Source organism: Cricetulus griseus, chromosome 8 (genome assembly GCF_003668045.3).
Source record: "Cricetulus griseus strain 17A/GY chromosome 8, alternate assembly CriGri-PICRH-1.0, whole genome shotgun sequence".
Taxonomy (NCBI): Eukaryota; Metazoa; Chordata; class Mammalia; order Rodentia; family Cricetidae; genus Cricetulus; species Cricetulus griseus.
In genome coordinates, this window is record NC_048601.1 from 23,028,562 (window position 1) to 23,163,312 (window position 134,751).

At 41.2% G+C, this 134,751-nt stretch overlaps 2 protein-coding genes across 2 annotated transcripts; both read right to left on the minus strand.

The window, feature by feature from the left end:
* Positions 1 to 1,556: 1,556 nt before the first annotated feature.
* Positions 1,557 to 53,802, minus strand: LOC100760909 (alpha-1-inhibitor 3). Its single transcript, XM_035449022.1, has 35 exons — positions 53,720 to 53,802; positions 52,228 to 52,411; positions 51,339 to 51,498; positions 51,172 to 51,224; positions 49,042 to 49,062; positions 48,601 to 48,769; positions 48,132 to 48,216; positions 47,029 to 47,137; positions 41,823 to 41,940; positions 41,556 to 41,665; positions 40,440 to 40,601; positions 36,434 to 36,658; positions 36,188 to 36,251; positions 25,148 to 25,296; positions 24,823 to 24,972; positions 21,481 to 21,633; positions 20,445 to 20,529; positions 17,550 to 17,718; positions 16,285 to 16,513; positions 15,450 to 15,576; positions 15,108 to 15,229; positions 14,571 to 14,622; positions 12,304 to 12,387; positions 11,882 to 12,058; positions 10,900 to 10,987; positions 9,950 to 10,106; positions 9,641 to 9,715; positions 8,983 to 9,163; positions 7,953 to 8,176; positions 6,267 to 6,485; positions 5,986 to 6,113; positions 4,400 to 4,490; positions 3,708 to 3,776; positions 2,816 to 2,918; positions 1,557 to 1,678 (listed from the first exon to the last, which is right to left on the minus strand). Exons 1-35 carry the CDS (start codon positions 53,800 to 53,802, stop codon positions 1,557 to 1,559), a joined length of 4,497 nt encoding a protein of 1,498 aa, XP_035304913.1.
* Positions 53,803 to 64,966: 11,164 nt separating this feature from the next.
* Positions 64,967 to 119,095, minus strand: LOC100760619 (murinoglobulin-1-like). The gene is made up of 36 exons (XM_035449023.1): positions 119,010 to 119,095; positions 117,112 to 117,295; positions 116,279 to 116,438; positions 116,113 to 116,165; positions 114,021 to 114,041; positions 113,580 to 113,748; positions 113,104 to 113,188; positions 112,008 to 112,116; positions 100,540 to 100,657; positions 100,272 to 100,381; positions 99,152 to 99,313; positions 95,217 to 95,441; positions 94,970 to 95,033; positions 89,163 to 89,311; positions 88,839 to 88,988; positions 85,337 to 85,486; positions 84,212 to 84,273; positions 82,253 to 82,317; positions 81,626 to 81,764; positions 80,390 to 80,618; positions 79,551 to 79,677; positions 79,181 to 79,302; positions 78,643 to 78,694; positions 75,637 to 75,720; positions 75,215 to 75,391; positions 74,219 to 74,306; positions 73,265 to 73,421; positions 72,956 to 73,030; positions 72,388 to 72,568; positions 70,913 to 71,136; positions 69,476 to 69,694; positions 69,187 to 69,314; positions 67,387 to 67,477; positions 66,851 to 66,919; positions 65,956 to 66,058; positions 64,967 to 65,088 (listed from the first exon to the last, which is right to left on the minus strand). Exons 1-36 carry the CDS (start codon positions 119,093 to 119,095, stop codon positions 64,967 to 64,969), a joined length of 4,509 nt encoding a protein of 1,502 aa, XP_035304914.1.
* Positions 119,096 to 134,751: the final 15,656 nt, after the last annotated feature.

Below are 134,751 nucleotides of genomic sequence, written 5' to 3' on the forward strand. Positions count from 1 at the left end.
ATGTCGGGCCTCTTTTTTCTCTTTTAAGTTTTATCTTATTTTTAGTTTTTGGTTTTTCGAGGTAGGGTTTATCTGTGTAGTCCTGGCTGTCCTGGAACTTGGCATGTAAAGGATCAGGATGGCCTCAAACTCACATATCCAACTGCCTCTGCCTCCCAAGTGCTGAGGTTAAGGGTGTGTACCACCACCTCTGGCCCCTTATTTTAGTTTAGTGTGTGTGTGTACATATACATACATACATACATACATACATACATACATACCCTCTTTTCTACCCTACATGTCCTTTGTGTATATATTATGACTTCCTCTTTACTGTTTTGATGGGATTCCAATGTGTGAATAAGCGGGTCTCTGTCTTTATCTGTTTCTTGTGTTCCTCCTTGGATCACTTCCTTCTGCTTGTTTAGTCTTATTCCGAAGAGTTGGTTTTTGTTTTATCACCATGTCATGTTATATTGTGTATTGTAATTACCCCTTAGAAGGCTGTTTGCTGTCTTTTCATTCTTTCTTTTTCCCTGTTTTGTTTTTTAAGACAGGGTTTCTCTGTGTAGCTCTGGCGGTCCTAGAAGTAATTCTATGGACCGGGCTTCCCTCAAACTCACAGAGATCCACCTCCCTCTACTTCTCCCTCTTCTGGGAAATGAGGTGGATCTAGATGGAGAGGAGGTGTGAGGGGAGTAAGAGAGGGCGAACTCTAATCAGTACATATTATGTGAGCCAATAATTTTCTGTTTTCAAGAAAAGGGAAAAATAAAAAAAAAACACAAAGGAAAATGCTGGTCAAGTGTTGCACCATCAAGTTATAATCCTAGACTTATATTTTAGACAGTCTGTCTATGAAGCCCAGGCTCACCTGGAACTTGCTACATCGCCTAAGTTGCTCTTGAATGTACAATCCTTCTGCCTCATCCTCCAGAAATGCTCTGAATGCAGGCTTGAATTCCTCACTACCTGCTTGCTTCAGAGTGGTTTCACTGATTTACCCATTGTGATTTTTGTTATGGAGGAAAGGCTGCCGTGCATTGCTCTTCATGTTCTGAGCGTCTGTATTATTGAGGCAGTTCTACAGCCTCCCCATTTTTCACAGTGCATGTTGTTCTGTTTGAATGTCATATCCATTAATTGCAAATGTGGAGTATGGTGCAAGGCACTAAGTGAGCATGGAGCAAATTTGGATTAAGTGAAGAAAGAACCAAAGACAGAGGGAGACTGTCCAGAAGTATTGCATTTATTCGTCATGATTGTTCACATTATAATTGCAGAGACAAAAATCACCATCTGGAAGGGGTGTGGGGTTTCCAGCAATGGCTTGTCCATGGATATGAGTTTCAAAAATTTTGTGTCTCTGTGCATGTGGAGAGAAGAAACAAAACATCAGATGAATGTAATTCTAACGGGGTATGGACAGTAGGGTTTTCTGCAGGAAAACAAACTGGCCATGGTGGAGCATGGGATTCATGGGATTTTCTACCACAAGCTACAATATACTTTGGTTAGTGTGCCAATCACAAGGTGTTCATTTCTGTGTTTTCACACAGCAAAGGGCTCTGAGCTCATCTAACAAAAGTTCTGGGTAGTTTTGGAGAGGAGGCGGCCAGAGGTAGGCTTGTGGTAAGGAATGCTAGGTGCTCACCTGAGCTGCAGGGGGCGCTGTATTCGGCAAAGACCACCTCATCTGAAAGACATGGAGAACATTGAGAATGGGAGCTTTGATGGGAGAGGATGTTTTGGAGTGCAGTTGATGTCTTAGGATTGACCAAGTCCCTCAGTCAGGACCTGGGTGATTGCTGGAAAGTCGTCTCTCTGGGGACATCAGACAAACCAAGCAGAGGAATCTATCCCCTTGAAGCCACTGGATGACACCTTTATCCTGGGCAGGCAAGATGGCTCAAGGGGAAAGGTGCTAGTGGCCATGTCTGACATCATATTGAGTTCAAGCCTCAGATCCACATGGCAGAAGGCAAGAGCCCTTTCCCCCAAATTGCCCTCTGACCTCCACAGGCACCATGGTATGCCCCCCTCTCACTAAATAAATACACAAATGTGCATCAACACCAGAATAATTCACCCTATTGAGAAACTCAGAGAGTGCTTATCCTACAGTGTTTGAGTGGAGTACTAGGAGTGGTTCCTGTAGACATGTACCCCTCAGGTGCCTTTCTATAGTTCTGATTTTCTCCTTCAGTATTATCTGAACTCTTCTATTCTGAAACATTTGGCAGAGAAAACCCCCATTTAATTCTCAGCTCTGCTTTGCCCTCTTTCTTTGGTCATCAATGACCACTCACGCTACATTTCTCTCTCGTCTTTTTATTCCTACTGTAATGATTTGTATCATTCTGCATCTTTGTGTTACTGTATTCAGAAGATTTGTGTGTATTTCACCTACAGATACTTGTTTGTTTGGTTTCCTTGGGTTATTTGGACATGTTTGGTCCCACATGACTGTTTGGACAAACAGGTAGGAACAAGGCAGCAGTGGCTGAATGAACTGAAATCTTATGTTTGTTATATGCATGTTCTTTCATTAAGTGCTGACTTGGCCAGTCTGGACTATGTAGTGTGTCACTGTCTCAAAAATAATTGTTTTTAAAACTGGGTATGATGGTATATGCCTGTCATAGCATTTGGGAGACCTAGTCAGGAGGATAAAGAGTTTGAGGCCAGTCTGGTCAGCATATTCCGAAGCTGTTTTTAAAAAAGAAAAGAAGAGAAAAAGAAAGAAAAGAAAAGAAAAGAAAAGGAAAAGAAAAAAGAAAATGAAAGAAAGAAAACAAGTCGCTTTTAGGGTCTTTCCTAATCCCTTGCTCACCTGTCTCATAGTAGTCATAGACTTTCACAATGGCAGGCTGCAGGTTCCTTACTGGGATGTCTTGTTGAATGACGAAGGAGAAGGTCAGTGTCTGATTGGTCACCTGCGAACAGAGAAAAATAAGTTCAGAATCACAGAGGTGGCCACTGTTTTCCTTCAGCATCAGCCAGTCCTTGGCATCTGAGAGAGAGTTATGCATTGGATAGCATTTGCCCTCCCAGTCACTGTGCTTGTAATTGCTCACATATGTGGATGAGGATATGGATTTTAGAGTAGGGGCCTGATGAACTGAAGTAGAAGCTCTTGGGGCTGTATGAAACTTTTCTAGTCCTTTGGCCTATCCCCAAAACCCATATTTCTCCTTAATGTGTGATATAGGCTTTTCCCATTGTGTGAGAGCTAAGTCCTTTGACTAGTTGACTTGGTACCACCATTGTAAGTCCCCGGATATCCAGCAACAAGAAAAAGGAGTTTAAAGATTATTATCAACCTTATTATTACCATTATTTGTGTGTGTGTTGTGTGTGTGTGTGTTTATATAATAGTGGGGGCCAAAAGAGGACATCAGATCCCCTGGAACTGGAGTTACAAGCCGTTTTGGGGTGGTGTGGGTTCTGGAACTGAACTCTGGTCTTCTGCAAGAGCAGTAAGTGCTCTTAACTGCTGAGCCATGTCTCTAGGCCAGTGAAAGAGAATTTAAACACCATCTAGTATGAACAGAGGGAAGGTGTGTCTCCAAAATTTTCCTTTAATATTGATTTTCTCCTGCCTTATGTTTCCTCCAAAGACCCACCTAGACATGTTTAGGTATGCAGGAAGGAGCATCTCCTGACCAACATAGATCAAGTACTGTCCACCTAGACATGTTTGGGGAGACAGGAAGGGATCTCACCTGATCCACATATAACAAGACCTTGTTGGTGCTCACTTCTGTTCTGCTCACATGTTCTGATCGTTCAAGCTGAAGAGGAGATAAAATTACCCGTGTTACTAAAAACGTGAAGGCTTGAGACTGAAAAAGGCAAATGAACTGTGCAATTGAAGGTGAAAGAAAGGAGATGTCACCAGCTCATTTAAATGAACTGGAAGAAACTTTGTTGATAAGAAAGCAAATATATTTAGAAAATTGTGAATGCCTCTCTACTAGAGTCCTGACTTAGTTTTAACTTTTGTTTGAAGGTGATGTAGTTCTGCATTTGATAGAACTTACTTACTCATGCAAGTGTCTTTCTCTGTACTCTGCTTTTGGCCTCAGCTTATTCTTATTTTCATAGTTGTTAAAACACCACATTTATATTTTGGCATTTAATAATATTTCACCTTGAATCATTATTTGGAGCCTATCCAAATGGGACCAGGTCCCTTCTACCTTAAAAGCTTTTGATAGCTAGATTGTGGACTCAGTGAAATTTTTTATATTTCTTCTGCTGCTGCTTCACAGTCACACCTATACTTAGCATTATATAAATCCCATTTTTGTTAGATTAGTACTACCATTTCTTTGATGCAGGGTGGCATCATCATGATGGTGCTCCATGTTCCTAGTCTGAGGATACAGACAATCCAAACATCTGGTCTACCTACCTTTTTCACTGTTGGCTTCAAGGGGATGAAACCAGACACCATCTTCACATCAACAATCACCATGTTGGATGCTGGGCGGCTCCCTGTGTAACTGCAGAGCAGAGAAGTGGATGAAGGAGTAATTTTAATATTTTGAATCTTGACTCCTTTGAGGTGCAGCAGTAATTCCTGATAGGTCCTGTGTGATTTTTCCATATCTTAAAATATATGGCCTTTACTTTCAATATAAATAGTTCTGAAATAAACTGTATAACAATATCATCCGCAGAGGTCATTAAAATTAGACGTGAGCCATGTTGGTCAGCCAGCATAGTCTACTTAGCAATCTCCCAGGCAGTAAAAGACCTTATCTCAAACCCCAATATGTATAGAACTTGAGGACTGATGGCTGAGGTTTTCCTCTCCGTCTCCGTCTCTGTCTCTGTCTCTGTCTCTCTGTCTCTGTCTCTCTGTCTCTGTCTGTCTGTCTGTCTGTCTCTCTCTCTCTCTCTCTCTCTCTCTCTCTCTCTCACACACACACACACACACACTACTGTTGTGGAATATTAGTTTAATGATGCAAAAATTATATTGCTGGATAGCCAATAGCTAGACTGAGAAGAGGGATAGGTGGGGCTGCTGGGCACTGAGGATAAACAGGAAAAATCTAGACTTGAGAGGAAGCATGAAGAGCAAGAAAAGGAGAGGAGAACACCAGGGGTCAGCCGCCAGCCAGCCATGGAGTAATAAGGTAAGCAAGATCTATAGAACAAAGAAAGATAAAAAGCCCAAGGACAAAACATAGTTGAAGAGAAATGGCATGATTTAAGTTAACTTAGAAAAGCTGGCTAGACTGGAGCCAAGCTAAGGCCAGGCATTCATAAAGTAAGCATAATTCTCTGTGTATTTCTTTGGTAGTTGGGTATCAGGCCCCAAAAGAGTAAACAGATCAACTGTCCCCCACCACACTGTGGTGAAACAAGATGATAGGTCACACTGTGGATTTCTTCTTTCCATCCAAGAGCCTGTCAGTTTTTGTAGTTAGACTCCATTGCTGGTTATATTTTATATGAAGCTTTTGACAAGTGTCAGAAGAACAGAATATACTTTTTCCCCTCTAGAAAAGTGGAATGTTAAAAGACCAGGAAGGCTTGCCTTTCTTGTTGAAGAAGAATAACGCTCATTAAGGTATCATGGAAAAGAATAATCTATTATTTTACTATGATAGTGGGTGAGAAAGGACACCCAAAAATAGATTAATTTGAGATTTAATTCTACAGTTTTTCATTGTTCACTTTGCTGAAGTCAAGTGTTATTCTTTTTTGTTTTAATAGACAAAGCAAAAATTATTTTTTGACACAGGATTTCCCTATGTAACCTTGTTTGTCCTGGAACTCCCTCTGTAGACCAAGCTAGCCTCAAACTCAACAGAGATCCTCCTGCCTCTGCCTCCAGAGTGCTGGGATTAAAGGTATGTGCCACCAGTGCAAGGCAGACAAAGCAAATTCTTAAAGAAGAGGCTTGCCTTAGATATCTCTGAACCCATTCCGTGAAGAGTCCTAGGAAGACAATACTATAATAGCCAAGAGAGAGAGAGAGGTACATACCTGATTTCTAGTGAGATCCGGAAGCTGTTGCGGCCTTTGGGGTTATCACAAGTCAGAGGCACTGTCTGCACCCTCAGAGTGAATGCAGACTCCTGTTTCTCCAATTGCACGTTGTACCTCAGTGTTGTCTGATAAGTAGTGAATAGAAACACTTCACCTCCATTGCACTGGGTCCTTGGATTGATTTCTCCCAATTTGAGCATAATGTGGGCAGGTAGGCAAAGGGAGACTTTCCGTTTGGGGGAAGGAGATGTATACCTACAACTTCCCCAGAATCTTACCTGAGCATACACACATCCTTCCCCTGACACACTGATGTCATAGTCCCCAGGGATGTCTGGTAGTGAGACCTGTTGCAGTAACAGTCGATTGCTGCTCTCTATTTGCAGTGTTCTGGAAAATGTCCCTGAAGATTGGATGGTGACTGAAGGAGTCTTCTGACTTCCAGCAAAAGTAACTGCCCCATACTTGGACAAAGCATGGAGAGCCACCACAGTGTCCTGTGAGGGATGAGTGTAAAAGCTCAGGATAGTATCAGTGTGGAAGGGCTTGGGCTCTTCCTGAAGCTGGGACAAAAGTGTCATGAGTGTTTGTCTCTACTTATTTGATCTCTAGATTTTACTTTAGGAAATATCGAGAATCAAGAACATTCTCATGATTTCCCTCCTTACAGAGGGAATGCAGATTCCCTTTTGCAAGTACAAAGTATAGATACAAATTAGTTACAATTCAGTCTTATCAAATAGAAGGTTAAACTATGACCTAGTGTCATCCTTTGTCACTTTGTTCCTTGGTTTCATACTTTATGGGGAGGAACCTCATGCTCTAGAGAGGCTGTCCCCACAGGATCCCTCCTTATCCCAAGACAACTCCAGATCCTGTCCTGACTGCAGAGCCCAACAAGAGAACAGAATCATGCAGTGAGGGTTTTTCTATTACAATGCAGACGGCCTATTGAAATGAAAGTGTAAGAATCACATTGCAAAGCAGGAAGGCTAGTGCCATGGGGGGGGGGTTCCTCTTTGTACCTTTTATTTCTCCTTTAGAGAAAACCACCGTCTTTTTTTTTTAATTTTAATTTTATTTTATTAGTTCAAATTAGGAACAAGCTTGCTTCAGATGTCAATCCCTTCTCCCTCCCCCTCTCCTCCCCCCAACATCCCACCTGCCCCTAGCCATCCCCCCTCTACTCCCCAGGCAGGGTAAGGTCTTCAAAAGGGGCTCCCCAAAGTCTACCACATCATCCTGGGCCAGGCCTAGGCCCTTCCCCATGTGTCCAGGTCAAGAGAGCATCCCTTCACAAGGGAACCCACCATATTACTATACTTCTCTGGAGATAAATTCTGTCACCTATGCCTAGGATAACCAGAACATAATTTATACATATTAGGATGGTTGTGTTTTTTTTTTTTGAAAATATTACCTCATGAGAATTATACTGACTAGATGAAAAAGCAAATGGTTTACAGTCTTGGTTGTTTCCAACTATGGAGAGGTTAAGGCGGGCAGCAGCACCTCCTACTACCTTGGGGAAAACCTGAGGGCAATCTCTCTATACATAAGAGTCGAGGACTCTGTCAGGAGAAGGAAAACGGCCACACCTAGAGGCAGCAGGATGATAAAGATGTCAGTTTGGTCCAAGTAGCATCTTTAGGTACTCCACATGCTATTCTAGGGTGAGGTTTTGTCTAGGATTCTGGACACTCCAGGGTTTTTGCCATTGTTTTCTATTAGGGTTTGGGTCTGGATTAGAAGTTCTCAGCTATGTAGGTCTGTTTCTTCATACCACTGAATGTGGTATGAAGAGAACTGTGTCTGAACACAGGAAGTAGACAAATTTATTATGGGATGTATCATTCTCCACTTCCTATGTCCTTGTTTTCTCTCTCCTCTTCCCGTGGTTATTGTTCCTGCATCTGTTGTTTAAATCCCCTCATTGCGTAGGGACTCTGAGGAAAGTCACTGACCTGTGTGGAAGAGAAGCCACCAAGGGAATTCTGCTGCTTTGTGAGCCACTTCACGATGCGTAGTGCCACATCCAGGTCCTCAGGAGTTGGGGCTGGCTGGGCAGTGAGGAGAGTGAGGAGGACATAGGCGTTCATCTCCACTTCAGCAGAGGGAGCCTGCAGTTTGTACAGAGACCTCTCTGATTGCATGGGTTTCTGAGGTCTTTCCCAATGGATGGAGTTTTCTTAGGGTAAAAACAGAGAAATAACTAAAAGTATGAGTAGTCAGTGAATGACTTATGTCTACATCTAGAAAGAAGGAAATATAAAAGTTTGTAGTAGGTTTCAAATTATTCACTCACAACATCCCCAGATTTATCAATCCCTAATAAAAATCTGCATTTAGTATGATAGTGTGTGATTGAGAAAGATATCAAGACAGAAGTTCCTAAGGTGTTAACTAAAATACATCTTCAACGATGTTCTAGCAGAGTGGGTGAGATAACAGACAAGATTCTTTCACTCATTAACTCCCTCACACCCAACAAAGCATCACTTGTTCAGAGTTCAGTCCAATGACTTAGGAAAGTTTCCCATTGGTTTCAGAATTGCAGTTGAAACAGCAAAACCTTGAAGCAAAGTCTCTTTCTTTCTTTCTTTCTTTCTTTCTTTCTTTCTTTCTTTCTTTCTTTCTTTCTTCTTTTTTTTGGTGTGTGTGTTCTTCATAGTCTTTGCTCTTCCTGATTGGGTATATGAGTATCAGAATGAAAAGTTAAGTTTTAACTACATTTTTCTTTGTAATGATAGTTGGGATTGTATACAATCTACCTTGATATTACATTTGTTGATTTGTGTCACACTATGAGAAAACAATGAAGAGAAATTGTTTGTGTATAGAAGAAATACTAATTTCCTAAAGAGTCAGTCCAAGTAGAAACCTTTGTGTGCCATAGAGACAGAACTAAAATATACTGTTTTGACACTCTGTATACTCCCCTGTTTCCCTTCCCTGGAATTGGATGGAGACAAACGTGATAACACACATTCTTACCTTCTTTTATAGCCTCATTATCAAGTGATTTCAGGATTTCATTTCTCTTATCCTGGTTCCCTGCCAGAGCAAAAGCATAGGCTAGCAGTGCTTTGGTGTACACAAAGTTGCCATTTCCCTCTTGCTGTATTGTCTTCCAGGACGACTCTAGGCAGGTCAGGGCTTTGGAGACAACGGGATGCTGTTGGCAGAGAAATCAAACCTGAGCAATGTGGAAAAAGGTCCTAGCAGACTCTGGAACAAACATGGAGGATATAGACATTTATTCTCTTCAAATCATACATTAATACATCCCTCCCTCCTCCCCTCCCTCCCTCCCTCCCTCCCTCCCTCCCTCCCTCCCCCTCCCTCCCTCCTCCCTCCCTCCCTCCTACCCTCCATTCTTCTCTCCTCTCTTTTTGGAAGCCATTCCTTTATATAAACTGTATTGTATTTAAATACAGACTGATAGGGACAGTATTAGAGGCCATGTTTTTGGCTTGTTTTTTGGAACATAATGAGGATTTAATGGAGCAGGCAGATACTTATTATTGTAATCTGATAAACGCAAAAATTTTGTAAAAAAAAATAAAGAAAGCTGCCACTTGGCTTTAGAGAGGGTAGGAAACCATAGGCTTTACGCCAGTTTGTGAAGCTGGAGAAGCAGTGTGGCACCTACTGTGTCTGGGATTGAACTCTCTAGAAAGGCAATGGTAACATAGGCAGAGAGGGTCACTTCATCCTTTACTCCACCCTGCAAAACAAAAGGAAATGAAAGGGTTAAATGTACAGCAAGCAGTCCATCAAAGATGTCTTCCCCACTCATGACCAATACTCTGTATTCAATAGAAGCTTTCATTTATATCCCCATTATGAAAAGTACATTCCCAACCTAGAAGCTTATTCATCATCATGGTAAGTAGTATGACCTGACTTTCAGATGTTATTATAAGGTCACCATGCTTATAAGTAGTTTATAATAGATCACCTTCATGGCATTGTTGAACAGCGATCCAGAGCTCCTAAAACAGCCGTTGTCCTGCTGCTGCTGGGACAGCCAGGTGAAGGCATGGGTGATGTGTGTTTCATCGACGAAGATGAAGGCTCGAGCTTGGGCAAAAGACTTGAGCACAAAGGCTGTGAGCCTGATAAGGAAGGGAGAGTGGGGAGATGAAGGCTTTTGTTCTGATGCAGAGGCTTCCCATAAAGGTTTCCTGGGGTCTGAAACACATTTCTGTTTGGTTAGTCTAAGGCTCTCTGAGTGTGTATAGCTAGACACTGTCTCTTGCTATTCCAAAGTAGTCTCCCATCCCCTGGTCCTCTAGAATGTGGACGCCACAGTGTGACTCAGCTGCTTTCTGCTTCTCTTTCTCATTGCTTCTCCCTTGCTCACTCTGGTGTTTCCCTAACACCTGCATCCTCATCTCAACCTTTCTGCCCTTCAGATGAGTTTCTTTTGTAGAAAAGAAAAATCTTCTAAACCCCTGCCATGTGTTTTCTGCCTCAAAAATTCCATCCCTCTCCTTGGCTTACTTCCTATTCCATCAGTTTCTATGTTATTTGCCACCTGTTTGTGTGTTTTATCTCAAGAACACATTCTTATGCAATGCAAGGTCTCTGGAAGAATGGTAACAGATTTTCAAGTCTCTGTCATGAGCATCTTTGGATGCTCAGGGATACGTAGGTATGTATTTACTGACCAAAGATCTTGGGGAGAAATGAGAACCCCAGCTTATTAAATTGAGTTAATAGGTGGTAAGGAGTCAAAACAGATGAGCCTTGAGATAATTTCAGTTTTGTACTTAAGTTTCCTACTACCTCAAGCATAGCCCTCTCAGGCCCGGGCACCACTTTTATTTCCATAAAACAAGGTGCATGTATAGCTGCCATGAGTAACAAGAGTTGAACAAAGTCTGACACATAGTGGACTTTTCTTACCAAGTGTTTCCTTGGCTCTGGCCATGTTGATCCCCAAAGGCGCTATAGGAGCCATCCTTGTGTTTGTAGTTCAGCTCCTTCTGATAGCCTGGAATGGAAAGCTTTGGTTGTGTTTTGAAGAAACTGATGTGCCAGAGAAGGACTGGATGTAAGTCTGGAGCCAGAGAGGCCTCATATGCTGTGGTTTGTAGGACTGACCAATGAGAGCACTGCTCAGCTTCCCCCCTCCGATGCTAAGCCCATTTCTAGGGAGACCATGGGCAAGAACAAAGTGGAGTTTCTAAGCCTTACTGACTGAAGGGTCCAGAAATAGGAATATGGAAATGAAGGACCCAGGAATAGGGATATAGAAGTATAGGAATATGAATTTGTAGCTTAAAAAGAAGTAGGAGATGACAGTCATCAGCCCTGTCAGCAGTTAGGGATTAACTTTTAACAGTGGAGGGCCTGGCTCTAGGAGCAGGAGCTGTCTGTGATCCAAGGTTAGCATTTTTTCAGTGGCTCCCTGTGGACTGAAGGTTAGCTATCAGGTAACCCCTTGTCTCTTACAACTGACAGCTGCTGTGAACTAAGTTAACTTTTAATACTGAGTTATGACTTTTGGTTGCATTGTTCCATACTCCTCTCTGCCTTGGGAAAATTTCTCTGCAGGTAAGTGCAGATTTGGTAAACACCATTAGAAGTGCATGGGAGAAAGAATAAGCTAAAATAAAACATGTACTTAGCCAAAGACCTTGTTAATGGAATTTGTAAAAAATAATCTTTATTTAAGTTTGCCTTGAGACTGTGAAAATTCCATGCCTAATGCTTACCTCTTACTATAAAAGGGGGCTAGGCTAGGTAGGGGAGAGCCCACCCTGATAGCCAGAACTCTGGCTGTGGTCTCAGGTTTTTTTTTTGAACCTGAGGTAGCTATAATTTCCTTAGTCTTCAGACTTTGGTAGTCTGTTCCCCCACCTGATATGTCCCCCCCAACACTGACCCTCAGTGAGATAGCCAATGGCCTTCGACTTGATGTTCTGAGTCAGCTGTTGGGTCTCATTCAGATATTTCAGTACATAGATGTTGGGGGCAAAAAGCACCATGTTCTGCTCCCCACAGCCAAAGGGCATATGCAGAAGGTTTTGTGTGTTTTTTATGGCCGAACTCAAGATGTCACCTGGAAGTGAGAGATGTAACATCAGACAGAACAGCCATTATCTTCAAGAACAAAACAACATCTTAAGTAGAATCATTTCTCAATGATAGGGTGAGGTGGGCTGGGAACCAGGTGGATGCTGACACAGAAGAAAGATGTCAAAGGGTTTAAGTATAGTAGTTCAGAATTTACATTTGGAGTCACAGAGGTGACAGGGTGGTGGTAGTGATCATTGCCCCAAGTCCTCCAGGGATGGAATGGCTCACCATGCACAGAGAAATGGGCTCTGACTGAATCTTCCACAACCTTCGATGGTAGCTTCAGGGACACTTTTTCAGATATCTTAGCATCTTAATAAGCAAAAGAAACGTGTAGATGATTATCACTGTTCTCTGAGTTTTTAAACTGCCCTAGGGTCAGTCAGTTTAGAACTGTGTCATAAGCTTTGACTTTTGCCTTCGTAGAAAAATGATCTTGTCATAAATGTCACAAACCCACATTTTCTGGTACTATTGCTTGTGCCTTTATCACCCATTGTATTGAAGGGAAGGATCTCCAAAAGAAATTTCTGAATCTCCTATTAATTATTAATTACTTAATTATTTAATAAACACATGAAAATTTTTGAAAATTTTTATTTACTGTTTGAATTTTGGTTTAGGTATATTCTGCTTAGGGTTTTTTGCTTTGTTTCTTTTGTGTGTGTGAACTTTGACATTAGTTAGTGTTTTCTGGCAAGAGGGAACCTCAATTGAGAAAATGCCTTTATAAAATTGGACTATAGGCAAGTCTTCGGGCATTTCCTTTTTTAATGATTGATGTGGCAGGGCCTGGCCCACTGTGGGTGGTGCCTCCTCTGAGCAGGTGGTTCTGTCAGGTATACAAGAAAGCAAAGTGAGTAAGCCAGGGAGAACAAGCCAGTAAGCAGCGCTCCCCTCAGCCTCTGCTTTAGCTCCTTCCTTCAGGTTCCTGCCCTGTCTTCCCTCCACCATGAACTGTGATCATGGAAGATGAAACAAACCACTCCTCTCCAAGTTGCTTTTGGTCATGGTGTTTTTGTCTCAATGATAGAAACCTAAAATAAGGCAATGCATGAATAAATATCCACTACTTCAGAATAGGAAAGTGGGTAAATGCTGAGCTGGCCTTTGTTATTTCTGGGTTCTCCCTGAGCTACCTTAAGAAGTCTCACTGAGAACTCTCATGCTGCTGTCATGGAGGGCTTTCCTATGTCGGGAGATGGCCAGATTGCCTTGTAATAAATAATTATCAGGAGAACCAAAACTGATGGGAATAATAAGGTTTTTCTTATCCTGTCCTTGGATGCTTAAAAAATTAGTGTGCTTCCTTCCATGGAAAACATTTAAAGGATTTCAGCATTATATGACAGTTTTCTTCACACACCATGTTAGTAATGGCTACATTAGTTTATCCCTTTTACAGAGAAATATGCTCAACTTCATGTCTTTTGCTACCTTTCATATAATAATGGCTTTTCAATTTCTTTATTCTTTTGACAAATATATTTTGAGCAAGCACTACAGCACTCACTAGTGTAGGTGCTGGTGATGTAGTCATTACTGTGAGCGGACAGGTTCTGCCTTCATGCTTGCCCCTCATAGGGGACAGTGAGCTTCCCTGTGTGATACGTTGCTATATTTCCTCTGCAATAGTGCACCCAGTGAGGAGCACAGATGAAAGACCAAGTCATAAAAACAACCATTAAAGAAAAATATTATGCAAGTAAATAATAATTTAGCTTGGTTTATGTACTGAGTTTATTCAGCTATAAAACCTTTATTTTTATTTGTGATCTAATACAAAACAAATATATTCCTATCCAAGATATTTGTGTATTTTTCATTTTTTAAAAAAACTTTGACTATGACCTCTTCTTAGCTATTCCCTAGCTATAACTTTCTAAGTACCGAGATGGGCTGAATGAAAAGGTTTCTCTGTCCTAAAGAAAAGTGCTACAATGAACTCTGAAGTCCCAGGTAGAACTGACTGTACTCTTGATAACTGTGTCTGGTAAGTAAAGAAATTGCTAAATTATGTGACTCAGTTTGGTTATCTTTTAGTGGTTTAAGGTATACAGTATCCTTGTTTTCTTTCTCTTCTTTTGAGTAAATATTTTCATTTATTTTACCTACCAACCACAGTTTCCAGTCCCTCCTCTCTTCCCATTATCCCTCCCCCCACCTCTAATCCACCAACCCCTTTACTGTTCTTCCATTCACAAAGAAGCAGGCCTCCAATGGGGGTCAACAAAGCATGGCATATCAAGTTGAGGTCAGAATACTGCCCTCAGCCCCCCCCCCCCCACAGCATCAGTGCTGGGTGAGGCATCCCAGAATGCAGAATAGGTTCCAAAAAGCCAGGACATGTGCCAGGGACAGGTCCTGATCCCACTGCTAGGGACCCCACAAAAGACCAAGCTGCTCAATTATCCTTGTTTCCTACAGGTATATTGTGAAAGATTTAAGTAGATGACATGAGTTAATATCTTACTGTTGTTTTGCAGGATTCTCACCTGATGCACAGAGCGGTGAACTGAAGGTATGTTCTTTCTTAATTCCTTCGGGCTTGCAAAAGATAGACAGTTCAGACATGAGAAATTACAGTGTGTGCAAACACAAAGATGCTGGAGTCTTATTATTATTATTTTTTGGTTGGGGGAGACAGCTTCTTTTCTTTTGGGTCAGGGGCTGAAATTAGATGGCCTAATTTTCCATCATGGCAGGAATGGCATAAACGTTTGAGAATTTGGGCATGCCAGGTCAAAAAGAAGGTTATAAGGAAAGACAATAAAGACAAAAGAGGGGGTCATAATAGGATCAGAAGAAGGAGTTGGAGCTTAAGGAGACACACTGGCATAGCCCAGCCCCTCCCAGCTCCAGTTAAGAGAATGGGAAGGGAGAGACAACAGAACACACACTGATTTAAAAGCACCAGCCTGCTTATGCCATGAAGTGTCTCAAGGTCATGCATTATTATCTTTTTTTTTCATCTAAGCATAGTCAGCACTGCTCCATTCTTAGCTCACTGCCAATCAAGAGAGGTTTCTCACCTCAACGATCAGGACTTTGACAACTGTGTCCTTTTTCCCGGTTTCAGGAACTGTGGCCACCTCAGAACCACAAGGCTCTGGGGACTGTTGTGCTTCCGCAGTCACAGAGAAGTTCACATTCCCTGAAACACAGGTAGAGCTGAGCTAAGATGTGCCTGGAACTTTGCCTCCTCCAAACCCCGAGATCTGAAACGGTCAAGGTCTTGTCAGTGTTTCAGAATGTGGTGAGCATGTGCCAGAAGCAGTGGTGACCAATAGTTTAGTGACCCAATGAGAAGGAAGTAGCAACCTTCCTACCTTCTTCCTCTCTGTATAGAGCACCGTCACAGAATTTTCACTCACCTAATGATTTGGGAGTTACCAACCAGGATGCGGTGTGCCTCCCATTGGCACAGAGGCAGTGAGAATCTTGGTCTTTTGCCACTGGGACAGCTGTGAAATCAGGGGAGTCTTCGAGCAGCACACCCACCTGTGCCACATGGGCAAAGAAATAGCAGAGATGTCACCATAGAAGGACAAGGTATCATGGGTGGGTGGAGGTCACGGAAAGGAAGTGGAGAGTAGGAGCGGGACACATGTGCCTAAAATGTCACATAAGCTGACACAGAAGGCTCACACAGGTTTCATATGCACACACCTGTCTAGAATTTTATTTAGCTATCATTATGTATTAGCTACACAAATGATTAGAGAGATAATTATTTGTTTATCTACTTATGTTAGTAAGTAGATTGCAAAGATGTATTTACTGTACTAGACTTTTAAGTACTGTATTAAAGTATACATCTGTCTCTAACAAAAGAAAATCCAGCTTAGAACAATCTGCCATTTTATCCTGACAACAGCTTACTATATCTTTGGGGACCATATTTTCTTTTGATTGTATCCAGAGGCCACATGGAATATCCTGTGTCTATCAGTATAGTATGTGCTGTTTAAAAAGTGGCAAAATCACCTAATGCATTTTATGTGGTGTCCATATTGTTGAACAACTCTTTGCAGTATGCGTACGTAGCTGGAGTCTGGGGATTTTTTTAAACATTTGGAACCAGTGCTGAGGGGTCAATACAATTCTTCCTCCCTTTATTCCATCTTTTCATTTAATTCTTAATTAAAATTTACACACATGATTTTCCCTCTTCCCCTATAGTGATGCTTAATTGGGAAAGGTCTTCACCCGGATGCATGTAGGGAGGTAGTTGATCACAGTGGCCTTGAGTGTGAAGGCTTCTCCACGGATCACAGAGTAGGGCATCGTGAGCTCCACGAAGAAGGGCTGGAAGGCTTGGAGAGATACCACAGGAGAGAGGCCAAGGCCGGTGTCATTGGACAGGCAGAAGGCTCCGGCCTTCCACTCAGTGATGGTGTCAGGGACTGTCACCTCCATTTCAGTCACTCCAGATGAGCTGGGAGAGTGAGAGTGTGAAGCACAGGAAGTTAGAATGTGAATGATTTATTTCTGAGATGGTAACAAAGAGTGTGACCTAAAGCCACCCCTTTGAGCCCATCAAGGGAGTCATAGGAATCAAACACTGTGAACAGGACTCCAAATGAAAAAATAAAAGGTATTTCTGTAGTCTTGTATTGCCAGCTCAAATCATGGCCTCAGACACCTCGAAGTCTGTATGATAGTGAAAATTTGAACATACATTGGAAGTTGTGTGGTGATATATTATTTATGATTTAATAAAGATTGACCGAAGTATCAGAAAGCAAAGCCAGCCACACTACTGTAGAAGCTAGGCAGTGGTAGAACACACCTTTAATCCTAGGACTCAGGAGACAGAGGCAGATGGATCTCTGTGAGTTCCAGGACACCCTGGCCTACACAAGATTAAAAGTTCACCCCTTTAATCCCTGCACTAGTGAAGTGGACACAAGAGGATATGGCAGGGCAGAGAAAAGAATATAAGCAGGAGGAGACAGCAACTCAGAGTTTTTGTCTCTGAAGATTTCGTGGAGTCAGGATTGCTCTTTCAGTCTGGGGTAGACGTAAGACTTACTGGCTTGACTGCTTTGCTTCCCTGATCTTCCTCTTGAAGCTTGAACTCCAATATCAGTCTCTGGGTCTTTTATTTTTCGTTTTACATATTGGCGCCTGGTGTTTATTTATTCTTGTTATAAAGTTGTCTCTAAACTCCCATTTCTGAAACACTATATGACAAATTTATGACTTGTATGGTCTACTCCATGTAGGACTGCCTCACTTATTACTCAATATGGTGTTCTTTAATGTTTCTAAACATCGGAGAGATATGATAATTTTATGTGAATTTTTTGGGAGTGATGGAAACACATATATATTATAATTGATGGGTTATGTGCTATGGTCTTCTGAATTAGCCATTTCTACTGTTTATGATGGAAATTAGAGAAGTACTAGAAGACAAAGAAATAGAATTTTCATACCCATCCCGAATCCTACAAATGGGAATTACTTACTTTACTGTGACTAAATCCCAGATCCAGGTTTCGGGAAAATATTTTCGAATGGTCTCAATGGCTAGTTCCACAGGTGGTGGATCTTTCCGTGGTGGATCTTTATGCCCTAATATGGGCATGATTTTTAATTCTTCACTGATGCCCACATCATCATAGTCTTGAGCAGGCACTACAAAGTGGAAGACATGAACAAAGCACTGAGTACAGTGGACACAATGTGCAGCCTAAATGTAGTGTAGTTGTCACTTTCCTCCTGGCTGTTCAATGCTATTACAATGACACTGGAAGTGATACATTGAATCTCTAATTTGGGGGAGAGTGGGTAACATCTTTGTAAAAAACAGAAACCATGAAATCCTGGAGAAAACATCACCCAGGTAGTTGAGTTGGAAGGAAACATGGTGCCTATTTTCTTGGGTGGGATGGTCAGGGAATGCTTCCAAATGTAATGTTACACTGGGGAAATGAGGATCCGTAATGCTACTTCCCAGACAACAGGTCCTGTGGCTACAATGAGAATCACTTCAGACTAGAGCTGAATGACGGCTACATCATCAGCAGAGACATTCTTCGAATGCCTTTAGTTTCTCTAGATGTCTGTATCTGTAGGATTATCCCAATATTTTAATAGGTTTCACTGTAAATAAAAACTGAAAGAGGTATAGGTACAAACTCTTGGATCAGAAATCCACACGATGGAAAAGTCCATATAGAGGTTGTGCTTTTTGTTTGTTTTTGTTGTTGGTGGTGATGCAAAGGAAGTTTATTAGTCAATAGTCATAGCATTGGCTTGGATTTATACTGGTGAGAAATGCAAGGTGTCAAGGTGGCGACACAGGGTCTGTGCTCTGCTTCCTCCAAGAACAAATACACATGGAGATTCAGTCAGGGCTTCACTTAAGTATTTCCCAACTGAACCTCAGCAATGAAAATTTCTCCCCCTTTTAAAATACACACACACAGACAGCTTCATTTCTATGGGTCCTTCTCTGTGATGGGCCTACAGCCTCTATCATTATTACTTTTTATTACTCAGTGATTCCTAGTGACTAAGTTCTTCACTCTTTACCTTAAGCATCTACAGGGAGAGTTGCCCAGTTTATCCATGATCTAGGGTAGACACAGTGTCTTAGGTCCTGTTGCTTTTTGATTGTGGTGATGTTTGATTACTTTTCAAATCAGTATGAGAAAAATTAATACATCCCTTTCAAAATTGTTTTATTTCATGTTAACACACATGCAAAAGTACATTTTAGCATCTAGTATAAATACTAAATACTAGAATAATAAACATAATAAAATAATAAATGATAATGAAGATAGGGATTCATGTTTTCAAGCTGTATTGCAGAAATATAGTAATAAAACCAGCATGGTGTTGGCACAAAAATAGACATGTAGGTCAATAAATACAAGATTCAAACACAAGCTCATGTAATTACAGCCATCTGATAGTTGACACAGATGCCAAAACACACACTAGAGGAAAGACGGCATTTTCAGCAATGGTGCTGTGAAAACTGGATGCTCACATACAGAAGAATGGAAATAGACCACATCAATGACACTGTACCAAAATCCACTCCAAATAGATCAAGGACCTCAACATGAAATCTGAAACTGCTAGAAAAGAAACATAAGCAGTAACCCTATAAAATAAAGGCACAGGAGAGGTCTTTTAAAATAAGATCCATTCACTTAGAAATTGAGGTCAATAATTGACAGTTGGGTCCTCACAAAACTGAAATGGTTCTGCACAGCTAAAGAAAACAATCAACTTAGTGAAATGGAGCCCACAGAGCAGGAGAGGATCTCTGCTGTCTGTACATCTGATAGAGGACAAACATCCAGACTATAGGAAGAACTCAAAACAAAACAAAAACAAAACAGCAACAACAACAACAACAAACCAAACCAGAGTCAAAAAACAAAACAAAACAAAAAAACAATTTAAAAATGGGCTGTGCATATGAAGGGATGCTCTCTTGGCTTGGACACATGGGGAAAGGCCTAGGCCTGGCCCAGGATGATGTGGTAGACTTTGGGGAGCCCCTTTTGAGGGCCCTACCCTGCCTGGGGAGTGGAGGGGGGATGGCTAGGGGCAGGTGGGATGTTGGGGGGGAGGGGAGGGGAGGGAGAAGGGATTGACATCTGAAGCAAGCTTGTTCCTAATTTGAACTAATAAAATAAAATAAAAATTAAAAATGGGCTGTGGATCTAACCACAGTTTTCAAAAGAAATAGAAATGGCTAAGAAATATCTTTTAAAAATGTTCATAATGCCGGCAATTAAGGAAATCTAAATTAAAACAACTTGAGATTTCATCTCACCCCAGTCAGAATAGTCAACAAAACAACTGACAACCAAATTGGAGAGGGTGTAGGGGAAAGGGGAGCTCATTTGCTGAGGGTGGGGATGCAAACTGGTGCAGAGACTCTGGAAGTGACTCTCATGGCAGGAAGAGGGAAAGGTTTAAGATGGTTAGTGCTGGTTGAAGACAGAGTGAGAAAGCACCCTTGACTCAAGTGCTTTGCTTTACCGTCCTCACTCTATCTGCAGTGCCTGGTTTTTCCTTCTGGTCTTTGTCTCTAACACTTAGGAAATTCTCCTCACCTGTTAGTACATGTCTGCAGAAGTTCTTCACACTTCACACATGAGTCTCTATTGCAGCAACAACCGCATTTTGTCTTATCTGTCTAACACTGAAGGAAGAGTCTCCAATCTTTAACTTCCTTGTAGTACCACCATACATTTGCACACGTTTTGCTCAGGTAAGTTTGAGTTCTTTCTCTCTTATTTGGATACTATACATGCTCTACAATTTTATTTTATCCCCTTTGATAAACAATTCACATTGATTTTATTCTGAAAATACATGCCGATTTGTTATTTTACCTGTGCTTGGAGTAGAAATCTCATATACAATACAAAGTTTACGATGTTTGATCTTCAAATTGGTGAATGCCTTTAAGCCCACGCCCTGGAAAAAGAAAATTATTATATCAAGGAAAATATCTCAAAATTCTGCAAAAACTCAAAGTGTATAAAAATTATAGTAACTGATTTGGATATAGTTTCACATGTTGAAGTAGAATTCTATTCAAATTGTGTTGTTTATGCTACTTACAGAGTGTGCTGAGAAGCACAAAATTCCTATTGAGGCACATGTGCTGGCCTTCTTTCTGATACAATGCCCTGTTATTTTAAAAGTCACTCACAGCCATGCACGGTGGCACATGCCTTTAATCTCAGCACTTGGGAGGCAGGGACAGGGAGATCTCTGTTGGCAGATATTTGATTACCATGTGTGAAGATTTAATATGTCACTGTGATTGGTTTAATAAAAATCGAAACAGCCAATAGGCAGGCAGGGAGAGTAAGTAGGAAGAGGAATTTAGGTAGGGGGGATGGGGGGAGAAAGAGTAATAGATGCCAGGGGCCAGGTAGCTAGACAGCTAGCCAGAGAAGGTGAGAAAGCAGGACCTACAGAATGAAAGAAAGGTAAAAAGCCCCAAAGCAAGTTGTAGATGATTAGAAACAGGTTAGATTAGATTGTAAGGGCTGGTGGGACAAGCCTAAGCTAAGGCTGAACATTCATAATTAATAATAAGTCTCTGTGTCTTTATTTGAGAATTGGCTGGTTGGACAGAGAAACACTTGTTATAGATCTCTGTGAGTTTGAGGCCACACTGACCTCAGAGAGAGTGCCAGGACAGCCAGAGCTACATAGTGACAGCCTGTTTCAAAAACCAGTTAAAAAAAAAAGGCCCAACATCTGCTGTGAGCCCAGACCGGGCACTTTCCAAGATGCAGATTTTGGTCTGCTGGTGATCCATATCCCTGTCCTGACTCTGAAATTCTTTACCAATACAGCATTTCATTAAACCTGAATAATTCACAGAGCAGCATGCTATTGGGCAGTATAGCTTACCTCCACGTAAGTGTAGACGTCCTTCTCATCTGAGTCTAAGTATACTTCTCCATCACTGGGCTTATTGCCATCCCACACACATAGTTGATAGTCTTCAAGTTGGTTTGGACTTGGGATGAAGTTGCTGTGCCGCATTTCTGGCAGATTATAAATCTGTAAGAACAGGGGACAAGGGAGCCTCTTTCTTGGGCTTTTGTAGAAAATACTCATGAAAAGAAATGGGTCAGTGTGATCACTGCAAATTGCTTCTAGAATGTTCAGGGATCCCCAAACAAGGTTTTCTAAATATTTCCTATTGACGAGTGCTTTATTCTGAAGGTGTTCACAAGATGTAGAAAAAGAATAAACATACTCCACATATTAAAAAGAGAGCTGTAAATGTAAACCCTGCATATTGTATTTGAAAACGGTGTGTTTTTAAACATAGTTTAACACAAAACATTAAACATTTGTAAATGTGCTCACACTACATAAACCATTCAAGAAACACAAAATAATAAGGTTGTATATTTCACTCTCCTGGTACACTATAAAAACAAGCAAACAAAACAGAAGTTGAGTTAGTCAATATGTAAATAGCCTGAAGAGATCTGAATGAAGATTTCTTTACATATCTCTTTCCAAGAATTCAGGGGAAAAATTTCAAAGCAAAACAAACAAACCCAATCCATCTTTGACAGAAGGGTGCATTCAACCCTTCAAAGTGCAGTTCGTAGAATTAGAAGGAAGTAAAGGGCCTGCAGGTGACATGTCCAAACAGAAGCGCATCATGCTTTAGCGCCCATTGGAGACGCTGATGACATACAAGCAATTTTGCCAGACTGCAGGGAACCCAGCCTGGGCAAGGGAGGTCAGGAGTCCCTAAGGCAAGGCTAGATGGAGGTGTGTGAGGAAAACAGGAAGCCAAAGCTTGTCAACCCAGGATGTTTGGGACCTGTGTCTCTGAGACATGAACTTGTTCTTGGGACAGGGTAGTAACTCTGGGGAAACAAAGCTTACAAACTGTCTTTTGCCTTTGGTGGCTTCTCTCTAAAGAGCAGACTGACTTGCTTGTAAAGCAGCAACATAGCCAGTCATATGACAGACAGCATCGCCCCAGGACAGACTACAGGGCCAGCTTCAGTTCCCTATGAATAAACTCTCAATTCTTCTGCAGAGTTCCAGTGTCAGTGACAGAGACCAACATAAGCAGATAGGAGCTTTAAGGGAAGAGTAATTAGAAACCAATTAATAAATCAAAAACCTCCAAAGTAAAAACAAAGGAAGAAATAAGCAATATACTATTCTCAAGAGATATTGTATCCACGCAGCAAACTCAAGACTATCTAAAATATAGAGCAGGAAAAAATAGGTTTGAACGTAAAGTTATTTTGCAACAAATACTTAAAAATATGAAAGGTACATCTGAATGAAATTGCTCAGTAAATAGAAAACCCAAGGACAATCGGGGTAAAAGAAAGTCATTAGATGAATTACTCAGTATTCTAGAGATCAGATATAAATGAAAGACCTTAAGAGATTCCAGAGAGTTAATATTGAACAAATAGGAAGATGTAGAATTAATGGCATCCAGCGCCATAGCACTAACTTAGAAAGATATAAATCCATACACCCAACGTCTCCAGAGTTCTCAGGGAACATGATTTCTTAGCTAACAGTTTGCCCTATTTCAAAGTATTAATTATTACCATAAGTGTAGATACTCATAGCACCAAAAGAAGTTTGTCTCTGATTCCCTCTTTCTCAGAACAGTACTATACATAGTGAATGCCCCAGAGAAGCAGCACCCGGAAAAGAAGTTACAGGAAGTTAGAAAATAGTGAACCAAAGAGGGAATTTCAAATGGACTCCCCCAAATAAGGGTGAACACCTGGACTGCAAATGTCATCCAGGATGAGAGCAGGGTGACAGAGAACTCCACTGGGGACAAGAGGAGAACTGAGAACTGCCACAGACGATAGAGAACTGAAATCAAGTGTGGAGGATGACCCTAAAGCAAATATAAAGAGGAATGATTAAATGTCATGACACATGAATACAAATGAGAGGAGAGATGACCACAGCGCACTATCTGACTCAATAAGGAGCCATATTTTCTGATTGTAGAAAGAAAACTCTCTATGGATTTTGCACAGTAATCATATAGATTTGAGAACAAGATGAAGACAGGAGGGTCTGTCTAATCAGCTTCAATATGCTACTTTATAATAAGAAGAATGAACAGATGATGTTAAAAATGATGAAGGGTCAATATTGTCCAAGACTAACAGAGAATGTGGGATGAAATATTAAAGAAATAGCTGTAATCATTGAAAGCACAAACAGCCAAAGCATGGCTAGGGCAGGGTGGTGGGAACAGGGGAATTCTGTTCACGTTTTTTGTTATAACTCTTTGGGCAGTACATGTGGGTTTTTTTTTTGTTGTTTGTTTGTTTTTGATTTTTAAAAGCTAATTGCCTCTATTTGTCAGCTAAAATAATTGCTCAAGAAATCTCTTACTGAATAGATTTGGGGAAAGAATAAATCTAAAAGAAAAACATTTTAGCTAAATATTTTCCTAAGCATTTTCTGCATGTTCATCACAAAATTTCATTATTAAAATAAAATTAAATGCTGTTTTAACCTACACATTATGAAGACTGGTAAGTTGCCAGCATGATCTGTACTAAAGATTACTGTTTTAAATTTATGTATGCACCTTACATATATCTTAAAATAGGCTATTAGCCAGTGTCAAGAATAATTTTTTAAATGACAGCAGTGATCATGTAATTTTTCTTAATAATTCCCATTCTAATTTCAATATAAAGAAGAATTTTGCTATAGTTAACTTGGGTGAGACTCCTGTAAAGAGTTTATGGTTTCAGTTGCATATCTGAGAATTTTCAAAACAAGTTGAGAGCCTCCTTATACTCTGTTTTTAAATTTTAAAGCATCCTGTCTTTTCCTTATTTGGGGAACTCTTGAGAGGTACAAGATTCCATTTGTATAAACATTGGATCCCACAAAGAGCGTCTTTCCAAAAAGCTCCATCATGAGCATGTTAGGGGGCTAGCCACTCCTGGGGCAGGAGAGGTGCAGTAAGACACAGAGCGCCTGGGTCACACACAAGCTTTACGACTCGGGAGTGCTTGACTTCAGACTTTGTCTTGAGTTTATTGGCTGAAGTGTTTGAGCAGTTCTTCTGGGTTTTATAATGATAGCTCCCTTAGCAATGCCTTTAGCATTAAATGTAGTATTTTTACATTTAGGAGCCCTTGTGTGAATGACCCAGTTTATCAGAACCAGCATCTCAGAGCCTTACCCCTGGCCTTTCTTGGACAGAGGATGATGGGTACTCACCCAGGAAGGGGAGAGCTCAGCTTCAGGTCTCAGAAGCAGCACACTTTGGTCCACAGCCCTCAGGCCACAGAGGGACTGAGGAGAAGCTGTGACCTGCAGATGGACCTGTGAGGCTGGAAGACTTCTGGCTGGGGTGAAGCTCAGGTCCACCTGAGGGAAGGGAAATCAAGCTTAGCCAGCTTCCTGCTCATGCATCCCTGAAGCCTGCCAGGTGAGTCACACTGTGGCTCTGAGTGCACATTTGTTTACCAGATTATGACTGACTGTATCCTTAAGACATTTTTTTTCCTTTTTAAATAGAAATTTTAAGAAACAAGTTACTCACTCTGTTGCGAAGACACTTTTCAATTTCAAATTTTGCAGAATCTGCAATCATTTCTCCATCAGGTAAGATGGCGTAGACGAAAATGCTAACCACAGGAGCCATGCTCAACTCCCCAGGGAAATTCAGGTCAAAGTCTCCTTTTACTGGAGCTGGAGGGAATGGGAAGTGCGAGTTATGGGTCACAATATTGACTGGAAACCCGAATAACTGAACACAGGGATGTAGAGCAATGTCTGTCTGTGGAAGACTTTCTTTTTTCTGTTCTGTTCTGTTGTTAATTGTTCATATGCTAATGATCTCAGGAGGTATGGGACACTCAGCGCAAGATATCTTCCATCAAGATGTTTTCCATGGTAAGTTATATTGATTATTTATACCTACTCATATACTAACTCTTATCTCTTTTACACCCTAATGTCCCAAACAGCATCTGCTAAACACTCCTCTTATAAAAAGGGATGAAACAACCTTGACTGATATTTCATTTATTATTCCGATAAGAGGGAGGATAATATAGTTGGCAACCTGGTACTTTGGGAGCTGAGAAGTCATGATGATTTCAGAAGAACAAGCAGCATTTGAAAATTCTAAGCATATCTTTGTAGGTAAACTCTTTTTATCAACTAAATGTTCACAGTATTTACATTTCTTCAGAGGAAAATTATGCCATTTAGAAGTGTCTGTTATCATTTCTGGTGAACCTGGAGAGATCTATAAACCTTCTCAAGATGGGTGCTATGATTGTCATTTAGTGTCCATAGAAGAACTAAATGGATACTTTATTAAATAGCTGGATAGTTTTTACATTTATTCAGTGACAGGGAAGCCTTTTTCCAGTAAGTTTGCTGAGCATCCACCAAATGCCTACTACTTCTAAAAATCACTTGGAAGATACCTGTGAAACTACATATGTAAATTTATGTGTTTCATGCAGTCAATATTGCAATGAAAATAAATGGGTGATGACTAGGTAAATCATAAAAAATACATTTGTTGAGCTAAATAAATGAATGGAAAAAAATGTCAAAAAAATACATTTGCCTGTGGTAAGTGTTATTTGGGAAGGAAAGGATGACCAGAAGATGAATCTTGAGAACACCAGGATCCAGTGGCAACTTGGGATTTTATTAGGAGCAGGTGGTAGAGGCACAATTGAGAGAGAGAGAGAGAGAGAGAGAGAGAGAGAGAGAGAGAGAGAGAGAGTTGAGCCAAGTAGAACTGAGCAAATATCAGGATTTGAGAGAGTGATTTCATTCATTCAGTCACAGCAGCTATGATTAGCTGCCCAAGACCTTTACAACATCAACCAATCAACATTGCAGTATGTACGGGGAGGGGTTCATGGAGACCCATTCTTAGCTGACGAGCTATTGACAGTTGATGGCTGCTGAGGGAAAGATGTGTCAGACTTCTTCAGGCATGCAGCTCCTGTTACATGGCCAATGTTTCAGTGGATGGTCCCATGCCATTTACAGCCCAATAGGTTAAAAAAGCTATGAAGTAGGGAAGAGGCCTGGCAGAGATAGTCAGGGAGGAGTTGGAGGAAATTAGTGAGGAGTAGGAATGACTGAAATGCTTTGTATATGGAAAAAAGAAAGCATCTTCAACAATGGTGCTGGCATAACTGGATGAAGTTATGTAGAAGAACGCAAATAGACTCATATCTATCACAAAACTCAAATCCAAGTTGATGAAATACCTCAGCAAAAATACAGTTACACTGAACCTGATAGAAGAGAGAGTGGGAATTATCCTTGAACACATTGGCCCAGGAGACAACTTCCTGAATAGATCACCGGTAGCACAGACACTAAGATAAATAGCTTGCAATCCTTATGAATCTGGAAAGCTTCTGTAAGGGAAAGGACACTGTCCATAGGACAAAACAGACACCTACAAAATGGGAAAGACTTTCACCAACTTCCTATTCAACAGAGAGGTGATTTCCAAAATATATAAATAACTCAAGAAACTAGACATCCAAGAAACCAATTAGAAAATGGAGTACAGATCTAAACAGAACTAACAACAGAAGAATCTGAAATGAGAAACATTTAAAGAATAGTTCTACTTTCTTAGTTGAAAAGGGAAATGCAATCAAAACAACTTTGAGATTTCATTTGACTCCTGTCAGAATGGCTAAGATAAAAAATACAAATGCCAGCTTATGCTGGAGAGGATGTGGTGCATGAGGAACACTCTTCCATTGCCGGTGGGAGTGCAAACTTGTACAGCTACTTTGGAAATCAATATGGTGGTTTCTCAGAGAACTAGGAATTGATCTACCTCAAGACTAAGCTATATCAGTCTTAGGCATATACCCAAAGAATGTTCAATCATACCACAAGGACAGTTGCTCAACTAATGTTCATAAAAGCTTTATTCATAATAGCCAGGACCTAGAAATAACCTAGATGCTCCTCACCTATGGAATGGATAAAGAAAATGTGGTACATTTACACAATGGAGTATTACTCAGCTGTTAAAGCAATGACATCTGGAACTTTGAAGGTAAATGGATGGATCTAGGAAAAAAAAACCATCCTGAGCGAGGTAACCCAGTCCCAGAAAGACCAACATGGTATGTCCTTACTTATAAGTAGATATTAGGTGTAAAGTAAAGGACAGCCAGGCCACAATCCACAGCCCCAGAGACACTAGGTAACAAGGAGGAGCCAAAGTGGGATGGGAGGTATTGATTTCCCTGTGAAGGGGAAATAGAAGAGATCTCATGGGTGGACTGGGTGAAGGTTGGAATGAATATTTGAGGGATAGTGTTGGGGTGGGTGGAGGGAGAGAGTACTGAAACAGATGACTGGAAAGGGGCACAATTTGGGTCTTGTGCAAGGGAAACTCCCAGTAATCTAGAAGCATGACTCCAGATAAGACTCCTAGAAATAATAAATGTATAGCCTGAACTGGCCCTCTCCTCTAATCAGATTGGTGGCTACAGCAATTGTCATCAGAGAGTCTTCATCAGCAACCAATGGAAACAGATATAGAGACCCACAACTGAACATTAGGCTGAGTTTGGGGAATCCCGTTGAAGAGAGGTAGGAAGGACTATAGGAATCAAAGGTGTCAAGGACATCACAAGAAAATCCCCAGAATCAACTAACCTGTCTCATAGGAACTCCCAGACTCTGGACCAATAACCAGAGAGCCTGTGTGGGATCAACCTAGGCTCTCTACATATATGTGACAGTTGTGTAGCTTGGTCTATTTGTCGGACTCCCAACAATGGGAGCAGGGGCTGTCCATAATGCTTGGGCTGGCTCTTGTGAACCTATTCGTCATACTGATTTGCCTTGCCCAGCCTCAATACAAGGGGGATGTTTACTTACTGCAGTTTGATATGCCATGCTGTGATGATGTCCATGAGAGGCCTGTTGAACAGAAACAGAGGAAGATCAGTGGGAGGCCTGGAAGCAGCAGCAGAGGGAGACCTGAGTCTCAGGCCCAGGAACAGGGAGTGACTACTGGGTGAGACAATAGCATTGGTTTCCAGCAGTAGCTTCCAGAAACTATCACAAGAAGTTCCTCTGGGAAAGAGCATCTGTGTCCCAGCCAGCATCTGCTGCCATTTCTCAGTTGGAGATAACTTACTGCTACATCGACCACTGGACCCTCGGGCCCACCTACACCTAGAGGAGCAATCATTGGAGCTGTGGTCTCAATGCAATGGGTGTCCCCTGGAGCTATAGTCCCAACTGTACCTCAAGGAGCAGCCACCCTCCTCCCTTGTATTAAGGCTGAGCATTCACCGGGGGCTCTGCTTTGCTTGTGCCTGAGGGAACAGTCAATGGAGCCACAGCCCAGAACTATACCAATTGGAGAAAAAGAGACCCCCCTGAAGCACAGGCTGCACCTATACCAATTATTAGAGGAAGAGATGCATAGACAACAAGGTAAGAACACACTCAACAATATAAAGAGCAATATCGGCACCACTAGAAACTAGTGGTGCTACAACAGCAAGAACTGAGCATCCCAACTCAGATGAAGCAGAAGAAAATGACCTAAAAATAACTTTAGGAGGGTGGTTAAGGCCCTTAAAGAGGAAAGGAAAAAATCCCTTAAAGAAATGGAGGAAAAGACAAACAAAAAACTGGAAGATATGAACATATCCAGAAAAGAAGACCAAGAAAGAGCAATCAAACGAGTGAAGGAAATGATTCAAGACTTGAAATCTGAAATAGAGACAGTAAAGAAAAGACAAACTGAGGGAATTCTGGAAATGGAAAATCTGGGTAAATAATCAGGAACCACAAATGCAAGCATAAATAACAGAATATAAGAGACAGAAGAGAGAATTACACATGTGGAAAATACTGTAGAGGATATATATTCATTTAAAAAGTCCCCTCATGAGATAATAATCAAAACAATAAACATACAGATTATATAAAGAATATTAAGAGCTGGAAGGGAGAAAGGCCAGGTAACATATTAATTCAGACTATCAGAATTACACCTGACTTCTCAATGGAAAAAAAATGAAAGCCAGAAGGACTTGGTCAGATGTTATGCAGACACTAAGGGATCACGGATGCCAGCCAAGACCCAACAAATCTTTAAATAACCATAGACAGAGAAAACAAGATATTTCATCATAAAACCAAATTTAAACAATACTTATCTACAAATCTAGCCCTACAGAAAGTACCAGAAAGAAAAAGCCAGCCCAAGTAAATCAGCTATATCCACAAGAACAGTGCCAATAGATGAACTTACAGGAGCAAATCCCAAAAAGGGAATTGAATGCACAATGCTGTCACCACAAACAAAATAAAAAATAACAGGAAGTAGCAATCACTGATCATTAATATTCATTAATATAAAAGGTCTCAATTGTCCCATAAAAAGACACAGGCTAATAGATTGGATATGAAAACAGAATCCATCCTTCTGCTGCACACAAAAAACTCACCTCAACCTCACAGACTGACATTACCTCACAGTAAATGGTTGGGAAAATTTTTCTAATCAAATGGACCTAAGAAACAAGCTGGTGTAACTATCCTAATATCTAACAAAATAGACTTCAAACTAAAATTAGGGATTTCATATTCATTACAGGAAATATCTATTCTGAACATCTATGCCATAAACACAAGGGCTCCTGCATTTGTGAAAGAAACATTACTAAAGCTTAAATCACAAATCAGGCCCAACTCAAAAATAGTGGGAGATTTCAACACCCTACACTCACCAATGTACAGGTCTGCCATACAGAAGCTTAACAGAAATAAGGGAACTAACAGATGTTATGACTCAAATGGACTTATCAGACATCTATAGAACATACCAGTAAACACAAAAGAATATACTTTCTTTTCAGCACCTCATGGAACCTTCTCAAAAATAGGCCACATCCTCAGTAACAAAGCAAACCTCAACAGATAGAAAAAAACTGGAAAAAACTCTTTACCCTATCAGATCACCACAGCTTAAGGTTAGAATTCAACAGCAACATTAATTTTAGAAAGCCCACAAATATATAGAAATTGAACAATAACCAATTGAACCACCACTGGGTCAAGGAAGAAAAAAGAAAGAAATTAAAGACTTCTTAAAATTTAATGAAAATAACCACACAATAAAGCCAACTTATGGGACACAATGAAAGCAGTGCTAAGAGGAAAATTCATAGCGCTAAATGCCTACATAAAGAAGTTTGAAAAATCCCATACTAGTGAATTAACAGAACAACTGAAAGTGCTAGAACAAAAAGAGTCAAACTCACCCAAAAGGAGTAGATGGCAAGAAATAGTCAAATTGAAGGCTGGAACCAAGAAAACAGAAACAAAGAAAACAATACAAAAATTCAATGAGTCAAGGAGTTGGTTCTTTGAGAAATTCAACAAAATGCACAGACCTTTATACAAATTAACCAAAAGAGAGAGAATATCCAAATTTACAAAATCAGAAACAAAAAGGGGGACATAACAACAGACACTACGGAAATCTGGAGAATCATCATACTTCAAAAACCTGTATTCCACAAAATTGGAAAACTTTAAGGAGATGGGCAATTTTCTACCACATCCCTAAATTAAATCAAGAACAGATAAACAACTTAAATACACTTACAATCCCTAGGGAAATAGAAACAGTCATCAAAAGTCTCCCAAACAAACAAACAAAAAAAGCCCAGGCTCTGATGATTTCAGTGCAGAATTCTACCAGATGTTCAAACAACTAATACCAATACTCCTCAAAATATTTCACACAGTAGAAACAGAAGGAACATTGCCAATACTTTTTATGAGGCTACAGTTTCCCTGATACCCAAACCACACAAAGACACAACTAAGAAAGAGAATCACAGACTAATTTCCTCATGAACATAGATGCAAAAGAACTCAGTAAAATCCTGGTTAACCCCAGAATGGTCTTTACCCATTTGTTCACCACTCCTCCCTCTCTACAACTGGATTCCAGGAGTTCGGCCCAGTGCTTAGCTGTGGGTGTCTGCTCCTGCTTCTATCAGCTACTGGATGAAGGCTCTATAATGGCAAATTAAGGTAGTCATCAATCTCATTATAGGGGAAGGGCATTAAGGTAGCCTCTCCACTATTGCTTAGATACTTAATTGGAGTCATCCTTGTGGATTCTTGGACATTTCCCTAGTGCCAGGTTTCTCTTTAAGCCCATAAGGGCTCCCTCTATTAAGGTATCACTTTCCTTGCTCTCTGTCTCTGTTCTTCCCCCAACTTGACCTTCCTGATACCTCATGTTTTCCTACCCCCTCCCCTTCTCCCCTCTTCTTTCTCCTCCCCCTCCTCTCCCCCTGTGCTCTCAATTTATTCAGGAAATCTTGTCCCTTTCCCCTTCTTGGGGGTCCATGCATATCTCTCTTAGGGTCCTCCTTGTTTCCTAGCTTCTCTTGGGTTGTGGATTGTAGGCTGGTAATCCTTTGCTCTATGCTTAATATCCACTTATGAGTGAGCACAAACCGTGTTTTTCTTTCTGTGTCGGGGTACCTCACTCAGGATGGTTTCTTCTAGTGCCATTCAAATTTCAAGAGACCATGCTGGGGAAACCCACAGAAACAGCTGACCTCAGTGAGTGGGAGCTCTCAGACCCCGGACTGACAGCTGGGGAATCAGCATAAGACTGAACCAGATCCCCTGAATGGGTGTCAGTTGGGGCATTTGGACAGTACATGGGGCCTCTGGCAGTGAAACCAGTATTTATCCCAAGTGAATGAAGGGGCTTCAAGAGCCCATTCCCTATGGAGGGATAATCTCTCAGCCCAGATACAAGGGGGAGGGCCTAGGTCCTGCTCCAAATGATGACAGATTTTGATGATTCCCCCATGGGAGGCCTCACCCTTCCTGAGGCATGGATGTGGGATGAGATGGGGGAAGGTAGGGGGAATTGGGAGGATGGGAGGGGAAGAGAACTGGGATTGGTATGTAAAATAAGATTGTTTTAAATTTGAATAAAATTAGTTTAAAAACAAACAAACAAACAAAAATACTGGCAAACCTAATCCAAGAACACATCAGAAAAATCATCCACCACGACCAAGTAGGATTCATCCCAGAGATACAGAGATGATTCAATGTGCAAAAATCCATCAATGTAATCCAATGATTACAATATAAAAATATAAAATATAAAAAAACTGAAAGAGAAAAGCCACAAGATCATGTCATCAGATGCTCAAAAGACCTTCAACAAAATTAACACTTCTTGATGATAAAGGTCTTGGAGAGAATAGGGATACAAGGAACATACCTAAACATAATAAAGGTAATTTAGAGTAACCCAACAGTCAACTTCAAACTAAATAGTGAGAAACTCAAAACAATCCCACTGAAATCAAGAACAAGAAAAGGCTGTCCACTCTCTCTGTATCTATTCAATACAGTACTCAAAGTTATAGCTAGAGCAATAAGACAACAAAAGGAGACCAAGGGGATATAAATTGGAAAATAAACCCTTGCTATTTGCTGATGATATGATAGTTTATATAAGTGATCCCCAAAATTCTACCAGAGAATTCCTACAAATGATACACACCTTCAGTAATATATCAGGATACAAGATTAACTAAAAAAATAATCAGAAGCCCTCCTATATACAGATGATAAATTGGCTGAGAAAGACATCAGAGAAACATCACCTTTTACAATAGCCACATATAACATAAAACATCTTGGGGTTACTCTAACCAACAAGTGAAAGACCTGTATGACAGGGACTTCAAGTCTTTTAAGAAAGAAATTAAAGAAGATATCTGAAAATGGAAAGATCTCCCATTATCTTGGATGGGTAGGATCAATATAGCAAAAATGACAATCCTACCAAAAGTAATCTAAAGATTCAATGCAATCTCCATCAAGATCCCAGCACAATTCTTCACAGACCTTGAAAGAACAATACTCAACTTCATATGGAAAAACAAAAAACCCAGGATAGCTAAAACAACCCTGTACAATAAAGGATTATCTTGGGGCATCACCATCCCTGACTTCAAGCTCTAGTATAGAGCTATAGTAATGAAAACAGCTTGGTATCGACATAAAAACAGACAGGTGAACCAATGGAATTGAATCAAAGACCATGGTATCAACCCACACACCTATGAACACCTAATTTTTGACAAAGAAGCTAAAAATGTAAAATGGAAAAAGAAAGCATATTCAACAAATAGTGCTAGTATAACTGGCTGTCCACATGTAGACTATTGCAGATAGATCCATATCTATTGCCATGTAAGTTCAACTCAAGTTGAAATCGATCAAAGACCTTAATATAAATCCATCCACACTGAACCTCATAGAAGAGAAAGTGGGAAATACACTTGAACACATGGGAATAGGAGACTATTTCCTAAATAGAACACCAGTGGCACAGACCCTGAGAGCAACAATTAATAAATGGGACCTCCTGAAACTGAGAAGCTTCTGTAAAGCAAAGAACAAGACAAAATTGCTCCCTACAGAATGGGAAAAGATCTTCACCAACCCCACATCTATCAGAGGGCTGATCTCCAAAATGTACAAAGAATTCAAGAAACTAGACACCAAACTACCAAATAATCCAATTAAAAATGGGGTATAGATCTAAACAGAGAACTCTCAATGGACAGTCTCAAATGGTAGAAAGACACTTAAGGAAATGCTCAACATCCTTAGTCATCAGGGAAATGCAAATCAAGATGATTCTGAGATTCCATCTTACACCAATAAGAATGGCTAAGATAAAAAAAAAAAGATTACAGCTTATGCTGGAGAGGATGTGGAGAAAAGGGAACACTCTTCCATTGCTGGTGGGAGTGCAAACTTGTGCAGCCACTTTAGAAATCAATATGGGGATTTCTCAGAAAATTAGGCATCAACTTACCTCAAGACCCTGCAATACCACTTTTGTGCATATACCCAAAGAGGCCCATTCACACCACAAGGATATTTGCTCAACTATGTTAATAGCAATATTATTTGTAATATGCAGATCTTGGAAACAACCTAGATGCCACTCAACTGAAGAATGGATAAAGAAAATGTGGTACATTTGCACAATAAAGTATTACTCAGTAGTAAGAAACAATGACATCCTAAAATTTGCCAGCAAATGGACAGAAAAAACCATCCTGAGTGCGGTAAACCAAAACCAGAAAGGCAAATATATATATAGTATGTACTCACTCATAAGTGGTTACCAGACACCAAACCAAAGATACCCAGCCTACAATCCCAGAGAAGCTACAGCCCTCTTCCATAGATGGAAGCAGGTGCAGATATTTACAACTAACCATTGGGCCAAGCTCAAGTGATGAGTGATAATCTGAGCAAAGGAGTCAAGACCAGGATGGGGAAACCCACAGAATCAGCAGATCCGAGCTAGTGAGAGATCACTGATTCCAGTCTGACAAATGGGGAACCTGCATAAGACTGAACTAGACTCCCTTAATATAGGTGACAATGGCGCCACTGGGACAATATATGAGGCCACTGGCAGTGGGTCCAAGATCTAACTCTAATGCACAAGCTGACTGAGTGGAGCCCATTCTATATGGAGAGATCCCTTGCTCAGCCTAGACACAGGGGTCTTGGTCCTGCCTCAACTACATGATGGGACACACTTAGTAGACTTCTTATGGGAGGCCTTACCCTCTCTGAGGAGCGGACGGGAGGTGGGGTGAAGGGGAAGTGGGGGGAGTTGGAGGAGAGGAGGGAGGGGGAACTGGGTCTGGAATATAAAAAATAAATTAACAAAAATGTTTAAAAAAAGAAACAGAGGAGTGGGTTGGAGTGGGGAGAGGGAATGGGAGAAAAGGAGGGAGGGAAACTTCAGTCAGGATATAACATAATTAAATAAATTAAAAATACATTGTATAAACATATGTAACATTCAAAGAATAAGTAAAATGACTTTAAAAATAAAATCAAAGGACTGGAGAGCTAGCTCACAAGTGAAGATCACTTGGTGTTCTTCCAGAGGACCCAAGTTTGAGTCCCAGCATCGACATCAGGCTGTGTAGAACTCTCTGTAACTCCAGCTTCAGGGGATCTAATACTTGTGACTTTGAGGGCATCTGCACTCTCTCTCTCTCTCTCTTTCTCTCTCTCTCTCTCTCTCTCTCTCTCTCTCTCTCTGTCTCTCTCTCTCTCTCTCACACACACACACATAAACACAATTTAAAACAATAAAACATGAATCAAATGAATAAAAATTGGCGTACCAAGGCAAGAACCCCCAGATTTTTTATTTTTATTTTTTTCGACAGACACTAAGATAACACATTTTGCCTTGATGGTGATAATCTGTTTGTAAATGCATTGATTCCTCACTTGGGGTGTATCTTATATTCAGATGCCCAGTTTGGGATTCTGAGACTTTTCCTTCCTGAAGGTCATTGTGTAAGTGATAACCTACATTAGATGACAGAACCTTGACTTCCCACTGTGGAGAGTGTGTGGGTGACACACAAGCTTCATGGCATCCTTAGCTGCTCAGTGCTGAGGTGTCACTGGTGAGTGTGTGGGGACTCAGCTGGAGTCCTGTTACTGGGTGGGAATCACTCACATTTTCCTGGCTCTGTGTGGTGAGTGTGGCTTCCAATCTGGATAATGTGGTCCTTGGCCATGACCTACAATAAAAAAGTGTTTTCCAAGCTTACATCGATATTTTACAAGGTTTCTTCTAATTGACAAATGTATTGTTTGAGACCCAGACAGAAATATGCAGCCTGGAACTACACATGTCAGGAGGAGAGGCATGGTCAGGAGATGGAAGCATTCTTTGTATTTCTCAATATGATCTGGAACTCACCAGGTAATAAAAAGTAAGCTCTGTCAGCACATTCAAGACCGGACCCTTCACAATAAAATGTGCCCAAACAGTGTGACTTGGACTGCAGGGTAAGACGCTAGTATCCTTCTCTAGGTGGATATAGCTCCAACTGAAGGAGTAAACATTATGAGCCACATGGCGTGACTCTGCGTATTCTGTTTTGCAAAGCTCATGGGAACACGAACTTTTCTCTTTGTGGTAGACCTGGAGAAACAGCACATTTTGTCATTAATCATTTAAAAAATTAGACTTATAAAGTCATTTATATAACATTTCATGTGCTTCAATAGCTTTGAATTCAAGACGTAGAAAATGAGATTTGGGGTAAGTTATATTTTGATTTTCATATTTCTTCTATTTTGATGCTGCAATTTGTACATCTGAGAGGATGGACATAAGACATCTGTTATTATAAGCAAATTTTCTTAATGAGTAGCCTTATTTGAAAGACATGATCTCCAGTAAACCTCAGGAGCATAGAGGAAATTTCAGAACATTCATGAACACCAAAGCAAAGTAAATGAATGACTATTATACAAAACAATTCAAACAACACACTACACCCCAAATTCCAATGAATAGAACGGGGATATACAATTTAAGTTAAACACTTGAGCTAAAAAGTAGAGAAAGGAGCCTCTTGGCACTTCTAGGCCTGTCTGGAGCACTGAGGACAGCTACAGCTCCACCCCAGGTCTCTAGACCTGGGGCAGGAAGAAATCAACCATGAGCCTGCCTGGCACCACCTTCATGGTGAGTGAATACAGAGTGGGGAAATGAGAGAAAGAGAGGCAGAATGAGTCTGTGCTAGGGAGAGAGGCAGATCTGAAGAGGGAGGCGAGGAACGGGCTGATGTAGATCCCTGCTCGTCACACAGGGCCATGATGTTGTCCAGGCCTGGGTTGCTATCAAGGGCCTTGACTTGGTCCATGGTCCTGATGCAGCCTTGGGGGTCTGTGCTGATGTCTTTGGCTCCTGTTACCACTGAGGGCCAGTAGACAACCTAAACCTTGGCCACCACCTGTGACCATGTCTACATCTGAGGGAGGTAACCCCACAGGAGTCATGCCAATCTAAGAGGCCTGTGCTACCACCCAGGACTGTGGTAATATCTGGGCCGGGAAGTTGCTGGGGGTCATGTCTGGGTCCATGGCCTTCCTGTGGCCCAGTTCTAAGTTGATGTCTGAGGTTCCTGTTGCCACCAAATGCCATGCAGTGCCCTGAAGTCTGGGCCAACACTTGAGGTCATGTTGATCTTCGAAGGTCAAGCTGTTGCCTGGGGCCAAACAGACCTGGTTGGCCTGTGCTGCCACCCAAGACCGTGGTATTATCTGGACCCAAACAGCAGCCATGGGCCATGTCTGCATCTGTGGTCCTACCACAGCCAGGGTATGTGTTGATGTCCATGGTTCCTGTTACCATGGATGGCTGAACAGATGACAGGGGTCTGGACCACCACCTGGGTACATGGCATTTGAGGGCCATGTTACCACAGGTGCCACTCAAATCTGGGTGATTTGTAAAGCCAACCTCCAGCCAGGTTGTTTCCCAGGACCATATCTGGGTCCGTGGTCCTGCTGTAGCCTGAGTCTGTGCTGATGCCCATGGCCCATGTTGCCAACAAAAACCACACTGATGCCCAGTATCTGGGTCTCTACCTGTGTCCATGTTGGTGTTGGAGGGCTGTGTTGATACTGGGCCCATACACACCTACCCCTGGCAGCACAATAGAGCTGAGGGTTGCAGGTAAGCTGGCCTGTAGGCCTGAGAACAGGAGAGTTGCCCCTGCCTACTCCCTCATGTGCCATGGGGTAGAAAGGATGAGGGAAATTTGCCCTGTCGCCTACCCTTTGTCACATATGACAGGTAGGAGAATCAGTCTCAGGGGCCTGAGAATGGAATTACTGGTCCTGCCCCTCACCAAGTGCAATCTGGAGAGCAGGTCCTGCACCTTGCATGGGTAAAACAGTAGAGCTGGCCCTGGTGGTGTGAATGCAGGTGAACCAGAGTCAGGGCATGAGAGCAGGGAGAACTGGCCCTGCTCCTTGCTGTCTGTTCCAATGGGTGAGCTAACTGGGTAGTGATGATGAAGGCAAGCTGGTGGGCTGACCAACCCAGCTACTACCCAGGCTCAGAACCAGGGCAGTGAGTGAGCCCACCCCAGCATCCCTCCCATCTATGACTTCTGGAGCATGTGAAGGGGTCAGACCTGCAGGATCTCTATGAGACAGGGCAGCAATAGGATATCATAGAGGAGTTCCAGTGAGGGCCCCGTATTGATAGTGTAGCAGAAACCAGAGTCCCAACCAGACCACTGAGCCATTTCAGAGAACACTTACAAGTAAAGATGTATGGACTAAAGGGTGTACTGTGTGACTGGGCCACATTACAGCTTCCACACAGAGATTTTGTTTGTTTGTTTGTTTGTTTTGTGTGTATTTTGTTTTTTGTTTCTTTTGTTTTTGTTTTACTTAAATTTTGTTTTTTTTTGTTTTTTTTGTGTGGGGGGGTGGTTTCAAGGACAGAGGGCAGAAGTGAGGGTACAGGGAGATGAGTGGAATTGGGATGCATGATATGAAATCCACAATCAATAAAAAGTTTTTTAAAACATGCAAAAAGATGTAGAGATAAATCTTATTACTAAAGTAGCAAAAGGGGAGACCAGGGAAAACAAAAAAGAAACAGAATCTGAGAGAAAGGAAAGGAGGCCCCAGCATGAGAAAGAAAGTCAAGGAACAGCACTGGACATCTGAAGCCTGTGGCGGGAATGTGGGAGGCAGACTATTGGGGGCAGAAGTGTAGGGGGCTCGGGGGATGGAGAGATAATCACAGAGAGGGGCCAAGCGCCAGAATGTATGAGAATGCCACAGTGAAACCTGTCACTTTCCATGCTAATTAAAAAACCAACAAAAGTAACACACTCAAAGGAGGAGGGGAAAGGAGAAGTGGGCTGGGCAGGAGGACGAGAAGGAGGATAAACCTGAAGTAAAACCATGAAAGAAAAAAGGAAAACTAATTATTGTGACTTAAGAAGAGACGAATCTTTCCCAATGCTTTATTTTGAGGACCCACCAGGAATCCAAGGAGAATAAAGAATAGTGGTGTGACTTGTTGCATCTGATACTCAGTCAAGCAGATCAAATAGTTGGCTATCAGAAGGGAAAGGGAGACAGGCCACCAGAAGAGGATGGTAGACAGGCCACCAAAGTGCCATAAGAAGAAGATGGTAGATGGTCCATCAGAAGAGTGAGTCGTAGCCTAAGCCACTAGCTGAGCTAAGACAATGTCTGAAGCACTGCAGGGCTGACGTCAGGTCACTGAGTCTATGTCTGTGCTTCTGTGTGGGGCTGTTAAGTAATGACAGTATGAGCATGATTTGACCTCAACAGCTAAACCTGTCTTTTGACTGGCTGAGTGTCTTACACTACAGGAACCATCTCAGTGTGTGTGTGTGTGTGTGTGTGTGTCTGTGTGTCTGTGTGTGTGTGTGTGTGTGTGTGTGTGTGTGTGTGTGTGTGCGTGCGTGTGTGTGTACACGTGCCTGCCTGCCTACCTAAAGCAGGAACTAGTGTAGCATTAAACATATTCAGTTACAGAAGAACTGTCCCTTGTTTGAGAAAATGGGCACAGCATATCTGGACAATGAATTGGAGGATACACAGCATGTATCCATGACTGAATTGAAAAAGACACACTTTTAATCATTTTTGCTTAAAGGTCCTGACTTGAAATATACAGAAGACAAACAAAATGAGAAAGTCTATGAAAAATGTTGTATTAAAAGGAATGCATTTATAGTGCATGCATTTATTTCTATAGCCTTTTGCTCATATTTTTATTACTTATCAGAAACCCTAAAATAAGATAGTTTGGCTCTAAAATAAGATAGTTTGGCATGAGAACATTCTTCATTACGCTACACTTTATTAAGTGCAAGCTGTTACAAAGCTTCACCATGTGTCTAATGCCCTCATTCCTGACTTACTTTGATAGTGAGGGAATGCTCATCCAGTTTTGTGGTGTTGATAGAGAACTCTGCCAGGCCATGCTGATCAGTGGTCGTTACATTGGTGTAGTTAAGTTCCCGTGGTTTGATGAAGACTTCTTCATTTGTGACGGGAGCTCCTTTGAGATCCACTAGGAGTACCTAAATTGAACAAGGAAGAAAAGTATAGTCTAGGTATGAAGATACTACATAGAATGTAAGAGAAAAACTTGTTTCAATATTATATAAAGTACTCAAAAGATGCACCAACTAGTTCAGCATGCAAAAAAGTGTTTTACAAATATCTAACTGAAGGCATGGAAATTATGGATTCACCAGACCCAAGTATAAATGATAAATCGTGTTTCACTGGGGATAGACTTACACAGGTAACAGAGAGTGACTGTCTAAGTCCCTGCTCTAATGATGCCAACACTGCCTCTGCCGTGCTCTCTTTGACCCAAGGGGATCCAGTCCCCCAAGCCCCACCCTCCCCTTTAAGGGGCCATGTCCACACTTGTAACCTTGCCCAAAATGCATGGCCACTGCTCTCATTTCTCAGGCAAGTTATCACTACATCTAACTCTTTAAGATCTGCACCAGAAGAACTGGATGTGCTGTGAAAGCCAGAGGCTGAAGGTGGCATAGTCTTAACACAACTCAATAAAAGGTGCTTCCTACTCGCCTGTTCTTCACAAGAAACCATCCATGACTTCATGGTGTGGATGAAGGGAGGCAGATGCACTCACACAGTCAAAATAAAAGCTCCTTAGGGCCCTGAGGCTAATGGAGAGCTTGGATTTATGATGAGTATGGAGCACTGTGGAAATATGCTTCATTGTGAAAACACAGTGACACTTTGGGGTTTAAGGTTTTCAAGGACAGTAGTTACAAATAAAAATTTCATAACACATGCTTTAGATTTGGGGCGTATTGTTCAGTTTAGTACTGGGAATTTATCAGATGCACTTGAGCACTTGAGGTACAAAATCTACCAGCAAGCTAATTTCTCAAATTGCAGCCAGTGATGTCAGACAAGTTTATCACTGAGCAGAATGGCCTAGGTTGAGGCCTCACAATACAGCCCAACCATCTATGAATCAAAAAGTACTTTACTTTCACAACGAATGGAATCCCTTGTTTATAATGTGACTCCGCTTTCACAAATATGAGTTTGGCTATGGTTCTCTCAATTTTACTTGTCCCAGATCCACTGAATTCCAATCCTGAAAAAGAAATTAGCAACAGCATTGAAACCCAGGCCAGTTAGAGAGGAATTGCTTGCTTTCTACACCCTTTTCTACACGGTTCAAACCGCCATTGGCCAGAGCAGGTGTGAACTTTCACAGCTTCATTTTCTATATTCTCAGGTTACTCACACACCTGTCCCTTCTTCTGTAATCTTTGCATTCACATGAAGATGATGGGCTTCATATGTTTTTTCCTTTAATTGAAACACAGTGATGTCTTCTTCTTGTGTGCTGCAGCCGTTGCTGTCTAGCTGATATACAAGAGGAAAACAAGATAATATGGAGCACTGTTCAGATGTATGGTCAACTCTACCCCACAAGTGAGAGCTTCCATGAAAAAAAATGAGTGCTTAGGGCTTCACAGCTTGGCATTCTGGTCATAAGCATGGAACTGAGCTCATACATGGAGCTGTTGTGTGCCACCATCATGAGCCAGTTACAGAGTTGCCTTGGCTTTGTCATCTATAAAAATAATGATTACTTTTATAGACAATAAGAAATGTTAAGTAAACTCACAATTATAATGTAATCAGAATACTTACTTGTATGTCAGTAGGACTTAATAATCACTTATATTATTTAAAATAGCAACCACAGGCTTGGAAGTAGCTCAATGGTACATTTTCAGAGCAGGCATAAAATTTTTGGCTTGATACTGAGTACCAGTAAATAACTAAAGTGAAATCTATTCTAGAGTGTAAGGGGGCTTGGGAGCTTCCTCTGTGTGGTTCTGTGAATGAGAAATGTCTTCATAAGAAAGAGCTGACATTATTCTGAAATGTGAGAGAAGTCAATAGAATAGTCACTTTGTTCTTAGTTCAGTTCAAACTCACAGACTATACTTTCTGCCATTTTCATTTCTAAAGTGGTTGCTGGCTAGGTAGTGCATTTTATTTAGTTTAAATTGTATCACTCTATCATCTTTGGTTTCCTGCTGTTTGGAAGTTTGTTTTCTTGTCTCTGAATGATAGTGGGGATTTGCCATAATTCTGACAAATAATCTAATTGTCTAGTTTTGGAAATGGCTAGTGATCTCAAAGTGGATTCACACATGCCAATGATGGTATTAATGTTATCAATTCAGGACAAGAATAAGAAAGTCAACAACAGATATGATGATTAATAAAAGATAAATAGCATGTGAACCAACCAGAATACCCGATAAAATCATAGTAAATAAACAATTGTCAAAAATAAATTCAAATGATTTTAACTCTCTCTAAATTAAGAGACACGGGATAACTAGTTAGTCTAAAGAAATGAAAGGATAGTATGCTAGTTTGCATGCATCTCCCAAATTTATAGGGAATGGCACTATTGGGAAGTGTGGCCTTGTTGGAGGAAATGTGTTACTGTGGATGCAGACTTTGAGTTCTCATACATGCTCAAGCTACACTCAGTTTTTCAGACACTTCCTGTTTCCTGCACAAACTACCTCTCCAGCATCATGTCTGCTCTCACAGTGCTAGGTCCCACCATGATGAAAATGGATTGAACCTCTGAACTGTAAGCCACCCATTAAACATTAAAAAATTAAATGTTTTTCCTTTATAAGACTTGCCTTGGTCAACAATGGAAAAATGAAAGCATTTTTAACAAATAGTGCCAGCATAACTGGATGTTCACATGTGGACAAATGCAAATATGCAAATCAATCCTTATTTGTCCTCATGGAAAATACTCAAGTCCAATGGATCAAAGACCTCAGCATAAATCCGGTGACACTGAACCTGATAGAAGAGAAAGTGGGAAGTAGCCTTGAACACATGGGCACGGGAGTTGACTTCTTAAATATAACATCAGTGGCACAGACACTGAGAGTAACAATCAATAAATGGGACCTCCTAAAACTGAGAAGCTTCTGTAAGGCAAAGAATACAGTCAATAAGACAAAATGGCAGCCTGTAGAATGAGAAAAGATCTTCATCAACCCACATCTGACAGAGGGCTGATCTCCAACATGTATAAAGAACTCAAGAAAATAGACACCAAAACCCCCAAATAATTCAGTTAAAAATGGGGTACAGATCTCAAGAGAGAATTCTCAACAGAAGAAACTCAAATGGCCAAAAGACACTTAAGGAACTGCTCAACATCCTTAGACATCAGGGAAATGCAAATCAAAACGACTCTGAGATACCATCTTACACCTATCAAAATGGCTAAGATAAAAAACACTAATGACAGCTTATGCTGGAGAGGATGTGGAGTAAGGGGAACACTCCTCCATTGTTGGTGGGAGTGCAAACTTGTACAGCCACATTGGAAATCAATATGGTTGTTTCTCAGAAACCTGGAATTCCATCTACCTCCACACCCAGCTATGCCACTCTTGAGCATATACCCAAATGATACACAATCATACCTCAAGGACGCTGGCTCAACTATGTTCATAGTAGCATTATTTGTAAAAGCCAGAACCTGGAAACAACCTAGATGGCTCTCAACTGAAGAATGGATAAAGAAAATGTGGTACATTCACACAATGGAGTACTACTCAGTGGGAAAAAACAATAACGTCTTGAAATTTCCAGGCAAAGCGATGGAACTAGAAAAGAAAAGAAAAGAAAAAAAACCCAAAACATCTTGAGTAAGGTAGACTAGACAGAAAGACAAACATGGTATTTATCTGTGGTGATACATTATGTATGATTTAATAAAGCCACTGGAGATCAAAATACAAAGCTAGCCACAGCCATAGAGCCAGGCAATGGTGATACACACCTTTAACCCCAGCAATCATACTAGCTAGGTATAGAGGCCAGGCAGTGGTGGTACACACCTTTAATCCCAGGAAATAGAAGACAAGAGGCAAATGGATCTCTGTAGTTCAAGGCCACAGTGAGCTACAGGAAATTGATGTAGTCCAAAAGAGAAACAGCTCACACAAATGTGATCCTAGAAATTAGGATCACACACCATCAATCCTAGCACTAGGGAGGTAGAAACAGGAGTCAAATGGGTGGACAGAGATAGAAATATAGGTGAGAGGAGACAGGAACTCAGAGAACAGCAGTCTGAGGCTTGGTGGAGAGCAGTGCAGTCAACCTTTGCCTCTGAGGATTCATGGAGACAGGATCACCTATTTTGATCTGAGGTAGAGGTAACAGCTAGGGGTTGACTGCTTTGCCTTTCTGATCTTCAGCTTGAACCCCAATATCTATCTCTGGGGTTTCATTATTCATGCTACAGTACTCACTCATAAGTGGATATTAGATGTAAAGCAAAGGATAACCCCAGAGAAGGTATGATAAAGGGGGGATTCTAAGAGGGACACATATGGAGGGCTGCAGGAAGGGAAAATAGTTAACATCTCCTGGGGTAAATCAGGAGGGGGTACAAGGGAGGGGATGGGGGATGGGAACATGAGGGATGGACAAGGCCAAGTTGGGGAGAGCAATGAAAGGGATATCTTGATAGAGGGAGGCATTGTGGGGTTAGGGAGAAACCTGGTGCTAGGGAAATTCCTCAGAATCCACAAGGACGACTCCAGCTAAGACTTCTAGCAATACTGGAAAGGTTATCTGAACAGGTCTTCCCCTTTAATCAGATTAGTGACTACCCTAATTGTCAACATAGAACCTACATCAAGTAACTTATGGAAGCAGATGCAGTGACCCACAGGCAAGCACTGGGCTAAGCTCCTGGAGTTCAGTTGCAGAGAGGGAGGAGGGATCATTTGAATAGGAGGGTTAAGATCATGATGGGGAAAACCAGAGAGACAGCTGACCCAAGCTAGTGGGAGCTCAGGGACTATGGACTTACAGTTCATAAACCTACATGGACCCAAACAGGACAGTTATGTGGCTTGATCTTTTGTGGGGGGCTGGGGGAGGATGATGACTGGCAGTGGTACCAGGAGGTATCCCAGGTGCATGAACTGACTTTTTGGATCCCATTCCCTATGGTAGGATATCTTCCTCAGCCTTGATACAGGGGTGAGGGTCCTGCCTCAACTTGTTGTGCCAGACTTTGTTGACTCCTCAAGGAAGGCCTGAAGCCCTCTAAGGAATTGATGTGGGGGTGGGAGGGAGAGGTGGGGGATGGAGAAGGGGAGGGAGAACTGAGATTAGTTTGTAAAGAAAACATTTTTAAATTAAAAAAAGGTTAAAAAAGTTGTTGTGGTCATGGCATCTCTTTGCAGTAATAGAAACCTTAACTAAGACTGAAGTTGGTACCAGGGAGCTTGGGAATGTGGATTAGAAAAGCAGTTCAATATTTTAACTTAATGGGTCATCCTAGAAGGAACATGGAAGACAGTGGTGCTGGGTGTGACTTGAACTGTGAAGGCCTGGCTCAAGAGATTTCAAGGAGAGGAATATTAATATTAAGTAATAGAGATTGTTCTTGCTAAGATATTTTGGTGAAGAATATGGCTGTATTTTGTCCTTGTCTGAAGAGTCTGCCTGAGGCTAAAGTGAAGAGATTTGGATTAATTTTGTATAGAAGCTCCTCAGAAAAATGCAAGGTCGAAGAATCATATGATCAGGAACATATGAAAAGAATCTGTCTCAGTGCACCAAAACATGTGTCCCTGTGTATGCTTGCCCTGTATGTGATTCTCAAATGAATGAGTCCGTAGCTGATGAATGAATAATCCAAACTGGATGGGAGAATGTTACAGGTATGGAGGTTGTAGCCTTTCACAAAATAAACCAGACTCAGGCACACATCCTGTCATGTTAGGGTAAAACAACACTGCGAAGTAGGTGTTGTTCCATTTGGGAAGATGAAGGGTCTGGGAGAAGGACAGTTGGAGAAAATAGTGTAGATAATGAAGGAGATAATCCAGTACATGATACATGTATATGAATATATTGTAAAGAAGCCTATTGTTTTGTACAATTTACTTCCATTCCACATGTGCCAATTAGAGAATAGATTGCAAGCCTTGAAAGTAGTGAGGGCCATACAAGAAGAGGAGAAGGACACAGGAGTGAGAACCCAAGAGAGCAGAGGTGACAATGGCAGTAGGGAATATGGCTAAATACATGATAATTTTGTAAAAAAAAGTCTTAAACCTATTATTTTGTTCAAGGAATACATTCTAAAAAATAAATTTGGAGGCCCAGTTTAGCTGTAAAGTTGTTGAAATATCTCTTTAGCTATCGTGTGTACTAGGACTGACACTATTGTCAGTGGTGGGAGGTGCTGGGGATTGCACACATGCCTGGTTAGTGTTCCACCACAGAGCTACACACCGAGGGCCCGAGGTCCGTAGTCCCCAGAACAACCTCTATCAATATCTGGGTGTGTGTTTCCTTTTGGCTTTGCTGTCTGTATTTCTGTGTCAGTTAACCCTGGATATTGGAAACAGGCCTTTGAACACTTTTACTCACCTGGTAACTGGACTCTTTGCATTGAGTTTCTATCTGCCTACCATGCTGCTGGTATTTATGGCATGTATGTATCTTTACATGTCCTGGCACAGGCTTCCCATAGGTGTATCTGTCACAAGATAAATGCAGAGAGACCAAGGGTTATCCTTAAGCAGAGACAGGCACACTCTTCCCACATTAGTCTTCACTGTCAAACTGTAACCTTAGATTGATCGTATAGCTTCACAAAGACACCAAATATGGAGTACGACTTGACACTGTATTACTAGATATATTAACAATTTAGCTCTGTTAAGATCCTCTGGGAGACACGATTGTCTCCCTTTTGTAGCTCTGAAAAGATTAAGTGACCCAATCAAAATCTTTAGTTAGTAAATGACGGGGCTGTGATGAATGGAAAATGGCAACAAGACTCAGAACTGTTCTAACAGACCTCCTCAATCTTTTGCCATCTTTCTATCATTTTTCTTTTGAGCATGTTTATTTTAAAGACAAGCAATTGTGAGCTAAAGCGTGTCTCTTCTGTTTGACTCAGGCACCTTTGCAAATTCCTTCTAGCACGGTTTAACTTCCTGTGGCTCCAGACTTAAACAGAAGTTTCAGGTGCTGTTGCACGGGATCCCTATTTATCAGGTACAGAAATGCAAACAGAAAAGTGAGATGTTTGAAAGTTAAACTTGAGGTGCAGTGGTTAGAACTGGAGTCAGATAAGGAGCTCTTCTTTCTCTGCTCTTTCTGCTGACCCATATTAGGTCAGCAGATGGCTGTATTTAGTGCCTGTGTTCTCTTCAAATGGTTCAGGGGATCTTTTTAGGTACCTTCCTGTCTCCAAAGGTAGGAACTCTACCACATAAGGCCACATACATTGATTCTGTCATTGGTGTCATCAGAATTGACATCAGTACATATGCAATGAATGATCAAGGAGTCATCCATGCAGAGCAGTCAGGGACTGGAAGAGGAAATGAAAACCATAGGGGAAACACGCCAGGATGGAAGGGCCCAGCCTTAGCATTTCTGCATAGTCTACAGGGAGACATTATCCTGGCTGTTTTGTGTCCAAGAATTTCTTAAGGATAGAAGCTTAAACACAGGAAACTCACACTCCACACACAGTCACGTTCATTTTTTCATCTTTAAAGAAGATGGCCTTTGGGACCTTTACTCGAACTTCAAATCTGGGAAGCACTATTGGAAAAGAGAGGAGAAATTCAGGGGAGAAATGACTTTTCTAGTCATCTAAATGATCAACTTCTGCCAAGAAAGGGTGATTTCATGTTATTAAGGTAACGCCCCCTCCCACCCCATAAAGTTAGAATGCGGAGTGGTCATAGGTTATATCAGGTTTTGCAAATCACAGAGGCATCCACTTAAATAAGAAAAAGGAAACAATTGGCTTCTGAAAATCCCAGAACTTTCTGGAAGTCCCATGTTGCTAGATGGATAGCCTAGCTAGAGTCAGATGAAGCCCAGCCTCAGCCATTGGAACTCAATGAGTTCAAAAGAAGTCATCCTATGATTACCAAAAACTTATGACATCTACTTTCCCTTTTCAATCTTCTCAAGCCATACCGAATTCTTCCACGGTGAAGGAGTGCTCTTTCTTCACTCCTGATTGTTTTTGTAGCACTATTTTGTAGGAGCCTAGAATGGGCTCAGATGACAGGCTGAAGGATAGTTGCTTGAGCCCGTTCTCTGTGTTAATATCCCGCCACTGCATAATTCGATTTGTTTTTGGATCCTGCAAAAGAGGTTGTAAATTTTGTAAGTAAATAAAGTACTAGTTACAGCAATACCTCTAAGACCATTGTGTTCATGATGGAAGCATTCGGGAACTTGCTAACATCAATGTTTTTGGGGGGTAGGGAGGAATGAAGGTAAAGAGGGATATAATGAACCAATCATCTGGAATGGTGGAAGGCTGCATCCCATAGTACTGCTACAACATTCCAGCACCCAGTTACTTTCAGCGGACTGATCTCTTTCTGAGTGTGACACAGTTAAGTTTCTTACCTCAATGTAAGCCAGAGGAAACTGAAACAAAAGGGAAAATGTGTTAGTTTAGAGCATCAATTCTCAACCTATGAGTTATGACTCCATTGACAAACTTCTGCCTCCAAAGATATTTACCTTATGATTTTTTATAACAGTAACAGAATTATGGTTATGAAGTAGCAATGAAAATGATTTTATGGTTAGGGATCACCACAATGTGAGGAACTCTATTAAAAGGCCACAGCATTAGGAAGGTTGAGAACCTCTGGTTTAGAATTTTCACACTTATGGCAAATTCAATAGGTTTATAGAATGGACCTTCTGATGGGAGTTTCAGCCAGAATTCAATGAACTTAATATCCAGTAACAAAGTCAATTGCAAGTCAATTAACCACCATAGAGAAACTGTAAGTTTATGTTCCTGAACTATCTATGACCCAAGAATCACTTAATGGATAGTAACTTAGAAATAGAACTCTTTGGGACATTATCATTAAGATGTTTCTGTGATGAGACTCACCCTGGGCCATTACAATATGGAGATTGCAAAGTTCATTGTTCAGATCAGAAATGTTTTTAGTGTGGAATGGGGTTGCTAGTTTTAAATACATCCAGTCCAAATGTTTAACTTTGGGTTTCCTGGACAAGCTACATATGCCCACGCTACACAAGGCGCTGGCTTCTCATTCCTCTTCTAATGAGCTTCAAAGGGATTAGCTCATGCACTTAATATACACCTCCTGAACTTCATTTAACAGATCAAACCAGGGCCTAACCATTGCCCTAGAAATACAAAGGACAAAAGGGCTCAGTAGCTGCTCTTGCTTCAAAGGAGTGCTGCTGCTGACTAAGGCATGGCTTGTATGTACAGGGGTTTTTCGGGTGAAGTGTTTCTTTTTGATTCTTGGATATGTGGTCTTCCACTGGAGTTTAGTCAACTTACATTCATCTATACTCTTAAAGAAAACTGACCTTCTCCCAGTAGCTATCAGCTAGCAATAGTGCCTCAGCTAAGGGTGGGATTTCGGGACATCTCTCCTCTCCATGCTAAGGTTTTGTCTGGCTTGATCTTGGATGAGCTTGTGGATGCTAATGCAATCATCAAGTTCATGTGTCTGGCTGCCATGCTGAGTCTGGAGGACTGTTTCGTTGTATTCATCACTACCTGTGGTTCTTATAGTCTCTCCTTCCTCGATGACACGTAATCTCTGTTCCTTGGGGGGAGAGAATGTTATTCAGATGTCTAATTCGGGTGTACACATTCCAAAGTCAAGCTGGTGCTGACTGGAGCCATCATCCCTACTGACTAACTGTCATAGAGCTGGAAGGTGCCATCTACACTACTGGGTGGTCATCAATCTCACTCAGCTGTGAACTCTATAAACTATGAGAACCTCTGGTCTGGCAAGACATGCCCATTTGTGCAATAGTAACACAAATGTCATGGAAGTAACAAACCACTCTCTGACTGCACTTAAGTCCTACTGTGCAAATGAAACCCACATTTCACATCATTGAGGGCCAAGAACCTATGGCTAGACATATCATAGGCCCTAGAGGAGAACCCATTATTATTATGCTGCTAAAGGACATAGTTTTAGACCAACTGCTAAAGACTGATCTTTATACTTACAGACTATAGAGATTCTCAGTCCTTTCTTAGAAGCTTCTATTTACAGTAGATAATGATTAACATAGACACCCACAGCTTGCTGAAGTGCAGGGGACAAGAGACTGTGAGATTCTATTTTATGCTTAAGAGAGTCCATTTAGGGAAGGACTTAAATGTTAAAAAACAAAGTTACACGTGAGAAATACCCCTGTTGGTTTAGAAATGGATTTCTCAAGAATAGCATGAAACTACAAAAGAAAACATGATTAGAAAACATGATTAAGCCAAAAGGTTCTGTACAGTGAGAGTCTCCGTAAAGTTAAAGAAGACACAGAGGCGCTTAACCAGACTCCAAAATAAGGAAGACACATACGGGAGACATAGAATAGACAATAGTAACTGATCAGGGCTATAAATAGGCAAATGAGCAGAATAGAAAACAAGGTAAACACATACGTTAGCAAGAGGCTAGAAAAGAGAATATTTCAGTAACAACTCTTCATGAACCCCCCAATACCCATGTGTAAAAGACTCACCAACTCATTCAGGGGGTGAAGATTTGTATCCATAGAGACAACCTGAAATTTGACTGGACAAAAAGAGAGAGAGAGAGATAATTTCCAGTGAGTTCCAGAGACCCAGAGCTGCTCTGTGTCATGTTGAGGGTGGCTTCTTAATTCCTGTGCCCACGATCGCTTCATACCTGGCTGTCCTGGTTTGTACATGGGTTTGTCTGTCTGGACAAAGACAACACTTTCTTGGTTCTTCACCATCACCACATTCGTTTTAGTGAATTCGTGTTTTGGTCCTTTGACATGGACAGAGAGGGTTACCTTCTCCTCAGAAGATGAGACTCTGGGGAGCTGAGAAAGACAGGAACACAAGACCCTTCACCATCTGACCCTTTGGAGTTCTGAGATTGCCTTTTTACCTCCTCTCTTTCCATGGCACAGGAAGGAGGTGGGTGGGGGAAAGATAAGTTTCTGTTTACATATTATTTGGGGGAGGGTACATCAGAAAAATATATGAAGTGAAGACACAAATTTTCATATCAATTATGGAAACATCAAAGATGCAGCCATTTTTCTGTAGTAGACATAGTCTTGATTGAAAAATTAGATCTGACTCTGAAACTGCGGTAGAGTTAAAAATTACTATATTAATGGTGGTAAGAATTGTGTCTTTTGTGTCTTGAGTATCTGTCCAAAAGAAGAAGCCTAGCATTTATACAGGATATCAATTACAAAAGGAGTTGTGGTCCTGATCAGCTGGACTGATATTTGAAAGCTTATAACTTATGAGGGGGAAGTATTACAAAGTGGCAAAACCCTTCTTTCTCTGGGTGGTGGGATTTTTGAGGGACTTCTTCAATGGGAAAGTAGCATGCACCTAAGTATTGGCTCCTCCCATTTTGAGGTGGGGTGATCTATGCCATTTGTTTATTGGGTAAATGTTCTAGGTTTCTATTATTTTGAAGTAGTAGATGTGTTTTTAGATTAATGTGTTTTAGAAATATGTTAGTATATATGCATATCTATACACATATATACAGAAATATGGAAAACCCATTGGTACAGGTATCTAGTACTCACAATGAAGGGGACACAGCAGAACAAGTCCTTGTCAATCACAAGCTCATGGAACAGTCTTCTGTTTCCCCAGCTAAACTGCAAGGAGGCTTTGACAGTCACTGGCTCACTCAGTTGGTAAAGATGGAGGCAGATTTTCTCAGGGGTCTCAGTGCGGAGCTGGGAAGGGACCAGTGCCATAAACTTCCTGGCAAAGAAAGAGGCAAAGAAAGCTGAGGACAGATATCATTGTCTGTGCCTGTGGTTTCATCACAATAGTCATCACCATGCACATTTTTACAGCTTGAGGTGGCAGGTTGATAGCATGATCATCAGAGAGGTCAGACAATTATCAGTTTCTAGAATGACTCAGCTTCAGAGGTGACATCTGTAAAGGCAGGTTCAAATGGCCTGTACCCCCATTGCTTAAGCAGCTGGCATTCAAGTTCTAGAAGGTTTTAATTTTTTTTGGGGGGGGGATGGGGAGTGGTTTCGAGGCAGGTTTTCTCTGTGGCTTTGGAGGTTGTCCCGGACTAGCTCTTGTAGACCAGGCTGGTCTCGAACTCACAGAGATTGACCTCCTCTGCCTCCTCAGTGCTGGGATTAAACTTGTGTGCCACCTCTTCCTGGCAGTTTTTAAATTTTTTAAACTCCAAACATGGGAGTGGTAATTATCCTTGTCAAAAACTTATCAAGATTTTTCTTAATTACCATTCTTAATTCTTGAAAAATAACTCAAACCCTGTTCTTATTTTTGGGTACCTAAGATTTATAATGTGACTATGCAATTCAGAGTTGCACAATTCACATTATGTTACACTTGAGCAAGTGCCAAAGTAAAAATCATTCCCTACTTTTTCTGGAATTTGAGTTTTTGTACACAAACTAGTCAAAAATCCAGCCTTTCACTACTACATCACACAATGAAAAAAAATCAAAAGGTTGCTTTTATATTTACCACTTTAAATATATTTTTTTCTGATTGAAGAAATGACAAGAAAAGTCACTCAACAATATAATCCTGATAATGTGGTTATTTGGACACCATATAATGAGTTCTACTGGAAGTTTAATACAAGGTCTTTGATCCTAACAAGGGTGTTGCTTTAGCACACAAACATCCGTAGAGTTCTGGTATTCTTGAAGTCTTACCTGTCGCAAAGCGAAATGGTAGGCTACACATTTCTATCCAAGAGTGCCAACAATGCAAATACTTATCTTCAAAGAGATTAAATGGTTTCAACACGTAAGAATGTCTCTGACCACTTGGGTTTTAGATATCACCGGTAAAGTCAGAAGAGAAATATTTAAATCATATTGTAGCTCATATAGTAATACTGATTGCTGTAGAATTGAAAATATATTACCTAGAATCATGGAACGCATACATACAGTTATTATCTGTTAATTAAAAAGCAAAAAGGACACAGAGAAGTTTGTGGGGGAAGGTACTGTGAGAGGAAATTGGTTGGATCGGAAGAGGAACAATACGGAAGAGCGTCTTGGCGGTACTCACGGTTGTCCATCGAGTGAAGAAGCAGAAGGCAGGAAGGCAAGAACTGAAACGAGACACTGCAGAGCCTGTCTGCCCTTCCTCATGGTGTAGGAAGAAAGGACAAGAGGACGGGGCCTCTGGTGTCCTCTTCCCTGAACTGTTTCCAGATACTCACTGATACACAGAGGTTTATTTATGGGTGCCCTGTGTAATCAGGGAGCCCCACCCTAGGTGTCCAAACAGACAAGAAGAGTATTGCAAGAGTTTATTTTTTGTTAGTGTCACTGTATTCAGTGGTGGCTTCAGTACAACTCAAATAAATTACAACAGTCTCAGGAAAGGTGCCAGAGTAGATGTGGATGGTGCTGGTAAAAAGTCAAGGTAATAGAATCTACTTATTTGAATCAGAGCAGACCTTCTCAGTCTTAATACCACTGACCGGTAAATCTTTGTAGCAGGCGGTTGTTTTTATGACATTGGCTACCTCACTGCTTCTAGTCAGCTGGAATCTAGCAGCACTCCCTGGGATATGACACCTCATTTCTCTTCCCTCATTTGAGAGTCACTAGAGTAGTCCAGGTCAGAATATTTCAGTTCTTCTGTCTCTGATCATTCAAGTATCTGCTTTCATGGGTCTTATGTGTAAAGAGGGGATTGTGGATACTGGGAAAGCTCCAAAACTCACATGTTACAAGTCACTATGTCTTACTCTTGTTTGTTAGAAGTTCACATACCTCCACTAGAGATTCAGTTGAGAAGTCTTAACTCCACAGTCTACAGAGAAGCCAGATATAGTCTGTGCAACTAAAAGTGGTGGCTTTGAATGCTAAGGTGATCAGCCTTTGGGATGCAACTCAGTCCCTTTGGATTGGCGTTAAGGTATGAGTTGGGTTACACAGTAGCATTTCCATTCTAGATTCTGGGGCTGTTTGGTTTTGTAAAGAGCTTATGACAGTGGCTTGAGAGGAAGGTATAGCATAAGCTAAATCAACTTTAATCTTAGAGCATTAAATGAAAAAGGGAGAGCATGCTAATAGGGGATGTGGGGTAAGCATGTAAAGGCTGGAAGAGAAATAAATCTTCTGTATCTCATTGATAGACATATAAACCCCAATTAGTCATCAATAGGAAGCCTCACCAACTCCTGAACTGGTCCTTTTTTTTTTTATCAAAATCCCACTAAAACAGTAATTACGCTTTTCCATCTTCACTGCCTGCTCTTTATTTTTGGGCATGACAATGAATGGCCTTAGATTCATGTAAGATGATGCTACAAGCAATGCACACAAAACCATTAACAGGTGCTGACAATGCAGGATAACATCAGATGGCCGGGCACATCTGAGACAGTGCATAACCCAGGCTCATAGATGACTTCTTGTTAGAGAACAGGCATGCTACAAAGATTAACTTGAGATTTACCATTCAGAGGAAAAATGGGTACTTATTGGAGTCTTAAAAAAGCCCATGAGAAGGCCTGGAGACCAGAAGAGCATTGGCACATCTCAAGTGGGAGTCTTTCATTGGAATAACGATGCTGCAATACAGCTAAGCTTAACCATGTGAGGGCCTATGAAACCAACTTGGAGTAAGAACTAAAATGGCTTAAATAATGAAAGGATAGAAATCTTCTGTGTTTAGCAGGATAGCTTATGTGATTGTATGAGAGGATGACTAGAAGTCTAGATGCCTCACTTGATGGCTGGTATAGTTACCTAGATATCCTGTGATGGTGTTCCACACTGAGAGACTGGGAGCTAGGCAGACACCTTGGTAGGCTGACAGATAGGGAGATGGGTTATGGCTAGGTAATAACGGTGGCAAACCTCCAAGATGACTGGTATCTTCCTTACTGTGGTGGTTGAATGAGAATAGACCCCACAGGCTTGTATATTGGAGTGTTTAGTCACAAAGGAGCAGAACGGTTTGAAAAGATTAGAAAGTGTGGCCTTGTTGGGGGAATGTGCCACTGGTGGTGAGTTTGAGGTTTCAAAAGTCCATGTTACCAGAATCTCTCTCTCTCTCTCTCTTTCTCTCTCTTTCTCTCTCTTTCTCTCTCTTTCTCTCTCTTTCTCTCTCTATCTCTCTCTGTGTCTGTTTCTCAATGTCTCTGTCTCTCTCCGTGTGTGTGTGTGTGTGTGTGTGTGTGTGTGTGTGTGTGTGTGTGTGTGTGTGTGTGTGTGTGTTTCTCTTTCTTTGCTTATGGATCAGGTTGTAGTTCTCAGCTACTTCTCCAACACCATGCCTCATGCATGTGGCCGTGTTCCCAGCCATGATGATAATGGACTAAACCTCTGAAAGTCTAAGCAGGAAATTGGTATCAGAGATTGGGATATTGTTGTGATGGACCTGGAATAATGTGAACTTTGGGTCTTTGGACTAGAGAAGTGGTTGAACACTTTAAATGTAACTTACTGGGCTATCCAAGTAAGAACATTGACAGAGGTGCTGAGGCAGATTTAAATTGTGGGAGACTGGATTAAGAAGTTTCAGGGGAAAATATTAATAAGTGGCCTAGAGGCCATATTGTGATATTTTGAAAACAAATAACTGCTTTCCCCTATGTAAAAATCAGCCTGAGGCTAAATGGAATAGTTTTGAATTAATGTTGTTGGCAGAATATACATCAAGACAGCCTAGTATTGATGCTGTCATGTGGTTATTAGTAATCACTGTTATGCAGACCTATGATGAAAAGGAGAAAGTTGGACAAAAAGAAACCCAAAATTTACACTTTGAGGAGAAACTGGGTACCAGGAAATGGAATAGAACAAAGTCCAGTGCTCAAGGAGATAAAATTTTTTTTAAAAACCCAATGCTAAATGGAATAAGGAGATTTGTGATGTCAGGGAATTACCCTGCCCAGTTAAGCTTCCAACTTGTGAAAAAGAATTAAAGGAAACCGTAAGCAGTGAAAGACTCTATCAACAACAGACAGCTGATGCAAACATGACTGAAAGAAGGGACCTGTTCGGATAAATCTTTCTGCCATAAGCCGCCTGAGCCCCACTGGCACCTGTGTGCTTTACGCCAGCCGCACGCCCGAGTTAGGCCCAAATGAATACACAGAAACTTGAATTAGGTTTAAAGCTGCTTGGCCAATGACTAGGATTCTCATCTTTAGCTCAGTCTTAATTATCATAAATCTATATATTTTATAAGACTTATCGGACGCCTTATTGGTGTCCCTCCTAGCCAGTGGCACACATCCTGCCGCTGGAGGAGGAATGGGAAAAGAGGGCCCTTCCTGTTTCTCCTTCGCTTAAATATGAGTCTACTTGCTATGTCACTTCCTGCCTGGATCATCACTTCTCTACTACATTTCCCAGAATCCTCTTTGACTCCTAGTCCTGTCTACTTGCTGTCTCATGGCCAAGAAGTATTTTATTCAATAATCAATAAGATAAACATACACAGTACATTCCCCAACAGGGACCCATGTTCCAGCCTCATCAAGCAGCAGAATTTGGCAGTACCAGTCACATGGCTTCATATTTAGAATCAAGAATACAAGAAGGGTTGTGGGACCTTCCTCCATGGCTAACGAGAGCCACTAAGCCAGGCATGTTTAAAAGGCATGTGATAAAAGTTGCCTTGGCCATTGTGTCTCTTCACAGCAATAGAACGGTGACTAAGACACTAGACTTTGACTTTCAACCTTGCTGTCTGAGCTAACATCTCCTATTGTAGATGGAAGTTTCTACCTGCTTGGTCCTATAGTCCTTTAGTCACAAATATACACACAAAGGTTTATATAAATTATAAATTAGTTGCTCAGGCTTCTTACTAACAAACTCTTACAACTTAAATTAACCCATAATTCTTATTTACGTTTAGCTATGTAACTTCGTATCTTTCTCAGTAAGGTTTCTCCTCTTGCTTCTTCTCCATCTGGCTGGGGACTCATTCTTAGCCTTCATCTTCCCAGAATTCTCCTAGTCTGGTAACTCTGCCTATATTTCCTGCCTGGGTACTGGCCAGTCAGTTTTGTATTAAATCAATATGAGTGACAAATATTTATAGTGGACAGGAGCATTATTACACATCATCTTACTGATGAAAAAAAAAGAAAACATTCAACGACGGTGTCTCAGACTCAGAGGATAGCACCCTCTACCCATCTGAAGCTAAGGATGCTGCACATCTAACACCCATGAATGTCAAGTCCCCACCTTGCTCTAGCTGCCTACAGATGTTATATTCCAATCACTTTTCCCATTTTTGAGACACAATACCTGACAAAAGCAATGTAAGTAGGGTACATTTGACTCACCTTGAGGGCCATAGTCTGTAAATTAGAATCCAAACCCAACTGTTGCAGTTGGCCTTCTCCTCTCACAGGCATCACCAGGCTCCATGAGTCTCTAGCCAATAGATGTCTAAGGGCCATGGTTTTTACCTGGGGATATGAGGTTTACAGCAAAGAAGTTGTTTGTGGCCACACTGCCTTCTCTCCACCCCTTCCCAGAATCCTGTCTCAGATTCAATGATGAGAAGGGAGCCAGTTACTGCCATGGAGGCCCTGATTCCTCTCTTCAACCTCTCACCATGTTGTCTGTGTCTGGTGTTGGGCTTCTCCTCAGAGCCTCTGATGTGCTGTCCATTTTATGTATTTCTATCCATTGTATCAATAACTCATTTGCTAACTTCTAACTTCTTGAGACTGACGCCTCTGAGAATTTTCACAGTTTATCATGGTGGGGTGTAGTGACAGGAGTACATGGTGACTTATCACATTGTCTCTGGAGCCATTGGAGGCAGAGAGCAATGGAGGCTGGCGTTCAGCTGGCATTCTCTTTATTACTGAATCCAGGATTCCAGGCTGTGGATCCGTGCCACAGCACATTAACATGGGTCTTTCCACCTCAGGTTAGCCAAATTAACACTTTTCAATGGTGAGTCCAGGTTCTAAATACAGACAATGTCGAATGTATTGATCTGTGACAGCCAAACTGCTAGTACCCTCTTCCAGAGCCATGCTGAAATCGAGAGAAATTAGTCCACATCATCAGGATTCCCTGTGTTCAATATTTTGACTAGAGACAAGTTCTTGTAGCTTTTAGGCCCATAACTGTCGATGTTTCTAGGCATCAAGAGTTCCCAATATGCAATGACATAAAGGACCCTGGAACTTGTCATGGATCTGCCAATCACATATTGCAAGTTCTATTGGTGACTTAATAAAATCCAGACAAGAGCAACTTAGTGGAAAAGTGCCTTTTCCTGGCCACAGTTCCACAGTGTAGTTCATCATTGTGGGGGAGTCAAGTCAGCAGAATCTAGAAGCTGCTGTTCACATGATAGCCACAATCAGGAAACAGGATGAATGTATGTTTGCCTGCTCAACATGAAGAAGCAATGTGTGCTACACATGCATGTTTGGGCACTTATAAGATAAAATGGGAAGGAATGTTTTGTGTTAGCACACTTGTTACAGGTATTAATCTCTACAACCATGGGGTCAACAAAGCAGCATTTCAGTTCAGTGAGGGACTGTCTCCAACAGACACGAACTGGTCATGGCCACGGACGAAAATGTATGGAGGATGCAGAAGGAAAGGGAAGCTTCTGACTTCATTGATATTTTGAGTCAGAGGAATCAAAACTTTGCAGACTTTCTGTGTGATGGAGTCAGGCCCACCCAGACCATCTCTTTTTGGGCTAGAGTTTAGGGAAATGATCAGTAAATTCACTTTGCAAGTTCCTTCACATTACCACCTGTGATTTGTGTATAATGATGTGGCTCCTGAGATGTGTGCAGCCTACAAAGGTCACGACTGTCCTCTGCTTCCCGGGAGGCAGCAATTGTAGAGGCATGTCCTAGTGAGAGGCAAAATTGGAAGGAAATTGTAAGGTTCAGCAGAGCCATGGTGTCATGCCAAGCACTACCTTATGTGGAATGTGCAGCTTTGATAAAATGTGGTTTCTTTCCTTTTGGTTTTTTTTTTTTACATTTATTTATGGAATCACAGCATGGCATATATATGGGGGTCAGAGAACAACTTGAAGAACTCAGTTCTCTCCCTTCTCATGGGTCCCTGGTATTGAATTTGGGTCACCAGCCTTTCTAGTTAGCTCCATATCACTGTTAGGTTCAATGTGGGGGCAAAATCACCATCTGGGTTCAGGGCATAGTGGACTCTGACTTGATAAACACATGGGTTGTTAGCAGATAAACCAAAGTCTAAAATCAACATTTCTTGGAAACATGTACAGAGAGTTTTTGTATGTCAGGAAGATCCATTATTTCTCTTATCTTCACACATAAGACCAGATATCAAGTCTAGTGCTTGAAGCCATGTCTACTGTATAACTGGACACCCTGGTTTGTCAATATAACAGCACCTCAGCTCTCTATTTTCTAAAGCTCTTGTTGAGGTATCCAGGAGGAAGAACATATAATGAAGCCTTCAGACACTCAAAGCAGATGAGCACCACCTTGGGATCCTCAAACAATACACACCCTTTGTGCAGATTAGAAAGTTAAGAGATGAAGTATATGCCAACTTGTGATTCTCAGGTCCCAGGAACGCTTTCCTACAATTTATTCTCAAATAGTTATATAAAAACATAGGCCTTACCTAGTTAAATGTTTGAGAATTAGTAAAGCATGACAGCAGCCGATCAAAATGGATGCATATAAAATTGGGTGTCAATATGTTCATACAAGATGAGGTGAATTACAGAGCTGACCGTCAGTCACAAGTGAATGAAGTAATCAATGAAACAGAAGTATGCAGTAGCATGGCACAAACATTTGATGGCCTCCTTAAATATAAAATGTATTTCTGGGACCAAGACTTGCTTTTCTGTGTAAAAATCCCACAGCACATATATCACAGGGACCCAAGTCACAGAGACATAAAACATGGTTTGGATATCACAGACGCTTTCAGAGTGGTGGTGTTAGTGTGTGCTTGGCTTCTCATAATGTGAGTCATTTGCAAATTCACTGGTGACACAAGAAAGTGTGGGCTCCATTTGCATTTCATAATAGGGCACAGGCTGATTCAGAGAGCATAGCTTTAGTCATAGTATCTCCATTTGCTCCTGTGTCTTCTTGGGTGTTTTTAAAAGTTATTAGTAGAATAGTAACTAGAGGCTCCAGATAAGCTGTCTGTATCTCCTTGACCCCCCAAAAAGGCCAAAGTCTAAAGCTCTGGCATTATTTCTTTGTTTGCTTCAAAGTGTCCTTTGCCCATGACAGATTCACCCTGTCACAGTCAGCCCATGTCCTGTTCTACATTTCTCCATTTTGTATAAAACATTTTTCAGGAGTTTTGGTTAGGTTTTCTTGCCCTGAGAGACTCCATTTTATCAGCAGGTTTGATGTCATCTTGAGGATGGAGGCTGAATGTATCCTGGACAGACAATAAGGAAGACCATCTGTAGAGCACCACCCACAAGGACTGATGAGAGCTTATCCCTGGAGGTTGAAAGTGTTCCACCCAGTGAGGTTCTCAGGGCCAGTGGAGAATGTCGGGGAACATTGTGAATTACAGACCTTTTGGAATAAGGCCTGTGTGGTTTGAATGAGAAGGTTCAGTCCTCAGTGTCACTGTTTGGAGAGGCTTGGTAGATGTGGCCTTGTTGGAGGAAGTGTGACACTGGAGACAGGCTTTGAGAGTTTGGAGAGTCATACCACACCCATGCCATGTCCTTTCTTCTCTCTGTTTGGGATGTGAACTCTTGGCTACTGCTCCAGCATCTCTGCCCCACTCTCATGGCCTTCTATCCCTCTGGAGATGAAAACATTGAATTTTTCTTCTCGGCAGTGTCTTCATGTCAGTACTTTATTAGAACAACAGGAAAGTAATGACTAAGTCATCTCAAGACCCATAGTTCCTGGTGGTTGGAAGAAGTCAAGAGAGTGACTAATAGCTATTTGACAAACAGAAAATTGATGAACAAATACCTCATTGAAAATACTGATAAGCATGTCAAAATTCCCATCACCAAACAGGCAAGCTTAATTTAATGGGCATGTATAATCTTCTGTAGTGGGCATTGAATAAACATTACTGTAACTTGATATGTGTGACTGTCTACAAGAACTAACTCCATGTTGAGTTGCAGAGCTAATCTTGTTGGCCTCAGATTCATCACTATGTAAAACATGTTTAAAGTTTTTATTATATTTATTTTTTAGTGTGTGTGTGTACTGAAGCACAGGTATGTGTGTGTGTAAAACACGGAAGACAACTGTGGGAACCTTTCCTCTGATTCTACCAATAGTTTCCAAGGATCAAACAAAGGTTTTAAGCTATGGTAGCAAGCATGTTTAACTATAAAAATTGTATCAGAGAATATTCACCCAGTTATCAGCCACAAGGCTTTGGCCAGGGCACTAAGGGACCAACTAAGCCACATGTATTCAATCAAGGGTTTTCAAAGAGGACTCATGCCTGTATGTCAGCACAGGGTAGTCTGAGGAAGGAGAAATGTTGTGATTTGGAGGATAGCCAGAGCTACATAATGCTTTCAACTTGGGCTACAGAGTTTCAGAAAAACAAACCAAACCAGAAAACAAAACCCAGAAATACACACAAAAGAGCCATGTGTGCTAACTGGCTGACAAAAGGCAAGCAGAGACTCTCAACTCAGACTGTGCTTCTGAAGGGTCCCAGCCATATTCAGCACCCCAGCATTTCCTACAGCTTTGCAGAACATGCTGCTGAGGCCAACTCATCACCAAAAGTCATGGAATCGAGGGAAGCATTTTCGGAAGCTCCAGAGTATGACTCCTGTCCAGCAATGCCATGGGCTCGACACTGTTTCAGCATGGAATTTAGCTTCTCTGTCTACATGGACTGCAGCTTTGGTAGGTTAAAGAGAATTGAATATTAAGCTAGATACTTTATTGCTGTATTTTATCATTTCATCTTCCCATAGTTATTTTCCTTTCCTTGTCTCACTTCCTTTTGGCCATTTTATTTTATTCATTCTTTGAGAATTTCATATATTTAGACAGTATGTAAATATATTTATACAGTGGTGTTTTGATATCTCCCATGTCGTGTTCCTCTCCCAACTGCATTTTCTCCTTTCCCTGTTCCTCCTCTTCATCTTGATTTTTCTCTTTCATAAGCCACTGGGTCTGGTCAAAGCTGTTTGTCTGCCTGTGGGTGTAGGGCCATCCCCTGAAGCATTTCTCCAATTTCTTACTTTTTGCTTGGTGGTAATAAAAGAGCCGTGCTTATATTTTTAATGTTTGCTGCTACCATGTGATAATCCTTCATTACTGTAGTGGGGGAAAAAGGATTCAGCTACATCTGACCAGAACAGTAACAACCAGGAAGCACACACTAAACTCCAAACAAGGACGCAAAGAATCTGAGCCAGGCACCTAGCATAGCTCAACTGTGTCTCACAATAGCATTTATTCTTTAAAATCCCATCCATCTACACGTACCCTAATTTGAGTAGTCTCCTATATCTGATTGCATCTCCAAGTGAGATGCATAAAAACTCTGGAAACACATTGTTGATCTTGTTTCCTTACCAAAGTGAATTCAAGAAAAAAATTGCACACGAAGCTGCGCCTCACTAACCTCCAGAAATGTTTCTATTGTTAAAATCTCCCAGGAAACTTTCATTTTGTTCTAGAACTTACTGCATTGGCCCAAGCAATTTTGACTTTCCCTAAAAATTAAATAAAAAATGTTTTAAGAAGTAGAAGTTTATTTGAGACAGATCTGCTGTATCCTTCCCGCCTTGTCTCTCCCTCCATTTGTTCTCATCCTTTCCCAGATCTGCTGACACCACCAATGCTTTTTGTTGTCCTTGTTTTGAGACAGATTTCTCTGCATCCCTGGCTGTCCTGGAATTCAGTGTGTAGACCAGGCTGGCCTAAAACTCAGAGATACACCTATCAGTGGGATTAAGGTCTTATACCACCACTCCTGGACATATATGCATATATATATATATATATATATATATATATATATATATATATATATATATGTGTGTGTGTGTATATGTGTGTGTGTGTGTGTGTGTGTGTGTGTGTGTGTGTGTGTGTGTATCCTCTTTTTTTACTCTACAGTTCCTTTGTATATATTATGGATTCCTCATGAACAAGTGGGCCTCTGTGTCTATGTGTGTTTCTTGAGTTTCTCCTTGGCTCACTTCTGTTGTTGGTTTTTGTTTTATCACCATATCATGTTATGTTGTATATTATAAATATCCCTTAGAAGGCTGTTTGCTTTCTTTTCATTCTTTCTTTTTTCCTGTTTTGGTTTCTTGAGACAGGAACTCTCTGTGTAGCCCTGTCAGTCCTAGAACTATTGCTGTAGACCAGGCTGCCCTCAAACTCACAGAGATCCACCTCCCTCTACTTCTCTCTCTGCTGGGACATGAGGTGGATCTAGATGGAAGAGGAGGTGTGAGGGGAACCTGAGAGGAGTAGAGACTGGGCAAACTTTACTCAGTACATTATCATGTGAGGCAAAAAATTTTCTAATTTCAATAAAAGGGAAAAAATAAAGAAAGACATAAAAGAAAATGCTGGTCAAGTATTCTGCCATCAGGGTATAATCCTTGCCTTTTATTTTTCAGTCTGCTTATGAAGCCCAAGCTCACCTGGAACTTGCTAGGTTGCCTAAGTTGCTCTTGAATGTACAATCGTCCTGCCTCATCCTTCAGAAATGCTCTGAATGCAGGCTTGAATTCCCACTTTCTTCTTGCTTTATAGTGGTTTCACTGACTTTTGTTATGGAGGAAAGGCTGCCACGAGTTACCCTTCATGTTCTGAGGGCCTGTATTTATTATGTCGTTTGTACAATGTTCCCATTTTTCACAGTGCATATTATCTGTTTGGATGTCATGTCTGTTCATTGCAAATGTGGGGTATGGTGGAAGGCACTAAATGAGCATGGAGTAAATTTGGATTACATGAAGAAAGAACCAAAGACAGAGGGAGACTGTCTAGAAGTATTGAATTTATTCGTCATGATTGTTTGCATTATAATTGCAGAGAAAAATCACCATCTTGAAGGGGCTTGGGGATTCCAGCAATGGCTTGTCCACAGATAGGAGTTTCACAAATTATGTTTCTCTGTGCATGTGGAGAGAAGAAACAACATATCAGATGAATATAATTCTAACAGGGTATGGACAGTAGGGTTTTCTGCAGGAAAGCAAACTGGCCACGGTGGAGCATGGGGTTCATGGGATTTTTCTACCACAAGCTACAATATACTTTGGTTAGTGTGCCAATCCCAAGGTGTTCATTTCTGTGTTTTCACACAGCAAATGGCTCTGAGCTCATCTAACAAAAGTTTTGGGTAGTTTTGGAGTGAAGGAAGCCAGAGGTAGGCTTGTGGCAAGGAATGCTAGGTGCTCACCTGAGCTGCAGGGGGCGCTGTATTCGGCAAAGACCACTTCATCTGAAAGACATGGAGAACATTGAGAATGGGAGCTTTGATGCAAGAGGATGTTTTGGAGTGCAGTTGATGTCTTAGGATTGACCAATTCCCTCAGTCAGGACCTAGGTGATTGCTGGAAAGTCGTCTCTCTGGGGACATCAGACAAACCAAGCAGAGGAATCTCTCCCCTTGAAGCCACCGGTTGACACCATTATCCAGGGCAGGCAAGATGGCTCAGTGGGGAAAGGTGCTAGTGGCCATGCCTGACTCACTAGAGAGTTTAGTCCTCAGGATTCACATGGCAGAAGGCAAGAGCCCATTCCCACAAATTGTCCTCTGTCTGCCACTGGCACCATGGTATGTTTCCCTCTGACTAAATAAATACACAAATGTGCATCAACACCAGAATAATTTACCCTATTGAGAAACTCCGAGTGTGCTTAACCTATATTGTTTGAACGGAGTACTAGGAGTGGTCCCTGTAGATATGTACCCCCTCACGTGACTTTTTATAGTTCTGTATTTCACCTACAGACACTTATTTGTTTGGTTCCCTTGCATTATTTGGACATGTTTGGTCCCACATGACTGTTTGGACAAACAGGTAGCTGTGGCCGAATGAACTGAAATCTTATGTTTGTTATATGCATGTCCTTTCATTAAGAGCTGACTTGGCCAATCTGGCCTATGTAGTGTGTCACTGTCTCAAAAATAATTGTTTTTAAAACTGGGTGTGATGCCTGTCATAGCATTTGTAGAATGAGCCTGGAGATTGAGATTTTGAGGCCAGCCTGGGCTTCATTGTGAGAAGCTGTATTTTTTTTTTTTTAAAAGACAAAGAAAGAAAAAATCAAGTCGCTTTTGGGTTTTTCCTAATCTCTTGCTCACCTGTCTCATAGTAGTCATAGACTTTCACAATGGCAGGCTGCAGGTTCCTTACTGGGATGTCTTGTTGAATGACGAAGGAGAAGGTCAGTGTCTGATTGGTCACCTGTAAACAGAGAAAAATAAGTTCAGAATCACAGAGGTGGCCACTGTTTTCCTTCAGCATCAGCCAGTCCTTGTCATTTGAGAGAGAGTTATGCATTTGCCCTCCCAGTCACTGTGCTTGTAATTGCTCACATATGTGGATGAGGATATGGATTTTAGAGTAGGGGCCTGATGAACTGAAGTAGAGGCTCCTGGAAGTGTACAAAACTTTTCTAGTCCTTTGAAATATCCTAAAATCCCATATTTCTCCTTAATGTGTGATATTTGCCCATTGTGTGTGAGTTAAGTCCTTTGACTTCCTGACTTTTGATCCCCATTGTAAGTCCCAGGATATCCAGCAACAAGAAAAGGGAAATTAAGATTATTATCATGATTATTATTATCATTATTTGTGTGTGTGTGTGTGTGTGTGTGTGTGTGTGTGTGTGTGTGTGTGTGTGTTTCTATTCTTGAGGGGGCCAAATAAGGGCATTGGATTCCTCTGGAACTGGAGTTACATGGAATTGTGAGGTGTTGTGGGTTCGGGGAACTGAAATCTGGTCTTCTGCAAGAGCAGTAAGTGCTCTTAACTGCTGAGCCATGTCTCTAGGCCAGTGAAAGAGAATTTAAACATCCTCTAGTATGAACAGAGGGAAGGTGTCTCTCCAAAAACCTTCCTGTAGAATTGCTTTTCTCCTGTCTTATAAAGACTCACCTAGACATGTTTGGGGAGGCAGGAAGGACCCTCTCATGACCCTCATAGATCAAGGTCTGTTCATCTAGATATGTTTGGGGAGGCAGGAAGGGGCCTTACCTGATCCACATATAACAAGACCTTGTTGGTGCTCATTTCCGTTTTGCTAACATGTTCTGATCTTTCAAGCTGAAGAGGAGATAAAATCACCAAGTTACTGAAAAAGTGAAGGCCTTGGGACTGAAAAAGGCAAATGAACTGTGCAATTGAAGATGAAAGAGGAGATGTCACCAACTCATTTAAATGAACTGGAAGAAACTTTCCTGATATGAAAGCAAATATATTCAGAAAATTGTGAATGCCACTCTACAAGTGTCCTGACTTAGTAATCTGCAGTTTTGACTTTTGTATGAAGGTGAAGTAGTTCTGCATTTGATAGAACTTACTTACTCATGCAAGTGTCTTTCTCTGTACTCTGAACTTTCTTATATTTCTTCTGCTGCTGCTTCACAGTCACACCTATGCTTAGCATTATATAAATCCCATTTTTGTTAGATTAGTACCACCTTTGCTTTGATGCAGGGTGGCATCATCATGATGGTGCTCCATGTTCCTTGTCTGAGGATACAGACAATCCAAACATCTGGTCTACCTACCTTTTTCACTGTTGGTTTCAAGGGGATGAAACCAGACACCATCTTCACATCAACAATCACCATGTTGGATGCTGGGCGGCTCCCTGTGTAACTGCAGAGCAGAGAAGTGGATGAAGGAGTAATTTTAATATTTTGAATCTTGCCTCCTTTGAGGTCCAGCAGTAATTCCTGATAGGCCCTGTGTGATTTCTTCCATATGTTAAAATATATAGTGATTACTCTCAATATATGTATAGTTCTGAAAATAGACTGTATAACAGTATCACCTGCAGAGTTCATAGAAATTAGATGAATCCATGGGGCATGTTGGTCAGCCCGCATAGTCTTCTTAGCAAGCTCCTGGGCAGTAAGAGACCTTATCTCAAAACCCCAGTTTGTATAGAAATTGAGGACTAATGGTTAAGTTTGTCCCCTATAGGCCCCCTGCCCCTTCTCTTACACACACACACACACACACACACACACACACACACACACACACACACACACACCATAGTTCTGGAATATTAGTTGGATGAATCAAAAATGTATTGCTGAATGGCCAATAGCTAGATAGTAGAGAGGGATAGGCGGGGCTGCTAGACAGAGAGAATAAACTGGAGGAGAAATCTAGGCTTGAGAAGAAGCATGAGGAGCAAGAAAAGGAGAGGAGAACACCAAGGATCAGCCACCAGCCAGCCATGGAGTAAGAAGGAGAGCAAGATCTATAGAACAAAGAAAAATTTAAAAAAGGGCAAAACATATTTGCAGAGAAATGGGATGATTTAAGTTAAGTTAGAAGAGTTGGCTAGAAGCTGGGCCTTGAAGGCGCACGCCTTTAATCACAGCACCTGGGAGGCAGAGGCAGGCATATCTCTGTGAGTTCGAGGCCAGCCTGGTCTCCAGAGCAAGTGCCAGGATAGGCTCCAAAGCTACACAGGGAAACCCTGGCTGGAAAAAAAAAGAAAGAAAGAAAGAACGAAAGAAAGAAAGAAAGAGAAAAAAAGAAAGAAAGAAAGAAAGAAAGAAAGAAAGAAAGAAAGAAAAGAAAAGAAATCTTGTCTTGAAAGGAGCCAGGCATAGGGCAGGCATTCATAAAGTAAGAATAATCTCAATGTATTTCTTTGGGAGCTGGGTGTCAGGCCCCAAAAGAGTAAACATATCAACTGTCCCCCACCACTCTGTGGTGAAACAAGATAATAGGTCACACTGTGGAATACTTCTTTCCATCCAAGAGCCCTTCAGATTTTCCAGTTAGAGCCCGTTTCTGATTATATTGTATATGAAGCTTTGGACAAGTGTCAGAACAACAGAATATCTTTTTTCCCCTCTAGAAAAATTGAATCTTAAAAGACAAGGATGACTTGCCTTTGTTGGTGAAGAACAATAGCCCACATTAGGGTATAATGGAAAAGAATAGTCTATTATTTTGCGATGATAGTGGGTGATGAAAGACACACAAAATAGACTAATTGAGATTATAATTCTGCAATTCGTCATTGTTCACTTTGCTGAAGTGGGTTTTTGTTTCTTTTTATACACTAAGCAAAATCTTTTTTTTTTTTTTTGAGACAGAGTTTCTCTGTGTAGCCTTGGCTATCCTGGAACTTGCTCTGTAGACCATGCTGGTCTCAAACTGAGAGAGATCCTTCTGCCTCTGCCTCCAGAGGGTTGGGATTAAAGGCATGCACCACCAGTGCCAGGCAGACAAAGCAAAATCTTAATGACAAGACTTGCTTTAGATATCTCTGAACCCATTCCATGAAGAGTTCTAGGAAAACAACACTATAATAGCCGAGAGAAAGAGAGAGAGGTCCATACCTTATTTCTAGTGATATCTGGAAGCTGTTGTGGCCTTCAGGGTTACCACATGTCAGAGGCAAGGTCTGCACCCTCAGTGTGAATGCAGACTCCTGTTTCTCCAATTGCACGTTGTACCTCAGTGTTGTCTGATAAGTAGTGAATAGAAACACTTCACCTCGATTGCACTGGGTCCTTGGATTGATGTCTCCCAATTTCAGCATAATGTGGGCAGGTAGGCAAAGGGAGACTTTCCATTTGAGGGAAGGAGACCCACAGCTGTATACCCACAACTTCCCTAGAATCTTACCTGAGCATACACACATCCTTCCCCTGACACATTGATGTCATAGTCCCCAGGGATGTCTGGTAGTAAGACCTGCTGCAGTAACAGTCGATTGCTGCTCTCTATTTGGAATATTCTGGAAAATGTCCCTGAAGATTGGATGGTGACTGAAGGAGTTTTCTGACTTCCAGCAAAAGTAACTGCCCCATACTTGGACAAAGCATGGAGAGCCACCACAGTGTCCTGTGAGGGATGAGTGTAAAAGCTCAGGATAGTATCAGTGTGGAAGGACTTGGGCTCTTCCTGAAGCTGGGACAAAAGTGTCATGAGTGTTTGTCTCTACTTATGTGATCTCTATTTTTTAATTTAGGAAATATGGAGAATCAAGAGCATTCACCTGATTTCCTTCCCTACTCAGATTGCCCTAGCAAATTCAGATTCCCTTTTAGCCAGTACGAAGTATAAATATAAATTAGTCACAATTCAGTCTTATCACATAGATGGGAAAACTATGATCTACTGTTGTCCTTCGTTGCCTTGCTGCTTGGTGGCATACTCTATGGGGAGGAACCTCATGCTCTAGAGAGCCTCAATCCCACAGGATCCCTCCTTATCCCAAGACAACTCCAGATCCTATCCTGACTGCAGAGCCCGACAAGAGAACAGAATCATGCAGTGAGGGTTTTTCTATTACAATGCAGGCGGCCTATTGAAATGAAAGTGTAGGAATCACATTGCAAAGCAGGATGACTTGTGTCACTGGGGGGGGGGGGTTCCTCTTTGTACATTTTATTTCTCCTTTAGAGAAAACCACTGTCTTAAAACACTTCTCTGGAGACAAATTCTGCTACCTATGCCCAGGATTCGTAGAGCATAATTTATAGATATTATGGTAGATGTGTATTTTTTTTTGGAAAATATTACATCATGAGAATTATACTGACTAAATGATAAAGCAAATGGTTTTCAGTCTTGATTGTTTCCAACTATCGAGAGGTTAAGGCAGGCAGCAGGAACTCCTACTAACTTGGGGAAAACCTGAGGGCAATCTCTCTATACATAAGATTAGGGGAGTCTGTCAGGAGAAGGAAAATGACCACACCTAAAGGCAGCAGGATGATAAAGATGTCAGTTTGGTCCAAGTAGCATCTTTAGGTACTCCACATGCTATTCTAGGGTGAGGTTTTGTCTAGTATTCTGGACTCTCCAGGGTTTTTGCCACTGTTTTCTATCAGGGTTTGGGTCTTGTTAGAAGTTCTCAGCTATGTAGGTGTGTTTCACTGAATGTGGTATGAAGAGAACTCTGTGTCTGAACACAGGAAGTAGACAAATTTATTATGGGATGTATCATCTTCCACTTCCTATGTCCTTGTTTTTTCTCTCTTCTTCCCCTGGTTATTGTTCCTGCACTTGTTGTTCAAATCCCCTCATTGCATGGGGACTCTGAGGAAAGTCACTGACCTGTGTGGAAGAGAAGCCACCCTGGGGATTCTGCTGCTTTGTGAGCCACTTCACGATGCGTAGTGCCACATCCAGGTCCTCAGGAGTTGGGGCTGGCTGGGCAGTGAGGAGAGTGAGGAGGACATAGGCGTTTATCTCCACTTCAGCAGAGGGAGCCTGCGGTTTGTACAGAGACCTCTCTGATTGCATGGGTTTCTGAGGTCTTTCCCAATGGATGGAGTTTTCTTAGGGTAAAAACAGAGAAATAACTAAAGGTATGATTATTCAGTGAATGACTTATGTCTACATCTAGAAAAAAGGAAATATAAGTTTGTAGAAGGTTTTAAATTTTTCACTACAGCATCCCCTGATTAATCAATACCTAATAAAAACCAACATACGGTATGACAGAGAAAGATATCAAGACAGAAGTTCCTAAGTTGTTAACTAAAATACATCCTCAACGATGCTCTAGCAGTGTTGGTGAGACCACTATAACAGACAAGATTCTTTCACTCATTAACTCCCTCACACCCAACAAAGCATCACTTGCTCAGAATTCAGTCCAAATGAATTAGGAAATTTTCCCAATGTTTTCAGAATTGTATTTGAGACAACAAATCCTTGAAGCAAAGTTTCGTGTGTGTGTGTGTGTGTGTGTGTGTGTGTGTGTGTGTGTGTGTGTGTGTGTGTGTTCTTCATAGTCTTTGCTCTTCCTGGTTGGGTATATGCCCATCATAGTGAAAAGGTAATTTTTATCTACATTTATCTTTGTAATGACAGTTGGGACTGTATACTTTCTACCTTGATATTACATTTGTTGATTTTGGTCACACTATGAGGAAACACTGAAGAGCAATTGTTCGCTTATAGAAGAAATAACTAATTTCCCAAAGGGTCAGTCTAAGGAGAAACCTTTGTGTGCCATAGAGACAGAAATAAAATATACTGTTTTGACACTCTGTTTATTCTCTTGTTTCCCTTCCCTGGAAGTGGATGGAGATAAACGTAATAACACACATTCTTTTTCTTTCTTTTTTTTTTTTACTGATGCAAATGCATAAGTTTTAATGTTTTTTCCATTCATTTATTTAGCTCATAAATAAAGTCATGCACAATTATGATAGATAATACAGTATGTTCACAATGGCATGGCTAAATTAAGCCAATTAACATGTTATATCACACATATTCATTATTTTTGTTTTGAGAACACTTAAAGTATACTATCTCACACCTTTTAAAATATAGCATATTGTTATCAACCATATTTATCATGCTCTCAGTAGACCTCAAGACATCACAGAGTCCATGCTTCTTGTCCAACTGCAGTTTTATATCCTTAAACCAATCATTTCCCCATTGATAAAAGACCCACATTGAAGCCTAATAGCCACAATTCTGCTCTCTGTTCCCATAAGTTCATCATTTCTAGGTTACACATAAAATTGAAATTGTGTGACATTTGTCTTCCAGTGGATAACACACATTCTTACCTTCTTTTATAGCTTCATTATCAAGTGATTTCAGGATTTCATTTCTCTTATCCTGGTTCCCTGCCAGAGCAAAAGCATAGGCTAGCAGAGCCTTGGTGTACACCAAGTTGTCGTTTCCCCCTTGCTGTATTGTTTTCCAGGATGACTCTAGGCAGGTCAGGGCTTTGGAGACAACGGGATGCTGTTGGCAGAGAAGTCAAACGTGAGCAATGTGGAAAAAGGTCCTAGAAGACCCTGGAACAAACATGGAGGATATAGACATTTATGCTCTGTAAATCATACATCAATACCTCCCCTCCCTCACTCCCCCTGTTTAGGGTCCATTCCTTTTTATAAAGAACATTCCATTTAAATACTGCCTGCTAGGGACAGCATTACAGGCTGTGTCTTCCGCTTGATTTTTCAAACATAACCAGGATCTAATTGAGCAGGCCGATGCTTAATAATGTAATCTGTCAAATGCAAGAGTTTTGTAAAAAAAAAAATGCTGCCACTTGGCTTTAGAGAGGGTAGGAAACCCTAGGTTTTATACCAGCTTGGGAAGCTGGAGAAGCAGTGTGGCACCTACTGTGTCTGGGATTGAACTCTCTAGAAAGGCAATGGTAATATAGGCAGAGAGGGTCACTTCATCCTTTATTCCACCCTGCAAAACAAAAGGAATGAAAGAGGTAAAATGTACAGCAAGCAGTCCATCAACGATGACTTCCTCACTCATGGCCAACACTCTGTATTCAAAGGAAGCTTTCATTTATATCCCCATTATGAAAAGTACATTCCCAACCTAGAAGCTTATTCGTCACCATGGTAAGTAGTGTGACCTGACTTTCAGATGTTATTATAAGGTCACCATGCTTATAAGTAGTTCAGAATAGGTCACCTTCATGGCATTGTTGAACAGCGATCCAGAGCTCCTAAAACAGCCGTTGTCCTGCTGCTGCTGGGACAGCCAGGTGAAGGCATGGGTGATGTGTGTTTCATCGACAAAGATGAAGGCTCGAGCTTGGGCAAAAGACTTGAGGACAAAGGCTGTGAGCCTGATATGGAAGGGAGAGTGGGGAGCTGAAGGCTTTTGTTCTCATGCAGAGGCTTCACACACAGGTTCCCTGGGGTCTGAACCACATTTCTGTTTGGTTAGTCTAAGGCTCTCTGAGTGTGTATAGCTGGACAGTGTCTCTTGCTATTCCAAAGTAGTCTCCCATCCCCTGGTCCTCTTGGATGTGGACACCACAGTGTGGCTCAGCTGCTTCCTGCTTTGCTTTTTTGTTGCTTCCCCCTTGCTCACTCTGATGTTTCCCCAACACCTGCATCCTCATCTCAACCTTTCCCCCCTTCAGATGAGTTTCTTTTGTAGAAAAGAAAAATCTTCTAAAACCCCTGCCATGTGTTTCCTGCCTCTAAAATTCAATCCCTCTCCTTGGCTTACTTCCTGTTTCCATCAGTTTCTATGTCATTTGTCACCTGTTTGTCTGTGTGTTTTATCTCAAGAACACATTCCTATGCAATGCAAGGTCTCCTGAAGAATGGTAACACCTTTTCAAGTCTCAGTCAAGAGCATCTTTCAATGCTCATGGATATTTAGCCAAGTATTTACTGACAAAAGATCTTCTGGAGAAAAGAGAACCCCACCTTTTAAATTAATAGGTTACCACCTATTAAATGGAGCCAAAGCAGATGAGACTTGAGACAGTTTCAGTTCTCTACTTACTTTTCTTGATACCTCAAACCTGTCTCTGCCCTGGCATTGATTATATTATATAAAACATGGTGCATGTGTAGCTGCCAAGGGGAACAAGAGTTGAACAAGGCCTGACACATAGTGGACTTTTCTTACCAAGTGTTTCCTTTTCTCTGGCCATTTTGATCCCCAAAGGCACTATAGGAGCCATCCTTGTGTTTGTAGTTCAGCTCCCTCTGATAGCCTGGAATGGAAGGCTTTGGTTGTGTTTTGAAGAAACTGATGCTCCAGAGAATGACAGAATGTAACTCTGGAGCCACAGAGGCCTCATATGCTGTGGTTTGTAGGACTGACCAATGAGAGCACGGCTCAGCTTTCCCTCCCCCCAGCATGCTAAGCCCATTTCTAGAGAGACCCTGGGCAAGAACAAGGTGGAGTTTCTAAGCCTTACTGACTGAAAAGTCCAGAAATAGGAAATGAAGGACCCAGGAATAGGGATATACAAGTATAGGAATATGAATTTGCAACTTAAAAAAAAGTAGGAGTTGACAGTCAGCAATTCTGTCAGCAGTTAGGGATTAACTTTTAACAATGGAGTTGCTGTCTTTATGACCAGGAGCTGTCTGTGATCCAAGGTTAGCATTTTTTCAGTGGCTCCCTGTGGATGGAGAATTAGCTATCAGGTAACCCCTTGTTACAACCCACAGCTGCTGTGAACTAAGTTAACTTTTAATACTGAGTTGAGACTTTCAGTTGCATTGTTTCATACTCCTCTCTGCCTTGGGAAAACTTCTCTGCAGGGAAGTGCAGATTTGTTAAACACCATTAGAAGTTCATGAGAGAAAGAATAAGCTAATATAAACAGTAACTAAGTCAAAGACATTATTAATGGAAATTGTAAAAAATAGTCTGTACTTAAGTTTTGCCTTGACATTGTGAAGGTTCTTTGGTCCATAACTAATGCTTACTTCTTACTATAAAAGCAGAGCTAGGAAAGGGGAGCCCACCCTGATAACCAGAACTCTGGCTGTGGTCTCAGTTAACAGATATTTTTTTTTTGTACACTGAGGTGACTTTAAATAAAGTTTGCTTCTGTTTCAGATTTAGTAGTCTGTTCCCCCACCCTTTACATCTCCCCCGCCCAACACTGACCCTCAGTGAGATAGCCAATGGCCTTCGACTTGATGTTCTGAGTCAGCTGTTGGGTCTCATTCAGATATTTCAGTACATAGATGTTGGGGGCAAAAAGCACCATGTTCTGCTCCCCACAGCCAAAGGGCATATGCAGAAGGTTTTGTGTGTTTTTTATGGCTGAACTCAAGATGTCACCTGGAAGTGAGAAATGTAACATCAGACAAAACAGCCATTATCTTCAAGAACAAAACAGCATCTTAAGTAGAATCATTTCTCAGTGATAGGGTGAGGTGGGCTGGGAACCAGGTGGATGCTGAGACAGAAGAAAGATGTCAAAGGGTTTAAGTGTAGTAGTTCAGAATTTACATTTGGAATCACAGAGGTGACAGGGTGGTGGTAGTGACCATTGCCCCAAGTCCTCCTGGGATGGAATGACTCACCCTGCACAGAGAAATGGGCTCTGACTGAATCTTCCACAACCTTGGATGGCAGCTTCAGGGACACTTTTTCAGATATCTTAGCATCTTAATAAGCAAAAGAAACGTATAGATGGTTATCACTTTTCTCTGAGATTCTAAACTGCCCTAAGGCCAGTCAGTTTAGAATTGTGTCTAAAGCTTTGACTTCTTGCTTCCCTGAAAATAATCTTGCCGTAATATACAAATCCACATTTCCTGGTACTATTGCTCTGCTTTTATCACTTATTGTATTGAAGCAAAGCACCTCCAAAAGGAATTTTTGAATCTCCTATTAATTATTAATTAATAATCACTATTTATTTAATAAACACATGAAAATATGTTTATTGATTGAATTTTGGTTTATGTATATTCTTCTTAGGGTTTTTTGTTTTGTTTGTTTTGTGTGTGTGAACTTTGACACTAGTTAGTGTTTTCTGGCAAGAGGGAACCTCAATTGAGAAAATGCCTTTATAAAATTGGACTATAGGCAAGTCTTCGGGCATTTCCTTTTTTAATGATTGATGTGGCAGGGCCTGGCCCACTGTGGGTGGTGCCCCCTCTGAGCAGGTGGTTCTGTCAGATATACAAGAAAGCAAAGTGTGTAAGCCAGGGAGAGCAAGCCAGTAAGCAGAGCTCCCCTCAGCCTCTGCTACAGCTCCTTCCTTCAGGTTCCTGCCCTGTCTTCCCTCCACCATGAACTGTGATCATGGAAGGTGAAACAAACCACTCCTCTACAAGTTGCTTTTGGTTGCTGTGTTTTTGTCCCAACGATAGAAACCTAAAATAAGGCAATGCATGAATAAACATCCACTACTTCAGAATAGGAAAGTGGGTAAATGCTGAGCTGGCCTTTGTTATTTCTGGGTTCTCCCTGAGCTACCTTAAGAGGTCTCACTGAGATCTCTGATGCTGCTGTCATGGAGGGGTTTCCTATGTCAGGAGATGGCCAGATCGCCTTGTATTAAAAATTATCATGAGAACCAAAACTGAAAGTTGGGAAGAATAAGTGTTAGACCCCCAGAAAAACTCAGGTATCAGGGGTCCCAGGCCACAACTGTGGTCACCACAACCACCAGCAGATTTGAGAGGTTTCTGCAAACTGCATGAGGCTTTATTGTAATTTAACGAGCTAACCCCATGTTAGCTCGGGTCTTTTGTCCACTCACCATGGAGATTGGCTACAAAAGACAGTTTGAACTGGCTGCGAGAGATCTTGTAGGGCAGCTTAAGTGGAGTATCTAGGGGTACGCACAGCTCCCGATTGGTGTGCCTCCAGGCTTGGAGGGCTTGCCCTGTGTTGATTGGTCAACTGGTTGTTATGGCCCATAGACCCTCCCAGGGTGGTTGTTATGCTCTGTGCGTCATTGCTGTGTGCTTGTCCTTACAGTACACCCAGGGTGGTAAAGCATAGCGCCACCAGCTAACTTCTGATTGGTTCCTTGTCACGAGGCATGCACCTAACCTCTAGTGACTAAGACAAGGTCATAGTGAGCATGTGTTACTGTCATGGCTGTCGAAATGGGGGGCTGGTCCCTTCATAAGGTTTTTCTTATCCTGTCCTTGGATGCTTAAAAAATTAGTGTGCTCCTTCCATGGAAAACATTTAAAGGATTTCAGCATTATATGACAGTTTTCTTCGCACACCATGTTAGTAATGGCTACATTAGTTTATCCCTTTTACAGAGAAATATGCTCAACTTCATGTCTTTTGCTATCTTTCATATAATAATGGCTTTTACATTACATTAAAACTATTATCCCAATTTCTTTATTCTTTTGACAAATATATTTTGAGCAAGTACTACAGTACTCACTAGTGTAGGTGTTGGTGATATAGTCATTTCTGTGAGCAGACAGGGTCTGCCTTCATGCTTGCCCCTCATAGGGGACAGTGAGCTTCCCTTTGTGATACGTTGTTGTATTTCCTCTGCATTAGTGCACCCAGTGAGGAGCACAGATGAAAGACCAAGTCATAAAAACAAAAATTAAGGAAAAATATTATGCTTACTACACATCATAATTTTTCTTGGTATATGTATGGATATTATTCAGCTATAAAGCCTTTGTTTTTATTTATGATCTAATACAAACAACTACATTCATATCCAAGATATTCTTGTATTTTTCCTTTTTTTTTAAGGAAAATTTTGATTGTGATCTCTTCTTAGCTATTTCCTAGCTATAACTTTCTAAGTACTGAGATGGGCTGGATGAAAACACTTCTCTGTCCTAAAGAAAAGTGCTACAATGAACTCTGAAATCCCAGGTAGAACTGACTGTACTCTTGATTACTGTGTCTGGTAAGTAAAGACCTTGCCAAATGATGTGACTCAGTTTTGTGATTTTTTTAGTGGTTATGAGGTATACAGTATCCTGGTTTTCATTCTTTTTTTGAGTAATGTTTTCATTTACTTTACATACCAACCAGTTTCCAGTTCTCCTCTCTTCCCTTTCACCCCTCCTCCCACCTCTAGTCTAACCACTCCTCTTCCATCCAGAAAGGAACAGGCATCAGCTGGGCTGTGGTGGCACACACCTTTTATCCCAGCACTCCGGAGGCAGAGGCAGGCGGATCTCTGAGAGTTCGAAACCAGGCTGATCTACAAGAGTTGATTTCAGGAAAGCCTCCAAAGCAACACAGAAACCCTGTCTCAACCCCACCCCCACCCCCCAAAAATAAAGTAGCAGAAAGAAGCAGGCCTCCAATGGGAGTCTACAAAACATGGCATATCCAGTTGAGGCAGGACCAACTTCCGCTCCCCCCCACCCCACCCCCAGCATCAGTGCTGGGTGAGGAATCCCAGCATGGGGAATAGGTTCCAAAAGGCCAGGATGTGTGCCAGGCACAGGTCCTGATCCCACTGCTAGGGGCCCCACAAACAGAGCAAACTGCTCAACTACCCTGGTTTTATTACAGGTATAATGTAAGAGATCTAAACAGATGACGTCAGTGATTACCTTACTGTTGTTTTGAAGGATTCTCACCTGATGCACAGAGCAGTGAACTGAAGGTATGTTCCTTCTTAATTCCTTCGGGCTTGCAAAAGATAGAAATTTCAGACATGAGAAATTACAGTGTGTGCAAACACAAAGATGCTGGAGTCTTATTATTATTATTATTTTGGTTGGAGGTCTCAGCTTCTTTACTTTTGGGTCAGGGGCTGGAATTAGATGGCCTAATTTTCCGTCACGGCAGGAATGGCATAAACGTTTGAGAATTTGGGCATGCCAGGTCAAAAAGAAGGTTATAAGGAAAGACAATATAGACTAAAGAGGGGGTCATAATAGGATCAGAAGAAAGAGTTGGTGCTTAAGGAGACACACTGGCATAGCCCAGCTCCTCCCAGCTCCAGTTAAGAGAATGGGAAGGGAGAGACAACAGAACACACACTGATTTAAAAGCAGGAGTTCGCCTATGCCTTGAAGTGTCTCAAGGTCATCCGTTATATCTTTTATTTTTCATCTAAGCATAGTCAGCATTGCTCCATTCTTAGCTCACTGTCAATCAAGAGAGGTTTCTCACCTCAACTATCAGGACTTTGACAACTGTGTCCTTTTTCCCGGTTTCAGGAACTGTGGCCACCTCAGAACCACAAGGCTCTGGGGACTGTTGTGCTTCCGCAGTCACAGAGAAGTTCACATTCCCTGAAACACAGTTAGAGCTGAGCTAAGATGAGACAGGAACTTCGCCTCCTCCAAACCCCAAGATCTGCAAAGCATCCTCAGGTCTATGAGCAGCTCAAGGGTTTGTCCTGTATTTAAGAATGTGGTGAGCATGTGCCAGAAGCAGAGGTGACCCAGAGCTTGGGGACCCAATGAGAAGGAAGCAACTTAAGCAACCTTCCTACCTTCTTCCTCTCTGTATAGAGCACCGTCACAGAATTTTCACTCACCTAATGACTTGGGAGTTACCAACCAGGATGCGGTGTGCCTCCCATTGGCACAGAGGCAGTGAGAATCTTGGTCTTTTGCCACTGGGACAGCTGTGAAATCAGGGGAGTCTTCGAGCAGCACACCCACCTGTGCCACATGGGCAAAGAAATAGCAGAGATGTCACCATAGAAGGACAAGGTATCAGGGGTGTGTGGAGGTCACTGAAAGGGTGTGGAGATTAGGAGTGGAACACATGTGCCTAAAATGTCACATAAGCTGACACAGAAGGCTCACACAGGTTTCATATGCACACACATGTCTAGAATTTTACTTAGCTATCATTATGTATTAGCCACACAAATGATTAGAGAGATAATTACATGTTTATCTAATTATGTCAGTTTTCTTTTGATTGCAAAGATATATTTACTGTACTAGACTTTTAAATACTACGTTAAAGTATACATCTGTCTCTAACAAAAGAAAATCCAGTGTAGAACAATCTGCCATTTTATCCTGACAACAGCTTACTATATCTTTGGGGACCGTATTTTTCTTTTGATTGTATCCAGAGGCCACATGGAATATCCTGTGTCTATCAGTATAGTATGTGCTGCTTAAATAGTGGCAAAATCAACTAATGCATTTTATGTGGTGTCCATATTATTGAACAACTCTTTGCAGTATGCATACGTAGCTGGAGTCTGGGGATTTTTTTAAACATTTGGAACCAGTGCTGAGGGGTCAATACAATTCTTCCTCCCTTTATTCTATCTTTTCATTTAATTCTTAGTTAAATTTTACACACACCACTTTCCCTCTTCCCCTCTGGTGATGCTTAATTGGGAAAGGTCTTCACCCGGATGCATGTAGGGAGGTAGTTGAACACAGTGGCCTTGAGTGTGAAGGCTTCTCCACGGATCACAGAGTAGGGCATCGTGAGCTCCACGAAGAAGGGCTGGAAGGCTTGGAGAGATACCACAGGAGAGAGGCCAAGGCCAGTGTCATTGGACAGGCAGAGGGCTCCAGCCTTCCACTCAGTGATGGTGTCAGGGACTGTCACCTCCATTTCAGTCACTCCAGATGAGCTGGGAAAGTGAAAGCATGAAACGCAGGAAGTTAGAGTGTGAATGATTTATTTCTGAGATGGTAACAAAGAGTGTGAGCTAAAGCCACTCCTTTGAGCCCATCAAAGGAGTCATAGGAATTGAAAAGTGTGAAAAGACTCCAAATGAAAAAATAAAAGGTCTTTCTGTAGTCTTGTTTCCCAACTCAAATCAGGGCTTCATGACACCACAAATCTGTATGATAGTGAATATCTGAACATAGATTTGAAGTTGTGTGGTGATATATTATTTAAGATTTAATGAATATTGCTTCGAGTGTCAGAAAGCAAAGCCACCTACACTACTTAACTGTAGAAGCTAGGCAGCAGTGGCAAAATCCTTTAATCCCAGGACTCAGGAGACAGAGGCAGATGGATCTCTGTGAGTTCTAGGTCACCCTGGCCTACACAAGAGTGAAGAGTAACAGAGCTCATGCCTTCAATCCCAGGACTAGGGAGGGTGAGGCAGGAAAATATGGTTGGGTGGAGAACAGAATAGAAGCAGGAGGAGACAGCAACTGAGAGTTTTTGTCTCTGAGGATTCGTGGAGACAGGATTGCTCTTTCAACCTGAGTTAGAGGTAAGATTTACAGGCTTGACTGCTTTGCTTCCCTGCTCTTCAACTTCAAGCTTGAACTCCAATATCAGTCTCTGGGTCTTTTATTTTTCATGTTACATATTGGCGCCTAGTTTTTATTTACACTTGTTACAAAATTGTCTCTAAACTCCCATCTCTAAAACACTATATGACCATTTTATGACTTATATGGTCTACTCCGTATATGGTGTTCCTGAATGTTTTTAAGCATCAGAGAGGTATATGATAATTTTATATGAATTTTCTGGGAGTGATGGAAACACATATATTTTATAATTGATGGGTTGATGTGCTATGGTCTTCTGAATTAGGCATTTCTATTGTTTATGATGGAAGACAAAGAAATAGAATTTTCATACCCAACCCGAATCCTACAAATGGGAATTACTTACTTTACTGTGACTAAATCCCAGATCCAAGTTTCGGGAAAATATTTTCGAATTGTCTCAGTGGCTAGATCTTCATGTCCTACTTCGGGCATGGTTCTTGAGTCTCCTTTGTTAGTCACATCATCGAATCCCAGAGAAGGCACTATGAAGGTTCAGTGGAAGACCTGAACAAAGCACTGAGTACATGGACACAATGTGCAGCCTAAATGTAGCTTAATTGTCATTTTCCTCCTGGCTGTTCAATGCTATTACAATGACACTGGAAGTGAATCATTGAATGTCTCATTTTGGGGGAGAGTGGCTAACGTCTTTGTAAAAATCGGAAACCATGAAATCCTGGAGAAAACATCACCCAGGTAGTTGAGTTGGAAGGAAACATGGTGCCTATTTTCTTGGGTGGGATGGTCAGGGAATGCTTCCAAATGTAATGTTACACTGGGGGAATGAAGATACGTAATACTACTTCCCAGACAACAGATCCTGTGGCTACAATGAGAATCACTTCAGACTAGAGCTGAATGATGGCTTCATCATCAGCAGACACATTCTTGGAATGCCTTTAATTTCGAAAGATTTCTAGATCTGTAGGATTATCCCAATTTTTTAATTGGTTTCAATGTAAATAAAAACTGAAAGGGGTATAGGTACAAACTCTTGGATCAGAAATCCACACAATGCAAAAGTCCATACAGAGGTTGTAGTTTTGTTTGTTTTTGTTTTTGTTGGTGGTGATGCAAAAGAAGTTCACTACTCACTGGTCCTAGCATTTTCTTGGATTTATACTGGTGAGAATTGGATGGTTTCAAGGTGGGAACACAGGGTCTGTGCTCTGCTTCTACCATGAACAAGTATACATGCTGATTCAGTCAGGGCTTCACCTCAGTATCTCCCAACTGAATCTCACCATTGAAAATGTCTTCCCCCTTTAAAATACACACACACAGACAGCTTCATTTCTATGGGTCCTTCTCTGTGATGGGCACAGACTGCAACCCGTCTTTCTATTACTCAGTGATTCCTAGTGACTAAGTTCTTCACTCTTTACCTTAAGCATCTACAGGGAGAGTTGCCCAATTTATCCATGGTCTAGAGTAGTCACAGTGCCATAGGTCCTGTTGCTTTTAGAAATTTGTGATCTTTTGATTTCTTTTCAAATCAGTATGGGGAAAATTAATACTTCCCAGTCAAAATTATGTTTTATGTTAGCACACATGAAAAAATAAATTTTAATATTTATAATAAGTACTAAATAATAATAGAATATAAATATAATAAAACAATAAATAATAATGAAGATAGGGATTCATGTTTTCAAGTTATATTGCAGAAATATAGTAATAAAACCAGCATGGTCCTGGCATAAAAATAGACATGTAGGTCAATGGAATAAAATCCAAAATCCAAATAGAAGCTCATGTAATTACAGCCATCTGATAGTTGACACAGATGCCAAAACACACACTAGAAGAAAGACAGCATTTTCAGCAATGGTGCTGTGAAAACTGGATGATCACATACAGAAGAATGGAAATAGACCACATTAATGACACTGTACCAAAATCCACTCCAAATAGATCAAGGACCTCAACATGAAATCTAAAAAAGCTAGAAAAGAAACATAAGCAGTAATCCTACAAAATAAAGGTGCAGGAAAGGTCTTTTCTAAATAAGATCCATTCATTTCTAAATTCAGGTCAATAATTGGCATTTGGGTCCTCACAAAACTGAAATGGTTCTGCACAGCTAAGAAAACAATCAACTGAGTGAAATGGAGCCCACAGAGCAGGAGAGGATCTTTGCTGTCTGTACATCTGATAGAGGACAAACATCCAGACTATAGAAAGAACTCAAAAAAATCTATATAAGAGTTAAAAAAAACCAATTTAATAATTGGCTGTGGAACTAAACACAGTTTTCAAAAGAAATAGAAATATATTTAATAAGTGTTCATCATGCTAGCAATTAAGGAAATCTAAATTAAAACAACTTGAGATTTTATCTCACCCCAGTCAGAATAGTCAACAAAACAACTGACAACCAAATTGGGGAGGGTGGAGGGGAAAGGGGAGCTCATTTGCTGAGGGTGGGGATGCAAACTGGTGCAGAGACTCTGGAAGTGACTCTCATGCCAGGAAGAGGGAAAGGTTTAAGATGGTTAGTGCTGGTTGAAGACAGAGTGAGAAAGCACCCTTGTGCTTTGCTTTACCGTCCTCACTCTATCTGCAGTGCCTGGTTTTTCCTTCTGGTCTTTGTCTCTAACACTTAGGAAATTCTCCTCACCTGTTAGTACATGTCTGCAAAAGTTCTTCACACTTCACACAATGAGTCTCTGTTGCAGCAACAACCGCATTTTGTCTTATCTGTCTAACATTGAAGGAAGAGTCTCCAATCTTTAACTTCCTTGTAGTACCACCATACATTTGGGCACATTTTGCTCAGGTAAGTTTGAGTTCTTTCTCTCTTATTTGGATGCTATTCATGCTTTACAATTTTATTTTTTCCAGCTTGATAAACAATTCATATTGATTTTATTCTGAAAATATATGCTGATTTGTTATTTTACCTGCTATTGGAGGGTAAATGTCAAGAAGTGGAAGACAAAATTTACGATGTTTGATCTTCAAGTTGGTGAATGCCTTTAAGCCCATGTCCTAGTAAGAAAATTATTAAATCAAGCAAATTATCTCAAAATTCTGAGAACACTCAAAGTGTATAAAAGTTATAGTAGCTAATTGGGATATAGTTTCAAATGTTGAAGTAGAATTCTATTCAAATTGTGTTGTTTATGCTATTTACAGAGTGTGTTGAGAAGCACAAAATTCCTAGTGAGGCACATGTGCTGGCCTTCTTTCTGATACAATGCCCTGTTATTTTAAAAGTCACTCACAGCCATGCACAGTGGCACATGCCTTTAATCTCAGCACTTGGGAGGCAGGGACAGGTAGATCTCTGTTTTGAGATATTTGATTACACTGTGTGAAGATATGTGCCTGTGATTGATGTAATAAAAAGCCAAACAACCTCTCGAAAAACCAAAAAAAAAAAAAAAAAAAAAAAGCCAAACAGCCAACAGTGAGGCCGAGAGAATAGGCATGACTTCCAAGTAGGGAGAGTAAGTAGGAAGAGGAATTTAGGTAGGGGGGATGAGAGAGAAAGAAAAAGAAATGCCAGGGGGCAGCTAGCAAGAAAGCTAGCCAGGGAAAGTGGGAAAGCAGGACCTACGGAATGAAAGAAAAGTAAAAATCCCCAAAGCTAATTAGAGATGAATAGAAACAGGTTAAATTAAGTTATAATAGTTAGTGGGACAAGCCTAAATAAGGCTAAACATTCATAACTAATAATAAGTCTATGTGTCTTTATTTGGGAACTGGCTGGTGAGACAGTTGTTACAGATCTCTGTTAGTTTGAGGCTAGACTGGTCTACAGAATGAGTGCCAGGACAGACAGAGCTGTCAGCCTGTTCAAAACAAAAACAAAAACAAAAAAACAGAATTAAAAAAATGTCCCCTCATCCAGTCTGTGTCTAGATGGAGCACTTTCCAAGATGCAGATTTTGGAATGCTTGGGTTTGAATCCATGAGCCACCACAGGTAAGGTGGGTGGTCTGCTGGTGATTTATATCCCTGGCCCGACTCTGGAATACTTTACACATACGGCATTTCATTAAATCCAAATAATTCACAGAGCAGAATGTTAATGGGCAATCTGGCTTACCTTCACATAATGGTAGACATCCTTCTCATCTGGGTGCAATAAGACTTCATCTGTGGGCTTGTTAGTCTCAACACACGGTTCTAGCTCTTGAAATAGTTGGTCTAGAGTTGGAATGAATTCAGTTTGCCGCATTTCTGGCAGGTTGTATATCTGTAAGAACAGGGGACTAGGGAGCCTCTTTCTTGGTTTTTTGTAGAAGATACTCATGAAAAGAAATGATCAGTTTGATCACTGCAAATCCCTTCTAGAATTTTCATGGATCCCCAAACAAGGTTTTCTAAATTTTTCCTGTTGAAGAGTGCTTTATTCTGAAGGTGTTCACAAGATGTAGAAAAAGACTAAACATATTCCACTTATTAAAAATAGAGTGTAAATCCTGCATATTATAATTGAGAATGATGTGTTTTAACATAATTTAATATAAAACATTAAACATTTAGAAACATGCTTACACTATATAAACCATTCAAGAAATACAAAATACCACAGTTGTATATTTCAGCCTACTGTTAGTTATACTATAAAACAAATAAACAAAACAAAAGTTGAGTTAGTCAACATGTAGATAACCTGAAGAGATCTGAACAAAGATTTCTCTACAAAATTTTCCTAAAATTTAGGGGAAAAAATTCAAAACAAAACAAACACACCCAAGCCACCTCCATCTTTGGCGGAAAGGTGCATCCAAACTTTAAAACTGCAGTTCATGGAATTAGAAAGAGGTAAAGGGCCTGCAGGTTACATGTCCAAACCGAAGTGCTGCCATTGGAGACGTTAATGACATACAAGCAATTTTGCCAGATTGCAGGGAACCCAGCCTGGGCATTGGAGGTCAGAGTCCCTGAAGGTAAGGTTTGGTGGAGATGTGTGAGGAAAACAGCAAACCAAAGAATGTTAGCCCAGGCTAGTCCAAACCTGGGTCTCTGAGACATGAACTTGTTCTTGGGACAGGGTAATGACTCTGGGGAAAAAAAGCTTACAAACTGACGTTTGCCATTGTGGCTTCTCTCTAAGGAGCAGACTGACTTGCTTATAAAGCAGCAACCCAGCCAGTCATGTGACAGACAGCATCACCCCAGGACAGACCACAGGACCAGCTTCAGTTCTCTATGAATAGACTCGCAGTTCTTCTGCAGAGTTCCAGTGTTAGTGACAGACACCAACATGAGCAGAGATAGGAGCTTTGAGGGAAGAGTAATTAGAAACCAAATAATAAATCAAAAACCTCCAAGGTAAAAAGAAAGGAAGAAATAAACAATATACCATTCTTAAGAGGTAGGAAACATTGTATCAAAGCAGCAAACTCAAGACTATCTAAAATCTAGAGCAGGAGAAAATAGGTATGGACATAAAGCTAATTTGCAACAAAATATTTAAAAATATGAGAGGTACATTTGAAGGAATTTGCTCAAAAAATAGAAAACCCAAAGGACAGTTGGGGCAAAAGAAAGATATTAGATGATTTACTCAATATTCTGGACATCAGTTATAAATAAAAGACCTGAAGAGATTCCAGAGAGGAAACACTGAACAAATAGGAAGATGTAGAATTAATGGCATCGAGCATTGTAACACTAACTTAGGAAGATATAAATCCATAGACCCAATGTCTCCAGAGTTCTCAGGGAACATGATTTCTTATCTGATGGTTTGTCCCATTTCAAAGTATTAATTATTACCATAAGTGTAGATACTCATAGCTGCAAAAGAAGTTCGTCTGTGATTCCCTCTTTCTCAGAACAGTACTACACATGCTGAATGTCCCAGGGAGGCAGCACTCCAAAAGGAGTCACAGGAAGTCAGAAAATAGTGAACCAAATAGGGAATTTGAAGGGACTCCCCAAAATAGGGGTGAACACCTGGACTGCAGATGTCATCCAGGATGAGAGCAGGGTGACAGAGAACTCCACTGGGGACAAGAGTAGAACTGAGAACTGCCACAGACGATAGAGAACTGAAATCAAGTGAGGAGAATGACCCTAAAGCAAATATAAAGAGGAATGATTAAATGTCATGACACATGAATACAAATGAGAGGAGATATGACTACAGCACACTATCTGACTCAATAAGGAGCCATATTTTCTGATTATACAAAGAAAACTCAGTACGGATTTTACAGAGTACTCATATAGATTTGAGGGCAAGATGAAGACAGGAGGGTCTGTTTAATCAGCTTCAATATGCTACTTTATAGTAAGAAGAATGAACAGATGATGTTAAAATGATAAAGGGCCAATATTGTCACAACATGATCTGGACTAATGATTACTGTTTTTAAATTTACATATGCACCTTACATACATCTTAAAACACGATATTAGCTAGTTGATATTAGTTAACATGAAGAAAATTTTTTTAAACAATTACAGTGAACATGTAATTTTTCTTAACGAATCCCATTCTTATTTCAATATAAAGAAGAGTTTTGCTATGGTTAAGTTAGGTGAGACCCTGTATATAGTTTATGGTTTCTGTTGTGAGGAATCAAAAATGAAAATTAATAAAAGTTTGAAAACTTAGGTCCTGAAAAGGGAACATCTAATGGTAAAGGAAAATTTGCTCCTCAAATCAGGAATGCCATGGCTAGTGTCAGATCCCCTGCTGTCAGGGAAGTGGAGGTAACTGTCCACCACTCCTGTTAACATTGCTAATTGCTGGTCATAAAGATCCCCCAGCCCAGGGGATCACTGACAGACCCTGTGACCCTGTAACCCTGATAGCCCATGCCCTGTGTTATCTCAGTCAAATGTATCTCCCTTAAAATGTATAGTTACTGACTAACTCTGTACTTTGTATGCTATTAAGTAACCACGGAAACTCTGTAATTTGTGCCTTCAACCTTATGGTCTTCCTGTTTAAAAGCTTCTCTTTTTGACTGGTTGACATCTCATTTGCCTGCCATGCAGTGAGATCCTAGTTGGCCAACTTGAAATGAAAAGAAAACCTTTTACTTTTGCATCAGAGTGTCGATTCCTTGGGTTTGTCTCTGGGCTTCTCGAACCTGGCACAACAAGTTGCATAGCTGAGAATTTTCAAAATAAGTTGAGAGCCTCCTTATACTCTGTTTTCTAAATTTTAAACCATCCAATCTTTTTCTTATTTGGGGAACTCTTGAGAAGTACAAGATTCCATTTGTATAAACTGTTTGGTTTGTATCCCACAGACAGCATCTTTCTGAAAAGCTCCATCATGACTGTGTTATGAGGGCTAGCCACTCCTGTGCCAGGAGAGGTGCAGTAAGACACAGAGCGCCTGGGTCACACACAAGGTTTACGACTCAGAGTGCTTGACTTCAGGCTTGGTCTTGAGTTAATTGGCTGAAGTGTTTGAGCAGTTCTTCTGGATTTTATAACAAGAACTCACTGAGCGATGCCTTTAGCATTACATGTAGTATTTTTACATTAAGGAGCCCTAGTGTCTGAATGACCCGATTTATCAGAACCAGCATCTCAGAGCCTCACCACTGGCCTTTCTTGGACAGAGGATGATGGGGACTCACCCAGGAAGGGGAGAGCTCAGCTTCAGGTCTCAGAAGCAGCACACTTTGGTCCACAGCCCTCAGGCCACAGAGGGACAGAGGAGAAGCTGTGACCTGCAGATGGACCTGTGAGGCTGGAAGACTTCGGGCTGGGGTGAAGCTCAGGTCCACCTGAGGGAAGGGAAATCAAGCTTAGCCATCTTCCTGTTCTTGCAGCCCTGAAGCCTGCCAGGTCAGTCACCCTCTATCTCTGAGTGCATATTTGTTTCCAGATTCCGACCCTCTGCATCCTTAAGACATTTTTTTTTCTTTTTAAATAGAAATTTTAAGAAACAAATTACTCACTCTGTTGAGAAGACACTTTTCAACATAAAATTTTGCAGAATCTGCAATTATTTCTCCATTAGGAAAGATGGTGTAGACGAGTACGCTAATCACAGGAGCCATGCTCAACTCCCCAGGGATCTGTAGGTCAAAGTCTCCTTTTACTGGAGCTGGAGGGAATGGGAAGTGCGAGTTATGGGTCACAATATTGACTGGAAAACAGGAATAACTGAACACAGGGATGTAGAGCAATGTCTGTCTGTGGAAGACTTTCTTACATCTGGTCTGTTCTGTTGTTAATTGTTCATATGCTAATGATCTCAGGAGGTATGGGACACTCAGCGCAAGATATCTTCCATCAAGATGTTTCCATGGTTAGTTATATTGATTATTTATACCTACTCATATACTAACTCTTATCTCTTTTACACCCTAATGTCCCAAACATCATCTGCTAAACACTCCTCTTATGAAAAGGGATGAAACAACTTTGACTGATGTTTCTTTTACTATTCCAATAAGAGGGAGGATAATATGGTTGGCAATCTGGTACATGGGGAGCTGATAAGTCATGAGATTTCAGAAGAACAAGCAGCATTTGAAAATTCTAAGCATATCTTTGTAGGTAAACTCTTTTTTCTCAACTAAATGTTCATATTATTTACATTTCTTCAGAGAAAAAATATGCCATTTAGAAGTCTCTGTTATCGTTTCTGGTGAACCTGGGGAGATCTATAAAACTTCTCAAGATGGGTGCTATGATTTCCATTTAGTGTCCATTCAAGAACCAACTGGATACTTTATTAAATAGCAAAATAGTTTTTTTTTAATTTTTCAGTGATTTGAGGCCCATTTCCAGTAATTTGGTGAACAGCTACCAAATATCTACTACTTCTAAAAATCACTTGAAAGATCTCTGTAAAACTACATACATAAATTTATTTCATGCAGTCGATATTGCAATGAGAAGAAAAGGGAGATGACTAGGTAAATTATAAAAAATCAGTAGCCTGTGGTAGTGTTATTTGGGAAGGAAAGGATGACCAGAAGTTGAATCTTGAGAATACCAGGATTCAGTGGCAACTTGGGATTTTAATAGGAGCAGGTGGAAGAGGCACAACTGAGAGAGAGAGAGAGAGAGAGAGAGAGAGAGAGAGAGAGAGAGAGAGAGAGAGAGAGAGAGTTGAGCCAAGTAGAACTGAGCAACCATCAGGATTTGAGAGAGTGATTTCATTCATTAAGTCACAGCAGCTATGATTAGCTGCCCAAGACCTTTACAACATCAACCAATCAACATTGCTGTATTACGGGGAGGGGTTCATGGAGACCCACTCTTAGCTGACGAGCTATTGACACTTGATGGCTGCTGAGGGGAGGATGTGTCAGATTTCTTCAGGCATGCAGCTCCTGTTACATAGCCAATGTTTCAGTGGATGGCCCCATGCCACTTACAGCCCAATAGGTTAAAAAAGCTATGAAGTAGGGAAGAGGCCTGGCAGAGAGAGTCAGGGAGGAGCTGGAGGAAATTAGTGAGGAGTAGGAATGACTGAAATGCTTTGTATATGGAAAAAAGAAAGCATCTTCAACAATGGTGCTGGCATAACTGGGCGAGGGCATGTGGAAGAACGCAAAGAGACTATCTATTACAAAACTACATTCCAAGTGGATGAAAGATCTCTGCAAATATGCAGTTACACTGAACCTGATAGAGGAAAAATTGGGAAATAGCCTGAACACATTGGACCAGGCGACAGCTTCCTGAATAGATCACCAGTAGTACAGACACTGAGATAAATAATTAACAAACCTCATGAAACTTAAAATCTTCTGTAAGGGAAAGGACACTGTCCATAGGACAAAACGTCCATCTATAAAATGGGAAAGACCTTCACCAATTTCCAATCCAGCAGAGGGTTGATTTCCAAAATATATAAAGAACTCAAGAAACTAGACAACCAAAAACAAATAATTCAATTAAAAATGGAGTAAAGATCTAAACAGAATGAACAACAGAAGAATCTCAAATGGCTTTGAAACATTTAAAGAATTGTTCAACATCCTTAGTTGAACAGGGAAATGCAAATCAAAACAACTTTGAGATTTCATTTGACTCCTGTCAGAACGGCTAAGATGAAAAATACAAATGCCAGCTAATGCTAGAGATGATTTGGAGCAAGAGAAACACTCTCGCACTGCTGGTGGGAGTGCAAACTTGTATAGTTACTTTGGAAATCAATGTGGTGGTTTCTCAGAGAACTAGGAATTGATCTACCTCAAGACCAAGCTATGTCACTCTTGGGCATATACCCAAAGGATGTTCTATCATACCACAAGGACACTTGGTCAACTAATAATATTCATAACAGCTTTATTCATAGTAGCCAGAACATAGAAACAACCTAGATGCCCCTCACCTGAATAATGGATAAAGAAAAATGTGGTACATTTACACAGTGGAGTATTACTCAGCTGTTAAAAACAATGACATCAGGAAATGTGAAGGTAAATCGAAGGAACTAGAAAAAAAATCGTCCTGAGTGAGGTACCAGACCCAGAAAGACAATTATGATATGTACTCACTTATAAGTGGATATTAGGTATAAAGTAAAGGATAAGCAGGCCACAATCCATAGCCCCAGAGACACTAGATAACAAGCAGGGCCCAAAGGGGGATGGGAGGTATGGTTTTCCCTGGAAAAGGCAAATAGAAGAGACCTTGTGGGTGGATAGTGGTGTGTGGGAACTTGAGGAGTAGTGTTGGGTTTGGATGGAGGGAGGGAGTTGAAACAGATGACTGCAAAGGGGCACAATTTGGGTCAGGTAGAAGTCTTGTGCAAGGGAAACTCCCAGGAATCTAGAAGCATGACCTCAGCTAAGACTTCTAGAAATGGTGGATATATAGCCTGAACTGGCCTCCTCCTGTAATCAGATTGGTGACTTCCCCAATCATCATCAGAGAGTCTATATCCAGCAACCGATGGAAACTGATGCAGAGACCCACACTGAACATTAGGCTGAGCTTGGGGAATCCCACTGAAGAGAGGGAACAAGGACTGTAGGAACCAGAGGTGTCAAGGACATCACAAGAAAATCCATGGAATCAACTAACCTGTCTCATACAATACTTACAGACTCTGTACCATTAACCAGAGTGCCTGTTGGTACCAACCTAGCCCCTCTACAAATATGTGAGAGTTGTGTAGCTTTGTCTATTAGTGGGACTCTCAACAATGTGGGAAGGGGCTGTCCCTGATGTTTGGCTGGCTCTTGGGAACCTATTCCTCATACTGAGTTGCCTTTCCCAGCCATACTAAAAAGGAGGTGCATAGTCTTACCACAATTTGCTATGCCATGCCTTGTTGATATCCATGAAATACCTGTTGAACAGAAACAGAAAATCAGTGGGAGGGCAAACCCCAGCCTTGAAGCAGCATCAGAAGGAGGCCTGAGGCTCAGGTCCAGGAGCAGCATCAGGGGGAGGCCCAAGTCTTAGGCCCAGGAATAGGGAGCAACCACTGGGTGAGACGACAGCAGTTGTTTCCAGCAGTATCTTACAGAAACTATGGCAAGAAGTTCCTCTGGGATAGAGCACCTGTGTCCCAGCCAGCATCCGCTGCCGTTTCTCAGGTGGAGATAACCCACTGCTACATCATCTACTGGACCCTCGGTCCCACCTACACTTAAAAGAGCAATCATTGAAGCTGTGGTCTCTCCTTCAATGGGAGGATGTCACTGGAACTCTAGCCCTACCTGGACCTCAAGGAGCAACCACCTGAGCCTTGGGCCCACTTCTATGGAGAAGAGCATTCACAAGAGGCTCTGCTTTACTTGTGTCTGAAGGAGCAGTCAACGGAGCCACAGCCCCCAACTATACCAATTAGAGAAATAGAGACCCCCCCCTAAACACAGGCTGCACCTACACCAATTATTAGAGGAAGAGATGCATAGACAACAAGGTAAGAATACACTCAATGATATAAAGAGCAATACCGGCACCACTAGAAACTAGTGATGCTACAACAGCAAGAACTGAGCATCCAACTCAGATGAAGCAGAAGAAAATGACCTAAAAATAACTTTAGGAGGGTGGTTAAGGCCCTTAAAGAGGAAATGAAAAAATTCCCTTAAAGAAATGGAGGAAAACACAAACAAAATACTGGAAGATATGAACATATCCATGAAAGAAGACCAAGAAAGAGCAATCAAACAAGTGAAGGAAATGATTCAAGACTTGAAATCTGAAATAGAGGCAGTAAAGAAAAGGCAAACTGAGGGAATTCTGGAAATGGAAATCTGGGAAATCAGGAACCACAAATGCAAGTGTAAATAACAGAATTTAAGGGACAGAAGAATTTCAGGTGTTGAAGATACTGTAGAAGATATACACTCATTGGTCAAACAAAATTTTAAATCCAACTAATCCTTAATAGAAAACATTCAGAACATCTGGGACAGCTTGAAAAGACAAAACCTAAGAATGATATATATAGAAGAAGGAGAAGTCTAATTCAAAGGCACAGAAAATATATTCAACAAAATCGTAGAAGAATACAACACTTCCCCAACCTATAGAAGTCATGCCTATGAAAATAGAAGAGACAGAACACCAAATAGACTGGACCAAAAAAAAGTTCCCTCACCACATAATAATCAAAATAATAAACATGCAGAGTAAAGAAAGAATATTAAGAGCTTTAAAGGAGAAAGGCCAGGTAACATATAAAGGCAGACTCTCAGAATTACACCTGACTTTTCAACAGAAACAATGTAAGTCAGAAGGCCCTGGACAGATGTTATGCAGACACTAAGGGACCAGAGATGCCAGCCCAGACTACTTTACCCAGCAAAGCTTTCAATAACCATGAATGGAGAAAACAAGATATTCCACAATAAAAGCATTTTAAACAATACCTATCCACAAATCCAGCCCTACAAAACTTGCTCCAAGGAAAACACCAGTCCAAGGAAGTCAACTACATCCACAAGAACACAGGCAATAGATGAGCTTACAGCAGCAAATCCCAAAGAAGGGAACTGAATACACAATGACATCACCACCAACAAAAATAAAGTAACAAGAACTAGCAATCATTGAACATTAATATTCATTAATATCAATGGTCTCAATTCACCTATAAAAGGACATTGACTATAGATAGGATATGAAAACAGAATCCATTCTTCTGCTGTGTACAACAAACAGACCCAAACCACACAGGCAGACATTACCTCAGAGTAAATATTTGAGAAAAAAGTTTCCAATCAAAAGGACCTAAGAAACAAGCTGGTGGACCTATCCTAAAATCTAACAAAATGGACTTCAAACTAAAATTAATCAAAAAAGATGCACACACAGATAAAGACTTTCCATCCCCCCAAATGCCCCACAGTTTAAAACAATAAAAATGACTCAAATGAATAAAAATTGGTGTACCTAGAATGGTTTAAAGACCAAGGCTAAAATCCCCAGATTTTTATTTTTTGGACGGACACTAAGATAACCTATTTTGACTTGATGGTGATAATCTGTGTGTAAATGCATAGATTCCACACTTGGGGTGAATCTTATATTCAGATGTTACATCTTCAGAATAAATATTTCAACATGTTGAATGATACCCAGTTTGGGATTCAGAGAATTTTCCTTCCTGAAAGTTATGGTGTAAGTGATAACCTACATTAGATAACAGAACCTTGACTTCCCACTGTGGAGAGTGTGTGGGTGACACACAAGCTTCATGGCATCCTTAGCTGCTCGTGTTGAGATGTCACTGGTGAATGATGGGGGGATTCAGCTGGAGACCTGTTACTGGGTGGGAATCACTCACATTTTTCTGGCTCCATATCATGAGTGTAGCTTCCAGTCTGTATAATGCTGTCCTTGGCCATGACCTAAAACAAAAAGTGTTTTCCAAGCTTACATCTATATTTTACAAGGCTTTCTTCTATTTGAAAAATCTATTGTTAGAGACTCAGACAGAAATACCCAGCCTGGAACCCAAAATATCAGGAGGAGAGTCATGGTCAGGAGATGGAAAGATTCTTTGTGTTTGTCAACGTGGGGCTAGAACTCACCAGGTAATAAAAAGTAAGGTCTCTCATAGTAATCACGACTCGACCCTTCACAATAAAATGCACCCGAACTGTGTGAGTCTGACTGCAGGGTAAGATGCCAGTGTCCTTTTCTAGTTGGATATAGCTCCGGCTGAAGGAGTAAACACTATGAGCCACATGGAGTGACTCTGTGTGTTCATTTAGGCAAAGCTTATGGAAACACGAACTTTCCTCCTTGTGGTAGACCTGGAGAAACAGCACATTTTGTCATTAATCCCTTAAAAAATGAAACTTATAAATTATTTATATAACATTTCATGTGCTTCAATAGATTTGAGTTCAGGAACTAGAAAATGAGGAGATTTGGGGTAAGTTATGTTTTGTTTTTCATATTTCTTCTATTTCAGTGTTGCAATATGTATATCTCTGACGATAGATACAAGACATCTACTCTTATTAGCAAATTTTCTTAATGAATAGCCTTATTTGAATGACTTCATCTCCAATAAACCTCAGGAACATGAAGGAAATTTCAAAAAGTTCATCCACACCAAAGCAAAGGAAATGTATGAATATTATACAAAACAATTCAAAAGACACACTGCATCCCCAATTACAATCAATAGAAAGGTGAAGATAAAACGTAAATTGAAAACTTGAGCTAAAAAGTAGAGAAAGGAGCCTCTTGGCACTTCTAGGCCTGTCTGGAGCACTGAGGACAGGTACAGCTCCACCCCAGGCCTCTAGACCTGGGGCAAGAAGAAACCAAGCATGAGCCTGCCTGGCAGCACCTTCGTGGTGAGTGAATACAGAGTGGGAAATGATACAGAGAGAGAGAGAGAGAGAGAGAGAGAGAGAGAGAGAGAGAGAGAGAGAGAGAGAGGCCGAATGAGTCATGTGCTAGGGAGAGAGGCAGATCTGAAGAGGGAGGCGAGGAACGGGCAGATTAGATCCCTATCGCCACACAGGGCCATGGTGTTGTCCAGGCCTGGGTTGCTGTCAAGGGCCTTGACTTGGTCCATGGTTCTGATGCAGCCTTGGGGGTCTGTGCTGATGTCTGTGGCTCCTGTTACCACTGAGGGCCAGTAGACAGCCCAAGCCTGAGCCACCACCTGTGACCATTTCCACATCTGAGGGATGAACCCCCATAGGAGTCATGCCAATCAAAGAGCCCTGTGCTACTACCCAGGACTATGGTAATGTCTGAGCTGCACTGCTGCTGGAGGCCATGTCTGGGTCCGTGGCCCGCCTGTGGCCCAACTCTAAGTCGATATCTGTGGCTCCTGTTGCCACCGAAAGCCATGTGGAGCCCTGAAGTCTGGGCCAACACTTGAGGTCATGTTGATCTTCGAAGGTCAAGCTGTTGCCTGGGGCCATACAGACCTGGGTGGCCTGTGCTACCTCCCAAGGCCATAGTATTGTCTGGGCCCAAACTGCAGAACATGGCTCATATCTGGATCTGTGGGCCTATCACAGCGAGTCATTATTGATGTTCGTGGTTCTTATTACCATGGAAGGCTGAACTGATGACAGGGGTCTGGGCTACCACCTGGGAATAAGGTGTTTGAGGGCCATGTTACCACAGGGGCCTCACCTATCTGGGTGATCTGTAAAGCCAACATCTGGACCAGGCTGTTGCCTAGGACCATGTCTGGATCCATGGTCCTGCTGCAGCCTGAGTCTCTACTGATATCCGTGGCCCATCTTGCCAACAAGACCACACTGATGGCCATGATCTGGGACTCTACCTGTGTCCATGTTGTTGGAGGGCTGTGTTGATACTAGGCCCATACAGACCTACCCCTGGCAGCACAATAGAACTGACCCTGTAAGTGCGGTTGCAGGTGAGCTGACCTGTGGACCTGAGAGCAGGAGAGGTACCCCTGCCTACTCCCTCATATGCCAAGGAGTAGAAAGGATGAAGGAAAAATGTCCTATTCCCCACCCTTGTCACATATGACAGGTGGGAGAACCAGCCTCAGGGGCCTGAGAACAGAAGAGATGGTCCTGCCCCTCACCAAGTGCAGCAATCTGGAGAGCAGGTCCTGTACTTTGCATGTGTAAAACAGTAGAGCTGGCCCTGGTGGTGTGAATGCAGGTGAACCAGAGTCAGGGCATGAGAACAGGAGAACTGGCCCTGCTCCATGCTGTCTGCCTCAGTGGCTGAGCCAGCAGAGGCAGTGCTGGAGAGCTCACTGGGGTAGTGATGATGAGGGAAAGCTGGTTGGCTGATCAACCCAGCTACCACCCAGGCCCAGAACCAGGACAATGAGTTAGCCCACCCCAACACCCAACCCATCTATGAACTTCTGGAGCATGTGAAGGGGCCAGACCTTCAGGATCTCTATGACATAAGGCAACAGCAGGACATCCCAGAAGAGTCCCAGTGAGGGCCCATTATTGTTAGTGTAGAAGAAACCAGAGGCCTCGAACGAGACCAATGACCAATTTAAATGAGCACTTAGATTTATTTGTTTCTGATTTTGGGGAGCTTTTTTTTTCCTTTTGGTTTTTTGTTGTTTGTTTTTGTTTTACTTAAATTTTGGGTTTCTTTTTTGGAGGGGGTTTCAATGACAGAGGACAGAAGTGAGAGGACAGGGAGATGAGTGGGATTGGGATGCGTGATGTGAAATCCACAAACAATAAAATGTGATTTAAGAATGCAAAAAGATATAGAGATGAATTTTATTACTAAAGTAGCAAAAGAGGGAGAGCAGGGAAAACAAAAAAGAAACAGAATCAGAGAGAAAGGAAAGGAGGCCCAAGCATGAGAAAGAAAGTCAAGGAACAGCACTGGACATCTGAAGCCTGTGGCGGGAATGTGGGAGGCGGACTATTGGGGGCAGAAGTGTAGGGGGCTCGGGGGATGGAGAGATAATCACAGAGAGGGGCCAAGCGCCAGAATGTATGAGAATGCCACAGTGAAACCTGTCACTTTCCAGGCTAATTAAAAAACCAACAAAAGTAACACACTCAAAAGAGGAAGGGAAAGGAGAAGTGGGCTGGGCAGGAGGACGAGAAGGAGGAGAAACCTGAAGTAAAACCATGAAAGAAAAAAGGAAAACTAATTATTTTGCTTTATTTCAAGAACCACCAGGAATCTAAGGAGAAGAAAGTATAGTGGTGAACTTGTTGCATCTGAGACCCAGTGAAGGAGATCAAGGTAGGTGGGCTATCTGAAGAGGAAGAGAGACAGGCCACCAGAAGAGGACGGTAGATGGTCCATCAGAAGAGTGAGTCGAAGCCTAAGCCACTAGCTGAGCTAAGACAATGTCTGAAGCACTGCAGGGCTGACTTCAGGGCACTGAATCTATGGCTGTTAAATAATGACAGTATGACCATCATATGATTTTACCAGACAAACCTCTCTTCTTACTGGATGAGTTTCTTACACTAGAGGAACCCCCCCCTCTCTCTATCTCTGTGTGTGTGTGTCGTGTGTGTGTGTGTGTGTGTGTGTGTGTGTGTGTGTATGAGCAAGTGCCTGTGCATGCATGCATGCATGTGTGTAGGCCTGCCTGCCTGCCTGCCTAAAGCAGGAACTGTGTAGCACCAAACATATTCAGTTACAACAATAACTGTCCCTTGGTTGAGAAAATGGGCACAGCATATCTGAACAATGAATTGGAGGTTAGACAGCACGTATCCATGACTGAATAGATAAAGATGTTCTTTTATTCATTCTTGCTTGAAAGTCCTGACTTGAGATATAGAGAAGACAAGCAAAATAAGAGAGACTGTGAAAAATATTGTTTTAAAAGTAGTGCATTTATGGTGCATGTACCTATTTCTATAGCCCTTTGCTCATACTTGTATTACTCATCAGAGACCTTATATGTTTTGCCCTAAAATAAGAAAGTTTGGCATGGGAACATTTTTTCATTACACTACACATTAATGAGTTCAAACGGTTACAAAGCTTCACCATGTGTCTAATGCCCTCATTCCTGACTTACTTTGATAGTGAGAGAATGCTTATCAAAGTTGGTGGTGTTGATAGAGAACTCTGCCAGGCCATGCTGATCAGTGGTCGTTACATTGGTGTAGTCAAGTTCCCGGGGTTTGATGAAGACTTCTTCATTTGGGATGGGAGCTCCCTTGACATCTACTAGGCGGACCTAAATTGAACAAGGGAGAAAGGTATAGTCTAGGTATGAAGATACTACATAGAATTAAGAGAAAAACCTGTTTCCATATTATATAAAGATCTCAAAAATGCAGCAAATAGTACAGCGTGCAAGAAAATATTTTACAAACATCTAACTGAAGGTGTGGAAATTATGGATTCACTAGACCCAAGAATCAATGATAAATGGTGTTTTATTGGGGATGGATTTACACAGTTAACACTGAGTGAATGTCTACAGCCCTGCTCAAAGGATGCACACACTGCCTTTGTTGTGTTCTCTGCAACCAATGGGGCTGTCACTGCCCCCCCTCCCCGAAACCTCACCTTTACCTGGTTATGTCTGCACCTGTAACCACACCCAAAATGCATGGCCACTGTTACAGGTTCTCAGGCCAGTTATCACCACATCTAACTCTTTAAGATCTGCACCAGAAGAACTGGATGTGCTGTGAAAGCCAGAGGCTGAAGGTGGCATAGTCTTAACACAACTCAATAAAAGATGCTTCCTACTCGCCTGTTCTTTACAAGAAACCATCCATGACTTCATGGTGTGGATGAAGGGAGGCAGATGCACTCACACAGTCAAAATAAAAGCTCCTTAGGGCCCTGAGGCTAAAGGAGAGCTTGGATTCATTATGAATATGGAGCATATGTTGCTTCATTGTGAAAACACAGTGACACTTTGGGGTTTAAGGTTTTCAAGGACAGTAGTTAGAAATAAAAATTTTGCTACATATGCTTTAGATTTGGGGCTTCTTGATAATTTTTCTAAGTGTTCAGTTTATTTCTGGGAATTGGACACCTGCAATTGAGGTACAAACTCTACCAGCAAGCTAAATTCTTGCATTGCAACCAGTGATGTCAGACATGTTTATCACTGAGCAGAATGGCCTAGGTTGAGGCCTCACAATACAGCTGAGTCATCTATGAATAAAAAAGTACTTTACTTTCACAATGAATGGAATCCCTTGTTTAAAGTGTGAATCTGCTTTCACAAATATGAGTTTGATTGCTGCTCTTTCAATTTTAGTTGATCCAGATCCACTGAACTCCAATCCTGAAAGAGAAATTAGCAACAGCATTGAAACCCAGGCCAGTTAGAGAGGAATTGCTTGCTTTCTACACCCTTATTCTACATGGTCCAAACCGCCATTGGCGTGAGCAGGTGTGAACTTTCACAGCTTCATTTTCTATATTCTCAGGTTACTCACACACCTGTCCCTTCTTCTGTAATCTTTGCATTCACATGAAGATACTGGTCTTCAAATGTTTTTTCCTTTAATTGAAGCTCAGTGATATCTTCTTCTTGTGTGCTGCAGCCATTGTTGTCTAGCTGATACGCAAGAGAAAAACAAGGTAACATGCAGGCCTGTTCAGATGTTTGGTCAACTCTAACCCACATGTGAGGGCTTCTATGAGAAAATTGAGTGCTTAGGGCTTCAGAGCATGGCATTATGGTCATAAGCATGGAACTCAGCTCACACATGGAGCTGCTGTGTGCCACAATCATGAACCAGTCACAGAGTTGCCTTGGCTTTGTCATTTATAATAATGATGGTTACCTTTATAGACAATAGGAATTATTAAGTAAACTCACAATTATAAAGTAATCAGAACACGTACTTGTATATCGCTAGGACCTAATAATCACTTTGCATTATTGAAAATAGCAACCACAGGCTTAGATGTAGTTCAATGGTACATTTTACTAGCAGGCAGGAAACTGTTGACTTGATACTGATTGCCAGTAAATAAACGAAGCAAAATCTATTCCAGAGTTTAAGGGGGCTTAGGAGCTACCTCTGTGTTTTTCTGTGAATGAGAAATGTCTTCATAAGACAGAGCTGACATTATTCTGAAATGTGAGAGAAGTCACCAGAATAGTATTATTTTGTTCTTAATTCAGTTCAAACTCACAGACCACATTATATTTCCTGCCATTTTCATTTCTAAAGTGATTTCTGGCATAGTAGATCACTTTATTTAGTTTAAATTATATCATTCTATCAACTTTGGTTTCCCGGTGTTTGGCAGTTTTTTCTTTCTTGTCTCTGAATGATAGAGGGGATCAAGCTGTTAAGTGAAAACTTTACCAAAAAGACACCCAAATAAAACTGGAGGAGAGATCTATTATAAGAGATCTGTATATCACAATGTAGAAATACAGGAAACAGGGGCAAGGCAGTATGACAACTACCAAAGGGCACAACTCCTCACTGACAAATCCTGGAATACTGAGATTCTCATACTGCTGACAAATAATCTAATTGTTTAGTTTTGGAAATGGCCAGTGTTCTCAAAGTGGATTCAAACATGAAGATGAAGGTATTGATGTTATCAATTCAGACAAGGATGAGAAAGTCAAAAATAGATGTGATGATTCATAAAGGTAAATAGCATGTGAATGAACCAGAACATACAATAAAATCATGGTAAATAAATAAATAATTGTCAACAGATAAATATAAATGATCTTAACTACTCTCTAATTAAGAGACACAGGATAACTAATTATACTAAAAAAAAAAAAAAAACCCGAAAGGACAGTGTGATAATTTGAATGCAATTCACCCCTTATAAGCTCTAAGGAATGGCTATTGAGAAGTGTGGCATTGTTAGAGTAAGTGTGGCCTTGGTGCAGGAAATGTGTTACTGTGAAGGCAGACTTTGAGGTCTCATATATGCTCAAGCTACACTCAGTTGTGTAGACACTTCCTGTTGCCTGTACAAGCTACCTCTCCAGCATCCTGTCTGCCTGAACAATGCCAGGTCAGTTCATGATGAAAATGGACTGAACCTCTGAACTGTAAGCCACCCAATTCAATGTTTTTCCTTTAAAAGACTTGCTGTAGGGTGGTTGAGGAGGAGGGGAGGGAGAGGTAACTGGCATTGACATGTAAAACTATCTGGTTTCTAATTCAAATTAAAAAAAAAAGACTTCCTGTGGTCAACAATGGAAAAATGAAAGCATCTTCAACAAATGGTGCTGGCTTAACTGGATGTTGACTTATAGAGGAATGCAAATAGATCCTTATTCATCCCCACGGGCAATACTCAAGTCCAATCGATCAAAGACCTCAACATAAACCCAGTGGCACTGAACCTGATAGAAGAGAAAGGGAGAAGTAGCCTTGAACACATGGGCACAGGAGCTCACTTCCTAAATATAACACCAGTGGTCCAGACACTGTGAGCAACAATCAATAATTTGACCTCCTGAAACTGAGAAGCTTCTGTAAGGCAAAGTATACAGTCAATAAGACAAAATGGCAGCCTGTAAAATCAGAAAAGATCTTCACCAACCCCACGTCTGACAGAGGGCTGATCTCCAACATGTCTAAAGAACTCAAGAAAATAGACACCAAAGAAAGACCCAAATAATTCAATTAAAAATTTGGGGTACTGATCTCAAGTGAGAATTCTCCACAGAAGTAACTCAAATGGCTAAAAGACATCAAGGAATTGTTCAGCATCATTAGCCATCAGGGAAAAGAAAGTCAAAATGTCTTCGATTACCATCTTATACCTATCAAAATGGCTAAGATCAAAAACACCAGTGACAATTTATGTTGGAGAGGATGTGGAGAATGGGGAACACTCCTCCATTGCAGGTGGGAGTGCAAACTTGTACAGCCACTTTGGAAATCAGTATGGTTCTTTCTCAGAAAACTTGGAATTGATCTACATCAAGACCTAGGTATGTCAGTGTTGGGGATATACCCAAAGAAGCAAAGTCATACTACAAGGCATTGTTCAACCATGTTCATAGGAGCATTATTTATAAGAGCCAGAACCTGGAAACAAACTAGATGCCTCTCAACTGAAGGATGGATAAAGATATTGTGTACATTTACACAAGGAAGTACTAGTCCGTGGTAAAAAACAATAACATCTTGAAATTTTCAGGCAAATGGATGGCACTAGAAAAGAAAACAAAACAAAAAATCCTGAGTAAGGTAGCCCACACCCAGAAAGACAAACATGGTGTGTGCTCTGTGGTGATATATTATTTATGATTTAATAAAGCCACTGGAGATCAAAATACAAAGCAGGCCACAGCCATAGAGCCAGGCAGGTATGGCACACACCTTTAATCCCACTACTCAGAAGACAAGAGGCAGATGGATCTCTGTTAGTTCAAGGCCACACTAGCTACAAGAAATTGATCTAGTCTGAAAGAGAAACAGCTCACACAAATGTGATCCTAAAACTTGGGGGTCATAAACCTGTAATCCTAGCACTGTATTGGTGGAAGCAGGAGTGATATGGGTGGATGGGGAGAGGATAATAAGGTGTGAGGAGACAGGAACGCAGAGAACAGCAGTCTGCAGCTTGGTGGAGAGCAGTGCAGTCAACCTTTGCCTACAAGGATTCATGGAGAGCATATTGCCTCTGAATATTGCATTCTGAGGATTCCTGGAGACAGGATATCACCATTTTGATCTGAGGTAGAAGTAAAAGGTATTGGCTGACTGCTTTGCCTTTCTAATCTTCAGCTTGAAGCCCTATATCTGTCTCTGGGTTTTCATTATTCATGTTACAGTACTCACACACAGGTGGATATTAGATGTAAAGAAAAGACAGCTCCAGAGAAGCTAAGTAAGAAAAGGGACCTTAAGAGGGACACACATGGGGGGTCCAAGGATGGGAAAACAGTTAAGATCTATGGCTAAAGTGGGAGGGTGGTGGAAGGGGTGGGATGGGGGATGGGAACATGAGCAATGGTCAAGTTGAAGGAGGGATGGAGGGGGAAAGGAATGAAAGAGATATCTTGATAGAGGGAGCCAATGTGGGGTTAGGGAGAAACCAGGTGCTCCAGAAATTCCCAGGAATCCCCAAGGATGACCCAAACTAAGAATTCTAGTATTACTGGAAAGGGTATCTGAACAGGCCTTGCCCTTTAATCAGATTGGTGACTAACCTAATTGTCATTATGGAACTTTCATCCAGTAACTTACAGAAGCAGCTGCAGTGACCTACAGCCAAGCACTAGGATAAGCTCCTGGAATTCAGCTGAGGGATCATATGGATAGGAGGGTCAGGATCAAGATGGGGAAACCCAGAGAGACAGCTGACCCAAGCTAGTGGGAGCTCAAGGACTTAGGACTGACAGTTGGTAACCTTGCATAGAACCGACCTAGACAGTTATGTGGTCTGATCTTTTGCAGGTGCTGGGAGACTGGAAGTGGCACCAGGAGGTATCCCAGGTATATGAACTGGTTTTTGGACCCCATTCCCTATGGTGGGATCTCTTGCTCAGCCTTGGTACAGGGAGGAGAGTCCTGCCTCAACTTGGTGGGCCAGACTTTGCTGACTCCCCAAGGAAGGTTGAACCCCTCTGAGGAATGAGTGTGGGAGGTGGAAGTGGGACATGGGGACTGGAGAAGGGGAACTGAGGTTAGTTTATGAAGAGAAGGTTTTTTTTTTTTTAATAAAAAGGGTTAAAAAAAGTTGCTGTGGTCATGACATCTCTTTGCAGCAATAGAAACCTTAACTAAGACAGAAGTTGGTACCTTGGGGTCTGAGGATTACAAATCAGTTGAAGCAGATGGTGGTGGCACACACCATTAATCCCAGCACTCGGGAGGCAGAGGCAGATGGATTTCTGTGCATTCAACACCAGCCTGGTCTACAAGAATGAGTTCCAGGACAGCCTCCAAGTCACAGTGAAACCCTGTCTCAAAAAACCAAAAAAGAAAAAAAAAGAAAAGAGAAAATCAGTTGAATGTTTTAACTTAATGTGTCATCCTAGTAGGAACTAGAAGACAGTGGTGCTGGATGTGATTTGAATTGTGAAGGTCTGGCTCAAGAGATTGCAAGGAGAACAACATTAATAGAAACTGTTCTGTGAAGATATTTTGGTGAAGAATGTGGTTGCCTTTTGCCCCTGTCTGAAGAGTCTGCCTGAGGCTAAAGTGAAGAAATTTGGATTAATTATGTCGGTAGAAGAAATCTCGAAAAAGCCTGGTATTGGCTCTGCTTTGTGGTTATTTCTGGTCTCTCATATATATATTTATCATGAAAATAAGCAAGTTGAGGAAGGAAAAATACAAAATGCAAAATTTGAGTGAAAAGATTAAAGATTTCTCAATCAAGGAGATTAAGAAATGGAATAAGGGGAGTGGTGACTTTAGGGCATGATCCCACCCAGCCAAGTTTCTAACTTGTGGATAGGAATTAAAGAAATCCTTAAAGCAGAGTGTAGCATACTTTTAATACCAGCATACAGAAAGCAGAGGCTGGCAATTCTCTGAGGGTAGGCCAATATTGTTTACAGATCCAGTTTCAGGACAGCCAATATTAGGCAGTGAAAGAAAACATAAAAAATAGAAAGTTGGTAAAGCTGTCATTGAACAAGGGCTTCATGTTCCAACCCTAGTAAGCAGCAGAACTTGGCAGCTTCAGCCACATGGTTCTGGAATTAAGTAAAGTTCTAAGAGGCTATGGAATTTGCCTTCTTGACTAGAGAAAGCTGCTGAATGCAGGCATGTGTCAGGGTTGTTTCTGAATGGAGGCCTAGAAAGGCCATTGTATGAAGTTTTGAAGTTGAAGTATGGGTTACTTGGAGAACCCAAGGTGTTGGAGATTCCAGAATAATGGGATACCTGCCAGAAAAGCTACTAAGAAGGAGTGGAACAAGCCCAAGAGAAAGAACAAAACTTCTGGAGCATTCATATCAGTCCTAAAAGGGACATTCACAGGTCTGAGTACAGATTTTAAAAAAAGAAAAGAAATCACACAAATAAATGACTCAATGATACAAGTCAAGGATTTTGAAAAAGAAAAATCAAACAAACCTCAATATTAGTAGATGGGAACTAAAAATAAAGACTGGGGCAGGTATTAGTGGAACAGAAATAAAAAGCACAAAGAATCAATGAGTATAAAAATGGTTATTTAGGAATATAAGATCTTCTACAAGTCAGATCCAGTTATGCCAACGAAAAGATACTTTCTTTTTCCATTATATAACTTTAGCTTCTTTGTCAGGTGTTTGTAGGTGTGTGGGTTAATATCACGATTTTCAATTTGATTCCATTAGTCAACCTGTCTATTTCTGTTTTAATACCAAGCTGTTTTCATGACTATGGCTGTATAATAGAGCTTGAAGTCTGGTATGGTGATAACTCTGGAAGTTCCTTTATTGTAGAAGGTACTTTTGGCTATCCTGGGTTTTTTGTTTTTCCATATGAAGGTGAGTACTGTTCTTTCACAGTCTTTGAAGAATTGTGTTGGGATTTTTATGGGAATTGCATTGAATCTGTAGATTGCTTTTGGCAAGATTGCCATTTTTACTATGTTGATCCTACCTATCTAAGAGCATGAGAGATCATTCCATTTTCTGATCTCTTCTTTAATTTCTTTCATTAAGGACTCAAAGTTCTTAATATACAGGTCTTTCACATTTTTGGTTAGCATTACCCCAATATATTTTATGTTGTTAATTGCTATTGTAAAGGGTGACTCTGACTTCTTTTTCAGGACTTTTATTAACTGTATATAGCAGGGTTACTGATATTTTTTTGAGTTAATCTTTTATCCTGACATTTTGCTGAAGGTGTTTCTCAGATATAGGAGTTCCCTGGTAGAGTTTCTCCGGTCACTTATGTAAACTATCATATCATCTATAATAGTGAAAGTTTGACTTCTTCCTTTCCAATTTGTATCCCCTTGATCTCCTTTTCTTGTCTTATTGCTCTAGCTAGAACTTCAAATACAATATTGAAGAGATATAGAGAGAGTGGACAGTCTTCTCTTGTTCCTAATTTTAGAGGAATCCTATTGAATTTCTCTCCATTAAGTTTGATGTTGGCTGTTGCTTTGCTGTATATTGCTTTTATCATATTTAGAAGAAGATTGCAGATAGATCCATATCTATCACCATGCACAAAACATAAGTCCAAATGGATCAAACCTCAACATAAATTCAGTCACATTGAACCTCCTAGAAGAGAAGGTAGGTGGTACCCTTAAACAAATTGGTACAGGAGACTGCTTTCTTAACATAACGTCACTAGCACAAACATTGAGAACGACAATTAACAAATGGGAACTCCTTAAACTGAGAAGCTTCTGTAAGGCAAAGGACACAGTCAGCAAGACAAAACGGCAGCCCACAGAATGGGAAAATATATTCACTAACACCACATCTGACAGAGGGATGATTGCCAAAATATACAATAAACTCAAGAAGCTAGCCACCAAAACACCAAACAATGCAATTAAAAAGTGGAGTGCAGAAATAGAGAATTCTCAACAGAGGAATCTAAGATGGCTGAAAGACACTAGAGAAAGTGCTCAACATCCTTAGCCATCAGGGAAATGCAAATCAAAACCACTCTGAGATACCATCTTACTCCTGTCAGAATGGCTAAAATTAATAACACCAATGACAATCTATACTGTAGAGGATGTGGAGAAAGAGGAACACTCCTCCATTGCTGGTTGGAGTATAAACTTGTACAACCACTTTGGAAATCAGTTTGGAGGTTTCTCAGGAAAATGAGAATCAGCCTACCTCAAGATCCAGCAATTCCTCTCTTGGGCATATACCCAACGAATGCACACTCATACAGTAAGGACATCTGTTCAACTATGTTCATAGCAGCATTGTTTGTAATAACCAGAACCTGGAAGCAACCAAGATGCCCCTCAACTAAAGAACGGATATAGAAAATTTCGCACACAATGGAGTATTATTCAGTGGAAAAAAACAATGGAATCTTGAAATTCTCAGGCAAATGGATGGAACTAGAAGAAACCATCCTAGAGGTAACCCAGTCACAAAAAGATAAAGACGTTATGTGCTCACTCATATATGATTTTTAGATACAGAGCAAAGGATTGCCAGTCTACAATAACCATTGCCAGAGGAGCTAAGAAACAAGGAGGACACCAAGGGAAGTTTACATAGTCCCTTGAAGACTGGGAGGGGAACAAGAACCTCTAAGCAAAGTGGGAGTAGGGGGAGAGGAAACAAGTGGGAAGAGAAGAAGGGGAGAGGGCAGGAGAACAAGAGGCCTGAGAGAGGGGAAGAATTGAGGAGGGCAAGAAAGGAGATGCCTTGATAGAGGGAGACAGTACAGGTATGGAGAGAGGCCTGGCACAGGGGAAATGTTAGGGGACCCACAGGGATGACCCCAACTAAGAATCTAAGCAATGGTGGAGAGGATGCCATGGATGCCCTTCCCCAGTAATGAGATTGATGTCTACCTTGGTTACCATTCCTAGAGCCTTCATCCAGTAGTTGTTCCAAGCAGAGTCAGGCTCCCACAGCTAAGCACTGAACCACACTCCTGGAATCCAGTTTCTGAGAGTGAGGAGGGATGAACAAAGTAGCCAAGATGTTGCTACAGAAACCCTCAGAAACAGTTGTCCAGAACTAGTGAGAACATGGAGACCCTAGTCATAAAGCTGGGTAAACAGCATCGTATAAATCCAGGCCCTCTGAATGTGTTTGCCAGCTAGGAGGACAAGGCAGTCTGTGGGACCTCTAACAGTGGAGCACAAATGGACTTTGGGAGCCCATTCCCTATGGAGGGATACTATTGCAGCCCAGATACAGCAAGGAGGGCCTAGGCACTCCCCCTAATGATATGATGGACTTTGAAGGTCCCCTGTGGAGGGCCTCACTATCCCTGATGAGGAGTTGGGGGATGGGTTTGGGGATTGGTGGGGAACATGGGAGGATGGGAGGGTGAGGGAATTTGGGGGTGATGGATATGTGAATATGAGTAGTAATTAAAGACAAAATAATATAAGGTCAACAGAACTTTTGCATAATTAACATAAGACAGAAAGAAATTATATGAAATAACAGAATTAGGAGTTTACAGGGAATCATTACATAGACATTTGAGAGATTTGGAATATTATATGAACTAATACTTTAAAAACATGTACTGCATTAACAATTTAGAAAACTTAAAACCAATGAACAAATTTCTACATTCATCCAAAACATAAATGTTAAACCAATAATAAATGGTCAACTTCAACAGTCACATAGACTTGAGGGGGAAAAGCCACCCCTGCCATTTTCTTGAACCAGTATAGTTCCTTATTATATTCCAAAGTCTTATGCTTATACTTATAGATATGTGTAGATCTCACCCTTCAGGAAACAATCTTATTTTTCAACGATCCAGACCATTATAGAGATTCACAACTCCTCAAAATGCAGACAATAAGTGCCTATGATGTGCTCAATCCCACCTGAAATATCACCAACATAACCACTGTGTGGAAGGATCATGGAAAATCATGGAATAATGATCAGAAAGATAGTAAAAGACCAGAATGCCTGTTGCAAAATAGTGTCATTCAGATACAAGAGGGAAACCACATTCATAAGAATCTCAACAATGTGGTTGTCTAAACAAGACTTACATAATGGTAATGCCAGTTGACATGCCAGTGTGGTGGATGGAGAAGATTCATGGAGCCCAACTCCAAGATCAATGACTAATGACTAATGACAGAGAGAAACCATTCTTCTCACAGAGTGCCCTGGCAGGTTATAGAATGTCATGTAGTCATCCTTAAGTATATGTTCATAGGAGCAATACTACATCAACTCAGCAGGATGAATATGTGAGCTCCGCCTCTCTCTCACACACACATTTATTTATATGTGTAACAATAACAGTTCCAGAAGAAGATGCCATGAAATTGAGAGAGAGTTGGGGGAGACATGGGAAGCATTGGAGAGGCGGGATAAAGGGGCAAAAATGACTTAAACACATGTCTCATGAAACTCTCAAAAAAGATAAAAATTAAGAAAAATGTATATAAAATTTAAAATTGTAAAACCAATAAAAATGATTCATTCCATAGATGATTGATGTGACTTGAAGAAACAATTTGCAAAAGAAGTACAAACCTCTAAAAATATACGAAAAATAATTTTGACATCCTTAGACACAGGAAAATGCAGCCCCCAAACTACAGAGGTCCTTCTCTCCATAGACAGAGTGGCTAATGTAAAGAAAGCAAAATACAATGCTGGTGAGGTTTGAGGAGACACTCCCTGTGAGAGTGTATGTAAACACCAGAATGAGCAGAATAACAATCCATGTAAGGCAACAAGGAAATCCAGATGAACATGACTCAGTAGCCCAGGTTGGCTCAAACTTCTTGAGTCTGACAGTGGGCAGTTGATTTTAGGCATATTTAAACACAGCACAATTTTGGAAAAAAGTTTCCTAATAAAATGAACTCAATCCCATGTACAAACAAACAACAAAGCTTAAAACATGATCACATGAACCTAGGCTCTGCTCCATTTGTAAAGTCCCTGTGACATCTCCCATAAAAAAAAATGGCTTCTATTGAGTGAAAAACAAGTCTCAGCTAAGGGCCTATGGAGAATGGTGATATAAACATAAGAGTGTGTGGGAGTCAGGAGTGGCCTAGTCCTACAGATAGGACAGAGGTCAGCTAAGCTGCTGTAAAGTACACATGACATCTTCATAAGGATGGTTCTATTGCCTGAGAAACAGTGCTCAAGATAAAGGTCTAGAGAGGAAGTGTCTGGGATAAACACAGTAGTCTGGAGGAATCAGGTGTGAACTGGCCCTACAGACAACACAGACCACCAGAATATTAACCACATCCTTTTCCAGTTTTTTGGGTGGACATGTCCTCCATTGAGGAGACAACCCTGTGTGTTTAACAATCCTGTTTCCCTAAAGCTTATCTGTGAGCACAGAGACCTTATAGACTCTACACTTCATACACTGTGCTCACGTGAGAGTACACCCTAGAACAGCCACTCCACAAGTCAGTATAGAAGCTCTTCAGAAAATGCAAGGTCGAAGACCCATATGATCATCTATCGGGGACATATGAAAAGAATCTGTTGCAGTGCACCAAAACATGTGTCCACATGTATGCTTGTCCTGTATGGGATTCCCAAATGGATGAGTCCATAGCTGATGAATGAATAATCCAAACTGTATCGGAGAATGTTACAGGCATGGAGGTTGTCGCCTTTCAAAAATTAACTAGACTGAGACACACATCCTGTCATGTTAGGGTAAAACAAAGAACACTGTGACGTAGGCGATGTTCCATTTGGGAAGATGAAGGGTCTGGCAGGACAGAAGGAGAGAGCAGTATAGATAATGAAGGAGATAATCAAGTCCATGATACACCTGTATGAATGTATGGGAAAGAAGCCTATAGTTTTGTACAATTTACTTAATTTCTATATGTGCCAATTAGAGAATAGTCCATAAGCCATGAAAGTAGTGAGGGCCATACAAGAAGAGGAAAGGACACAGGAGTGAGGACACAAGAGTTGAGGTGGCAATGGGACTAAGGAATATGGTTAAAATATGTGATATTGTGTATGAAAATGTCATAAGCCTATTATTTTGTTCAAGGAATATATACTAAAAAACAAATTTGGTGGCCCAGTTTAACTGTAAGTTTTTGAAAGATTCCTTTAGCAATAGTCGGTACTAGGATTGTCACTATTGTTAGTAGTGGGGGTGCTGGGGATTGCACACATGCCTGGTCAGTGTTCCGCAACACAGCTACACTCTGATCCCAAGGTCTCCAGTCCCTTGAACAACCTCTATCAATATCTGAATGTACATTTCCTCTTGAATTTGCTGTCTCTATTTCTGTGTCAGTTAATTCTGAATGTTGAAAACAGGCCTTTGAACACTTTTACTTACCTGGTAACTGGACTCTCTGCATTGAGTCTCTATCTGCCTGCGGTACTGCTGGTATTTATGGCACGTACGTATCTTTACGTGTCCTGGTACAGGCTTCCCATAGGTGTATCTGTCACAAGATAAATGCAGAGACACCAAGGGTCTTCCTAAGGCAGAGACAGGCACACTCTTCCCACCCATTAGTCCACAGAGTCAACCTGTAACCTTAAATTGACTGTATGGTTTCATAGTAACAGCAAATATGGAGTACCACTTGAACTCTCTTACTAGATGTGTTAACAATTTGGCTCTGATATGATCCCCTGGGAGACACAATCTTTTCCCTTTTGTAGCTCTGAAAAGGTTAAGCGACCTGATCAGGATCCTTAGCTAGTAAATGTTGGAGCTGCGATAAATTGAAAATGGCAACAAGACTCAGAACTATTCTAACAGACCTCCTCAATAATTTCCTTCTTTCTATCAATTTTCTTTTAAGCATGTTTATTTTAAAGACAAGAAAATGTGAGTTAAGGCGTTTCTCTTCTGTTTCACTCAGGTACCTTTGCAAATTCCTTCTAGCACAGTTTAACTTCCTGTGGTTCCAGACTTAAAGAGCAGTTTCTTGTGCTGTGGCACGGGATCCTTATTATCAGGTACCGAAATTGAAACAGAAATGTGAGATGTTTGAAAGTTAAACTTGGGTGAAGTGGCTGGAACTGGAGCCAGATAAGGAGCTCTTGTTTTTCTGCTCTTTCTGCCAAACCATAATGGGTCAGCAGATGGCTGTATTTAGTGCCTGTGCTTCCTTCACATGGGTCAGAGGATCTTTTTAGGTACCTTCCCGTCTCCAAAGGTAGGAACTCTCTACTGCCACATACATTGATTCTGTCATTGTTGTCATCAGAATTAACATCAGTACATATGCAATGAATGATCAAGGATTCATCCATGCAGAGCAGTCAGGGACTGGAAGAGGAAATGAAAGCCATAGGGGAAACACGCCAGGATGGAAGGGCCCAGCCAGAGCATTTTGGCATAGTCTACAGGGAGACATTATCCTGGCTGTTTTGTGTCCAAGAATTTCTTAAGGATAGAAGCTTAAACACAGGAAACTCACACTCCACACACAGTCACGTTCATTTTTTCATCTTTAAAGAAGATGGCCTTTGGGACCTTTACTCGAACTTCAAATCTGGGAAGCACTATTGGGAAAGAGAGGAGAAATTCAGGGGAGAAATGACTTTTCTAGTCGTCTAAATGATCAGCTTCTGCCAAGAAATGGTGATTTCATGTTATTAAGGTAACGCCCCACCCCACCCGCCACCCCATAGAGTTAGAATGCTGAGTGGACATAGGTTATATCAGGTTTTGCAAATCACAGAGGCATCCACTTAAATAAGAAAAAGCAAACAATTGGCTTCTGAAAGTCCCAGAACTTTCTGGAAGTCTCATGTTGCTAGATGGATAGCCTAGCTAGAGTCAGATGAAGCCCAGCCTTAGCCATTGGAACTCAATGAGTTCAAAAGAATTCATCCTATGATGACCAAAAACTTATGACATCTACTTTCCCTTTTCAATCTTCCCAAGCCATACCGAATTCTTCCACGGTGAAGTAGTGCTCTCTCTTCACTCCCGATTGTTTTTGTAGCACTATTTTGTAGGAGCCTAGAATGGGCTCAGATGACAGGCTGAAGGACAGTTGCTTGAGCCCGTTCTCTGTGTTAATATCCCGCCACTGCATGATGCGATTTGTTTTCGGATCCTGTGAAACAGTTTGTAAATTTTCTGAGTAAATGAAATACTAGTTACAGCAATACCTCAAAGACCACTGTGATCATGATGGAAGCATTCGGGAACTTGTTAGCATTAATATTTTGGGGGGGTAGGGAGGAATGAAGGTAAAGAGGGATATAATGAACCAATCATCTGGAATGGTGGAAGGCTGCAACCCATAGCACTGCTACAACATTCCAGCACCCAGTTACTTTCAGCGGACTGATCTCTTTCTGAGTGTGAAACAGTTAAGTTTCTTACCTCAATGTAAGCCAGAGGAAACTGAAACAAAAGGGAAAATGTGTTAGTTTAGAACATCAGTTCTCAACCTATGGGTTATGACCCATTTGGCAAACCTCTGTCGCCAAAAATATTTTCATTATGATTTATGACAGTAACAGAATTATGGTTATGAAGTAGCAATGAAAATAATTTTATGGTTGAGGATCACCACAGTGTGAGGACTGCATTAAAAGGCCACAGCATTAGGAAGGTTGAGAATCTCTGGTTTAGAAATTTCACACTTATTGCAAATACAATGGGTTTATAGAATGGGCCTTCTGGTAGGAGTTTCAGCCAGAATTCAATGAACTTAATACCCAGTAACAAAGTCAATTACAAACCAACTAACCACCATAGAGAAACTGTAAGTAAATGTTCTAGAACTATCTGTGTTCCAGAACTACTCTGCGTGACATTATCATTAAGATGTCTATGTGCTATGAGACCCACCCTGGGCATTTGCAGTATGGAGATCACCTAATTTTTTTGTTCAGATCAGCAATGTTTTTAGTGTCGAATGGTGTTGTTAGTGTTAAATACATCCAATCCAAATGTTTAACTTTGGTTTCCTGTGAAGGCTGCATATGCCCATGCTACACAAGGCGCTGGCTTCCCATTCCTCATCTAAAGAGCTTCAAAGGGATTAGCTCATGCACTCAATATACACCTCCTGAACTTCATTTAACAGATCAACCAGTGCCTAATCATTGCCCTAGAAATACGAAGGACAAAAGGGCTCAGTATTTGCTCTTGCTTCAAAGGAGTGCTGCTGCTGACTAAGGCATGGGCTGCATGTACAGGGGTTTTTCAGGTGAAGTGTTTCTTTTTGATTCTTGGATATGTGGTCTTCCACTGGAGTTTAGTCAATTTACCTGCATCTATACTCTAAAGAAAACTGACCCCCCCATAGCTATCAGCTAGCAATAGTGCCTCAGCTAAGGGTGGGATTTCATGGACATCTCCCCTCTCCATGCTAAGGTTTGGTGTGGCTTGATCTTGGATGAGCTTGTGGATGTTAATGTAATCATAAAGTTCATGTGTCTGGCTGCCATGCTGAGTCTGGAGGACTGTTTCATTGCATTCATTCACTACCTCTGGTTTTTATAGTCTCTCCTTCCTCTCTGACACAGTAATCTCTGTTCCTTGGGGGAAGTGGATGTTTTTCAGATGTCTAATTCGGGCGTACACATTCCACAGTCAAGCTGGTGCTGACTGGAGCCATTATTCCCTACTGACTAACTGTCATAGAGCTGGAAGGTACCATCTACATTACTGGGGGATCATCAATCTCACCCAGCTGTGAACCTTATAAACTATGAGAACCTCTGGTCTGGCAAGACATGCCCACTTGTGCAATAGTAACACAAATGTCACGGAAGGAACAAGACACTCTCTGACTGGACTAAAGTCCCACTATGCAAGATGAAACCCACATTTGGCATCATTGTAGGGCCAAGAACCTATGGCTAGACATGACATAGCCCTAGAGGAGAACCCATTATTATTATGCTGCTAAAGGACATAGCATTAGACCAATTGCTATAGACTGATCTTTATACTTACAGATTATAGAGATTCTCAGTCCTTTTAGAGAAGCTTCTATTTATGGTAGATGGTGATTAACATAGACACCCACAGCTTGCTGAAGTGCCTGGGACAAGAGACTGTGAAATTCTATTTTATGCTTAAGAGAGTCCATTTAGGGAAGGACTTAAATGTTAAATACAAAGTACATGTGAGTAATACCCATGTTGGCCTAGAAATGGATTTCTCAAGGATGGCATGAAATAACAGAAACTACAAAAGAAATGATTGAAAATCATGTTTAAGCGAAAAGGTTCTGTACAGTGAGAGTCTCCATGATGTATAAAGAAGACACAGAGGCACTTAACCTGACTCTAATATAAGGAAGACATAGAATGGACAACGGTAACTGAACAGGGGTAAAAAATAGGCAAATGAGTAAAATAGAAAACTAGGTAAATGCATACCTTAGCAAGAGGCTAGAAAAGAGAATATTTCAGTAACACATCTTCATGAACCCTCCAATACCCATGTATAAAAGACTCACCAACTCATTCAGGGGGTGCAGATTTGTATCCATAGCGACAACACGAAATTTAACTGGACAAAGAGAGAGAGAGAGAGAATTTCCTAGTGAGTTCCAGAGACCCAGAGCTGCTCTGTGCCATGTTGAGGATGGCTTCTTAATTCCTGTGTCTATGATGGCTGCATACCTGGCTGTCCTGGTTTGTACATGGGTTTGTCTGTCTGGACAAAGACAACATTTTCTTGGTTCTTCACCATCACCTCATTCGTTTGGCTGAATTCGTGTTTTGGTCCTTTGACATGGACAGAGAGGGACACCTTCTCCTCAGAAGATGAGACTCTGGGGAGCTGAGAATGAGAGGAACACAAGACCCTTCACCATCTGACCCTTTGGAGTTCTGAGATTGCCTTTATACCTCCTCTCTTTCCATGGCACAGGAAGGATGTTGTGAGATCAATTTCGGTTTATGTATTAGGTATGGAAAGAAAACACAAATTTTCATGAGTCAATAGAAATATCAAACATGCAGCCATTTATCTGTAGTAAACATAATCTTGACTGAAAAAGTAGATCTAACTCTGTAACTGTGGTTGACTGAAAACTACTCTATTAATTGTCGTAGGAATTGTGTTGTGTCTTTTATGTCATGAGGATTGGTCCAGATGAAGCCCAGCAGTTATTCAGGATATCAATTACACAAAGGACATGAAGTCCTGATCAGTTGGAGTGCTTTTTGAAAGCTTATTACTTATGATCCGGAAATATTACAAAGTGGCAAAACTGTTCTTTCTCTGGGTGGTGGGATTTGTTGGACTTCAATGGGAAAGTAGCATGTGCCCAAGTATTGGCTCCTCCCATTTTGGGGTGGGATGATCTATGCTATTTGTTTATTGGGTAAATGTTGTAGGTTTCTATTGTTTTGAAGTACTAGATGGGTTTTTAGATTAATCTGTTTCAGAAATATGTTAGTATATATGCATATCTATGAAAAGCAAATTAGGACAGGTATCCAGTACTCACAGTGAAGGAGACGCAGTGGAACATGTCCTTGTCAACCACAAGATCATTGAAGAGACTTCTGCTTCCCCAGCTAAACTGCAAGGATGCTTTCACAGTCACTGGCTCACTCAGTTGGTATAGATGGAGGCAGATTTTCTCAGGGGTCTCAGTGCGGAGCTGGGAAGGAACCAGCGCCATAAACTTCCTGGCAAGGAAAGAGTTCAGGCCAGCTGAGATCAAATGTCATTGTCCATGCCTGTGGTTTCATCCCAATAATCATTACCAACCTCATTTCTACAGCTTGAGGTGGCAGGGTGACAGCGTGATACAGCAGAGCGGTCAGACAATAATCAGTGATGATAATAACTCAGCTTCAGTGCTGATATCCATCCAGTCAGGTTTAAATGGCCTGTACTCACTGACCTGAACATCAGGGAATTCTTGCTCCTCAGACTGATAGCTGGGATACCAGCATGGGACTGATCCAGACCCCAGGAACATTGGTTTCAGTGAGGAAACCTTGGAAATCTATGGGACCTCCTGTAGTAGTTCAGTACTTATCCCTAGCATAAGTGTGGACTTTGGGAGCCCATTCCACATAGAGGAATACTCCCTGAGCCTAGACACACGGGGGTGGGCCTAGGTCCTATCCCAAAGGATACAATAGACTCTGATGACACCTTATGGAAGGCCTCACCATCTAGGGAAAGCAGAAAGGATATGTGATAGTTAAGATTTTAGTCGGGGGTGGTGGTAGGGGAGGACGGGAGGGACAAGGGAACTAGGATTGACATGTAAAACAATCTTGTTTCTAATTCAAATAAAAAAAATAATAAAAAAAAACAAATGGCCTGTACCCCCTTCACTTAAGCAGCTAGCATTCAAGTTCTAGACAGATTTTACATTTTGGATTTTTTTTGGTGGGGGTTAACACAGGGTTTCTCTGTGGCTTTGGAGGCTGACCTGGAACTAGCTCTTGTAGACCAGGCTGGTCTTGAACTCACAGGGATCCACCTACCTCTGCCTCCTGAGTGCTGGGATTAAAGGCATGTGCCACCATTGCTTGGCGATTTTTAAATGTTTTCATGGGATGAATAATCATAATTTTCATAAAACTTATCAAGATTGTTTTTAATTACCATTCTTGAAAACTAACTCAAAACTGTTCTTATTTTCAGGTACTCTTAACCCTAAGATTTAAAAAGTGACTGTGCAATTCTTGGTTGCTTGATTCACATATGTTACACTTGAGCAAATGCCAAAAAGACAGGTCTGTAGGAATCATTCCCTACTGCTTTCTGGAATTCAAGTTTTTCTACCCAAACTAGCCCAAAATCTAGCCAGTCACTGCTACGTCACACAATAAAAACAAAATCAAGAGGTAGCTTTTGTTTTTATGACTTTAAATATATTTTTCTGATAAAATGATAACAAAAGCCAGTCAACAACATAATCCTGATAATGTAGTTGGTTGAACACCAAATAATGAGTTCTACTCGTAGTTTAATAAACGGGTGTTACTTTAAGACAAAAACATCCATTCAGTTCTGGTGTGTCTGAAGTCTTGAACTGTAGGCTACACAGTTTAAACCAGGAGTGCCAACAATGTAAATACTTATCTTCAAAGTGACTAAATTGTTCAAACAAATAAGAATGTCTCTGACCACTTGGATTTTAGATATTACTGGAACAGTCATAAGAGAAATGTTGTTCTAAATTATATTGCAGCTCAGTATAATAACACGGGTATAGAATTGAAAAAATATCATATAGAATCATGGAAAGCATAATTCACTTACTATCTGTTAAAAAGCAAGAAATTATATAAAGAGATTTGTGGGAGAAGGTACTGTGAGAGGAAATTGGTGGTGCTGGATCAGAAGAGGAACAATATGGATGAGCATCTTGGCGGTACTCACGGTTGTCCATAGAATGAAGAAGCAGAAGGCAGGAAGGCAAGAAGAACTGAAAGGAGACACTGCAGAGCCTTTCTGCCCTTCTTCATGGTGTAGGAAGAAAGGAAAAGAATACGGAGCCTCTGGTGTCCTCTTCCCTGATACTGTCTCCAGATACTCACTGATACACAGAGGTTTATTTATGGGTGCCCTGTGCAATCAGGGAGCTCCACCCTAGGTGTCCAAACAGACAAGAAGAATTTTCCAAGATTTTTTTTTGTTAGTGTCACTGTATTCAGTGGTGGCCTCAGTACAACTCAAACAAATTACAACAGTCTCAGGAAAGGTGCCAGGGTAGTTGTGGATAGTGTTGGTAAAAGGTCAAGGTAATAGAATTTACTTAGCTTGAATCAGAGCAGACCTTAGTACCACTGACCAGTAAATCTCTGCATCAGGTGGTTGTGCTATGACATTTTCTATCTCACTGCTTCTAGTCAGCTGGAATCTAAGGATATAACACCTCAGTTTCTCTTTCCTCATTTGAGAGTCAGTACAGCAGTCCAGGTTAGAGATTTTCAGTTCTTCGGTCTCTGGTCATTCAAGTATCTGCTTTTATGGGTCGTATGTGTAAAGAGGGGATTGTGGAAACTGGATGCTACAAGTCACTATGTCTAACTCTTCATTTTATTAGAGGTTCACAACCTCATCTAGAGGTACAGTTGAGAAGTCTTAACTCCATAGTCTACAGAGAAGCCAGATATAGTCTGTGCAACTAAAGGTGGTGGCTTTGAATGCTAAGGTGATCAGCCTTTGGGATATAACTCAGTTCCTTTGGATTGGCATTAAGGTGTGAGTTGGGTTACACAGTAGCATTTCCCTTCTAGATCCTGGGGCTGTTTGATGTTGCAAAGAGCTTATGACGGTGGCATGAGAGGAAGGTCTAGCATAAGCTAAGTCAACTTTAATCTTGGGCACTAAGTAAAATCAGAGAGCATGCTAATAGGGGATGTAGGGTTAGCATGTAAAGGCTGGAAGAGAAATAAATCTTCTGTATGTCATTGATTGACATATAAACTTGAATTAGTCATCAAAAGGAAGCCCCATCAACTCCTGAACTGGTCCTTTCACTCAAAACCCCACTGAAACAATAATTACACTTTTCAGTCTTCACTGCCTGCTCTTTATTTTTGGGTATTACAATTAATGGACTTCATTCATGTAAGATGATGCTACAAGCAATGCACACAAAACCATTAACAGGTGCTGACAATGCTGGATAACATCAGACAGCCAGGCACATCTTAGACAGTGCATAACCCAGACTCAGAATTCACAGATGTGTTTGTGTTAGAGAATAGGCATGCTACAATGATTTATTTGAGCTTTTCCAGTCAGAGTAAAAAACGGGGTACAGATTTTCAAATCTTTAAAAAGCCCATGAGAAGGCCTGGAGACCAGAAGAGCATTGGCACATCTCAAGTGGGAGTCTTTCATTGGAATAACGATGCTGCAATACAGCTAAGCTTAACCATGTGAGGGCCTATGAAACTAACTTGGAGTAAGAGCTAAAATGGCTTAAATAATGAAAGGATAGGAATCTTTTGTGTTTAGCAGGATAGCTTATGTGATTGTATGAGAGGATGACTAGAAGTCTAGATGCCCCACTTGATGGCTGGAATAGTTACCTAGATATCCTGTGATGGTGTTCCACACTGAGAGACTGGGAGCTAGGCAGACACCTTGGCAGGCTGACAGATAGGGAGATGGGTTTTGGCTAGGTAATAACAGTGGCAAACCTCCAAGATGACTGGCATCTTCCTTACTGTGGTGGTTGAATGAGAATAGACCCCACAGGCTCGTATGTTCGAGTGTTTAGTCACAAAGGAGTTAAACGGTTTGAAAAGATTAGAAAGTGTGGCCTTGTTGGGGGGGGAATGTGCCACTGGGGATGGGTTTGAGGTTTCAAAAGTCCATGCTACCAGAATCTCTCCTCTCCTCTCTCTCTCTCTCTCTCTCTCTCTCTCTCTCTCTCTCTCTCTCTCTGTCTCTCTCTCTCTCTCTCTGTGTGTGTGTGTGTGTGTGTGTGTGTGCGGCTCTCTCTGTCTCGGTCTCTCTCCCTGTGTGTGTGTGTGTGTGTGTGTGTGTGTGTGTGTGTGTGTGTGTGTGTGTGTGTGTGTTTCTCTTTTTCTCTTTCTTTTCTTATGGATCAGGTTGTAGCTCTCAGCTACTTCTCCAACACCGTGCCTCATGCATGTGGCCTTGTTCCCAGCCATGATGATAATGGACTAAACCTCTGAAACTCTAAGCAGGAAATTGGTATCAGAGATTGGGATATTGTTGTGATGGGCCTGGAATAATGTGAACTTCTGGACTTTGGACTAGAGAAGTGGTTGAACACTTTAAGTGTAACTTACTGCGCTATCCAAGTAGGAACATTGACAGTGGTGCTGAGGCCAATTTAAATTGTGGCAGCCTGGCTCAAGAGTTTCAGAGGGGACGAATATTAATAAGTGGCCTAGAGGCCATATTGTGATATTTTGAAAACAAATAACTGCTTTCCCCCAATGTAAAAATCAGCCTGAGGCTAAATGGTATAGTTTTTAATTAATGTTGTTGGCAGAATATACATCAAGACAGCCTCCTATTGATGTTGTCATGTAGTTATTAGTAATCACTGTTATGCAGACCTATGATGAAAAGGAGAAAGTTGGACAAAAAGAAACCCAAAATTTACACTTTGAGGAGAAACTGGGTACCAGGAAATGGAATAGAACAAAGTCCAGTGCTCAAGGAGATAAAATTTTTTTAAAAACCCAATGCTAAATGGAATAAGGAGATTTGTGATGTCAGGGAATTACCCTGCCCAGTTAAGCTTCCAAGTTGTGAAAAAGAGTTAAAGGAAACCTTAAGCATTGAAACACTCTATCAACAACAGACAGCTGATGCAAACATGACTGAAAGAAGGGACCCATGTTCCAGCCTTATCAAGAGGCTGAATTTGGCAGTATCAGTCACATGGTTTCATCTTTAGAATTAAGAATACAAGAAGGGTTGTGGAAACTTCCTCCATGTCTAACAAGAGCCACTAAGCCAGGCATGTGTCAGGGGTGTCCCTGCATGGAGGCCAGAGAGGCCATTGTGTGAAGCTGTGAAATTGAAGCCTGGCTTGCTTTGGAGATAACCATTAGAGAGTTCAAATACATTGACAAAATACCATAGATTTGATTCAAATTATCATTAAATGAATTTATTAATTACTGCTAGCAGGCCAAGAGTCTTAAATCCCAACTGAAGGCGTGTTATGCAGATCTGCCTAGAGGAAAGGTTTTTATAGATGGACACCACAACTATCTCAATTGTGTGAAGCTGAGTGAGCAACTGCTTTTACCCCCCTTAACTTAAAAAAGCTGTCTCTGTCCCCCTGTTTACACAGGTAAAGGAGCTGTCTCACTCCGTGGTACACATCCAAAAGTGGGTTTAAAAACACCAGCACAATTGATTATCTCAGAGCATTTTTACAAGGTTGGGGAGGGGGCAAGGAGTCTGAGTTGCTCTAAACTCATCTTTTAGAAACTTGGAATGGGTACCTAGCACAAAATGAGTCTTCCCTTTTGGTGTGTTTAATATGTTCTCCTAGTGCAAAAAGAGTTTTCCTCAGCCATCACAAACAAGGATATTGGCGATGTCAGAGTCATGGTATATATGCAAAGGAGAGTTGCATAGCTGGTGTGGAACCAGCCCAAGAGAGAGTAGTGTCTTTTAGTCAAGAAAGCCCAAACTGGTTGGAGACCTGAAGAGCTTTTTGTCATCATACCTAGAGATGTAGAACTTGGAGATGGTCCTGCTGGGTTTTGGTTTGCTTTTGTTGGGTATTTCCTCGTTATGCTCCTTTTCCTCCCTTCTGGAATGGTAATACATATTCTATGCCATTGAGGTTTGGAAGTGTGATCTGCTTTTTGGTTTTCATTTTTCTGAGGAAAACAGTCAAGAGATTGCCTTGAATCTCAGAAGATTTTGGCCTTCTAAATGGTGTTTCGACAGTGAATGATTATGGGGACTTTGGAAATTGCACTGAATTCATTTTTGCCTTATGATATGGCTGCAAGTCTGTGCAGGCCAAGGAGTGGCTTGTGGTGATTTAATAAGGATGGCCCCTATATTCCCATTCATTGGATGATTAGTCACCAGGCACTATTTGAAAGGATAAAAAGAATTAGGGAGTGGGGCCTTGTTGGAGGAAGTCTGTGACTGGGGTGGGCCTTCAGGTTTCAAAACCCATTCCAGGCCCAGATGCCACTCTCTCTCCATGGATCCGTCTCTCTGTGCATCTCTCTCTCTTTGCCTGTGTATTAGGTTGTAGCAATTCCCTACTGCTAACGCACCTGCCTGTGTGCTGCCATGCTTCTCAGGACAATGACAAGGGACTAAGCCTGTGAAACTGTAAGCGAGCTCCTAATGAAATGCCTTCACTGATAAAAGTTGCCTTGGTCATTGTGTCTCTTCACAGTAATAGAACAGTGACTAAGACACTAACCTTTGACTTTCAACCTTGCTGTCTGAGCTAACATCTCCTACTGCAGATGGAAGTTTCTCCCCTCTTGGTCCTATACTCCTTTAGTCCCAAATACACACACAGAGGCTTATATTAATTATAAATTAGTTGCTCAGGCTTCTTTGTAACAAACTCTTACAAGTTAAATTAACCCATAATTCTTATATACATTTAGCTATGTAACTTTGTATCTTTCTCAGTAAGGTTTCTCATCTTGCTTCTTCTCCATCTAGCTGGGGACTCATTCTCAGCCTTCATCTTCCAGAATTCTCCTAGTGTGGTAGCTCTGCCTATACTTTCTGCCTGAGTACTGGCCAGTCAGTATTGTATTAAATCAATATGAGTGACAAATCTTTATAGTGGACAGGAGCTTTATCATCCTACTGACGAAAAAAACACTCAACGACAGTGTCTCAGACTCAGAGGATAGTACCCTCTGCCCACCTGAAGCTAAGGATACTGCACATCTAACACCCATGAATGTCAAGTCCCCACCTTGCTTTAGCTGCCTACAGATGTTATATTCCAATCACTTTTCCCATTTTTGAGACACAATACCTGACAAAAGCAATGTAAGTAGGGTACTTTGACTCACCTTGAGGGCCATAGTATGTAAATTAGAATCCAAACCCAACTGTTGCAGTTGGCCTTCTCCTCTCACAGGCATCACCAGGTTCTATGAGTCTCTAGCCAATGGATGTCTAAAGGCCATGGTTTTCACCTGGGGATATGAGGTTTACAGCAAAGAAGGTGTTTGTGTGGCCACACTGCCTTCTCTCCACCCCTTCCCAGAATCCTGTCTCAGATTCAATGATGAGAAGGGAGCCAGGTTCTGCCCTGGAGGCCCTGATTCCTCTCTTCAGACCTCTTACCATGCTGTCTGTCTGTGGTGTTGGGCTTCTCCTCAGAGCCTCTGAGGTGATGTCTGTTATATGTCTTTCTGTTCATGGTATCAATAATTCATTTACTAAACTTCTAACTGACACCCCCAATCTATTTTAGTGAACTCCTTGAGTCTGACGCCTCTGAGAATTTTCACAGTTTATCATGGTGGGGGTGTAGTGACAGGAGTACATGGTGACTTATCACATTGTCTCTGGAGCCATTGGAGGCAGAGAGCAATGGAGGCTGGCGTTCAGCTGGCGTTCTCTTTATTACTGAATCCAGGATTCCAGGCTGTGGATCTGTGCCACAGTACATTAGCATGAGACTTTCCACCTCAGGTAAGCCAAATTAAAACTTCTCAATGGTGAGTCCAGGTTCTAAATACAGACAATGTCGAATATATTGATCTGTGACAGCAAAACTGCTAGTACCCTCTTCCAGAGCCATGCTGAAATCCAGAGAAATTAGTCCACATCATCAGGATTCCCTGTGTTCGATAGTTTGACTAGAGACAAGTTCTTGTAGCTTTTAGGCCCATAACTGTCGATGTTTCTAGGCATCAAGAGTTCCCAATATGCAATGACATAAAAGACCCTGGAACTTGTCATGGATCTGCCAATCACATATTGCAAGTTCTATTGGTGACTTAAAAATAAAATCCAGACAAGAGCAACTTAGTGGAAAAGTGCCTTTTCCTGGCCACAGTTCCACAGTGTAGTTCATCATTGTGGGGGAGTCAAGTCAGCAGAATCTAGAAGCTGCTGTTCACATCATAGCCACAATCAGGAAACAGGATGAATGTATGTTTGCCTGCTCAACATGAAGAAGCAATGTGTGCTACACATGCATGTTTGGACACTTATGAGATAAAATGGGAAGGAATTGTTGTGTTAGCACACTTGTTACAGGTATTAATCTCTACAACCATGGGGTCAACAAAGCAGCATTTCAGTTCAGTGAGGGACTGTCACCAACAGACAGGAACTGGACATGGCTACAGACAAAAATGCACGGAGGATGCAGAAGGAAAGGGAAGCTTCTGACTTCATTGCTATTTTGAGTCAGAGGAATCCAAACTTTGTAGACTTTGTGTGTGATGGAGTTGGCCCACCCAGACCATCTCTTTTTGGGCTAGAGTTTAGGGAGATGATCAGTAAATTCACTTTGCAAGTTTCCTTCACAGTACCACCTGGATTTGTGTTTCATGATGTGGCTCCTGAGATGTGTGCAGCCCACAACGTACATGAGTCTCCTCTGCTTCTCCGTAGGGAGCAACCCTTGAAGCATGTCCTCATGAGAAGCAAACTAGGAAGGAAATTGTAACGTTCAGCAGAGCCATGGTGTCATGCCAAACACGATCTTATGTGGAATGTGCAGCTTTGACAAAATGTGGTTTCTTCTCTTTTGGTTTTGTTTTTTATATTTATTTGTGGTATCACAGCATGGCATATATATGGGGGTCAGAGAACAACTTGAAGGAGTCAGTTCTCTCCCTTCTCATGGGTTCCGGGTATTGAATTTGGGTCACTAACCTTGCTAGTTAGCTCCATATCACTGTTAGCTTCAATGTGGGGCAAAATCACCATCTGGGTTCAGGGCAGGGTGGACTCTGATTGGTAAACACATGGGTTGTTAGCAGATAAACCAAAGTCTAAAATCAACATTTCTTGGAAACATGTGCAGAGAGTTTTTGTATGTCAGGAAGATCCATTATTTCTCTTATCTTCACACATAAGACCAGATATCAAGTCTAGTGCTTGAAGCCATGTTCAACACATAACTGGACACTCTGGTTTGTCAATATAACAGCACCTCAGCTCTCTATTTTCTAAAGCTCTTGTTGAGGTATCCAGGAGGAAGAACATATAATGAAGCCTTCAGACACTCAAAGCAGATGAGCACCACCTTGGGATCCTCAAACAATACACACCCTTTGTGCAGACTAGGAAGTTAAGAGATGAAGTGTATGCCAACTTGTGATTCTCAGGTCCCAGGAACGCTTTCCTACAATTTATTCTCAAATAGTTATATAAAAACATAGGCCTTACCTAGTTAAATGTTTGAGAATTAATAAAGCATGACAGCAGCCGATCAAAATGGATGCATATAAAATTGGGTGTCAATATGTTCATACAAGATGAGGTGAATTACAGAGCTGACCGTCAGTCACAAGTGAATGAAGTAATCAATGAAATAGAAGTATGCAGTAGCATGGCACAAACATTTGATGGCCTCCTTGAATATAAAATGTATTTCTGGGACCAAGACTCGCTTTTCTGTGTAAAAATCCCACAGCACATATATCACAGGGACCCAAGTCACAGAGACATAAAACATGGTTTGGATATGACAGACTCTTTCAGAGTGGTGGTGTTAGTGTGTGCTTGGCTTCTCATGATGTGAGTCATTTGGAAATTCACTGGCGACACAAGAAAGTGTGGGCTCCATTTGCATTTCATAATAGGGCACAGGCTGATTCAGAGAGCAAAGCTTTAGTCATAGTATCTCCATTTGCTCCTGTGTCTTCTTGGGTGTTTTTAAAAGTTATTAGTAGAATAGTAACTAGAGGCTCCAGATAAGCTGTCTGTATCTCCTTGACCCTCCAAAAAGGCCAAAGTCTAAAGCTCTGGCATTATTTCTTTGTTTGCTTCAAAGTGTCCTTTGCCCATGACAGATTCACCCTCTCTGAGTCAGCCCATGTCCTGTTCTCCATTTCTCCATTTTGTATGAAACATTTTTCAGGATTTTTGGTTAGGTTTTCTTGCCCTGAGAGACTCCATTTTATCACCAGCTTTGATGTCATCTTGAGAATGGAGGCTGAATGTATCCTGGACAAACAATAAGGAAGACCATCTGTAGAGCACCACCCACAAGGACTGATGAGAGCTTATCCCTGGAGGTTGAAAGTGTTCCACCCAGTGAGGTTCTCAGGGCCAGTGGAGAATGTCGGGGAACATTGTGAATTACAGACCTTTTGGAATAAGGCCTATGTGGTTTGAATGAGAAGGTTCAGTCCTTGCTGTCACTGTTTGGAGAGGCTTGGTAGATGTGGCCTTGTTGGAGGAAGTGTGACACTGAAGACAGGCTTTGAGAGTTTGGAGAGTCATACCACACCCATGCCATGTCCTTTCTTCTCTCTGTTTGGGATGTGAACTCTTGGCTACTGCTCCCGCATCTCTGCCCCATTCTCATGGCCTTCTATCCCTCTAGAGATGAAAACATTGAATTTTTCTTCTCGGCAGTGTCTTCATGTCAGTACTTTATTAGAACAACAGGAAAGTAATGACTAAGTCATCTCAAGACCCATACATAGTTCCTGGTGGTTGGAAGAAGTCAAGAGAGTGACTAATAGCTATTTGACAAACAGAAAATTGATGAACAAATACCTCATTGAAAATACTGATGTCAAAATTCCCATCACCAAACAGGCAAGCTTAATTTAATGGGCATGTATAATCTTCTGTAGTGGGCATTGAATAAACATTACTGTAACTTGATATGTGTGACTGTCTACAAGAACTAACTCCATGTTGAGTTGCAGAGCTAATCTTGTTGGCCTCAGATTCATCACTATGTAAAACATGTTTAAAGTTTTTATTATATTTATTTTTTAGTGTGTGTGTGTACTGAAGCACAGGTATGTGTGTGTGTAAAACACGGAAGACAACTGTGGGAACCTTTCCTCTGATTCTACCAATAGTTTCCAAGGATCAAACAAAGGTTTTAAGCTATGGTAGCAAGCATGTTTAACTATAAAAATTGTATCAGAGAATATTCACCCAGTTATCAGCCACAAGGCTTTGGCCAGGGCACTAAGGGACCAGCTAAGCCACATGTATTCAATCAAGGGTTTTCAAAGAGGACTCATGCCTGTATCCCAGAACTGGGGAGGCTGAGGAAGGAGAAATGTTGTGAGTTGGAGGACAGCCAGAGCTACATAATGCTTTCAACTTGGGCTACAGAGTTTCAGAAAAAGAAACCAAACCAGAAAACAAAACCCAGAAATACACACAAAAGAGCCCTGTGTGACAGCCATGTGGCTGTCAAAAGGCAGGCAGAGACTCTCAAATCAGACTGTGCTTCTAAAGGTTCCCAGGCATATTCAGCACCCCAGCGTTTCCTACAGTTTTGTAGAACACGCTGCTGAGGCTTTATGTTTAGTTTTTATTTTGATGCAGTCAAGTGTCACCTGGGGAGATGTAATCCCATGTGAAAGAGTGCCCAGATCAGATTACCCGATGGTTATATCTTTGGGAATGGTCTTCACATTTGCTGTGGGAAGGCCATAGCCCTGTTGTGTCTCTCATCTCTTCTAGATGCTGCTGGGAAAGAGAACAAGTCTATAAATTTGTAGGGACATGGAATTAGTGAATAGGAGTCCTGGCTCCTGGGATAGCATGTGGTCCAGTTTGGATGCCTTGGGTCACACTTAGTCATCCAGTTACTACAGGACTGTTGGAGGATGTCACATTATTTAATTTTGTTTTCTAACACAATGTCTCACTCCATGGCCCAAGCTGACCTACAACTATATACCTTAGAGGGCTCTCCACTTCTAGTGAGTCTTCTAGATGGACCCTGTTTAGGTACCATCCTGCGCTCACAAAAGGTGTCTGTCTCAGTCTGGTCTTCCCTCACTCAGTGATTCAGCCTCTGGGGCATTCTTGTCAGGATGTGGCAGACAGGAAACAGAGGACAGTATTTACCTCCCTTCATGGTTGACTCAGTCTGTTTCTACCTCCTCCATCCAAATCAGTCAACCACAGACAGTGGCTAAGCTGGCACAAATCTGGTGGTCCTGGGAGCTGTCACCCCTGTTGCTGTATTACCCTGCTGTCCAGACTCACAGCCTAAGGAGTTCAGAAAAGCAGTGTGGTTAGATGTGTGCAGTATGACCTCCTGGAAGAAGTGAACCTGCTCTTATTCACCCTGAAGAAGGCACTGATGCCAGACAAGAGAGACAGGGCCACCCAAGTCTAGTTTATGAGCTGATGAGGTTATTGGGGTGACTTACAGGCTTTCAGCTGAGGGGTCATTAACAGGGGCATGAATGATGACTGGTGGACTCTGTAACATCAGGAGTTCCATGTCCACATGACAGGCAGCTTCCCTGAAGAGTCTCCTCTACCCACAGCCATTGTTTACTGACTGGTAAACTCAGGAGAGACCTTGTGAACTTCCAAAGCCCAGTCAGTTTCAGTACCCTCCTTGGTCTTCCCACCTCTGTCCTCCCTCCAGGAGGAAAGGCTGCAGTGTGGAGGAGATAGTTACACAGTCACGCCACACAGCAGAACTGCAATCCCAGCACTCAGAAGGCTGAGTCAGAAGGATCATGAGTTTAAGGACAGCCTGCCAATGTAACAGGAGGCTCTTCAAATAAAATCTTAAGAGAACAAATTAACAGGATATAAGCCTGTCTTCCCAGGGATCATATGGCAATTCTGTCTTTACTACATTTCCAAGAATCCTCTTTGACTCCTAGCCCCCCCTGTCTTGCTTTCCTATTAGCCAACAGTACTTTACCTATCAACCAATAAGACAAACATATACACAGAAGTACTTCCCCTATCATCTCCTCTTTTCTGTCTAAGTAAAAAAAGTAATTTAACATTAACATAGTAAAATATATAACTAAGTTATCAAGGAAGAACTATAGTTACAATATTTAGTTCATTAACATTAGGAAGATCTAAAGAAAATATTCTATCATCTATCCTATCTTTGTGAGTCTAAGATCTTATATGTAACTTATCTTTTATCATAACTAAAGAAAACAATAACCATAACTATCTGTCTTCAACTCCATCAAAGACCACAGAAGGATAATATATAAACTCTAGATCTGACAGAGACATCTCGCTACCTGGACAGTAACCCATTTTTTTTTCTGTAACGTTGGGGCATCCATCTTCAACCTCTAGGCCACAGTGTGTCTGACAGACTTCTCCATGAAGCAGGAAATTTTAAACTGTCTGCCTGCATTGGCAGTTTGTCAGTCAATTTCCTCTGTGTCTTGCAAAAATTCTCTTACAAGCCTATGGATATTTTTAAATACACTGTAAACCATTAAGTGTTTTTCTTCATATGAAACTGTCTTTACTGTTAATCTTTACCTTTTTCTGGCCACTTGCTCTTTTATCTGCTAAACAACATTGGTAACATTAAAGCGACAGCTGTTTTGCTGCTGTCTTTCCAAGATGGGGGTGGGGTTATCTTTAAAGCCAGGACTGAGAGCTGTGCTTATTGCCTTGGTCTATGCTACCATCAAGCAACAGGCTGCTGGCTTGAAGATCCAGCTGCTTGTACACACCATTGAATTGTTAGCAAGAGCCCTGTGACCCCCTCCCCCACTTATACTGAGACAGGAGACCTCCTTTAAAGGAGCCTATCGAGTCTCTGCTTGTCTCTAGCAAAACAGAGACCACCCGAGAAAATGCTGCTACCAATAAGTCAAGCTTGTCTCTGTTCTTTTGCTTCTAAAATCCCCTTTTAAGTTTTTGTGAATTTTTTATGTGGAAGTTCGTAAAACCACATCCTGACACTATTTGTAAAGATAACTCTTTCTGCCAGCCACCTGAGTTCTGCTGCCAGGTTAGGGCACCCAAATAACACACAGAGATTAATATTATTTCCAAAGCTGCTCACCAATGACTAGGATTTCTTATATGCTAGTTCAGCCTTAATTACTAACCATAACTACTAATCTATATATTTTTAAAGACTTATCTTACCAAGGACACGAGCCTTATGCGTTCTGTCATCCCGGGGATCACATGGCGACTCAGTCTTTACTACATTTCCCAGAATCCTCCTTGACTCCTAGCCCCACCCATCTTGTTTTCCTATTAGCCAACAGTGCTATATTTATCAACCAGTAAGACAAATGCATAACAAACAAGGACTTCCCCCATCACAGACCTATTAACCAAAATAATTGATCTTTGAGCAGGCTAAAACATAACACTAAAATAACTAACAGGAAGTGTAAGTCAAAAATAATTGTCATGTGGTGTCTGAAAAATATCACTGAGCCCTGCAAGAAGACAGATATTGCTCCCACCCTCTTCAAACACTGATATAATTATGGTTTTTGTCTTTAAAGATGCTGTGCTGTGAGCTTTGGCACCAAGGGACTTTGAGGCATGAGTCTGTTCTTGGTTACCCACTAATAAAAGGATTCATATATTTTAATCAGCGTCATTTACATGGTTGTCAATAACTATCTCCTGTGGATAGTTTCATTAGATTTGTTTATATGATTGATGTCTTGGTAAGTCATGTGTATGCCTAGAAATGTATATACCTGATCAGTCATGTATATACTTAGAAATTTATTATTTCCTCTAGACTTTCCAATGTACTGGAGTATAATCTTTTAAAATAATTCCTAATCATCATCCCCCACACACATGCCCCCTCCTGTGACTGGAGGTCTACAGTGATAGTTCACGTTTCCTGCAACTAATGTCATGTTAAAGTCTGTGTTTAGCTGTTCTCTACAGACATGATTATAATTACTGCCTTCTCCTAGTGTACACTAACCCTGATAAACGTCTGAGGTCCTATTAGGGAAGGAACCATCGACTGTGTGCATGTTTAGTGTCATCAGGTTGTTTCCTTGAGGAAGTCAACTGCCCTTCCCTGTAAACTGGCTCTTCCAGGGAATTGGCTTTGACCATTTTTATATACTTGACCTGAAACTTTTCTGCTTATAAAAATCAAGTGAGCGGTCAGGAGGCTTATTTATATTATTTGTAGTCATGATCATTAAGTAGCCAATTTGGTGGTTCTGTGGGAGTCACATTACCCTATCTCTTTGACTTGGCTGTTGATTATGCAACTGCATTGTTGTAGATTCAGTGGTCCTGATTGTTCAATATTTGGAGGTCCTAATTCCTAACATGGTGCTAGTGAGAGATGGGGGCATTTGGGAAATTATTAGGTCATGAGTGTGGAACTTTCACCCACATAATTAGCATCCTGTTAATAAGCCCAGAGACCTAGTTTGAAGACTATGTCTACATTTGAGCAGACCAACTCATCACCAAAAGTCATGGAATTGAGGGAAGCATTTTCAGAAGCTCCAGAGTGTGACTCCTGTCCAGCAATGCCATGGGCTGGACACTGTTTCAGTGTGGAATTTAGCTCCTCTGTCCACATGGACTGCAGCTTTGGTAGGTTAAAGAGAATTGAATATTACGCTAGGTACTTTATTGCTGTATTTTATCATTTCATCTTCCCATAGTTATTTTCCTTTCCTTGTCTCACTTCCTTTTGGCCATTTTATTTTATTCATTCTTTGAGAATTTCATATATTTAGACAGTATGTAAATATATTCATACAGTGGTGTTTTGATATCACCCATGTCGTGTTCCTCTCCCAACTGCATTTTCTCCTTTCCCTCCTCCTCCTCTTCATCTTGATTTTTCTCTTTCATAAGCCACTGGGTCTGGTCAAAGCTGTTTGTCTGCCTGTGGGTGTAGGGCCATCCCCTGGAGCGTTTCTCCAATTTCTTACTTTTTGCTTGGTGGTAATAAAAGAGCAGTGCTTATATTTTTAACATTTGCTGCTACCATGTGATAATCCTTCATTACTGTAGTGGGGGAAAAAGGATTCAGCTACATCTGACCAGAACAGTAACAAAGCAGGAAGCACACACTAAACTCCAAACAAGGACGCAAAGAATCTGAGCCAGGCATCTAGCATAGCTCAACTGTGTCTCACAATAGCATTTATTCTTTAAAATCCCATCCATCTACACGTACCCTAATTTGAGTAGTCTCCTATATCTGATTGCACCTCCAAGTGAGATGCATAAAAACTCTGGAAACACATTGTTGATCCTGTTTCCTTACCAAAGTGAATTCAAGAAAAAAAATGCACAAGAAGCTGTGCCTCACTAATCTCCAGAAATGTTTCTATTGTTAAAATCCCCCAGGAAATTTTCATTTTGTTCTAGAACTTACTGCATTTGCCCAAGCAATTTTGACTTTCCCTGAAAATTAAATAAAAAATGTTTTAAGAAGTAGAAATTTATTTGAGACAGATCTGCTGTATCCTTCCCGCCATGTCTCTCCCTCCATTTGTTCTCATCCTTTCCCAGATCTGCTGACACCACCACTGCTTTTTGTTGTCCTTGTTTTGAGACAGATTTCTCTGTATCCCTGGCTGTCCTGGAATTCAGTGTGTAGACCAGGCTGGCCTAAAACTCAGAGATACACCTATCAGTGGGATTAAGGTCTTATACCACCACTCCTGGACATATATATATATATATATATATATATATATATATATATATATATATATATATATGTGTGTGTGTGTGTGTGTGTGTGTGTGTGTGTGTGTGTGTGTGTATCCTCTTTTTTTACTCTACAGTTCCTTTGTATATATTATGGATTCCTCATGAACAAGTGGGCCTCTGTGTCTATGTGTGTTTCTTGAGTTTCTCCTTGGCTCACTTCTGTTGTTGGTTTTTGTTTTATCACCATATCATGTTATGTTGTATATTATAAATATCCCTTAGAAGGCTGTTTGCTTTCTTTTCATTCTTTCTTTTTTCCTGTTTTGGTTTCTTGAGACAGGAACTCTCTGTGTAGCCCTGTCAGTCCTAGAACTATTGCTGTAGACCAGGCTGCCCTCAAACTCACAGAGATCCACCTCCCTCTACTTCTCTCTCTGCTGGGACATGAGGTGGATCTAGATGGAAGAGGAGGTGTGAGGGGAACCTGAGAGGAGTAGAGACTGGGCAAACTTTACTCAGTACATTATCATGTGAGGCAAAAAATTTTTCTAATTTCAATAAAAAGGAAAAAATAAAGAAAGACATAAAAGAAAGTGCTGGTCAAGTATTCGACCATCAGGGTATAATCCTTGCCTTTTTATTTTTCAGACAGTCTGCTTATGAAGCCCAAGCTCACCTGGAACTTGCTAGGTTGCCTAAGTTGCTCTTGAATGTACAATCGTCCTGCCTCATCCTTCAGAAATGCTCTGAATGCAGGCTTGAATTCCCACTTTCTTCTTGCTTTATAGTGGTTTCACTGACTTTTGTTATGGAGGAAAGGCTGCCATTGAGTTACCCTTCATGTACTGAGGGCCTGTATTATTATGTCGTTTGTACAATGTTCCCATTTTTCACAGTGCATGTTATTTGTTTGAATGTCATGTCTGTTCATTTCAAATGTGGGGTATGGTGGAAGGCACTAAATGAGCATGGAATAAATTTGGATTACATGAAGAAAGAACCAAAGACAGAGGGAGACTGTCTAGAAGTATTGAATTTATTTATCATGATTGTTTGCATTATAATTGCAGAGAAAAATCAC

Bases quoted from the DNA above. Each gene is read 5' to 3' on its own strand.
- LOC100760909 (XM_035449022.1), bottom strand. From the start codon at position 53,802: ATGAGGAAGGGCAGACAGGCTCTGCAGTGTCTCGTTTCAGTTCTTGCC. The intron at 36,659-40,439 runs GTAAGTCAGGAA...CTGTTTCTCCAG, and splicing joins AGCATTCCCTCACTATCAAA to GTCTACCACAAAGAGAAAAG. The intron at 12,388-14,570 runs GTGAGAATCCTG...TTGCTTATTAAG, and splicing joins TTCACCGCTCTGTGCATCAG to ATGCTAAGATATCTGAAAAA.
- LOC100760619 (XM_035449023.1), bottom strand. From the start codon at position 119,095: ATGAAGAAGGGCAGAAAGGCTCTGCAGTGTCTCCTTTCAGTTCTTCTT. The intron at 99,314-100,271 runs GTAAAGTACTTT...TGTTCAATTTAG, and splicing joins GGATTCCATTCATTGTGAAA to GTCCGCCTAGTAGATGTCAA. The intron at 74,307-75,214 runs GTCAGTGTTGGG...CTTCCATTCCAG, and splicing joins CATTGGCTATCTCACTGAGG to GCTATCAGAGGGAGCTGAAC.